This window comes from Artemia franciscana, chromosome 4, assembly GCF_032884065.1.
Source record: "Artemia franciscana chromosome 4, ASM3288406v1, whole genome shotgun sequence".
Taxonomy (NCBI): Eukaryota; Metazoa; Arthropoda; class Branchiopoda; order Anostraca; family Artemiidae; genus Artemia; species Artemia franciscana.
In genome coordinates this window covers 22,301,627-22,445,805 of record NC_088866.1, presented here as the reverse complement: position 1 = coordinate 22,445,805, position 144,179 = coordinate 22,301,627, and the positions used below count along the sequence as shown (strand labels likewise).

The 144,179-nt window shown below is 35.6% G+C and overlaps 4 protein-coding genes and 1 long non-coding RNA gene across 7 annotated transcripts in view; 2 read left to right on the top strand and 3 right to left on the bottom strand.

The window, feature by feature from the left end:
- Positions 1-860, bottom strand: part of LOC136026163 (prothoracicostatic peptides-like) — a 12,646-nt gene extending 11,786 nt beyond the window's left edge. Inside the window, exon 1 of the mRNA XM_065702474.1 lies at positions 788-860. The gene's annotated coding sequence lies outside the window, so the exon portion shown is untranslated. The remainder of the gene's footprint in view (positions 1-787) is intronic.
- The window catches only part of LOC136026161 (ATP-dependent DNA helicase Q1-like), a 103,896-nt gene extending 76,118 nt beyond the window's left edge, over positions 1-27,778 (top strand). For both annotated transcript variants that reach the window (XM_065702467.1, XM_065702466.1), the window contains exon 12: positions 26,391-27,778. In XM_065702467.1, coding sequence (XP_065558539.1) covers positions 26,391-26,467 — 77 coding nt within the window. In that variant the 3' untranslated portion in view covers positions 26,468-27,778. The remainder of the gene's footprint in view (positions 1-26,390) is intronic.
- Positions 27,779-39,600: 11,822 nt separating this feature from the next.
- LOC136025727 (serine/threonine-protein phosphatase 6 regulatory ankyrin repeat subunit A-like) lies at positions 39,601-42,831 on the bottom strand. Its single transcript, XM_065701712.1, has one exon. The coding sequence runs from the start codon at positions 42,829-42,831 to the stop codon at positions 39,601-39,603; it is 3,231 nt and encodes a 1,076-aa protein (XP_065557784.1).
- A 21,511-nt stretch (positions 42,832-64,342) lies between these two features.
- LOC136026157 (uncharacterized) lies at positions 64,343-88,925 on the bottom strand. The gene is made up of 3 exons (XR_010617220.1): positions 88,789-88,925; positions 85,049-85,235; positions 64,343-65,165 (listed from the first exon to the last, which is right to left on the bottom strand). It is a non-coding gene; the product is annotated as an uncharacterized LOC136026157 (long non-coding RNA).
- A 467-nt stretch (positions 88,926-89,392) lies between these two features.
- Positions 89,393-133,241, top strand: LOC136026155 (phospholipase DDHD2-like). 2 transcript variants are annotated; one of them, XM_065702459.1, is made up of 13 exons: positions 89,393-89,638; positions 93,524-93,714; positions 101,776-101,905; positions 104,383-104,579; positions 105,957-106,088; positions 109,113-109,254; positions 110,680-110,924; positions 113,964-114,141; positions 117,598-117,710; positions 120,550-120,685; positions 122,433-122,737; positions 124,223-124,401; positions 128,509-133,241. In XM_065702459.1, the coding sequence occupies exons 2-13, from the start codon at positions 93,526-93,528 to the stop codon at positions 128,702-128,704; spliced, it is 2,142 nt and encodes a 713-aa protein (XP_065558531.1). In that variant the 5' UTR covers positions 89,393-89,638; positions 93,524-93,525; the 3' UTR covers positions 128,705-133,241. The 2 variants fall into 2 exon arrangements, with proteins under 2 accessions (XP_065558531.1, XP_065558532.1); XM_065702460.1 differs by lacking the exon at positions 89,393-89,638 and adding an exon at positions 89,674-89,792.
- The last annotated feature ends 10,938 nt before the right edge of the window (positions 133,242-144,179 follow it).

Below are 144,179 nucleotides of genomic sequence, written 5' to 3'. Positions count from 1 at the left end.
GAACAAAATGGGTGTCTAAAAATTTTGATCAGATGCATTTGAGGAAATGAGGACGTAGTGGGGCTAGTTGCCGTCCCATCACTTGATTCTTAAAAAGGACATAAGAACGCCCCATTTCCAATTGAATGCGCCCTCTTCAAAGTTATACGACCACACCTTCCATAAAAACCTTATATATTAACAATATGCAACTAGCATAATTAAAAGCCCTTGCCCTGAAGGATTTAAGGGGGGCTGACTTTCCCAAAGACATAATTACTGGATCTTTCAACTACGCTGAGCATAATGGTTTATCTCAAAATTTTGATTGTATGTTTTGTGAAATGATGGGCGTGGGGGGGGGGTGCTTGTTGCCCACAAATTACTTTTGTCTCAGGGCATTAGAACTTTAAGTTTCTCATTCAAATGAGCTGCTTTCGAAGTTTCTACGACTACCCCTTCTATACGAAGTGCCTTGGTAAAAAAAAAACATAATACGCTCATCGCTCTTTACTAGGTAGCATTACTGCGATGTCTATTATTGTTCATTTCATTTGACTGTAAAGGTGCAGAGGTTCTGTCCAGTAGAAGCACGATGAAAAAACAAGTATTTATCTCTGTATATCCTAGTTCTATTGGTCTGCACCACAGCCCCTTTAGTCATTGTTCTCAACCAGAATCCCAGTATTAGTTTGAAATAAAGTTCAAATTAACACATTTGAATTTTAATTTCATTAGCCCTAGCTGCAAAAATGTGACTACACTTGTGTAATGAAAATATCTAGGTATCGCTGCATTCTCACATTACCTGACCACTTCAATTCTAAGACTTGTGACTTAATTCTTATCTTGGATGCAAATCAATCACGATCAATCTAGTTGTTTTTCGTCTAGTTCTTCATATGATGACATATGTCTAAAAATACACAAGGTGAAAAGGGCATTGCGTCGAGGTATAGACACTCGCTCTCGCGTAACTAACTGCATAAGAATTTCTACAAGGTTTATTGGCAAATATTTCAATCTTTCGAATGGAATCAGAGGCAACGCTATAGCGTTGTCTTCCGAATGGAATCTGAGGCAACGCTATAGCGTTACCTATAGTAAAGGTCATACGGCTCCAATATTTTTTGTTTGTTTTTTCCCAGAAGCACTTAATATGGAAGGGGTTGTCGTATAAACTTCGGAGGGGCTCATTCGATTGGAAATCGAAAATTCTAGTGCCCTTTTTAAGAGTTAAAAGTGATCGGAGGGCAACTAGGCCCCGCCCCACGCTCTTTTTTCCCAAATGCATCCGATAAAACTTTTGAGATAGCCATTTTGTTTAAAATAGTTCAGAGATAATATTAAAAAAACTCCCATATCGACACAACCCTCCAGGGTCTGGAAGTAGGCGTTGTAAATATGCCCTGGGGGCATAATAACGCAAATATTTTTCTTCCATAAAAACCTTATAGGCCTATGACCCCGCGGCATAAGTTACAACCCTTCCCTGGGCTCTGGGGGGTATGTTGACAACGGAGATTTTGTTGTCTGATCATTGGACTGTTTCAAACAAACTGGCTATCTCAAAACTTTCATTGGATACATTTGGAGAAAAGAGGGTGTGTGTTTAGGGGGGATAGGTACCTTCTGTTAACTTTTGACTCATAAAAAGGTAACTAGAACTTTGGATTTCCACTCAAATGACCCGCCTTGGAAATTAATACAACCACCCTTACATCAAAACCTTAAGCGTCTCCGGGGCATAATTTAAAAAACTTGCCCCGGGACTCGTGGGTGGGGTGTCGACCCCTGAATTTTTGTTATCTGAATGTTTCTTGGAGCAATTCAACGTTTTAAATAATTTTTACCTCCAAGAGTTTTATTGCTTTTATACCACGCTCTGATTCATCTATATATTTCGTATGGCTGCATTTTATGGGCAAGCAATTTTTTATGTGAATTTTAAACGTGTTCCGATTCTTCAAAATAAAACAATGCGTCAAATTGGTGGATATGTTGAAGGTGAACACAGCACCACAGCTTGCTTCATAATAGTCAGAGCGCCAGATTCTGTATCTCGCTTATTTCGATTAGTACCCATGCCGGAAGGTACAAAAATGTTAAGGGTGGATCCCATGGTAGTCGACCATGCTGAAAACGAATATCGTAGGGCGCATGTTCGCCGTTGGGGTGTTTCTGAGATATAGGCCAAAAACACCAAATTTGGCCTATAATGGAATTCGATGATTCTAATTTTTTTTACAGATAAGATTGGTCAAATCCAGCGTACTCTTACATCAATAGAAAGAAGAGACTTGGGGCTACACGAATATGATTTTTGTTTGTAAAAAAAAAAATTAAAAATAGTACACTTTTTACTGCAGTTTTAAAAAAGTCAGATTTTTGTCAACAAAGTTCTAACAGAAAAGCTAAAAACTCGAAATTTTTTCAAGATAAAGTATTTTTTTTATTAAAAAAGAAAGCCCTTTTAATTCCGAACACATTGAGCTAAGAAACAATGTTTAAGTTATTATATCGGGGGGGTCTGCAACTTTTTAGCAAGTGTACCCGATAATATGAATTTTGTTTAGTAGCCTGCTACCTAGTGGGAAGTTGACTGATAAGCTAAGCAGAAGAAATTGATCAGCAGAAGATGAAAAAGAAATGTGAGTCTGCTAGGCCAAGATAAAACAAAACAGTTACTTCAGGTTGATTCAACATGTGATTCTGACGCAAATACTGATTTGCTGATGGATGATAATGAAGAATATGACACAAATTTGGAAGATCAAAAAATAATTTTTAAAGAAATAGAAATTTTAAAAGCACTTTTGGTGTTGTAAAGTTGGCTGGGAAAATGAGTGTAAATTTTTTTTTTGCAGAAATAAGAGACTTAATGAAAGTAATTTACAAATTTAAATATCACAAGAAACTAGGTCATACTGACTAATATAGATTTATAAGGAATGATAAAAAGGCATGTTTCATTGATCAATCAGATTTATTATTAGAACTTCCAGTTCTAGTGAAAATGCTTGTCAAATGGAGCATCTGTGATTTGAAATTGATTTGTCAATATTTAATCTAATATCTTGCTTTTCCTTCATGAAGCACCAAACAACCATGCAACAGTCAAAAAATATCTGCGAACATTCACGGCGATAAGTAAAGCAGTCGGATGTGACGATACGGTGGTCACGCAAGGTCTCTAAAAGTAAATACCCAGATGACTTCAAAAACGTAATCCTACGGATGGGAGGCTTCCACCACCTGCTCAACTAACTCAAGGCAGTTGGTAAGATAATGGACAGCTCCGGACTCAAAGAGATTATAGTGCAGGCAAAGCTACTGCTACCTGGTACTTGCGAAAATGTATTTCAAGGGAAAGGCTGCTACCAAGATATCAATGCCTACTGCATACTGTACGAGGTTTTGCTAGCCCTCTACTGGGAGTCCTTGGAAGAGTATTACTCCGAAGCACAAGAAGACTTATCCCGTCTGGACCAGCTGAGTGGTGCCATTGAGTTATTCAGTACTTCATTGGCAAACAGTGCTAACACGCGAATTGCACTTCAGAAGGCAAGCAATACCTTAATCACTTTTCCTCCCATAATGAATGCCTTCTAAACCCTTCGAAATGCGTCACCCACGTTTGCTTTCTGGCGGTAGTTCTTGGAAATACTTGAAATAGCGATGCAATTCAATCATGTTGAACGAGACTGTGACTGGGAGTCTCATTTGACAGCAACTGCTCGGATATTGCCATACTTGGTGGTGGCTGACCATCCTCAGTATACAAGATGTCTCATACAGTACCTATATGACATGCGAAGCTTACCACAAACCTTTCCTGATGTACAGAGAAGGCTCATGAAAGAATACTTCGTAGTGAAGAGAACGCACACCAGGTTTACGGCCACCTGTTCCGATCAGATACTGGAATGTACAGTGAACAAGAATGCAAAGACGACGGCCGGAATAATAGGAGAACAAATGGATGAGATACAGACTGAAGCTTGGATTCTTACCTTACTGATTTCCGCTGTCATCAGCAATGGTTTCCTGCAAGTAGTCAACGTATCCACAGAGACATTGAAATATCACGAAGAAAATCAGTCGACGACGACGCGATCACAACTTTCACGAGATAGAGTTCGAGACATTTTCACTACATGTGGCTATCCGTTCAGCAGAGTGGACATCGACCTGGAGAATATTGTGACGTTGAAAGTTGCGGAGGATGAGAAGATTGTTTCTGATATTACTTGCGTAGCCACAAAAGGAAAAGAGGTGGTTGAGGACTTTCTGTGCAACAAGAAAGACGATGTGAAAAAGGTTGTACTCCGAACTTTCCCTTCAGAGAGAAAAACTCAGAAAGTGAAAGGTGTCCTTAAAACCGATCTCTGAGCTCTGAAGTAACAGCCTTAAAGAGAATCATTGCTGCTCAGTTGAGCTACGGCGAAGAAAAGGAGGAAGCCTTTGTAAAGATCCACACAAAAGAGATTGTTCCTTTCCCTCCATCCATTTTTGAACATCTTCCGCAACAATCAACCAAGACATCCTCTGGCTGAAAAATGAGGGCGGGGAACAAAGCTGTGCTGTTGAACTGGCTAAGAAAAAAAGAAGGACTTTCAGCTTGGCCGGCCGCTGTGAAATCCAAAGAAACAACATCAGCTACAGTACACATCATTGACCTAATGTCCAAGATAAGGTAATATCGGCCTGCTAGGTTTGAAACAGTTAAATCCTTCGCGGAAAAATTGTTTCTTTCATTGCTGAATTATCTTCCAGTGGGTATTCCTGAAGTCCACATTGTCGCACATCGGTACAACGGGCTGTTTAGGAAGCTCACGGACACTGGAGAGTTGCAAGCTCAAGCTCGTACTTGCAAGCTCAGCGTCTAAAAGCCGGCTCCTCGATATTTTGTATGAAACCTGGGAGCAGATGAGTGATCAGCTTCCGAACGCACTCAACCTTTTTCTCTCAGGTGGGTTCAAGGAGAGATTCAAAGTGTCTCTGGTCAAGCGTGGCTGCTGTCCAACTTTACCAGAACACTGTTACTACGAGGAATGATTGTCCTCCAGCCACGAAGAGGCTTACCAACGCCTTATGACACATGCCAAGTACGCTAGCTGTTACGCTTGTAGCATCGTAGCATCGTTGTGCATGCCAACGACACAGACGTGGCAGTAGCCTGTGTTCATTTTTTTGAAGAGCTTCAAGCTGAAGGACTGAGCGAACTTTTCTTGAAGTTCCCGACTTACATTATCCCAGTACACGAGCCGGCGGATGGAGTCCACTTGTCCAAAGAGGAGCAGATTATGTTACCGTTTGTACACTGTCTGCCAGGTTGTGACACACCGAACTTTTTCTTCGGCGTCAAGAAATCTTCTTTCTTAAACACCGCGGTGTCTCCAACTTTTGCCTCAAAAATGGTGTCCGTGACGGAGCAGATCAAGGATGCAGAAGGGAAGCTTTCAGTCGACGCGTTTAGAGAACTTTACGACCTATCGAAATTCCTGGTCATTGTAAACAATACGGTAAACAGGCCGGATTCAATTCACTGGCCAGTGTAAGGGGTTACATTCGGTGCTAGAAACAAGATGTGAAAAGACTTCCACCTTCTTACGACACCTTCGAGCCATGCATACGAAGACCCATATTCGCTACATGGATAATCTTGTCGTCAGTTCAGGCTCGGCTGAGCATTCCAGATCGACTTCTCCTTGGATGAAAGATGGCTGAAGGGGGAGTAGATGTGGTCGTCTCAAACTGTAAAGAAGCATCAAGCCTGGAATCTTACTGCAGATGTAAAAGTGGAAAATGCAGGAAAGACTGTAGCTGCTCAAAAATGAAAGGATGCTTATTCTTTCATGAGCCTTCTCTGTACATCAGGAAAGGTTTGTGGTAAGCTTCGCATGTCATATAGGTACTGTATGAGACATCTTGTATACTGAGGATGGTCAGCCACCACCAAGTATGGCAATATCCGAGCAGTTGCTGTCAAATGAGACTCCCAGTCACAGTCTCGTTCAACATGATTGAATTGCATCGCTATTTCAAGTATTTCCAAGAACTACCGCCAGAAAGCAAACGTGGGTGACGCATTTCGAAGGGTTTAGAAGGCATTCATTATGGGAGGAAAAGTGATTAAGGTATTGCTTGCCTTCTGAAGTGCAATTCGCGTGTTAGCACTGTTTGCCAATGAAGTACTGATTAACTCAATGGCACCACTCAGCTGGTCCAGACGGGATAAGTCTTCTTGTGCTTCGGAGTAATACTCTTCCAAGGACTCCCAGTAGAGGGCTAGCAAAACCTCGTACAGTATGCAGTAGGCATTGATATCTTGGTAGCAGCCTTTCCCTTGAAATACATTTTCGCAAGTACCAGGTAGCAGTAGCTTTGCCTGCACTATAATCTCTTTGAGTCCGGAGCTGTCCATTATCTTACCAACTGCCTTGAGTTAGTTGAGCAGGTGGTGGAAGCCTCCCATCCGTAGGATTACGTTTTTGAAGTCATCTGGGTATTTACTTTTAGAGACCTTGCGTGACCACCGTATCGTCACATCCGACTGCTTTACTTATCGCCGTGAATGTTCGCAGATATTTTTTGACTGTTGCATGGTTGTTTGGTGCTTCATGAAGGAAAAGCAAGATATTAGATTAAATATTGACAAATCAATTTCAAATCACAGATGCTCCATTTGACAAGCATTTTCACTAGAACTGGAAGTTCTAATAATAAATCTGATTGATCAATGAAACATGCCTTTTTATCATTCCTTATAAATCTATATTAGTCAGTATGACCTAGTTTCTTGTGATATTTAAATTTGTAAATTACTTTCATTAAGTCTCTTATTTCTGCAAAAAAAAAATTTACACTCATTTTCCCAGCCAACTTTACAACACCAAAAGTGCTTTTAAAATTTCTATTTCTTTAAAAATTATTTTTTGATCTTCCAAATTTGTGTCATATTCTTCATTATCATCCATCAGCAAATCAGTATTTGCGTCAGAATCACATGTTGAATCAACCTGAAGTAACTGTTTTGTTTTATCTTGGCCTAGCAGACTCACATTTCTTTTTCATCTTCTGCTGATCAATTTCTTCTGCTTAGCTTATCAGTCAACTTCCCACTAGGTAGCAGGCTACTAAACAAAATTCATATTATCGGGTACACTTGCTAAAAAGTTGCAGACCCCCCCGATATAATAACTTAAACATTGTTTCTTAGCTCAATGTGTTCGGAATTAAAAGGGCTTTCTTTTTTAATAAAAAGATACTTTATCTTGAAAAAATTTCGAGTTTTTAGCTTTTCTGTTAGAACTTTGTTGACAAAAATCTGACTTTTTTAAAACTGCAGTAAAAAGTGTACTATTTTTAATTTTTTTTTTTACAAACAAAAATCATATTCGTGTAGCCCCAAGTCTCTTCTTTCTATTGATGTAAGAGTACGCTGGATTTGACCAATCTTATCTGTAAAAAAAATTAGAATCATCGAATTCCATTATAGGCCAAATTTGGTGTTTTTGGCCTATATCTCAGAAACACCCCAACGGCGAACATGCGCCCTACGATATTCGTTTTCAGCATGGTCGACTACCATGGGATCCACCCTTAACATTTTTGTACCTTCCGGCATGGGTACTAATCGAAATAAGCGAGATACAGAATCTGGCGCTCTGACTATTATGAAGCAAGCTGTGGTGCTGTGTTCACCTTCAACATATCCACCAATTTGACGCATTGTTTTATTTTGAAGAATCGGAACACGTTTAAAATTCACATAAAAAATTGCTTGCCCATAAAATGCAGCCATACGAAATATATAGATGAATCAGAGCGTGGTATAAAAGCAATAAAACTCTTGGAGGTAAAAATTATTTAAAACGTTGAATTGCTCCAAGAAACATTCAGATAACAAAAATTCAGGGGTCGACACCCCACCCACGAGTCCCGGGGCAAGTTTTTTAAATTATGCCCCGGAGACGCTTAAGGTTTTGATGTAAGGGTGGTTGTATTAATTTCCAAGGCGGGTCATTTGAGTGGAAATCCAAAGTTCTAGTTACCTTTTTATTAGTCAAAAGTTAACAGAAGGTACCTATCCCCCCTAAACACACACCCTCTTTTCTCCAAATGTATCCAATGAAAGTTTTGAGATAGCCAGTTTGTTTGAAACAGTCCAATGATCAGACAACAAAATCTCCGTTGTCAACATACCCCCCAGAGCCCAGGGAAGGGTTGTAACTTATGCCGCGGGGTCATAGGCCTATAAGGTTTTTATGGAAGAAAAATATTTGCGTTATTATGCCCCCAGGGCATATTTACAACGCCTACTTCCAGACCCTGGAGGGTTGTGTCGATATGGGAGTTTTTTTAATATTATCTCTGAACTATTTTAAACAAAATGGCTATCTCAAAAGTTTTATCGGATGCATTTGGGAAAAAAGAGCGTGGGGCGGGGCCTAGTTGCCCTCCGATCACTTTTAACTCTTAAAAAGGGCACTAGAATTTTCGATTTCCAATCGAATGAGCCCCTCCGAAGTTTATACGACAACCCCTTCCATATTAAGTGCTTCTGGGAAAAAACAAACAAAAAATATTGGAGCCGTATGACCTTTACTATAGGTAACGCTATAGCGTTGCTTCAGATTCCATTCGGAAGACAACGCTATAGCGTTGCCCCTGATTCCATTCGAAAGATTGAAATATTTGCCAATAAACCTTGTAGAAATTCTTATGCAGTTAGTTACGCGAGAGCGAGTGTCTATACCTCGACGCAATGCCCTTTTCACCTTGTGTATTTTTAGACATATGTCATCATATGAAGAACTAGACGAAAAACAACTAGATTGATCGTGATTGATTTGCATCCAAGATAAGAATTAAGTCACAAGTCTTAGAATTGAAGTGGTCAGGTAATGTGAGAATGCAGCGATACCTAGATATTTTCATTACACAAGTGTAGTCACATTTTTGCAGCTAGGGCTAATGAAATTAAAATTCAAATGTGTTAATTTGAACTTTATTTCAAACTAATACTGGGATTCTGGTTGAGAACAATGACTAAAGGGGCTGTGGTGCAGACCAATAGAACTAGGATATACAGAGATAAATACTTGTTTTTTCATCGTGCTTCTACTGGACAGAACCTCTGCACCTTTACAGTCAAATGAAATGAACAATAATAGACATCGCAGTAATGCTACCTAGTAAAGAGCGATGAGCGTATTATGTTTTTTTTTTACCAAGGCACTTCGTATAGAAGGGGTAGTCGTAGAAACTTCGAAAGCAGCTCATTTGAATGAGAAACTTAAAGTTCTAATGCCCTGAGACAAAAGTAATTTGTGGGCAACAAGCACCCCCCCCCCCCCCACGCCCATCATTTCACAAAACATACAATCAAAATTTTGAGATAAACCATTATGCTCAGCGTAGTTGAAAGATCCAGTAATTATGTCTTTGGGAAAGTCAGCCCCCCTTAAATCCTTCAGGGCAAGGGCTTTTAATTTTTTTAATTAATGCATGTTTTGATATTGGCTCACCGCACATGAACAATACAAACAAATTTATATATATATATATTTTTTTTGGCTAAATGGCTTTCTCAGTTTTGATCGGACGATTTAGATAAAAAAAAAAGGGTGGGCAAGGAGACCTAGTTGCCCTCCAATTTTTGGTCTGTTAAAAATGCGACTAGATTTGTTGATTTTTTTACGAACGTTTTTGTTAGTAATAAACATACGCACCTTACGAATTAACTTACGTAACGAACTTCTATGACTGTATATTTTTATTACGAATATGAGGGGGTTTACCCCTCGTCAATACCTCGTTCTTTACACTAAAGCTTGAATTTTGTCCCAAATCTTTAAGAATGACCCCTGAAACACAAAGGCCTTAGAATAAATAGTTGAAATTATTAAAAATACTTTAGCGTAAAGAGCAAGGTATTGTGGAGGAGACGAACCCCCTTATATACGTAATATTTTATGTTCGTCTTAAGTTTTAATGCTGCTCCATACTTGCAGTTAAAAAAAAATTGACTTATTTTCTCATTAAAAAAAAAATAATTCTAGAAAATCCTGCGCCCCCTTCATGGAAATTCTCTTCCCTCATGAACATTCCTCCATGGAAAAATCCTCCTACGTAACCTTCTCCCCGCAACCCACCCCCACATCCCAACGCGAAAAAGTCCCCCTCAAAACGTCCGTACACTTCATAATTAACAATTACTATGTGTAAACAACGGTCAAAGTTTGTAACTTGCAGCCCCTCCCCCGGGGACTGGGGGGATTAAGTCATGCCCAAAGACATAGTTATTAGGTTTTCGACTAAGCTGAACAATATGGCTATCTAAAAATTTTGATCCGGTGACTTTGGGGGGAAATGTGCGTTGGAGGGGGCCTAGGTGCCTTCCAATATTTTCGATCACTTAAAAAGGACACTAGAAGTTTCAATTTCCGTCAGAATGAGCCCTCTCGCGACATTCTAGGATAACTGGGTCGATACGATCAACCCTGAAAAAAAAAAAATCTGTCTTCTGGCAAAAAATACAAAATTCCGCGTTTTTGTTGATAGAAGCTTGAAACTTCTGCAGTAGGGTTCTCTGATACGCTGAATCTGATGGTGTGATTTTCGTTAATATTCTATGACTTTTAGTGTGTGTTTCCCCCTATTTTTTAAAATAAAAAATTTCTCAGGCTCGTAACTTTTGATGAGTACTAAACTTCATGAAACTTATATATTGAAAATCAGCATTAAAATGCGATTCTTTCGATGTAACTATTGGTATCGAAACTCCGTTTTTAGAGTTTTGGTTACTATCGAGCCGGGTCGCTCCTTACTACAGTTCGCTACCACAAACTGTTTGATTCCCGACAGTTTTTTAGAGCACGGGGGGGGGGGTAAGTCATTTGATTGGAAACTAAAAGTTCTAGTTCCCTTTTTAAGAGTCAAAAGAGATTAGAGGGCAACTAGCTCCCCCCCCCTACACACACGTGTCTCTTTTTCCCCAAACCTATCCGATTAGCTTAGAGATAGCCTTGTTTTTAAAATAGTTCAAAGATCATATAACGAAAACTGATTGAAAATTAAAAGTTCTAGTTCACTTTTTAAGAGCAAAAAAAGATCAGAGGGCAAAAAGCCCCCCTCCCCCGCCCTTCCTCCTAAATACATCCCATTAAAACTTTGAGATAGCCATTTTGTTAAAAATAATTCAAAAATCAGACACGAAAATTCCGGTTTCAATACAACACCCAAAGCCCGGGGGCAGGCATTGTAAGTTATCCCCTACGGGCATATATGGTTCTTAAGGAACGGGTGCTGGTAAACCAAAGATGGTTCATTCGATTGGAAATTGAAAGTTGTAGCTAACATCTTAAAGTCCAAAGAGAACGGAGGGTAACTAGCCCCCCCCCCAATGCTCTTTTTCCCCTAACCCATCCGATACAAATTTTGAGATGGGAATTTTTTACAAATAATTCATAGGTCATAAAACAAAACTCTGGTGTCGACGCAACCCCCTAGGACCTGAGGGCATGCGTTGTAAGTCATGCCCTGGGGGCATATATGGTTCTTGTGGAAAGGATGCCCCGTATAAACTTCAAAGAGGGTTCATTTGATTGGAAACTGAAAGTTTTAGTTCAATCTTTAGGAGTCAAAAGAGACCAGAGGGTAACTAGTCCACCTACCACTCCCTTTTCCCCTAAACCCATCCGATGCAAATTTTGAGATAGCCATTTAAAAAAGAAAAAATACGTCAAACAGTTCTGTTCAGTTCACTTTATTTATAAATCCGATAAATTTAACTAATATGCAATTATCCACCCCAAGAAAGATAAAAAAAAACACTTGCGACTGGGTGGCTACATAAAACTAATTTTTTAAGCAACAATTCACTACAAAAAAAAGAAAAAAAAAGAAAAAAGAAGCAACCAATCTCTCATCAACTCATCAATAGTAATAACCAATCTCATAATAATAAACAGAAAAGAGAGAAAAAAGAAAAGAAAAGAAATAAATAATAAAAGAACTATGAACCTTTGCTTAGCAAATACTTTTTCAGTTTATTTTTAAATAGCCCCAGGTGCTCAGCCACCCAAATGCACTCTGGAACGGAGTTCCATTCATTAGGCCCTGAATATCTAGTAGGAAAGCTGGCCCTGGTTCCACTTCTGTGTGGGACGACGAAATTATTAGCGGGACACGTTTCATAATGATGCAAAGATCTATTTTCACTAAAGTAATCACGAAAAAACTCTGGACTTACATTTTTTCGACATTGATAAGTAAAGACTCCAACTTGGTACTCCCATAGCTGTCCTACATTCAGCACTTGCAACTTAATAGTCAGAGCGCCAGATTCTGTATCGTGCACCCACCCATGCTGGAAGGTACAAAAATGCTGAGGACGGATCTTAGGGTAGTCGACCATGCTGAAAACGAATATCGTAGGGCGCATGTTCGCCGTTGGGGCGTTTCTGAGATATAGGCCAAAAACGCCAAATTTAGCTTAGAACTAAGTGTGACGATTCAAGATTTTTTTGCGACTTATTGGGTTGAGGAATCTGGCGTAATGCTATATCAATCGAAAGAAGAGATCTAGATCTATAAGAATATGATTTTTAAATTGAAAAAAAAACACTATTTTTTTCTCTATTTACTGCAGTTTCAAAATAAGTGCTGTAAAATTCACCAAAGAAAGGCTAAAAACTCGAAATTTCTTCAAGATAACAAATTTTTTTTTCATATTCGAAAAGAAAGTGCATTCAATTCCGTACAATTTGAGTTAAAACATATAAACTATTTTTATTTTTAAAAGGTCATTGATTTTTTTGTAGTGTCACTGAAATGATCACTAGCGGTATCGTGAAAAGGGACATATTTTTTTTTCTTCAAAGGGGTAGGAGTACTTCAAACTTCATAACTGTTTACAATTTTTAACTTTTACTTAAAAATAAAAATAGGTTTAAAAAAATGTTGACTGAAAAAAGGTTTTTTTTTTGTTTTTTTTCGAATGGACGAATGTGTTTTCTGGTGTACTAAGGCGTCTGCAATTACCTTTTTGGGACGTGATTTGCCAGTAATGCGACTGCGCTATTTACTACATAAAAGAATTCTGCTCCACAGATGGATTCAGTTGGCGCATTGGAGGTGTCTTACTCGGCCTTCCCGTAAAATTGGGTAATAGTAACTGATTAGGGACCTGTTCTAATTAAAAGTAAAAGGTATCAAATAGAATTTTCACAAACATTCCTCATTTTCTTCTTCCGAGAATTCAGATGCGGCAGGAGCTTATGCTCCTGCCGCGGAACGAGGAGGGCATGCAGGGAGTCTAACCTTGCCGCATCTGAATTCTCGGAAGAAGAAAATGAGGAATGTTTGTGAAAATTCTATTTGATACCTTTTACTTTTAATTAGAACAGGTCCCTAATCAGTTACTATTACCCAATTTTACGGGAAGGCCGAGTAAGACACCTCCAATGCGCCAACTGAATCCATCTGTGGAGCAGAATTCTTTTATGTAGTAAATAGCGCAGTCGCATTACTGGCAAATCACGTCCCAAAAAGGTAATTGCAGACGCCTTAGTACACCAGAAAACACATTCGTCCATTCGAAAAAAAACAAAAAAAAAACCTTTTTTCAGTCAACATTTTTTTAAACCTATTTTTATTTTTAAGTAAAAGTTAAAAATTGTAAACAGTTATGAAGTTTGAAGTACTCCTACCCCTTTGAAGAAAAAAAAATATGTCCCTTTTCACGATACCGCTAGTGATCATTTCAGTGACACTACAAAAAAATCAATGACCTTTTAAAAATAAAAATAGTTTATATGTTTTAACTCAAATTGTACGGAATTGAATGCACTTTCTTTTCGAATATGAAAAAAAAATTTGTTATCTTGAAGAAATTTCGAGTTTTTAGCCTTTCTTTGGTGAATTTTACAGCACTTATTTTGAAACTGCAGTAAATAGAGAAAAAAATAGTGTTTTTTTTTCAATTTAAAAATCATATTCTTATAGATCTAGATCTCTTCTTTCGATTGATATAGCATTACGCCAGATTCCTCAACCCAATAAGTCGCAAAAAAATCTTGAATCGTCACACTTAGTTCTAAGCTAAATTTGGCGTTTTTGGCCTATATCTCAGAAACGCCCCAACGGCGAACATGCGCCCTACGATATTCGTTTTCAGCATGGTCGACTACCCTAAGATCCGTCCTCAGCATTTTTGTACCTTCCAGCATGGGTGGGTGCACGATACAGAATCTGGCGCTCTGACTATTAAGTTGCAAGTGCTGAATGTAGGACAGCTATGGGAGTACCAAGTTGGAGTCTTTACTTATCAATGTCGAAAAAATGTAAGTCCAGAGTTTTTTCGTGATTACTTTAGTGAAAATAGATCTTTGCATCATTACGAAACGTGTCCCGCTAATAATTTCGTCGTCCCACACAGAAGTGGAACCAGGGCCAGCTTTCCTACTAGATATTCAAAGCCTAATGAATGGAACTCCGTTCCAGAGTGCATTTGGGTGGCTGAGCACCTGGGGCTATTTAAAAATAAACTGAAAAATTATTTGCTAAGCAAAGGTTCATAGTTCTTTTATTATTTATTTCTTTTCTTTTCTTTTTTCTCTCTTTTCTGTTTATTATTATGAGATTGGTTATTACTATTGATGAGTTGATGAGAGATTGGTTGCTTCTTTTTTCTTTTTTTTTCTTTTTTTTGTAGTGAATTGTTGCTTAAAAAATTAGTTTTATGTAGCCACCCAGTCGCAAGTGTTTTTTTTTATCTTTCTTGGGGTGGATAATTGCATATTAGTTAAATTTATCGGATTTATAAATAAAGTGAACTGAACAGAACTGTTTGACGTATTTTTTCTTTTTTAAATGGCTATCTCAAAATTTGCATCGGATGGGTTTAGGGGAAAAGGGAGTGGTAGGTGGACTAGTTACCCTCTGGTCTCTTTTGACTCCTAAAGATTGAACTAAAACTTTCAGTTTCCAATCAAATGAACCCTCTTTGAAGTTTATACGGGGCATCCTTTCCACAAGAACCATATATGCCCCCAGGGCATGACTTACAACGCATGCCCTCAGGTCCTAGGGGGTTGCGTCGACACCAGAGTTTTGTTTTATGACCTATGAATTATTTGTAAAAAATTCCCATCTCAAAATTTGTATCGGATGGGTTAGGGGAAAAAGAGCATTGGGGGGGGGGGGGGGGCTAGTTACCCTCCGTTCTCTTTGGACTTTAAGATGTTAGCTACAACTTTCAATTTCCAATCGAATGAACCATCTTTGGTTTACCAGCACCCGTTCCTTAAGAACCATATATGCCCGTAGGGGATAACTTACAATGCCTGCCCCCGGGCTTTGGGTGTTGTATTGAAACCGGAATTTTCGTGTCTGATTTTTGAATTATTTTTAACAAAATGGCTATCTCAAAGTTTTAATGGGATGTATTTAGGAGGAAGGGCGGGGGAGGGGGGCTTTTTGCCCTCTGATCTTTTTTTGCTCTTAAAAAGTGAACTAGAACTTTTAATTTTCAATCAGTTTTCGTTATATGATCTTTGAACTATTTTAAAAACAAGGCTATCTCTAAGCTAATCGGATAGGTTTGGGGAAAAAGAGACACGTGTGTGTAGGGGGGGGGGGGAGCTAGTTGCCCTCTAATCTCTTTCGACTCTTAAAAAGGGAACTAGAACTTTCAGTTTCCAATCAAATGACTTACCCCCCCCCCCCCCCGTGCTCTAAAAAACTGTCGGGAATCAAACAGTTTGTGGTAGCGAACTGTAGTAAGGAGCGACCCGGCTCGATAGTAACCAAAACTCTAAAAACGGAGTTTCGATACCAATAGTTACATCGAAAGAATCGCATTTTAATGCTGATTTTCAATATATAAGTTTCATGAAGTTTAGTACTCATCAAAAGTTACGAGCCTGAGAAATTTTTTATTTTAAAAAATAGGGGGAAACACACACTAAAAGTCATAGAATATTAACGAAAATCACACCATCAGATTCAGCGTATCAGAGAACCCTACTGCAGAAGTTTCAAGCTTCTATCAACAAAAACGCGGAATTTTGTATTTTTTGCCAGAAGACAGATTTTTTTTTTTCAGGGTTGATCGTATCGACCCAGTTATCCTAGAATGTCGCGAGAGGGCTCATTCTGACGGAAATTGAAACTTCTAGTGTCCTTTTTAAGTGATCGAAAATATTGGAAGGCACCTAGGCCCCCTCCAACGCACATTTCCCCCCAAAGTCACCGGATCAAAATTTTTAGATAGCCATATTGTTCAGCTTAGTCGAAAACCTAATAACTATGTCTTTGGGCATGACTTAATCCCCCCAGTCCCCGGGGGAGGGGCTGCAAGTTACAAACTTTGACCGTTGTTTACACATAGTAATTGTTAATTATGAAGTGTACGGACGTTTTGAGGGGGACTTTTTCGCGTTGGGATGTGGGGGTGGGTTGCGGGGAGAAGGTTACGTAGGAGGATTTTTCCATGGAGGAATGTTCATGAGGGAAGAGAATTTCCATGAAGGGGGCGCAGGATTTTCTAGAATTATTTTTTTTTAAATGAGAAAATAAGTCAATTTTTTTTTAACTGCAAGTATGGAGCAGCATTAAAACTTAAGACGAACATAAAATATTACGTATATAAGGGGGTTCGTCTCCTCCACAATACCTTGCTCTTTACGCTAAAGTATTTTTAATAATTTCAACTATTTATTCTAAGGCCTTTGTGTTTCAGGGGTCATTCTTAAAGATTTGGGACAAAATTCAAGCTTTAGTGTAAAGAACGAGGTATTGACGAGGGGTAAACCCCCTCATATTCGTAATAAAAATATACAGTCATAGAAGTTCGTTACGTAAGTTAATTCGTAAGGTGCGTATGTTTATTACTAACAAAACGTTCGTAAAAAAATCAACAAATCTAGTCGCATTTTTAACAGACCAAAAATTGGAGGGCAACTAGGTCTCCTTGCCCACCCTTTTTTTTTATCTAAATCGTCCGATCAAAACTGAGAAAGCCATTTAGCCAAAAAAAATATATATATATAAATTTGTTTATATTATTCATGTGCGGTGAGCCAATATCAAAACATGCATTAATTAAAAAAAGTTCAGAAATTAAATAAAAAAAACAAGTTCTTTATAACTGCAAGTAAGGAGCGACATTAAAACTTAAAACGAACAGAAATTATTCCGTATATAAAAGGGGTTTTACTCCTCCTCAACGCCTTGCTCTTTGCGCTAAAGTTTTTAATTGTTTTAAAAAAGTAGAGTTGTGAGAAAGAGTCAAACTTCAGCGTAAAGAGCGAGCCGTTGAGGAGGGGCCAACCCCTTTTATATACGGAATAATTTCTGTTCGTTTTAAATTTTAATGTCGCTCCTTACTTGCAGTTAAAAAAACTTTTTTTTTATTTATTTATTTGAAAAAAAGACCATATAGATCTTAGATGGAACTTCAAAGCTTGTCAAGATGTTCTTTGAATCTTGCAAAATCATTCTTATTGCTGATGTCTGAAACTCATAGTTTTGAATTGACAAATAATACTTTTCCAGTAATAAGATTATTTTAAAAGTTTTTTTTTGGAAACATGCACGAGGTAGTTTGGTTTTTAGTTATACATTTAATTGATAGAGTTTGACAGAAGATTCTTAGCCAAGACACGCAAAAGACGTTTTTGCTAGTTTAAAAAAGCCCCTCTCGTGAACCAAGTGGTAAGTTCGTCTGAAAAGTTGAAAATATATCTAAAACCACATTTGAGAACCTCGTGGTCAGGATGTATGGTGTAGGCGTGGAGTTTGTCCCCTCCCCCTGATATGTAAATTATTGTTGGATTTATAAGTACTTCTTATCCAAATTATCCAATAAAAATAACCTTTTTCTATTATTGGACCCAATCGAAGTTTTGTTTGTTTTTTGTTCCCCAAAAAGTTCCTGTTTACTTCTCTGCTTGTCGTAACCTGTTCTAGGCGTTTACCCCCCCCCCCCAGAAATCATAAGGGACTAAATATCAATTTTACATTTTTGATGCGATTTTAAGTTCTCTTTTTCGACTTCATTTTTATTTTTTTGTGGGGGGCGGCTCCCCAAAATCTTAAAATTGTGTTGAATTAATGAGTATTTCTTATTCAAATTATCATGAAACTAATCTTTTTTATTATTTGGCTCCATTGAAGTTTTCTCTATTTTTGGCGCCCCGACAAAAATTCCTGGGTACTTGCCTGCTTGTAACCATGGTTGTCTCTCTTTGGTGCGGAAACATAACTGTGAGTAAAAGCGGGTCAACAAGTTATCCCTATGCGTCAAGAACTTTTTTGTGAATTGTAGAGGAAGTTTTGTAATAGCTGCGTTTTGGGACGTAGATAAGGCGATGGGTTCCATTTTGAAGGGGCAGCGGACAGGTGCCCTCCTGTATTTGCTTTCCCCTCGAAATTTTAAAATACCTTTTTTAGGGCGCTTTCATTGAAAAATACCTTTTCTGTCATTTGCATAGAGTAATTTTTTAAAATATTACAAATTTGCCCCCCTCCCTATATTTTCGCGAATTGACGCCACTGAGAAAGGTACTTATGTTTGCTAGATGCACTCTGAATATTGACAAGATTTTGAAGTCCTTCGCTCTTTTTACGCACTCCTCTATATTTCATATACCATAAAAATGTTTAGAGAAGCTTTTTTTGTTGATAAAACAACTTTTAAAAACTTCTAAAATTTCAAATTTTCTGGCTTGTCAAATGGATTTCTCGAAGGAGAAAATTGCTGGAAGACCTCATAGACACCAGTTGCATGTAAACTAAGCCCATTCTTGTTCATTTTATCTTGTTTGACTATCCATCATTGAATATTCATTCGCATTCCCCTGGTGATTCTCCAAACAGGCGGACGTAAAACCAAACTGCTGTTCGTAAATTTCTTCTAAGAAACAATATTTCTCCAGGGAATCTTTGAGTGCTTCAAAGTGTTTCTACGAATTGTCGTGAAAATGGACAAAAACTTAAAGGCCGATTCAGTTAGGCACAACTCTCCATAGGTATGTTTTCACAGCTGAAATTGGGGGGAATGGGGATTATTCTTCAAGTTATTTGTTTTTAGAGGTGAATATCTGTATGTTTTAAATTTTTTCAGAAAAATTTCTTGTGGCAAAGCTTATCTTCTATAATGAATATACAGCTTAATTATTCAGGTAGGATAAATGGGGTATCATTTGGCATGACTCCAAGTCACAGCTCTGCACAGCTGAAATATTGAAAATGAGAATATATATATATACATATATATATATATATATATATATATATATATATATATAATATTTTATATATATATATATATATATATAAATATATATATATATATATATATATATATATATATATATATATATATATATATATATATATATATATATATATATATATATATATATATATATATATATATATATATATATATATATATATATATATATATATATATATATATATATATATATATATGCATCTATATATATATATATATATATCTATATATATATATATGTATATTATATATATATATATATATATATATATATATATATATATATATATATATATATATATATATATATATATATATATATATATATATGCAGCTAATATTGTAATGGAGGCTTCAGTTTTGCTGATGCTGAACAATGTTCTGCTGATTTTTTCCACTATTAATTTCTTTATACAACTAGTTCTTTTTTTTAAATTGACTTTAAAAAACAGTTTTTTTTCCGGGGGGAAGTTAAGAGCGAATTTGAAGCTTAAAACCATAGATTAATAATTTTAAATAAATACCAGATCTCGTATGAAACCGTTCGCTAAATCTGAGCGCGTCGGAAACAATATTTAGTGGCAAAAACAACCGGTACGTAGACCTGGTAGAGCCTGTGGTGATTAAATAAAAAAAACTAGTTTTTATGGCACTTGGTATTAACCAAGTGACATATAGCAATCGCAAATTCTGTCGGTCTGTCTGTCGGTCCCGGTTTTGCTACTTTAGGCACTTCCAGGTAAGCTAGGACGATGAAATTTGGCAGACGTATCAGGGACCGGACCAGATTAAATTAGAAATAGTCGTTTTCCCGATTTGACCATCTGGGGGGGGGGGAGTGGGGGGCTGGTTAATTTGGAAAAAATAGAAAAAATGAAGTATTTTTAACTTATGAGTGGGTGATGGGACCTTAACGAAATTTGATGTTTGGAATGATGTTGTGTCTCAGAGCTCTTGTTTTAAATCCCGACCGGATTTGATGACATTGGGGGGAGTTTGAGGGGGGGGAATCTAAAATCTTGGAAAACACTTAGAGTGGAGGGATCGGGATTTAACTTGATGGGAAAAATAAGCACAAGTCCCAGATACACGATTGACATAATCAGAACGGATCTGCTCTCTTTGTGGTAGTTGGGGGGGGGGGATAATTCTGAAAAATTAGAAAAAATGAGGTATTTTTAACTTACGAACGGGTGATCGCATCTCAATGAAATTTGATGTTTAGAAGGATATCGTGTCTTAAAGCTTTTTTTAAATCTCGACCGGATCTGGTGACATTGGGGAGAGGGAGTTGGGAGGGGGAAACCTAAAACTTGGAAAACACTTAGAGTGGAGGGATCAGGATGAAACTTGGTGGGAAAAACAATCACGAGTCCTAGACACATGATTGACATAACCGGAACGGATCCGCTCTTTTTTGGGGTAGTTGGGGGAGGGGTTAATTCTGAAAAAGTAGAAAAAATGAGGCATTTTTAACTTACGAACGGGTTATCGGATCTCGATGAAATTTGATATTTAGATAGATATCGTGTCTCAAAGCTCTTATTTTAAATCCTGACTGGATCTGGTGACGTTGGGGGAAGTTTGGGGTGGGGGACCTAAATTCATGGAAAACGCTTAGATTGGAGGGATCGGGATGAAACTTGGTGGGAAAAATAAGCAGAAGTCTTACATACGTGATCTACATAATTGGAACGGATCCACTCTATTGGGGGGGGGGGGTTAATTCTGAAAAATAAGAAAAAATGACGTATTTTTAACTTACGAAGGAGTGATCGGATCTTCATGAAACTTCATATTTAGAAGGACCTCGTAACTCAGATCTCCTATTTTAAATCTCAACCGGATCGAGCTTAATTGGGGGGGGGGGGGCAGTAGGGGGGACCGGATATCTTTGAAAATACTTAAAGCGGTGAGATCAGGATGAAACTGGATGGGAAGAATAAAGACCTGTCTAAGATACGTAACTGACATAACCGGACCGGATCTACTTTCTTTGTTGGAATTGGGGGGGGGGTAATTTTGAAAATTGAGGTATTTGTAACTTACGAAGGGTGACCAGATCTTAATGAAATTTGATATTTAGAAGGATCTTGTGCTTTAAAGTTCTAATTTTAAATTCCGACCAGATCCTATGACATTGGGGGGAGTTGGAGGGGGAAACCGGAATTCTTGGAAAACGTGAAAATTTGGGGTATTTTTATCTTACGAATAGATGATCGGATCTTAATGAAATTTTATTTTTAGAAAGAATTCATGTCTCACAGCTCTTATATCAAATCCCGACCTGATCTTTTGACATTGGGGGGGAGTTAGAGGGGGAAATCTTGGAAAAATACTTGGAGTGTAGGAATCGGGATGAAGCTTGGTGGATAGAATAAACAAATGTCCTTGATACGTGATTGACAGAATTGTACTGGATTTGCTCTCTTTGGGGGAGTTGGGGGGAGGGGTTCAGTGATTTGGCGAGTTTGGTGCTTCTGGACGTGCTAGGACCATGAACATTGGTAGGCGTGTCAGGGAGCTGCACAATTTGACTTGATAAAGTCGTTTTCCTAGATTCAACCATCTGGGGGGCTAAAGGGAGAGGAAAAATTAGAAAAAATTAGGTATTTATAACTACGAGTGGGTGATCAGATCTTAATGAATTTTGATATTTAGAAGGACATCGTGACTCAGAGCTCTTATTTTAAATTCTGACCGGCATTAAGCCTCTTATTTTCCTTTTTAAATCAATCTATTGATTCATAGAATTTTGTTAGAGCTCATACCATATGATCTCTTGGCTCTTAGCTCTTATCATCTCGTCACAAGTGCCATATGAGCTCTTAGCTCTTGTTTTAACTGAAAGTAAAGAGCAACATTAAAACTTAAAACGAACAGAAATTACTCCGTATATGAAATGGGTTGTCCTCTCCACAATCCCTTGCTCTTTACGCTAAAGTTTTTCAATGTTTTAAAAAGTGGAATTGTGGCAAAGACCCAAACTTCACCGTAAAGAGTGAGGGATTGCGGAGGGGACATTCCATTTCATATGCGAGTAATTTCTATTCGTTTTAAGTTTTAATGTCGCTCCTTACTTTCAGTTAAAAAAACTATTTTTTTTTTAATTTCTTAACGTTTTTGAATTAATGTATGTTTGATCTTGGCTCTTCGCACATAAATTATTAAAATGAAATTTGCATATTAATTCTTTTTTTGCTAAATGGCTTTCTCTTAGTTTTGATCAGACGATTTTGAGAAATAAAGGGTGGGGAAGGAGGCGTAGTTACCCTCTAATTTTTTGGTTACTTAAAGAGGCAACTAGAACTTTTAATTTTTAATGAAAGATTTTATTAGTAAAAAATATACGTAACTTAAGATTAACTTATGTAGCAAACTTTTATATTCTTATATTTTTATTATGTATATGAGGGGGTATGTCCTCTCGTTAATACCTCGCTCTTTACGCTAAATCTTAAGTTGTGTCCCAATTCTTTTAAGAATGACCCCTGAATCAGAAAGGCCGTAGAATAAATAGTTGAAATTACTAAAAAATGCTTTAGCATAATGAGCGAGGTATTTATCTCTTCCTAAATACCTCGCTCTTTATGCTAAAGTATTTTTATAATCCCTCATATGCGTAATAATCTCTGTTCGTTTTAAGTTTTAATGGTACTCCTAACTTTCAATTGAAAAAAACTTTTTCTTGTTTATTTTTTCATTGTTTTTTTTATAGTAATCATAGAAAATCTTGTGCCCTTTTCATTGAATTTCTCTTCCCTCATGACATATTCCTCCAAGGAAAGATCCTCCCACATAGTTTCCTACCCTCAACCCCACACCCCAAACCAAAATGAAAACGTCTGTACACTTCCCAATAACCATTACTGTATGTAAACATTGGCCAAAGTTTGTAACTTGCAGCCCCTTCCCCGGGTACTTTGGGGGAGTAAGTGAGCCCCAAAGACATAGTTATTATGGTTTTCGACTATGCAGAACAAAAAGCTATCTCAGAATTTTTATCCGTTGACTTTGGGACAAAATAAGCGTGGGAAAGGGCCAAGGTGCCCTTTTTCTTTGTCACGTAAAAAGTGCAGTAGAACTTTTCATTTCAGTTAGAATGAGCCCTCTTGCGACATTCTAGGACCACTTGGTCGATACGATGACCCCTGGGGAAAAGAAGAAGAAGAAAAAAACATAAACACGCACTCGTGATCTGTCTTCTGGCAAAAAATACGAAATTCCACATTTTTGTAGATAAGAGCTTGCAATTTTTGCAACAGGGTCCTCTGATACGCTGAATGCGATGGTGTGATTATATGACTTCTAGGGGGTGTTTTCCCATATTTTCCAAAATAAGGTAAATTTTCTCAGGCTAGTAACTTTTGATGACAAAGACTAAATTTGTGGTAACAGTTTGTTACCACGAACTGTTTGATAATCTTTTTTGAAAAACGCTTTGGCGACAGCAGTAGTTTTTATAGACTACAGGAAATACACAAGCTTCAACAAAAATATTTTATCTTAATGGTAAACCTTCATTCACAGAAGGGAAAGGGGTAGTCTACATTTTTTTTTTTCTTCTGATGAGTCAATTTTATATTGCTAAACATTGGCCTTATTATTATGTATCTTTGGTATATAATTAAATAAAAACAAACAAGTTTTTTCAAGTGAAAGTAAAAAGCAACATCAAAACCTAAAACTTACAGAAATTATGACTTATATGAGGGGGGTTGCTCGTGCCTCAATAACTCGATCTTTACGTTAATTTTCACTTTTTTAGAATTTTTGAAAAGGTTTATTATTCTAATTCAATAGCCCCTGTGTTTTAGGAGTAGTTTTTAAAGAATTTGGACAAAAAGTCAAACCTTAGCGTAAATGGAGAGGTATTGAGGTGGGACCACCTCCCTCATATACGTAATAATTTCTGTTTGTTTTAAGTTTTGATGTTCATCCTTACTTTTAGTTGATAAAACTTGTTTTTTTTTTGCTTAATTTCTGATCGTTATGAAATAATGGCGGAAAGTTGGGCTCCCCCTTCATGGAAAGCTTTTCCCTTGTAAAATACGCCCCCCCTCCCCGCTTGGGAAATTTCTTGCGGACAATTCTGGGTGAAATTCTTTTTCGGTTGCCAAATTTCATTTGAAAGACTTTAGTTGCTGTTTGTTTTTAAAATCATGCCGGAAACCCCCTCCTCTGTGGAAAAGTTCTCCCACAATTACCCCAATCCCTAGTATAAATTTCAAAGTTTAGTATAAATTTCACTTGTTTAATACCAAGTGCCATAAAAATTGACACGTTTACGAATTTCAAAATTAACGTGTTTACTGGAGGCAAAGAAGAAAATGCGCAAGGAACTTGCAAAATTCCATGCAGTCTGGTGTCTATTTAGTGATACGTCTGTTTTTATGCTTAAAACAAGAGGTTGTTATTAGAGGTTCTCTAAGAGGTAAATTATTACTTCTCAGCCTATCTAACTTATATCAATAAAACTAATGCAAATAAATCAGCTGGTAATATTTTCCTATGTTTGTAGGAATACAGAAAACTAATGTTTTACTCAATACACAAAAGCCAAGTATAAAAAACAAGAATATTTTTTTATGAGTCAAAAGTAAATAGCCTATAACGCTTTTCATAGTCCTGCTGGAGCTGTGATGCCAGTAACTGTCAGCATACAATTAAAAAAATTTAAAACTTAGGCATAAAAATAATAATAAAAATAAAAATAATAAGGCAAAAAATAATAATATCTTACGAATAGATGATCGGATCGTAATGAAATTTGATTTTTAGAAGGAATTCATGTCTCACAGCTCTTATTTCAAATCCCGACCAGATCTTTTGACATTATGGGGATTTGGAGGGGGAAATCTTGGAAAAACACTTGGGGTGGAGGAATCGGGATGAAGCTTGGTGGATAGAATGAACAAATGTCCTTGATACGCGATTGACAGAATCGTACTAGATTTGATCTCTTTGGGGGAGTTGGGGGGAGGGGTTCAGTGATTTGGCGAGTTCGGTGCTTCTGGGCGTGCTAGGGCGATAAAAATTGGTAGGCGTGTCAGGTAGGTGCACAATTTGACTTGATAAAGTCGTTTTCCCAGATTCGACCATCTGGGGGGCAAAAGGGAGATGAAAAATTAGAAAAAATTAGGTATTTATAACTTACAAGTGGGTGATCGGATCTGAATGAATTTTGATATTTAGAAGGATTTTGTGACTCAGAGCTCTTATTTTAAATCTTGACCGGCATGAAGCCTCTTATTTTCCTTTTAAATAGATCTATTGATTCATAGAATTTTGTTAGAGCTCATACCATATGATCTCTTGGCTCTTAGCTCTTCTCGCCTCGTCACAATTGCCATATGAGCTCTTAGCTCTTGTTTATACATCAGTTCTCTTTCTAGAATCCATGCGGCAAATAGTGTCTGCGCGGCTTCAGTTTAGCTAGTCACATTCCACTTTTTGTGTCATCTATTGAATTGAATTTCACGTTTACATGAATTTTATGGTAGATTCTGTGAGAATAGTTTCAGTCAAAATCTCTCACAATTTTTGTACTTCTTTTCCATATTTTACGTCAAATTCGCACGTTTGTCATGCAAATGAATAGGGTGAGATTTCTCACTGCAGAGGTAAGTTTGCGACAGTAGGAACTTTTATAAAACCTAACCCTGTCAAAATATAAACCTCGCCACCTAATTGCATTTGACAGAAGGATACATCAAAATAAACCCACTTACCATAGATGAAGAGGTCTGAAGAGGACTCTCTTGAGATTGAAAAATCATAGACTGGGTTATATTTAGCTAAATTCACTAAAACTATTTAAGTACATGTCTTAGTATAAGCATAGAATGGGGCTGTTCAGAAGGAAACATGTTAAGAAAACAGTTCTTGCTTCTTAATATACAAAACAATTGTAACTAACGCATTTTGACTACAGTTCCAATAAAATTTATCTCCAACCTCACTGATGTGCTAATATATAGCCGAATTATATCTTTCCCATATGTTTAAACGTATATATCATGGGAGATCTAACAAATAAGATTTAAATAAATTTTCTTAAAATCACCAAGATCATGTATTAAATGTTAAATTTATAATCTAGGTCCTCAAATGAACAGTGTAATTTCTGGAAAAAGGACAGTTACAATGGAACTACCTGAAAGGTCCTTGGTGACATAACTGTGCACAGAAAGAAAAGTAAGAAGGTCCAGAAATGTTTTGTTGGTGACTCAAGTGACGATGAGTGCAGAGTTGTCAAGTGAAAAAAGTTTTTTTTTTTTTAGCTTCTTTATATTAAAACTATTGTTCAAGTAATTTAAACGGAATATCAACCAACCTTTGAAATAAGAATAAATTTAGTAGTCAGGAGCGCCGATTCTCGAAAATACAGTGGGACAAAAAATTGCCTTCATTTTCTTTTAAAATGGCAACACAAATAAAAAATTTCTCAAAGTCAGGGGGTCAATTTTTTCAACAAAAATATAAAAAGGGTCTTTTCAGTCACCTTCCTCCTCCCGCTGATTGGCGCCTCTGATAGCAATGTATATTACAAACATCCAGATTAGAAAGAAAGGGGTGTAAATGTTTCGTAAGAAATTATTGTAAATAAACCTTGAAGTTTGTATAACCAAATCATCACATTTTCGTAGAAAAAAATTGTCAGTTCCTACTTCCATTTTCTTGTTTTGTTCTCATTTATGTTATTTCATTTTATATTTATTTATGTTCGTATTTTCGTATCTTTTTTCTAGTGCTTTTTTTCATTCTTTTTGTTTTAGAAAAATTTTCTAAAAAATTATCAGGATTTTCAATAAAAGGGTACCTATTTTTCTGCCTTGTTTTGTTTCAAAAGTATTTTGATTCATTAAAAATATGTGACTAAAAAAAATCTATTCCACAAAAGGTAATTTAGAGTTAGACATGCCATATTTGGCCACTGCCCCTACTTTGTCGACTAGTGACGTCTGTGAAATCAAGGATTTGTCTTAATTTAGCACATATATTTGTATATATATAATAGTCTTAATTTAGTTTACATTTTTGTAAAAAACATGTTTTGTTGTTAGATACTCATAACTTGTTTTTGAAAGGAACGTATTTTAAATTCTTGATTTCTGCTGAATATAGAAGACTGCAGTCAGGTATATGTAGATGAAGGGGGGGGGGGCTTGGAACGGTTTTACATCCCGAGACTTCGAGGTTTTGCACGAATTCAGCAATAATCTCTTGTATTGTTCATATGTTTTGTCGCGTGTTTTTTGCTTATTTTTAAAGTTGATCAAATTTCAAAAAATCAGTTATTCAAACTCTTTTACTCTAAGGACTGTGTTTTGATCATTTTATTGAATACTTTTACCGTTCTTTTTTAGTGTAAGATGATTGGCACATATGAGGAGGCTGCACTAAGATACATGCGGGAGGGGGGGATTATAGTCATACTCATACCATGGGAAATCCACATCATTATAATTATTCTAATATTTCCGTGTGTTCTCCTCATGCTGTACTTAATTTTCAAAGTTGAGTAAATTACAATTGCTCAAAATCTGTTTTTGCGATGAATATATTACGACCTTTAGGTTTTGACAGATTGCACATCTATTAATCAGTTGCATTTCAGAAGAGGTGGTTTTAGGAGGTAGAGGCACTTGCCCTGAGTTCACAACTGTGCAGAACTTCTAGGGGCGCAAAATTTCAAATAAATAGTTAACGGTTCTAATCATTTTTTAATATTTTAAAGTTCATTTTTTATGGCAATTGGCATTAATCAAGTGACATAGCGATCACAAATTCTGTGGGTCTGTCTGTCAGTCTGTCCCGGTTTTGATACTTTAGACATTTCCAGGTAAGCTAGGACAATGAAATTTGGAGGCGTATCAGGGACCGCACCCGATTAAGTTAGAAACAGTCGTTTTCCCTATTTTACCATTTGGGGGAGGGAAGTGGGGGGTCGGTTAATTCAGAAAAAAATAGAAAAAATGAAGTATTTTTAACTTAGGAACGGATGATGGGATCTTAATGAAATTTGATGTTTGGAAACATATCGTATCTCAGAGCTTTTATTTTAAATCCTGACCAGATCCGGTGACACTGGGGGGAGTTGAGGGGTAGGGGGTAGAACCTGAAATTTTGGAAAACGCTTACAGTGGAGGGATCAGGATGAAACTTGGTGGGAAAAATAAGCAGAAGTCCTAGATACATGATTGACATAACTGGATAGATCCGCTCTCTTTGGGGGAGTTGGGTTGTGGGGTTCAGTGTTTTGGCGAGTTCGGTGCTTCTGGACGGGCTAGGACGATGAAAATTGGTAGGCGTGTCAGGGAGCTGCACAAATTGACTTGATAAAGTTGTTTTCCCCGATTTGACTATCTGGGGGGCTGAAGGGAGAGGAAAAATTAGAAAAATTGAGGTATTTTTAACTTAGACTGAGTGATCGGATCTCAATGAATTTGGATATTTAGAAGGACCTCGGTACTCAGAGCTCTTATTTTAAATCCCGACCGACATTAAGCCTCTGATTTCCCTTCTAAAGCAATCTATTGATTCTTAGAATTTAGCTAGAGCTCATACCATATGAGGTCTTGGCTCTTGGCTCTTCCGACCTCGTCACAAGTCCCATATGATCTATTAGCTTGTGTTATTAAAATAAAGTAGAGGGTGCAGTTGTCAGCAAGTAAAAGACATCTTCCATTTATGGAGGAGTTTATCTGGAATGCTCGGTCGAGCCTGTACTGACGACAAGATTATCCATGTAGCGAATATGGCTCGTCGTATGCATGGCTCGAAGGTGATAATCTCCTCACATCTTATTTCTGGCACCATATTTAAGCCCTTACACTTGCCAGTGAATTAAATCCAGCCTGTTTACTGTACATTTCAACGACCAGGGATTTTGATAGGTCGTAAACTTCTCCAAACGTGTCGACTGATAGCTTCCCTTCTGCATCCTTGATCCGCTCCGTCATAAACACAATTTTTGAGGCAAAAGTTGAAGACGCCAGACTTTCCCGACGCCGAAGAAAAAGTTTATTGTGTCACACCCTGACAGACAGTGCACGAACGGTTACTTAATCTGCTCCTCTTTTGACAAGTGGCCTCCATCCGCCAGTTCGTGCACTGGGATAATATAAATTGCGAACTTAAAGAAAAGTTTTTCAGTCCCTCAGCTTGAAGCTCTTCAAAAATTAACACAGAATACTGCCACGTCTGTGTCGTTGGCATGTACAACGATGCTACAAGCATAACGGCTAGCGTACTTGACATGTGTCATAAGGCGTTGGTCAGCCTTTTCTTGACTGGAGTTGCAGTGTTCTGGTAAAGTTGGACTGCAGCCATGCTTGACCAGAGACACTTTGAATCTCTCTTTGAATCCGCCTGAGCGAAAAATGTTGAGTGCGTTTGGAAGCTGAAGACCCATCTCCTCCCAGGTTTCATACACAATTTTGAGGAGCCAGCTTTTAGACACTGAGCTTTCAAGTACAGCATCCTATTCTTCATTTATACTAAGAGTGGAAATCTGGAGGTTTTTCCCTTTCCTTTGTCGGAGTCTGCATGCTGATTTCAAGGAGATTGACTCTCCGGTGTCCATGAGCTTCCCAAACAGCCCATTGTACCGATCTGCGACAATGTGAATTTCACTGGAAAATCATTCAGCAACGATATAAGCAATATTTCCGCGAAGGATTTGATTGTTTCAAACCTTGCAGGCCAATATGATCTCATTTTGGACATTAGTTCAATGATGTGTACTGTAGCTGATGTTTTTTCTTCGGATTTCAAAGTCGCCAGCCAAGTTGCAAATCCTCTTCTTCTTTTTTCTTTGCCAGTTCAACAGTACAGTTTTGTTCTCCGTCCTCATTTTCCAGCCAGAGGATGTCTTGGTTGATTGTGGCGGAACATGTTCAAAAATGGACAGAGGGAAAGGAAGAATCTCTTTTGTGAGGACTTTTTAAACTGCTTCCTCATTTTCTTCGCCGTAGCTCAATTGAGCAGTAATAATTCTCATCAAGGCTGTTACTTCAGAGCTCAGGAGATCGGTTCTAGGGACACCCTTCACTTTCTGAGTTTTTCTTTCTGAAGGAAGAGATCGGAGTGAAACCTTTTCACATCTTCTTTCCTGTTTCACAGAAAGTCCTCAACCACCTCTTTCCTTTTTGCGGCTACACAAGTAATATCAAAAACAATCGTCTCATTGTCCACAACTTCTGACGTCACAATATTCACTAGGTCGAAGTCCACTCTGCCTAACGGGTTACCACATGTAGTGAAAATGGCTCGAACTCTATCTGGCGAAAGTTGTAATTGTGCTGTCGTCGACTGATTGTCTTCGTGACGTTTCAATGTCTCTGTACGTTGTCTACTTGCATGAAACCGTTAGTGCTGGCAATGGAAATCGATATTGAAGCTTCAGTCTGTCTCTCATCCATTTGTTCTCCTATTATTCCGGCCGTCGTTTTTGCATCCATGTTCATCGTATATTCGAATATCTTGTCGGACCAGGTGGCCGTGAACCCGGTGTGCGTTCTCTTCACTAAGAAGTATCCTTGATATAAGAACTGCTCTGTGGAGCATGCAGTGCATCGCGAGAACATAGAGTGTTTCTTCATTTTAACAAGTGCTAGAAGTGCTTTCATTGTAACCAGTTTTGTGTCCTGACATTTATTTTGCACCATCTGTACAAAGTCAAACGCAGTTATTCTACAATATGTCTTTCTCATTAGAAAAAAGTGTCATTTACATAAAAGTTTCAAGGGATATGGCTTTTCCAGGAAAAGGTTTGTGAAACAAAAATCTTTGGTTATATTATTCTTTCAATATATCGAAGATATCCAATTAAATATGCGGTTGTTGCTACTCCAGTTGCTCTACTTGTAAAGTGAATTTCGAAGTAAGTACCTGAGAAACAAATTAATCGCAAAGATTGTATCGTCTATAGTCTAAATCGTCTGATCTTCAATGGTCTATCTATTCAACCCTAAATGGAGCATCTACCAGAATCTATAAAATGTTACTAATTCTGCCTTGAAATATGGGAACTACCTATTTTACTACCTATTAGACATTACTATTTTAACTAATAAACTATTATTTAGGCACAAAAATAACTAAACTACAGATGCTAAAAAGGAATCATGTAAAACGAGGGTGAACCGGCACCACTTTGTCCTAATCCCCCATATAATTACCGATTTGCGTGATGGGTACTTTCTCGACCTCGCTTGTTGGTATCTAGTCAACCCAGTCATAGTCCCTATCAAGGCTGACATACCAGACAAAGGCATCTAAATCAAATATTGGGGAGCTACATTAACAGGGTTCACCCACCGCACTATAATCTTCTTCACATTCACTGGATTCGTACATGGACTGTCACAAAATTGCATTGGTGGTGACAATACGTTGTCAATGTACGATCTTGATGTAGGTGGTAATTTTAGTATGTGAACATATGGAAAAAAAGAGCGTATTGGGTCATTAAAACACTGGATTTTTTCCTGTAAAAGAGTTTATATTAGACTGAAAAATAAATATCAGAGGGGGGACGTATGCTTATGCTTAACTGTGAGCGTTCAAAGCTAGAAGGACTTCGTTAACACCTAAAGGTGTAACGACCAGAAATTATATGATACATGGACACCCATGTATGGAGAAAACCCATAACCCAAACCCCATATGGAAAAAAGAGTGTATTAGGTCATTAAAACACTCTGGATTTCATCCTGTAAAAGAGTTTATATTAGACTGAAAAATAAATATCAGAGGGGGGACGTTTGCTTATGCTTAACTGTGAGCGTTCAAAGCTAGAAGGACTTCGCTAACATCTAAAGGTGTAACGACCAGAAATTATACCATGCACGGACACCAAAAGTTACCCCTCAGGTGCATTGAGACCACACTACCTTTAGGTGTAATGGCCATAAATGGACCCCCAAAGTGACCCTTCAGACCCGTAGGCCCTTACTACCAGTTCGGAATTTAATATCCGGAATTACGACATAAATGCGGGTAGAGCTACTCCCCTCTGACGTTTCAGCTTTTATAATGTTCTAAAGAGTCTTAGAAACTTTCTGAGGGAGAGTTTGTGTCCATCGGGGCTGGTAAATGAAATGTCAGCAAATCCTAGATCCATGTTAGGACATCATTTTGGGGACCTGAAAAAAGAATAAAAATTCTTACTCTCTTGAGGGACTTTAAGCTATGAAAAAAGATGTCATTATGCCGAAAAAGAATGTTAATCTAAGTCTCCTCAAATCCTCGAGAACTAACGGGCAAGGGGCCCATCATTAACTTGAAATTATGTGTTATTTTACTTATTTCTTTTAGGACCGCCAAGAGCCTAACTATTTCCCCTTTATTGACCCAAAAAGAATGGTGTATTATCATTGTTGTGAAAAATACCTATTGGTTTATGCCCTTAAATCCCTCTCCCAAATATTTTCATTAGTGAAACACAAAGTTTTCAACATTAGAATGCATTATCTCTAGAGGTTGGAAGATCCTAGTTATTCCCTCCTTTATTTACCGGAAAAGAATGTCTTATTTTTGGGGATGGGCAATGGCATCAAACCTCCCTGCCAGAGGCAGCAAAGAAGACCACCACCTCCTAGTTGTTTCCCCCTTTCTTAGTCTGAACAAGAATATACATTTGCTAGAAAACACAAGTTTTTTTTATCGCGTTAATAGATAAGCTTTATGAAAGCATATCAAGGAATCGAATCTGACATTTAGATTGACAACTCTATCTTCGCACTGTAGGGCGGAGGTCGTCGCATTCTCCCTGCTTTGCTTGGGGACATGGAAGGGCCAGCATTCTCACCCTTCATGATGGCCAAAGGTCTTGAGAGAGGACCGTATTCTCCCCACTTTGCACAATCCGCGCCTTCTTCTGGGGAAAAAGCTCAGAATCTTAGTTTTTCATGTACTGAAAAATATAGATCTTATGGAATTAGTTTCTACAAAAGTTACATTTATAGTTAAAAATCATCTTAGCCTTCTGAAATAACCCCATTGCTAAGGGGCTCAGTCTAAAATAGGGTATTTAACAGAAAAATTTGAATTAGCGAATATCACAGTCCTTAAATATTTTGTTTTCATATTAATTTTTGCTATAATATAGCAAAAAAGAAAATGTTATTCACAGTTGAACTACAAATGTTTTTAATAGTGCGGTTAAATTTAATAGAAGAACGTTCTGAGAAAAAGAAGAAATCCGAGTTTAATAAATCACGTCCCTTTTGCACTCAATATCCCTGACAGCTGCTTACTTCTCTTCCCCCTTCTTTATCATTGTCAGAAACCTATCGTCAAACAGCTCTCCAACTTAAATTGTCAACTGTATATGGAAGTATTTAAGCGCAGAAGTAGTTTTCACAGTCCGATGTGATAAAAGAAACTTTTTTGAAGAAAAGTAAAGAAAATTTTGCAAAAAAAAATTTGCATTATTCACCTGTCTGAGAATTTTAGCGAGGATAAAGCACTTCAATTCACACTTATTTCCTTAAAGATCAATAAATTAAGCATAGTAAATGTCTCAAAATACATCTCCAAGACAAGTCCCCCTTTTAAAGATAGAAAAAAGTAGCTAAATTAAAATTTTGGGATAGTTAGGGTACTCTGTTTATGAAAAACATGTATAATAGAATATGCTAGGGCAAAAAGCTATAGAATCAGTGAAATTTTGCTCTGTTGCCGAGGGTTACATCTGACCCAATCAGGGGTCAGGGCTCTTGGGTGTTTTTTGTCTGATATGTCTAATATAGGGAGTTACATCAGCTCAAATTTGGGTATCTACACTTGTTTTGCTTAGGAGACGGAGTATATAGATAGAGAAGCTTACCTGTTGGTATCTTTGAGACTTTTCCTTTTTGGAAAGTCTTGTTGCGTCACTTTCAAAATCTTTTGCAAGACTGATGTGAATTCCATTCTAGTACCCATTTTTATATCCCCAAGGACAAAACAAATTCCTCGGTTCCTGTTGGAAGAATAGCGGATCAAGTGACGCTTCTGTTTCGTGGGAAACAGCGGGATTGCGTATGTTTACCAGCAAGCCTTTATTCCTAGGAAAATCTATAGATATCTAAAACGATTCTGGTCATAGCAAATGGTGGCAAAAACCCCCTGTTTGCTGACACGAAATGGTTGTAAAGCAGGAGAATACTGGGTGATATAAGGACCATGCCCTTATTTGTGAGGGACCCTTGCAGGTTTTTAAACGTAACAAGCAAAAAAATCTTGATTTGACGGGCCCCTGATGGTTTTTCCCTCCACTCTTAGGTTTTTAATCATAACAAGACAAGAAATTCTGATTTGGCGGCCCCCTGAAGGTTTTTCTCGACACTCAAAGAAACGTAACAGACACTTGCATCTCGTGGAAAACATTCCCTGTGATGTAACATGCACCTGCTGGCTGTCGTTGGAATGAAGGGATAAGGATGTCTTTTAAATCAGGGATAGGGTTCTAATTAAAGCAGGGATAGGGCTCTCATTAAATAGAGTGAGGCATTACTACTTACCCCAGAAAAAAGCAAATTTTTTGGCAGTTTTGCTTCTATATTAAATTTAAATTAAAAACGGGTATAGATTTATTTTAGATTTATGATTTATTAGGGTATATATTTAGATTTATGAGGGTATAGATTTATGAGGGGTTCTAAAACAACTTTAGCATAAAGAGCGAGTATTTAGGAGGAGATAAATACCTTGCTCTTTATGCTAATGTATTTTTTAGTAATTTTAACTTTTATTCTACGGCCTTTTTGATTCAGGGGTCATTCTTAAAGAATTGGGACAAAACTAGCACCACATCACACCAGACAGTGGATGGGAACCCAGTTGATTCGAGAAAGGACCCAAACCCCCCATCTACTTCACTTGGTAGACCGATACCCAAACTCTCTGCTGAGTCCCAGGTGCTGTATGATTTGATTACAAGAATTGATATTTCAGTCCGACAGATTTCATCTGAAATAGCTCTGCTACGAACTGAGCTTGCCCAGAAGCGTAGCTATAAAGAAAAGCATAAATATATAGATGGTGCATTTCTGGACCTTAACTCTCGGTTGCAGAAAATTGAAGAAAAATACACCCAGACTTCCCAGCAGACTGATGAGATGCGAGAAATTGTAAGGGAAGAAACCTTCTGCCATCATGAAGCACAACGGAGAAAAATGAATATTATTGTAAAAAATTTACCGGAACAAGAAGGAGTTGATGATGTAACTCAAGTGAAGCAAATAATTCAAAAGCAGCTTCAACTTCCAGTGCCAACAATATTAAAGGCAACCAGGCTGGGGGAGAAATTACCAACCACTCAGAACTCTGTTTCAAGATACCAGCCCCTTCTAATTCAGCTGCTAGAATCAGAAATTGCTCTGAAAAGACAGATTGTGCAAATGTCTTATGTGATAAGAAAAAGCCTTCAAACATTCTTTCGCAATGATGTACCCAAACGGTTTAGAACAGCTGGTAGTATTAGTGAACCTCTCTCAAGAGGACCAAAAACCTAATTGAACATAAGACCATGAGCAGCAGCTCTATTGCTGAAAAAGGGAAAGTAAACCCGGCTAGGAAAGTGTTTGCCAAGAACCCTGATACGATACGTCACTCCTACTCATTTCCTAGAATCCTTCTTGCGAAAGTAAGGTCACTAGTAAATAAAATGGAGGAACTGCAAATTATTCTTGGCAAAAACCAGATTGATATTGCTTGCCTTACAGAAACATGGTCTGCTACAGAAGATTCTTGCTCGATTCCTAGTCATGACTCCCATTTTAAGCCCAGATTGGACAAAGATGGTATTCCTCTATCTTATGGTGGAGGAGTTGCTTTTTTTGTAAGTGTACCCTCCCAAATCGGATTCTATCATTTTCTGAAATAGAGAACAACTCCAAAACTGAAATTTTATGGCTCTGGACCAGACCCAAAAACCTCCCAAAAGACGTATCTTGCATGATTTTTTGTATTATTTATTACCCTCCCCGTAGTGGATTTAAGAAGGAGCTGACGGCATATCTGCAACATATATTCATATGTTATTCATATAGACCCATTACTGACGAGAAGATTGCCCATTTCAAAGTAAAACTTAGCTTCAAATCCTGGGCCAATATCCTATGTCTTACCAATGGTGATGAAATGGCTTCTAAGTTTTCAGCTGAACTTTTCCAGTTATACTGTGACACCTTTCCAGTGAAAAAAGTCAATTACAAATCCAATTGTAAACCATGGATAAATAAAAAAATTTTGTGCCTAATAAATGAACGTGATGGACTCTTTAAGGAAGGATTTTTCCAGAAATCTCGAAAACTTCGAAACATTGTTATTAGTGAAATTCGTAAAGCAAGAAAAGAGCATGGTGCTCACGTGCTCAATAAGTTACTCTATTCTAACCCTAAGAATTTCCACAAATGTATCCAAGATCTCATGGGAAAGGTCTCTTCTAAGATTCTCTTACTGGATAGTAATGGTAACCCAGTGAGTGCAGACATCATAAACGATTATTTTACTTCAACTTGTAAAACTCACCCGTCACTCCAAAATGTGCCGGCCAACAGTACAGTGAGTGACATTCCTGTGATTCGAATACATCAGACCCAGCTTAAACTCGAAAATCTTGATACAAATAAGTCAGTTTACCCAGGTGATATTCCTACCAAATTGATTGTGAAATGTGCCCATTATTTAAGTGTACCTCTAACTGCAATTTTTAACCAATGTTTTGTAGATGGTATTTTTCCAGTGTGTTTTAAACGAGCTATTATATCACCTATACCGAAAAACAAGACCCCAAAAGTCCCCTCTGACTTAAGACCAATATCAAAAACCTCTATTTTCTCAAAAATTTTTGAAAGTTTTATTTACAATTTCCTCTTTGATGATATTCAAGATAAAATTAACCCAAATCAGTGTGGCTTTAGGCCGAATCATAGCACCACCCATTGTTTATGTTATATACTTGACACTGTTTTCAAACATCTTGAGTTAAGTAGTTCCTACGTTGAGGCTGTTTTTGCTGATATTAGTGAAGGCTTTGACAACTTGGATCATCAGACAGTTATTGATAATGCAAGGGCTTTAGGTGTCAGAGATTTTGTTTTACGTATAGTAGCTAGTTTTTTATCTGGTCGTGAGCAATGTGTAGTCCTCCCTAACGGAGATTCATCAGGTTTGTGGAGCACCCCAAGGGACTAAATTGGGTCCTTTAGCATTCTTAATTGTTTTTAACAATGTTTTACCAAACTTTGACAACACTTTGAAATTTGCGGATGATTTGACATTGCTTAACCTTTGTCAAACCTCAAACACTTTGGGCGTTAAACTTGACTCACTCATTAACAACTTAAAGAATGATCTTGCCAATGTTAAACTCAATCTGAGCATACCGAAAAGCAGTTTAATGCTATTCTCCTTTTTAAAAAATATACCCCCAATCAATAATTACCTTTGCATCCCAAATTTAAACATGGTTAAGCTACTTGGTGTGCGCTTGGACAATGACCTTAAATGGAAATCTCACTCTTATCACTTATTTAAAACAGGTGGTTTTCTCCTTAGATCTTTCTCCCTTCTTAAACGGTTCTCCATATCAATCCAGAACCTTAAAATAATTTATTGTTCTTATATAAGACCTTGTCTTGAATATGCTTGCCCTGTCTAGCACCCTGGACTGACCAAATCCCAATGTTCTAAAATTGAAAGCATTCAAAAAAGAGCTATAAAAATTATACTGGGGACGTCCTATACTATTTATGATGAAAGTTTGGCTAGACTTGAACTCACTACATTGGAATCACAACGTCACTTCCTTACCATGCATGAACTTCGGGCACAAGTGCCTTAGTTCTGACTATCATCGACGTCTTCTTCCCCCCTTCAAAGAAAACCCCCCAATCCTTCCCAGTACAAGACTTATTGCTCGTAGAGCTCCAAATACTCAACTTGACTTGTGTCCCCAAATGTTGACAATGAGGTACAAAAACTCTTTCGTTCCCTATTTTGTTTCGCATTTTAATAATTGATTTAACTTTGTAACTATGTTTATCCCTTAACATTTATTTTATCATTGTAATTATAATTGTTCTGACGTGCTTATGCTAGCTTGTGTGCTATTTTAGCCAATAAATCATATTCTATTCTATTATTTAAGAATTAAAATATTTATTATTATTAAAGACTGTTGAAAAAGTCGTCACAATTAAACAGACGACAAAACAGAGAATAGGGAAAAAACACAAAGTATCGCTGCTTAAGGATGTGTGAGTCCAATTATTTAAATTCCCAATGTTTCGCTAACCGTCTGGTGAGACCCTGACCTCTGGGCCATCAACTTTGAATTTCACAATACCCATCGTACTTCTATAGCACAAAGGCAGATCAAACAGATACTTAAAAGACTTAAATAACCGTTACCTTATATATGCGGTATATATTTCTAGAGATGGGATCTCTAGGCCCCCAATATCTTTACTTTTCTTTGGAGTTATGTTTGGATCAATCTTCAAAGGGAATCAATTTTGTCAATCCCCCATCTTGTAGACTAATCAAGAAAGCAGGGATCTAGATTATAATTTCGCAAGATGCACGAAATTCACGACAATCGCTTGAATTCCATAACAAACAAATAATAATGATGAAAATCTTAATCTATGCTTGAAACATTATTTACTTATGGCCACATCATTCAAAATAAAAACTTCTGTTGTAGATGTTTTAACCATGAAATTTTTCACAAAATACCCTATTTGGCAGATGGTAAAAACCAGTGGCGTCAATTAACAAAAATGCGAAGGGGTTGGAGTATTAGTAACTTACAAAATCTAAGGGGGAGGGGCAAATTTGCCGTTAAAAATTAAATGAAACTATCAGAAAGAGCATTTTCCGCAAGAATACCTAAAAGATGATATTTTTTGAAACTTACAAGTTCAGACTCATAAGTTAGGTAATTTTTCAAAATTCCCGGAATTTCCAAAATATTATTGCACATTTGGAGTGCATTTTTATTTATTATATCCCGGCAAATTGATTTCAACGTGTACGGATGAAAAACTGCGTTATTTTCTAAAAGATATTCACTTACCCTTGAGTGGTTAGAAAAAAACGCTAGCATTAAAGGTGTCTCATTATTGGAGTTTAAATAATTCAGGCCTGCACCTTTTGACACTAGTAGCCTACACACATCCAAGTGACTTTTCTGTGCAGCAAGATGTAAAGGAGTTGAGTTACTAGAATCTGAAGCATTTATTGTAGCACCGTTTGAAATCAATAGCTGACAGGCTTTTAGTTTTCCATAAAAAGCAGCATAATGTAGAGGTTTTTCAGTTATGAAATATATGGCATCTATTTGTAGCACCCTTTGAAATCAATAACTGACAAATATCTAGATTTTCAGTCATAACAGCTTCAAGTAAAGGTGTAATTTCCATAGAATCTATGGTATCTATTGTCGCACCGTTTGAAATTAATAGCTGACAAATATCTAGATTTCCAGTCTCAACAGCTCTATGCAAAGGTGTTTGTTTTTCACAATCTATGGCATCTATTGCAGCACCCTTTGAAATCAATAACTGACAAATATCTAGATTTCCAGTCGCAACAGCTCTATGCAAAGGTGTTTCTTTCCCACAATCTATGGCATCTATTGCAGCACCCTTTGAAATCAATAAATGAAACATATCTAGATTTTCAGTCATAACAGCTTCAAGTAAAGGTGTAATTTCCCTAGAATCTATGGTATCTATTGTCGCACCGTTTGAAATTAATAGCTGACAAATATCTAGATTTCCAGTCTCAACAGCTCTATGCAAAGGTGTTTTTTTTTCACAATCTATGGCATCTATTGCAGCACCCTTTGAAATCAATAACTGACAAATATCTAGATTTCCAGTCGCAACAGCTCTATGCAAAGGTGTTTCTTTCCCACAATCTATGGCATCTATTGCAGCACCCTTTGAAATCAATAAATGACACATATCTAGATTTTCAGTCATAACAGCTTCAAGTAAAGGTGTAATTTCCCTAGAATCTATGGTATCTATTGTCGCACCGTTTGAAATTAATAGCTGACAAATATCTAGATTTCCAGTCTCAACAGCTCTATGCAAAGGTGTTTTTTTTTCACAATCTATGGAATCTATTGCAGCACCCTTTGAAATCAATAACTGACAAATATCTAGATTTCCAGTCGCAACAGCTCTATGCAAAGGTGTTTCTTTCCCACAATCTATGGCATCTATTGCAGCACCCTTTGAAATCAATAAATGACACATATCTAGATTTTCAGTCATAACAGCTTCAAGTAAAGGTGTAATTTCCCTAGAATCTATGGTATCTATTGTCGCACCGTTTGAAATTAATAGCTGACAAATATCTAGATTTCCAGTCTCAACAGCTCTATGCAAAGGTGTTTTTTTTTCACAATCTATGGCATCTATTGCAGCACCCTTTGAAATCAATAACTGACAAATATCTAGATTTCCATTCGCAACAGCTCTATGCAAGGGTGTTTCTTTCCCACAATCTATTGCATCTATTGCAGCACCCTTTGAAATCAATAAATGACACATATCTAGATTTTCAGTCATAACAGCTTCAAGTAAAGGTGTAATTTGCCTAGAATCTATGGTATCTATTGTCGCACCGTTTGAAATCAATAACTGACAAATATCTAGATTTCCAGTCGCAACAGCTCTATGCAAAGGTGTTTCTTTCCCACAATCTATGGCATCTATTGCAGCACCCTTTGAAATCAATAAATGACACATATCTAGATTTTCAGTCATAACAGCTTCAAGTAAAGGTGTAATTTCCCTAGAATCTATGGTATCTATTGTCGCACCGTTTGAAATTAATAGCTGACAAATATCTAGATTTCCAGTCTCAACAGCTCTATGCAAAGGTGTTTTTTTTTCACAATCTATGGCATCTATTGCAGCACCCTTTGAAATCAACAACTGACAAATATCTAGATTTCCAGTCGCAACAGCTCTATGCAAAGGTGTTTCTTTCCCACAATCTATGGCATCTATTGCAGCACCCTTTGAAATCAATAAATGACACATATCTAGATTTTCAGTCATAACAGCTTCAAGTAAAGGTGTAATTTCCCTAGAATCTATGGTATCTATTGTCGCACCGTTTGAAATCAATAACTGACAAATATCTAGATTTCCAGTCGCAACAGCTCTATGCAAAGGTGTTTCTTTCCCACAATCTATGGCATCTATTGCGGCACCCTTTGAAATCAATAACTGACAAATATCTAGATTTCTAGTCTCCACAGCTCTATGCAAAGGTGTTTTTTTCCAACAATCTATGGCATCTATTACAGCACCCTTTGAAATCAATAACTGACAAATATCTAGATTTCCAGTCTTAACAGCTTTATGTAGAGGCGTTTTTTTATAAGAATTTCTGGCATCTATTGTCGCACCGTTTGAAATTAATAGCTGACAAATATCTAGATTTCCAGTCTTAACAGCTCTATATAAAGGTGTTTTTTCCCCACAATCTATGGGATCTATTGCAGCACCCTTTGAAATCAATAAATGACACATATCTAGATTTTCAGTCATAACAGCTACATGTAAAGGCGTTTGTTTTTCAGAATTTCTGGCATCTATTGCAGCACCCTTTGTGATCAACAGCTGACAAATATCTTGATTTCTTCTGCGAACAGCTGCATGTAAAAGCGTTTCTCCATAACATTTTCTGGCATCTAATGCCGCACCCTTTGAAATCAATAACTGACAAATATCTAGATTTTCAGTCATAACAGCTACATGTAAAGGTGTTTCTTTATAAGAATTTCTGGCATCTAATTTAGCACCCTTTGAGATCAATAGCTGACAAATATCTAGATTTCCAGTCTTAACAGCTTTATGTAGAGGCGTTTTTTTATAAGGATTTCTGGCATTTATTTTCGCACCGCTTGAAATTAATAGCTGACAAATATCTAGATTTCCAGTCTTAACAGCTCTATGTAGAGGCGTTTTTTTATAAAAATTTCTGGCATCTATTGTTGCACCGTTTGCAATTAATAGCTGACAAATATCTAGATTTCCAGTAATAACAGCTATATCCAAAGGTGTTTTTCCTAATAAATTGAGGGTTTTTGTAAAGGTCCTGTCATCATTGGCATCTAATGCAGCACCTTTTTTTATCAATAGCTGACATATATCTAGATTTCCAGTCGCAACAGCTACATGTAAAGGCGTTTGTCCATAAAAATTTCTGGCATCTATTGTCGCGCCGTTTGAAATTAATAGCTGACACATATCTAGATTTCCAGTCACAACAGCTCTATGTAAAGCCGTTTGTTTATAAGAATTTTTGGTATCTAATACAGCACCCTTTGAAATCAACTGGTGACAAATATCTAAATTTCCGACCTCTGCAGCTATAAGTAAAGGCGTTCTACCTCCATTATCTTTGACATCCATTGTATCACCATTTGAAATGAAAACTTTTCTAAGCTTGGTAGGTACAACATTTTTACCTTGGTCCTCTTCGTTACGTGAACGTTTATTTTGCGTTGATGTCTTCAGCATGGTTCTCTGTAATAAATTGATGTGACCTTGCTTTAGCTTCTGCTTATGGTACCTTACGTCATAACGAATGACGTCGTTTTGGTAATCAAGAAGGAAATTCAACCTCATAATGTTTTAAGTTTTAGTGTAACGTTTTTACGTTTTTAACATGTATGAAGCCATTTTTAATTCATTTCATCGTGTAGATGAAGATGCATCTTCTGCCGAAAATATATCACAAACAGAAACAGTTTTTGGCCTTTTAGGTGGATATGGTAAAGGCCGAACCCCTGTTGAAACCGAAGCTATCACTTAGTTTCAATAGAACACATTTATAATTGTATCCAACAATTATGACGTCATTCATAATACTGTATATGACAAAATAATTATTCTTTATTTGGCTAACAATTATTTTTATTTCAAGCATTATGTTTGAGGACTTGCAAAAGATTTGGTAATACCTTTTAAAATGTACTCTAAAACAGCTCTCTATAATGTTCCAGTACCCTAACAATAGTGGAGAAGGATAACAAAAAGAAAAAAGAGGACACATCAGTGCTACCCATGCAATAAATGACTTATCCAGTCGTTCTAGTCAGAGTTTTGTAAGTTTCCCGCATAGAATTTTTTTCGCCATGGTGAATTCAATCGTATGCTTTTCATTTTGATTTGACATTTTTGGGGGGTAGTTTTAAAACTAAGTTTTGGAATTCTTTTAAATTTGTTTTCAAAATAACATTTACCATTCAGAATAATTTAAATAACAGTTACTCATAGGATTCGGCTTGAATTCAGATAGAATTAGCCATTTTTCTCACATAATTTTTTTTCTCTAAACTCGTCTTCTGATTTTTGGTTACTAAGGGCGTCGTTTCACTATTTACTGGGTTGCAGTAACTGCTGCAACTATGACCTTCCCTTAAAGTTTCGACTTATTGCCTCAAGATGTTCCTACAATGTTTTTTATATGTCATTCTGACAACCTTCATCAACAGAGTCTATTGTGATCTAATTTAACATCTCCCTCAAAAACCTTGAAAGTTTTTCCTTAATTACATTATCCTTTTTGAAGATGCAGGATCCTCACATCAAATCTTATTTGTAAAAAAGTGATAAAAAGTGCATGGCTTACTCTCTGATGGTACATTTGATTTAATATAAGGACATAGTTATAATACTGTTTAATTTTAATATTAAACCCTTTGATTACATCTAACCTCCCAAACTGTCTAATTCATTCGAGTTCCAAAACTTTAAAAGTTTTACAGTTTCCCATGGCTATTTATGATTTTCAGTGTCATTTTCTCTTGAGTCTTTTGTCAAATTGGCCACTCTTACCAATCTATTATGCACTGCTCAGTGTTGTCCTTCGTATTTGCCAATTTTCGAAAAATCTAGTCCTTGCCAGCAGGCTACTTTTCAGACAAAAAGAAACAAAACAAATGAAATGCTTCGATCAGGATAAAAATTAGCAAACCCTTAAAGAACATGAAAATCATTTAATTTATTTTACAATAATAGGAAGATTCCCATGAACTGAATCAAATTTATAAAAAAATTCTAAAAAAGATTAAAAAATGAAAATTCCGAAAAAATCGCAGTCTGAATATTTGGGGACGACTTTGTAAAGTTTCCAGTCCAGCAGCAAAGTTTTTTGTTGCTTTTTAAAAATTAAAGTGAACCATAAGCCATAAAATTTATACACTCCTTTTCTAAAACATTTGACGTTTTTTTAATATACTGGTTACTTTATGAATAGCGATTATGAAAGTATTTAATAGCAGCAAAATTTTGCGACTATCTTTTCTTAGAATGTTTTTAAAATAATGGTAGAGGTATTGAAACCAACATAAAAGCTGAAAAATAGACGAAGAACATGGATAATACGAAATTATAAGAATTTCCCATAATGTTAATATAAAACTTTTTGTAGGCAGGAGACAGGATAAGATAAAAAAGAACCTTTTTTAGAAGAAAGACTAGTTATAAATAGCAATGAAATACATTTATGCTAAACAAGGAAATCCATAAATAACAATGAAATATAAAAAGTAACTGAACAAGGTAATCCATTCATCTAGATAGTTCTAAATATTTCAGAGATCAAGCAGCATAGGATTTATTCTTAGCAGGCACTCGTAGGGACTTTGCATCATTATGAAAAGCGTCAATATTTTTGGGCCCTAATGTGTAGAACTCTGTTCCAGAGAGCATTCGGGTGGCTGAGTAACTGGGGCTATTTAAAGATAAGTTAAAAAAGTATTTACTAGGCCAAGGTTCTTAGTTCTTTCATTTATTTATATTTCGTTTTCTTTTTCTCTCTTTTCTGTTTATTATTATGAGATAGGTCAAGGGCGCCATTTGGACCAAATCTTGGGGTGGGCACAAACTCCATCTTGCCCCCGCCTCCGATTCACTTCGTGTCGCGTAATCATCTAGGAATTGGGCATTTGACAGAACTCGAAAATTTTATTATGTATCTTACCTACTTTCAAAGTTCATAATAATTAATAGCAAATAGCGTAATTACCCCAAGGGTCGTCAAGTAATTACGCTCTTTGGTTAATAGGCGTGCAGTAGTTTCAAATCAATTGGACAGAATGGATTATGATGGACATAATGGATTATTATGACTGGCAAAGGACCCTTTATGGTGGAAGCTTGGGCCCGAAAATCTGGGGTGGTCATTTGCCCACCCCAGACCCCCCCCCCAAATGGCGCCTCTGGATAGGTCATTATTATGGATGAGTTGATGAGAAATTGGTTGTTATTTTTTCGTTTGTAGTGAATTATCAGTTACAAAATGAGTTTTATGTGCCCGCCCAGTCGCAAAAACTTTTTACATCTTCCTTGGTGTGGGTACTTGCATATTAGTTAAATGTATTTGATTTATAAATAAAGTGAACTGAACTGAACTGAATTTTATAAAAATAGATGAGTAGCAACTAAATACATTGCTGCATTTTAAACTAAAGAATTGAAGGAAAAGCTTAAAAAATAAAAAATAAAGAAAAAATTAAATATCCATTTTGTTCAAATCGATGTGAATGCGTAGTTAAAAAGCGCAAACAGACACAAAAACATTGACAAACACAAGCTAATACTAAATCCAAGATATAATAGAGTTATATAGGGTGAACAAAGCGAAAAAAAAATCAAGGCGAAAGATTAAAATAAGGTGAAAATACTTTTTTTCTATATTAGATATGTTTTAACTAATACAATAGAACGATTAGACTTGAAGAAGTGAATTGACTGCAGAGAGTCAACTTTAATGAAAAAAATCCGATTGCTGACATTGGCTGCTGGAAATAAAATGAGTGCCCTATCCTTGCCCCCCCCCCAAAAAAAAAAACACACCAAAAGGATTATTATCTTCTATTAGTCGATCTTCTCTCCAAGTAATCCTTAAGACTCCACTTTTCCTCCCTATTTCTATGTGTGGTTAGATAAATTTAGTTGTTTTAATGAAAGTCAAAAGAATATGATTGGGAAAAACCCTCTTTGAGGGAGAGAGGGTTGCCGACCCTTCAATTCCCAATAATGAGTTGATAATGTAGCTGCTCCACTAATAAAAAAACAATTCACTCAAACCTGACACGTACTCAGGAATTCATTCGAAGTTCGATACATTTTCAAAAACATGCAAAAAATCATTTGATACAAAACACCCATACAAAAATTATGACCGAAAACTAATGACCCTTTAGTTTTTAGTGACATTTACAAGCCTAAAGTGTACCCCCCTCCCCTTCCTCATACATACACATTTAGCTCAGACATTTTGAATCTTAAGAGCAGCGTGTAGGCTACTGTGACTTTTACAGAGTGAGATGGAATTACAAAATAACATTATATAAAATTTTCTCTTACGAAAATGGAATGATTTTGTTTTAAATTCATTGATTTTCATTCGGTTTTTCTATATATATTGCATTTTGGATTGAAATACGAAATCATTTCAAAGGGTATAGGGTATACTTTAAACGAAAAGAAGCAAAGAATATAGGGACAACATATGCACAAATTACAAAGAAAACCCAACGACTTCTGTCCTGAGTAATTGGAAAAGAAATAAACAAAATATATGATTAAGTGTAAAACATGGACATGACAGAGGGGAATAAGAAAACAAACGATAAGCAAACTTACTTCTAATCACTTTTCAGAACCAAAACGATGAAACGAAGTCCGAGAGCAAAAAAGTGGACAGCAGTCTATGCTAATCTATGGCTACAATTTTGTAATATATATACATATATTTATATATATATATATATATATATATATATATATATATATATATATATATATATATATATATATATATATATATATATATATATATATATATACCGTTCATTCCTTTTTATGCATGTCATCTGACAGGTTCTTTAGTTAGTAAATTAATTAGGCATATTATTTAATTAGTAACTAATTAAAATTATGGTCATCATAGACATAAGGTATGTCTTCCTGATTTTCCCGTCAAAATAATCATCTTTTTTAAATATTTCTTTAGCAAACTAAAACTATCTGCACATTGAGATCAATTACCAAATCCCATGGGATAAACCCTCAGGGGGTAGATTTATCTCCGGCATCGCTGCAAGAAATTATAATTTTAAAGCTCAACCGCCAAGATGACTGTTGCCGATTCATATACTGATGACTTCATTTGTGCGAATGTTTTCGAAGAAATAACAAGAGCTAAGAGCTCATGGCATTTGTGACGAGGTTGGAAAAAACTTAAAAAATGCATAACAAATTTGTATATGCATTTTTGGTACTTTTTACGAGTTGTACAAAAATGTCGGGGGGAGGGGGTTCAAACCAGGCCCCCTGGATACAGTCAGTTAGGGATATGATTAAAACAATTTTTACTTGGCGAGCATGACGGTCAGTTAAGAAAAATGCGGTCAGTTAAGGATATGATTAAAACAATTTTTACTTGGCGAGTATGACCGGAGAATCATCCCTATTTTGATCTGTTTTGCAATACCATATGACTTCAGGCATTCTCCAGTACCTGAAATTTATTTGTGGGAGTTCCTGGGTTGGTTTTGCTCTTTGCTTGAGTTTCCTCGTTTTAGTGATTTTTGGCTAATTTGTTTGATTTGTTGATTTTTCCTATAGCCTGATTGCCTAGTTTTGTGGCTTTTTCTGGCCCACCAGATAATTTGACAAACCTCTGAAGCCGGTGCAGTGATTCCTGCTGTTTTTCAATATAGCTCACTTTTAATGGAATAGCTATAAACTTTTATTATAGACTTCCGCTTGTACAAAAAAACTTTCCATCCTATTAGTACTGGAACTTGTTTGAAAACCACAGAACTATTCATGAAAACCCGTATTCGAAGCCTTTTTCCATCAGAAGTTTAATAGAATTTACTTAACAGTTTTCTGAACAGCTAATGGATACGATTGTAAAGTTTATTCTGAAGATGGATCGTAAAGCCCACAGCTCATCTACAAATTTTTCCTGGTCAAACAAAATATTAAATTTACAAAACATTACTGGGACAAGTATAAAAATAGCAAGTAGCAAGGTGTCAGATGTGCCTCTTGAACTTTAAAAGTTCTCTCATTGCTAAGGAAATTAGAACAGCCTGAAAGATAATTCCCCATGTTCGAAAAAATGGCGGTAAACACCCCAAAAAGTCAAGTGATTTCAAAACAACATCGGGTTTAGCACATCAGAAAACTCTACCTTTGAGGTTTCAAGCTACTATCTACAAAGATGTGGAATTTTGTATTTTTCTGACAGAAGGAAGATCACGGATACATTTTCATTTACTTGTTTCCCAGGGGTGATCATATTGACCCAATGATCCTAGGAGATCAACAGAGAGCTCATTTAACGGAAAGCAAAAGCTCTGGTACTCTCTTTAAGTCACCAAAAAGATCGGAGGCCACTTAGCTCCCTTTACTCGGGCCCTTTTTTTTCACATCAATCCAATCAAAAATTAAGACATTTGTTTAATTCAGCATAGTTGAAAGATCTAATAACTATGCTTTTGGTGATGAAATAAGGCCCCATAGTCCTTCAAGGAAAGGGCTGTAAGCTATGTAATTTGTCCATGTCATTCAAATATAGCAATCAATTTATAATCGTCCTTGGAGCAGACTTTTTTGTTTTTTTTTTTTCTTGACGGCATAAAAATTATGAAGGTGGAGGCACCATCAAGAAACCTACTAGGAGAAGAGAGAGGTGATGCCAAGAACTTTGTTTTTATTCACGTTTAAATGATAACATTGTGTTTTATGTAGTCATTTTTTCTATATTAATTATGCAGTTGATTGGAACGAACTGCAAGTAAGGAAAGTCTCATGCTAATAGTGACAGAAAATCCAAAAAAGAGGTTTATATTACAATGAACATGATAAGGATTTGCATTTTCATGAGTATTCATTCATGGGTAGATTTTCCGTGGAAATGGGAGGTAGATTTACTGGTATTATTTGAAAAATGAAAATAAATTTAAAATAAACCATGTTTTTAGCTGTAAGTAAGGACCAGTGTTACAACCTAATGCACTTTAGAGCGAAATTTCACTTACTATCCCAATTCTTTCCTAAGGCTGCTGAAACACAAGGGCCGTTTAAATGGAATTAGATAAATAAAAAACAAGTTTTTGAGTGACATTAAAACTGGAAACGAACAGAAATTACTCCGTATATGAAAGGGGCTTTTCCTCCTCGACACCCCGCTCCTAGTCTAGCTTTGGTCCTTATTGGTCCTTAAATCAGTGCTCAGGTCTCTTAAGATTTTTTCCTGATCAACACTCCTCCATATTAGGTGAATATCTTATCTCTAACTATGGAAGGTATGGTATTTCGGTTTTGGTTTCATGTAAGTCATTTTCAACATCTGTTCTTGTAACCATAATCCTGTTTCACGGCTACAACATTACTGTCTGAATTAAAGATACTTTAAAGTAGCCAAAAGGATTAACATCCTTTGCCTCTGGGGTCATATTTGAATATATTTTTTATCCTAGCTTTCAGGAGATTTATTTATTTTCTCATTTTTATGCTAGATACGTGGGCCTAGCTAGCCTTGAATTCTAAAGGGCTGTGTTTTGCCAGATACATGTGCCACCAGCCTTGGAATTTAGGAAGTTGAGGGTTAATAGCCTCTTGGCATAACCGCTCCTAACTTCTCTTCTTTTTTCCGGCTTAACAGTAACTGCTTATAACTGAACTTAAATGGGAAAGCGCAAACTCGAGAATGTTTGGCTTGAGGAGAAAAACGAAACAGGGCACCAGATGAAAGAGGGGTGCAGAGGAGTCCATGGAAATGTACACTTGTTCTATTGTGTCATTTGTAATTCATCAATTCCTTGTCAGAAAGGTTGTTACTCTCTACTGCAGCACTCTCGGACTGGAGAAAATAAGAAAAATGTTCAGACCAAGCTGAAACCCATCAACTTCGCTTGACTTCAGCCTCCAGCTGCGCCCTGGAAGGTAATCAAACTAGGAATTACACTTACTCAGGAAATGAGTGAACAGTGATAGCTGAAATTAAATGGACTAAAGATGATTGGATCTGACTACTCCGATAATAGGGCAGACTGAATAGCAGAAGTCTTCAAGCAAATGTTCAAGAACCCAGTTCTTGATAATTTCTCCATCGGGCGAACCAAGCTTACATAAACGTTGAACGAAGTGCTTGGACCACATTTCAGAAGATTCCATTGGTGGAAATTGGTAATAGTTATTATGTGATTGAATTTGATGAAACTACCAACAGCGAAAGCAAAAAGGGGTTACATATTCGAATCTGTTTCTAGTCTGAAAAGATGAATCAGGTGGTAAAAAGGCATCTAAAGACTTGTTTCTTAGGTCATGCCACTGAAGAGGACCTAAAATCAGAAATTCTGAAGGAATGTTCCTCTTTCTTAGGTCATGCCACTGAAGAGGACCTAAAATCAGAAATTCTGAAGGAATGTCCCTCTCTAAGCTGCTTACTTTGAGTAGTGACGGCCCAAATGTGAATAAAAAATTGTTCAGACTAATGGACAGTGACAAAACGTAAGGTAACAAATGGGGATGGACTTTTAAACATAAGCACCTGCAGAATTGACATTGTACACAACGCCCTTTGCAAAAGCTTAGAAGATGTTAGGGAGACTTGTTCTGATCTCATTGTGAAGATGTATTACTTTTTTCACGATTGGCCTGCACAGCTGGAAGACTTCAAAAATTTTGCAGAAAACTGGTGTTTCCAGGTTGAACTTTTTCAAACATGTACCAACCCGATGGCTATCGATTCGTCCTGCTGCTGCTAGGCTGATTGAGCTGTGGCCAGCTATTGTCGAATATTTTACCGTCTTCATTCTGAAGATAATTCTAGTTTCATGAGGTCGAACGCATATAATGAGATTGCAAAACTCCTGAAGCGGTCCACTTTGAAAGCAGAGTTTTAGTTCATTGATGACAGTCTTAGTCTTTTTACTCGGTCTACTTTGAAGTTCCAGTGCGAAGAACTGTTGGTACATGAAATCTTTTTGGAACTGGAGCTTCTTGTTCGGACACTTGCTGGGCGTATCTTGAAAGCCGAAGCAGCTTAGATTTTTTTAGAAGACTTGAGTCCAAGACAGTTCGAATATGATAAAAATATACTTCCTCTTATGGAGGTTGCTGCCTTTCTAAATGACAAAGTTCAGACCTGTCAGAGCTACTGACGAGCTTGCAAAATATGTGTTTTTGCTGAGTTTACCAAAGCACTGCGCATCGGCTGCAAAGTACATTTTAAAGCAAGCTTTGACCGGAGGATCTTGGTTCCCGAAAAGCTTGTCTTTCTTGTACCCGAGCCAGTTTTCGAAGTCAAATTTGATTCAGTATGTCGCCCGAAAACTGATTTGCTGCTTGGCAAGTTTAAGCTAGTTCAGATGAATGAGTTCCCATCTTTGCCGGCAAGGACATATGAATGATGGAATAGACTAATTGAAGATGGGAAATATCTAAATTTTCCTGTTGTGGTGAAGAATACGTTAATTATTTCTCATGGTTCGGCCAATGTTGAGCGTGGTTTTTCACTGTCTGGGAGGATCCTCAGAGAGTGTCCATGAATGAGCGCATATTGAATTTCAAGCTTTTTGTTGCTGACGGGTTGTGTTGAGCTGGTGGTACTGCTCCAAAAGTTTGTATTACTAAAGATTTCATAAAGCTTGCCAGGTCAGTGCGGAAGAGCTATCAAATCTATCTGAAACGAGAGAAAAAGTTGAGAAAAATGGTACACAAGTTGGAAAAAGAAGAACAGCAAAAGCAGTAGCTAATCGCTGAAATGTCATAGAACAGAGAAATGATAAATACTCTTGAGAAAATTTTGAAAGAGAAAAAGAAAGCACTCAGGACTAAGGATAAAGCTACTGATCAGATGCTTCAAGAAGTAAGGAATCAACTGAAGAAAGGAATTCACAAGAACAATATGGTAGAAATCTAGCTTGCCCAGTCAATGCTAGATGGATTATTAGCACTCCGCCATGAACAAAAAAAAAATATCCAAAGATCTTGAAACCAAGCAGACGGCAATCCAGAAGAAGAAGCAACTGCTCATAACTAGTCTTTTGAAACAGTCAGAAAAGTGTGAAATATGTTTCATCCAGTTTCAGTTTTATTTTTACTTTTATATTTTTTACGTATATATCTAAAATAAAAATGCAGAATCGAAATTAAAAATGAAAAGAAAGATTGGAAGGTGTTGTGGAAGGACGAATCTGCTCTATAACCCTTCTGGGGTGTAATGAAATTCCAGGTGATATATTTTTTTTTAGCATCCCTGGCCTCTGATCCTGGCTATCAAAGGACATGCGGTACATCTACATTATAGGCTTGGTAGTAACGACCGTAGATCCCCAAAAGTCCCTTTTTCGGTTCCAAAAAGTCCCTATTTTTGTGCCGCCAAACCTGTGGCAGCCCTGTAGGGCACTGCCCAATTAAAGAGCGATGTTGACACAATGCATTATTTATTTTTGTTTTGATTAGACCAGGGCACTTCGTATCAAAGGGTAGAAACTTCGAAAAGGGCTCATTTGATTGGAAACTAAAAGGAGTAGTACCTATTTAATAGTCGAAAGTGATTGGAGGATAACCGACCCCCCTCCCATGATCACGATTTTCCCAGCCCATTTAATCAATATTTTAAGATAGCCATTTTGTTCAACGTAGCTGAAAGGTCCGGAAGGGCCTTTTTCGAGATTAAGAGTGATAGAAGGATGGATATGCCCCCTCCCACCACCTTGTATTTTTCCTGAATGTGTCTGATAGAAATTTTGAGATGGCCATTTGTTGTTATAGAAACTTCGAAAAGGGCTCATTCGATCGGAAATTAAAAGGGCTAATGCTCTTTTTTATAGTAGAAAGTGATTGGAGGGCAACTAACACCCCTCAAGTGCCGACCATTTACCCAAACACATTCAATCAAAAGTTTAGGCGTTTTCAGGAGGATTTTTAGGTTGGAGGCAGGGGTTGAGAAGAGGGGGATATGCTGGGGGAACTTTCTATCGAGGAATTTGTTATGGGGGAAGGAAATTTCCATGAAGGGAGCGCAGGATTTACTAGCATTACTTAAAAAAAAAACAATGAAAAAATAAGTATGAAAAAGTTTTTTTTCTGCTGGAAGTAAGCAGCAGCATTAAAATTTAAAACGAACAGAGATTATTACCCATATATGGAGTTTTCCTCCTCCTAATACCTCGCTCTTTACGCTAAAGTATTTTTTGTAATTTCAACTATTTATTCTGTGGCTTTTGTGATTCAGGGGTCATTCTTAATGAATTGGGACAAAATTTAAGCTTCAGTGTAAGGAGCGAGGTACTGACGAGGGGCGAACCCCCTTATATATGTAATAAAAACATGAGAATACAAAAGTTCTTTATGTAAGCTAATTTATAAGTTACGTATATCTTTTATTTATAAAAAGATTCGTAAAAAATTAAAAGTTCTAGTTGCCTTTTTAATTAACCGAAAATCGGAGGGCAACTAGGCTTTCTCCTCCGCTCTTTTTTCCTTAAAATCATTCGATCGAAATTATGAGATAGCCATTTAGCCAAAAAAAATAAATATACAAATTTCGTTTTAATTATTCCTCTGCGGAGAGCCAAAATCAAAACATGCATTGATTCAAAAATGTTCAGAAATTAAATAAAAAAAAATGTTTTTTTTAAATGAAAGTAAGGAGCGACATTAAAACTTAAAACGAGCAGAAATTACTCCGTATATGAAAGGGGCTTTTCCTTCTCAACGCCCCGGTCTTTACGCTAAAGTTTTTAATGTTTTAAAATGCAGAGTTAAGAGAAAGAGACAAACTTTAGCGTAAAGAGTGGGGCTAACAAAAACTGTTAGCCAACAGTTGGGAGGTGAAAAAAAGCCTTTGATAATATATTTAGTCAGAAAACAAACGCATTAGGCTTGTAGCCAGGCATTGCATCAAACAGCTCGTGGTAATGAACTATAAATAAGGAGCGATTCGGGCTAACAATAACAAAACCCTGAAAAGGGAGGTTTCATTATAAATGAATACACTAAAAATGACCTTTTATGCTGATTTCAAAATTAATAAAATTAGTTGAGTAAAAAGCAGAGCCTGAGAAAATTTGCCAGATTTTCAAAAAAGTACACTTTACTAAAGACAACAAATGAAACTTTCGTGCAATATGCAAGTGGAGCACTCATGCACCTACGGATATGAATCCCCCCTCCCCCTGCGACAGTCTTTAGCAAACAAGTGAAAAGAACTAAAGAAGAAGGTTTGTTGTGCATTCCTGAACCCTTTGTAGATTCTAGTAGTAGTAGCAGTCAAGAGCTTACTTCAGATATATACGACGCGTCACTACAAAGTGGTTCCAGTGGAAGCCGCTATCACTACTGCTAACAAGTCACTGCAACACTAAGCCACCTGAGACCACCGAAGCTGCGCATGCTCTTCCTCTTTCTTCCAATCTATTCAAAGCTTCCCTCTATACACCTTCCCAAGGAGTTCCAATTTCCTTTCTTACAAGCTTTTCCCACCCTTTTCGGGGATAAATTGCTTTTTGTTTGACGGTAGATGGATGGCAGAAAAAGATAATTTTGGCAATTTGTCATCCTTCGTCCATAAAACGTGTCCTAGCCATTTCAACTTTTATCTCCAAGCTTTCTCGACCCTATAGCTGTAGAAAGCGGTATTCAACTAGTGAACGCCACTGGCTCCAGCAAAAAAAAAGCCTTATCATTTTAATCCCAATTAAATACTCAACAATATCTTGTTTTCATAAAGTAAGACAGCAGCAACTGAGGCATGTTTTCGTGTTTCAATGACAATTGCTGAAAATGAAAAAAAAAACTTACGAAAATGATAAATTAGTTAAAGCTGCGGATTTATTGTAATGCGATTTTAAAAACAAAGATGAGATAATGTCATATATTCCATTTGCTCAAATGTCTGCAACTACACTTATAGGAGAGTTCAATCAATGAATTTTGGTGGGGTTGTACAACTTAAAACTAGTTAGATCGCTGCAGTTATTTTTACCTGCAACTTGAGCGAGCAATGACCCTCATAGCCTCCTTATAACAACATACAATATTTTACAAGTCTTTCACCCTTGAAAAACAAATTCCATCTCTGCTTTCAGCGCATTTCGACTGTTGCACCACTCGTCACATCACCTTTAGAAACTGATCCTGATGAATTTTCTTCTTGATTCTTGCAACGTTTTGAAGAAGACAACGCTGCAATGGACACGGAACTGGTTGATTTTCAAAGTCAATTTTTAAAGCAATTGCTTGATATGGTTTTATAAGCTGTAAGAAATGATTCAGTCGCTTAAAATTTGGTGACCACTGGTTTCTGTTTTACAAAAGGGTCTACACTTTTCAGCTCCTACGTTTTAAAAATGGGAAAACAGAAGTCCTATTAAGATATGGTTAGATTTCAGCTCAGATCTCTCGTTCTCTCTCCTCCCCTCCCCCAAAGCCTTTTCCCTCTCCTCTGCTTACTTACTGAAAGCTGATGACAGTGAGGAAATGGAGGTGGCTAGCTCTATTTCAAAGCTAGACTAGTCTTTTTTTTTGTGCTATATATGGCTCAGTTGTAGTTAAAAGAAAATATTGGTTGGTCAAACATCAGAATCTTTATAGATATTATTAGGGCTAATACCGAAAATGTCCACGATCACAATGCCCACGACTCAAATGCACACGAAATATGCAAACAACTCAAAATGCCCACGACACTAAATGCCCACGGTTCAAAATGCCCACAATTGGATAAATTTTAGGTTTCAGTCCTTAATTGGGGATGATACGAGGGGCTGCTCACTCCCCAAACCCGTGTACACCGGGTGCCGGTGCCAAGAGGGTCCAGGGAGGGTGCCATTTCATCCTAGACAGGGTAAAATCCCAAACACCAATCCTAAAACTGTTATTTTTAATCAAAGAATCATTCTTACCTTCATGGTGCAAGTTAACTGGATGATTTGTATCTCCTGGTTTTGCTTTCTGTGTCGGCACAGTTTTATACGACATTGCTTCTTTACTTAAACGCAAACAATTCTAAACTGATCAAGAAACACAGAAAACAATTATTTTTCACCCACCTGGCACCTTCCACTTTTGTCAGTTTTTAACCTGTCTAGGATGAAATGGCACACACCCCTGGCACCCGGTGTGCATTCATTCCCGGCACCCTCCCGGCACTTCGTGGCAACTTCCACTTTAGTCAGTTTTTACCCTGTCTAGGATGAAATGGCACCCTCCCGGAACCTTCCACTTTTGTCAGTTTTTACCATGTCTAGGATGAAATGGCACCCTCCCAGCGCTTCCCGGCACCGGCACCTGGCGTACACGGGTTTGGGGAGTGAGCAACCCCTCGTCAAATCCCCAATTAAGGACTGAAACCTAAAATTTATCTAATGGTGGGTATTTTGAGTCGCGGGCATTTTGAGCCGTGGGCATTTTGATCACGGGTATTTTGAATCGTGGGCATTCTGAGCATGGGTATTTTGAGCGTGGTCAAAAAGGTCGTGGTGATTTTGGGAACCACCCAGTCTTAGATATGGCGTTGAAATTCAAAGAATTAAATCGACTAATCAATAGAAACTCAGTGGGAAGTTGTAAGATGTAAATAGACTGTATTTTATGAAGAGTCAATAATTAGAGTAAATAGTAGTGTTTCCAAGGGCATGTCCAGGATAATTTTTTTTTTTTTGGGGGGGGGGTACAATAACCTTTACTAAACGCATATGAATTTTTGCTACTTTTTACGGGTCGGACAAAATTTCAGAGCTGGGGAGGCTCAACCTTGGTAACCTCCTGTATAAGGCTTTTGGAGTATCCTGGATGGGGGGGGGGCTCATTTGTACGCTTCTTTGTTTTCTGGTCAATTAGTTTAAATGTGTTTCTAAAATACTCCCGAGTCTATTCTCCATTGCCCTGTACCTGGGGTATTTAGACTTGGGTTATTATTCCCAAAATGCTCCCAAGTTGGGGATCTGCCAGAGGCGCCATTTGGGGGATCAAGGGTGGGCAAATGCCTACCCCAGATTTTCCAGGGGGCCCAAGCTTCCACCACAAAGGGCCCTTTGCTGGCCATAATAATCCATTATGTCCAACATAATCCATTCTGTCCAATTGATTTGAAATTACCGAACGCCTGACATCCAAGAGACGCTTGACATCCTCTACCAGTCGAACCCTAGATTGTAGGCCAACGCTACCATAAGACTTTAAAGACGAGATCACAGAGAGAAGTAGAAGACTTTACATCATTAAGCCTATTAACTTTTTAGTTAGGTAAATATAAAGGTATTAATAAACATTAGCATTAGAACTCAAAAGACCACCAAACATCTGAAACAATTTGTGACAACTTCGACGCTAGGAAAGAACTTCATCCAATCTGGATATCGGGCTACTACTTTGGCGGATGAAATGAAACGAGAGTACTCTGAGACTTTCGACCGTCTACAAGCCGAATTTGACAGAACGTTCACAGATAACTTGCCAGTGCTGAAAACACTCGAAGCCTTGGATCCAAGCTCGACCACGACCATCTTCAGGCATTACCAGTGGCTTACTCAGAAGTAATTAAAGTACTTCGTATTGCTGCCACACTTCCTGTGACAACAGCGAGCAACGAGCGTTTGTTTTCTAGCCTAGAAATAGTGAAAAACTACCTGCAGTCTACAAAAGGAGACGATTGTCTCAGTCACCTCCTTTTGATATTTGCAGAGAAGGATTTAGTAAAAAATTTGGACTACGACCAGCTTGTTGACGATTTTGCAAAGCTGAAACCTCGGCGGTTCCCCTTGTTACCTTGAGTGCTTTAATATTTTTTTTTTCTCTTGTTAGGTTTTTCCTTTTTGTAAATATATTTGATCTGAAAGATTTCTGCTGAAGGAAAACCAAGATTTCGGTTACAACCCTCAGCATGTTAATGAAGATTACTTTTACTGACGTATTGTTTACTTAAATAAGAAAGTTTCTTGCCGAGGAAGGCCAGCCTGTAGTCTGGTTGAATTTTCCATTTTCAGTTTAATCACTTAACCTCGTTGATTGTAATCTTCGTTGTTATAATTAATGTTAGGGGTCAGTGTCGCTGAGTTCCACATTCGGTTACAGTACATTTCCAAGCAACACACGGGTGCTGAAAATGCGTTTTTACTTAGAATATTCGAACGATGTTCTGCCAAAACCCACATTTTTTCTTATGCGACACGAAGTGAGTCGGGTGAGTGGGGGGGGCAAGATGAAGTTCATGCCCACCCCAAGAATTGGCCCAAATGGCGCCTCTGGAATCTGCTCACCATTGTCAGCCACTTGGGGTACTTAGACGTGGAGTTTTACTTGTAAAATAGACACAATTCGGGGATTTACTCACCAATTTCTGTTATTTGGGGTGTTTAGGATTCGGGTATTATTTGTAAATTACACCCAAGCTGGATATCTACTCACCATTGTCTGTCACTTGGGGAGTCCAGAAAATAGGGAAGAATTGACTTCATTTAATTTCTCTTGTTAAATCCCTTTTTTTAATATTATTTACTTTTACTAGCAAAGCCTGATATGACGATTAACAAGGATGATTCAGATTTACTTGAACTGATGTCAGGTCGACTTAACTCCCAAAAAGCCTCTTTCCAGGGAAAGCTGAAAATCCAGGGAAGCATGGGACTTGCTATGAAGCTCCAAGAATTTCAGAAGAAGGCCGAGGAAACTTTAAAGGCTAAATTGTAATTTCCTTTTCTTTTTCTTTTTTTTTCTTTTTCCAAAAAATTGGAGGGTACCTAGGCCCTCTCCCACGCTCATTTTTTCCAAAAGTCAACGGATTAAAATTTTGAGACAGCTATGAATGCTATGAAGCTCCAAGACTTTCAAAAGAAGGCCGAGGAAACTTTAAAGGCTAAATTGTGATTTTCTTTTCCTTTTTTCTTTTTTTTCTTTTTCCAAAAAATTGGAGGGCACCTAGGCCCCCTCCAACGCTCATTTTCTCCAAAATTCAACGGATTAAAATTTTGAGATAGCTATGAATGCTATGAAGCTCCAACACTTTCAGAAGAAGGCCGAGGAAACTTTAAAGACTAAATTGTGATTTTCTTTTCTTTTTTTTCTTTTTTCCTTTTTCCAAAAAATTGGAGGGAACTTAGGCCCCCTCCAACGCTCATTTCCTCCAAAATTCAATGGATTAAAATTTTGAGATAGCCATTTTGTTCAGCATAGTCGAAAACCGTAATAACTATGTCTTTGGGAATGACTTACTTCCCCACAATCCCTGGGGGAGGGGCTGCAAGTTACAAACTTTGACCAGTGTTTACATATAGTAATGGTTGTTGGGAAGTGTATAGACGTTTTCAGGGGGATTTTTTGGGTTTGGGGGGTGGGGTTGATGGGAGGGGGCTATGTGGGAGGATCTTTCCTTGGAGGAATATGTCATGGGGGAAGACAAATTCAATGAAAAGGGCGCAGGATTTTCTAGCATTACTATAAAAAAAAACAATGAAAAAATAAACATGAAAACGATTTTTCACTTGAAAGTAAGGAATAGCATTGAAATTTAAAATGAACAGAGATTATTACGCATATGAGGGTTCTAAAAATACTTTAGCATAAAGAGAGAGGTATTTAGGAGGAGATAAATACCTCGCTCTTTATGCTAAAGTATTTTTAGTAATTTCAACTATTTATTCTACGGCCTTTTTGATTCAGGGGTCATTCTTAAAGAATTGGGACAAAACTTATGATTTAGTGTAAAGAGTGAGGTATTAACGAGGGTACAAACCCCCTCGTACACATAATAAAATATAAGAATATAAAAGTTTGTTACGTAAGTTAACTCTTAAGTTACGTTTATTTTTTACTAATAAAAACGTTCCTTAAAAATTAAAAGTTCTAGTAGCCTTTTTAAGTAACCGAAAAATTGGAAGGCAGCTAGGCCTCCTTCCCCACCCCTTATTTCTCAAAATATTCTGATCAAAACTAAGAGAAAGCCATTTAGCCAAAAAAAAAAAATTAATATACAAATTTCATTTCAATAATTTATGTGCGGAGAGCCAAAATCAAACATGCTTGAATTCAAAAACGTTCAGAAATTAAATAAAAAAACTAATTTTTTTAACTATAAGTAAGGAGCGACATTAAAACTTAAAAGGAACAGAAATTACTCCGTATATGAAATGGGTTTTTCCCTCCAAAATCCCTCTCTCTTTACACTAAAGTTTGATTCTTTGCCACAATTCTACTTTTTAAAACAATTAAAAGCTTTAGCGTAAAGAGCGAGGCGTTGAGGAGGGGACAACCCATTTCATATACGGAGTAATTTCTGTTCATTTTAAGTTTTAATGTCGCTCCTTACTTTTCAAAAGGTTAAAAGAGGTGTGGTAATATCTCTGGTGGATAGAGTACTTAATATCTGTTCAGAACCGTATATTAAAAAAGAATTAAATTTTATTACAGACATACTTTTTGGTAACGGGTATCCAATTTCTCTCATAAATACTGTTATTGCTCAAAGATTAAAGATGTTATCTTATAAAGCCTTAAATCCTACACCAATAAACGATTCGAATAAACCCACAAACACGATTTACCTACCTTATATTCCGAAAAATACATCAAAACTGAAAAAAGTTTGTTTAAAAAACAATTTGTATTCAGAAGTAATTTAAGTATAATGAATTTCTCAATTCTGGGAAGGATAAAACCCCAGTTACTCGTCTAAGAGGGGTGTATCAAATACCATGTAGTTGTGGAAATTATTACATTTGTTGAACCCAACAAAGTTTAGGAATAAGATTACAGCAACACAAAGAAAGTATTGAAAAAGCGTTAAAATTTAAAAATGACTCCAATTCTTTCAATTCAGCTTTAAGCAATCATATTTTTGAAAATCCAACCCATTATGTTTTATTTCACGAAACAATTCTAATTAGCAATGACCTAGGAGTCAAGCAAACTGTCTGCGAGGCAATCGAAATCAAACGAAACTTAAATAATAATACATCCCTAAATAGAGACTTGGGTGAATACACACACAACCCTATGTACACAAAATTAATTATAGAAAATAAGCTAATTCAAAATAAAACAAAAATAGGAATGAATAAAAACAAGCCCAATCCCAAAAGAACTACAAGATTAGCTTCAGAGAAGGCAAATATCGCAATAAGAAATTATTACAACTTTTAATAAATTAAATAAAAAAAACAAGTTTTTTCAATTGTAAGTAAGGAGTGACATTAAAGCTTAAAACGAACAAAAATTACTTCGTATATGAAAGGGGCTGCTTCCTCATCAACGTCCCGCTCTTTACGCTAAAGTTTGACTCTTTCTCTAAACTCTTCTTTTTAAAACAGTAAAAAGGGGCTGCTTCCTCATCAACGCCCCGCTCCTTACGCTAAAGTTTGACTCTTTCTCTCAACTCCTCTTTTTAAAACAGTAAAAACTTTAGCGTAAGGAGCGGGGCGTTGATGAGGAAGCAGCCCCTTTCATATACGAAGTATTTTCTGTTCGTTTTAAGTTTTAATGTCGCTCCTTACTTACAGATGAAAAAACTTTTTTTTTTAATTTAATTTCTGAATGTTTCTGAATCAATGTATGTTTTGATTTTGGCTCTCCGCAGAGGAATAACTAAAACGAAATTTGCATATTTATTTTTTTGGCTAAATGGCTTTCTCATAATTTTGATCGAATGATTTTGAGAAAGAAAAAACGGGGGAGGAAGCCTAGTTGCCCTCCAATTTTTTGGTTAATTAAAAAGGCTACTAGAACTTTTAAATTTTTACGAATCTTTTTATTAGTAAAAGATATACGTAACTTATAAATTAGCTTACGTAAAGAACTTTTTATTCTCATGTTTTTATTACATATATGAGAGGGTTCGCCCCCTCGTCAGTACCTCTCTCTTTATAATAAATCTTAAATTCTGTCCCAATTCATTGAGAATGACCCCTGAATCACAAAAGCCGTAGAATAAATAGCTGGCATTACTAAAAATACTTTAGAGTAAAGAGCGGGGTATTAGGAGGAGGTGAGCCCCTCATATGGGTAATAATTTCTGTTCGTTTTAAGTTTTAATGCTGCTCCTTACTTCCAGCTGAAAAAAAACTTTTTCATATTTATTTTTTCATTTTTTTTTTTAAATAATGCTAGTAATTCCTGCGCTCCCTTCGTGGAAATTTTCTTCCCCCATGACAAATTCCTCGTTGGAAAGTTCCCCCAGCATATCCCCCTCTTCTCAACCCCTCCCCCAACCAAAAAAATCATCCTGAAAACTTCTGTACACTTCCCAATAACCATTACTATATGTAAGCACTGGTCAAAGTTTGTAACCTGTAGCCCCTCCCACGGGGACTGTGGGGGAGTAAGTCGTCCCAAAAGACAAAGTTATAAGGTTTTTCGACTATGCTGAATAAAATGGCTATCTCAGAATTTTGATCCGTTGACTTTGGGAAAATAATTAGCGTGGGAGGGGGCCTCGGTGCCCTCCAGTTTTTTGGTCATTTAAAAAGGGCACTAGAACTTTTTATTTTCGTTAGAATGAGCCCTCCCGCAACATTCTAGGACAACTGGATCGATACGATCACCCCTGGGAAAAAAACAACAAAAAAACAAACAAATAAAGACACATACGTGATCTGCCTTCTGGCAAAAAATACAAAATTCCACATTTTTGTAGATAGGAGCTTGAAACTTCTACAGTAGGGTACGCTAAATCTGATGGTGTAATTTTCGTTAAGATTCTATGACTTAGGGAGGGGTTTCCCGCTATTTTGTAAAATGAGGCAAATTTTCTCAGGCTCATAACTTTTGATGGGTAAGACTAAACTTGATGAAACTTATATATTTAAAATCAGCATTAAAATGTGACTCTTTTGATGTAGCTATTGGTATCAAAATTTTTTAGAGTTTTGGTTACTATTGAGCCGGGTCGCTCCTTACTACAGTTCGTTATCACGAACTGTTTGATGCAGTTAGTGAAATGAATGAACCTTTTTAACTTGTAAAATGTTAGCTTTTATCACACAGCCTTGGCTGAACCTCTCGTTAAGAAGTAATGATGCCAAAGCTATTCAAAAAAATGGATTTTTAACCGAGAACTTTTATTATAAGTGTTTTATTATTTATAATTTTCTTTGCTGAAGACAGCCCTTAGATACTGGGCCAAAATATTCAAATAAGTTTTGTTCGTTCACTGTCTTTGAAAAAAAGTCTTCATTATTCTCTCTTCTGTATTTGTCTTATAACTCTTGCCCTCGGGATCTGGTGGTTTTTAAGTAGCCTCAAAGGCTTTGCAACTTTTATGAATAAAAGGAATATCTCAATATTTATATTTGACTCGTATTGGGAAAACACGACGTATATACATATATGTGTGTGTGTGTGTGTGGGGTGGGGGCTGCTGCACTCTGATCACTTGGCTTCTAAAAGGGACACTAGAACTTCTGATTATTAATCCAATGAATCCCCTCCAAAGCATATACGACCACTCTTTCTATAAGAATCTTATCTGCCACCAGGGCATAATTTAAAGCCCTAGCCCAGAGAGCTTTAGGGGGGGGGGATATCTTCCTCACATACATATTCTCCGGACCCTTCAACTACGATGAACGAAATTGCTATCTCCAAATTTTGATTTGGAGGTGTTATGAGAAATGGTGAGCGTGTAGGGTGGGTTGCTGGTTGTTCTCAAATCAGTTCAACTGTTAAAAAGGCAGTATAACTTCCAATTTTAAATTAAATGAGCCCCCTATGAAATTTATACGACTACCTCGGGGGTTGTGTCAACCCTCTACGCATCATATATATATATATATTATATATATATATATATATATATATATATATATATATATATATATATATATATATATATATATATATGTATATTATATATATATATATATATATATATATATATATATTATATATATATATATATATATATATATACATATATATATATATATATATATATATATATATATATATATATATATATATATATATATATATATATATATATATATATATATATATTCCTAAACTTTGGTGGGTTCAATCAATGTAATAATTTCCACAACTACGTGGTATTTGATACACCCCTCTTAGACGAGTAACTGGGGTTTTATCCTTACCAGAATTGAGAAGATTCATTGTAATTAAATTACTTTTGAATACAACTCGTAAATTGTTTTTTTAAACATACTTTTTTCCGGTTTGAAGTAATTTTCGGAATATAAGGTAGGTAAATCGTGTTTGTGGGTTTATTCGAATGGTCTACTGGTGTGGGATTTAAGGCTTTATAAGATTGCATCTTTAATCTTTGAGCAATAACAGTATTTATGAGAGAAATTGGGTAGCCGTTGCCAAAAAGTATGTCTGTAATAAAATTTAATTCTTTTTTAATATAAAATAAAAAAAAGTTTTTTTTTAACTGAAAGTAAGGAGCTACATTAAAACTTAAGACGAACAGAAATTACCCGTACATGAAAGGGGCTGCTCCCTCTTCAACAAATGCTCTTTGCGCTAGAGTTTGACTCTTTCTCGCAACTCTACTTTTTAAAACAGTGAAAACTTTAGCGTAAAGAGCAGGGCGTTGAAGAGGGAGCAGCCATGTAACTTTTTTTATATACTAACTGAACTGGTAGATTAACAAAAAGACATAAACAGGTCCCAATTGAAATACAAAGCAAAAAAAGAAAAAGAAAATCACAATTTAGCCTTTAAAGTTTCCTCGGTCTTCTTCTGAAATTCTTGGAGCTTCATAACAAGTCCCATGTTTCCCTGGAAGGCTTTTTGGGAGTTAAGTCGTCCTGACATCAGTTCAGGTAAATCTGAATCGTCCATGGTAATCGTTACATCAGGCTTTGCTAGTAAAAGTAAATAAAATTTAAAAAAGGGATTTAACAAGGGCAATTAAATGAAGTCGATTCTTCCCCATTTTCTAGATACCCCAAGTGGCGGACAATGTTGAGCAGATTCCCAACTTGGGAGCATTTTGCAAATAATAACCCAAGTCTAAATACCCCAAGCACAGGACAATGATGAGTAGATTCCCGATATGGGAGCATTTCAAAGACACATAATGGGTCAACTTTTCAGGTCAACTAATTGACGTGAAAATAAAGAAACCTATAAGTGAGCCCCCCTCCAATCAAGGACACTCCAAAGGCCTTATACAGGAGGTTATCAAGGTTGAGCCCAACCCCCTCCCCTCTGAAATTTTGTCCGATCCGTAAAAAGTAGCAAAATGCATATGCGTCTAGTAAAGGTTTTTGTACCCCTACCCCCCCCCCCAAAAAAAAAAAATATCCTGAACTTACCCTTGGATACACTACTAGTTACTCTAATTATTGACTCTCCATAAAATACAGTATATTTACATCTTACAACTACATACTGAGTTTCTATTAATTAGTGCTCACGATTTAATTCTTTGAATTTAGCCGCCATATCTAATACCATCTATAAAGATTCTGATGTTTGACCAACCAATTTTCTTTAAACTACAACTGAGCTATATATAGCACAAACAAAGATTAGTCCAGCTTTGAAATTGAGCTAGCCAACTTCATTTCCTCACTGTCATCAGCTTTCAGTAAGTAGGCGGGGGAGAGGGCCAAAGCTTTGGGAGAGGGGAGGAGAAATCTGAGCTTAAATCTGACTATCTCTTAGATGGATTTTGTTTTTCAAGGGTGAAAGGCTTGCAAAATATTGTATGCTGTTATAAGGAGGCTATGAGGGTCATTGCTCGCTCAAGTTGCAGGTAAAAATAACTGCAGCGATCTAACTAGTTTTAAGTTGTACAACCACACCAAAATTCATTAATTGAACTCTCCTATAACTGTAGTTGTAGACATTCGAGCAGATGGATTATATGACATTATCTCATCTTTGTTTTTAAAATCGTATAATAATAAATCCGTAGCTTTAACTAATTTATTATTTTCGTAAGTTTTTTTTTTTTATTTTCAGCAATTGTCATTGAAACACAAAAACATGCCTCAGTTGCTAGTGTCTTATTTTATGAAAACAAGAGCATTTAATTGGGATTAAAATGATAAGGCTTTTTTGGAGCCAGTGGCGTTCACTAGTTCAATACCGATTTTTACAGCTATAAGGTCGAGAAAGCTTGGAGTTAAAGGTTGAGATGGCTAGGACAGGTTTTGTGGACGAATTATGACACATTGCCAAAATCATCCTTTTCTGCCATCCATCTACCGTCAAATAAAAAGAAATTTATCCCCGAATAGGGTGGGAAAAGGTTGTAAGAAAAGAAATTGGAACTCCTTGGGAGGGTGTATAGAGGGACACTTTGAATAGATTGGGAGAAAGAGGAAGAGCATGCGCAGCTTAGGTGGTCTCAGGCGTCTTAGTGCTGTAGTGACTTGTTAGCAGTAGTGATAGCGGCTTCCACTGGAACCAGTTTGTAGTGACGCGTCGTATATATCTAACGTAAGCTCTTGACTGCTACTACTACTAGAATCGGTTTCTTGACCTGTTTCTTGTGTCGAGATTTTATAGTGTTTATTATATAACCGATAAGTTTGAATTGACATTCCTTCTTATTATAGGAAACAGGTACCCGTTGTTTCGGTTTTTCGAAAGCGTAATGCATACGGTATCCATGATAACCAGAATTAAAGTCATTATGAAAACATAGGAAACCCTCCTGACGGGATTCGATTATGCTGTCAATTGTAATCCCACATTGCGAAAGGACAAATAAAGATACAGGACTATTTTGTGCAGTAAGCAGAAAAAGCAAGATATCAAAAGAACCAAGAGTCCATATGGTACTTGTGACGAGGCCAGAAAAGCTAAGAACCTTCAGCCCCCTAGATGGTCCAATCTGGGAATACGACTGTTATCACACCAATTAGTGCGGGTCCCTGATACACCTACCAATTTTCATCGTCCTAGCACTTCCAGAGGCACCAAACTCGCCAAAGCACTGGACCCCCCAACTCCCCTAAAGATAGCAGATCCGGTCCGGTTATGTCAATCACGCAACTAGAACTTGTGATTATCTTCGAACTCGCCAAAACACTAGAAATCCCCCCAACTCCCCCAAAGAGATCAAATCCGGTCCGACTGTGTCAATAACGTATCTAGAACTTGCATTTATTCTTCCCGCCAAGTTTAATCCTGTTCTGTCCACTCAAAGCGTTTTCTAAGATTCCCGGTTTCCCCCTCCAACTCCCCCCCCCCAATGTCACCGAATCTGGTCGGGATTTAAAATAAGAGCTTCGAGACACAATTTCCTTCTAAATATCAAATTTCATTAATACCCTATAACCCGTTCGTTACTATACTACTCTCCTTGAAATACAATTTATGTATGTAAAAAGAGTTTAAATTAATCACTCTATTTTTTTTGAATTAACTGTCCTTCCATTAACCCCCCCCCCAGATGGTGGATTTGGGGAAGCGATTATTTCTAATTTAATCTGGTCCGGTCCCTGATAAAATTGCCAACTTTAAGGGATCGCTATATTGATCGTGTATCTCGTTTCAGATCTTCAACATGTAAAAATTAGGGTGTTCCACGACTCGAGCCTGAGACCTCTCGCACCCTAAGCGAGAACAATACCCCTAGACCAGCAAGCCAAACTTAACAAGAACAATTTTTGTTTCATCAGCAAATAAAATTATTTTCAGCTATAGTTCGCTCCCCTCCCCCCTTAGATGATCGAATCGGGGAAGAGACTATTTCTAATTTAATCTGGTCTGGTCCCTGCTACGCCTGCCAAATTTCATCGTCCTAGCTTATCTGGAATCGCCCGAACTAGCAAAACAATGACGGAGAGACAGACACAAGGACAGAAATTACGATCGCTTTATGTCACTTGGTAAATACCAAGTGCCATAAAAAATAACCTAACTCTTGAGAAAATACACACTGACTGAGTGGCAGAAGTACAAGTCACTAGTTATGTTTTTTCTTTTTCTAGAATCATAGGTAAGAGATCACCTAAAGGCCTGTGTCCAAAAATTTCCATATATTTTTCCATATAATTTCCATATATTCCATATATATTTTTTCATATATATACATATATATATATATATATACGTATATATATATATATATATATATATATATATATATATATATATATACATATACATATATATATATATATATATATATATATATATATATATATATATATATATATATATATATATATATATATATTACAAAATTGTAGCCATAGATTAGCATAGATTGCTGCCCGCTTTTTTGCTCTCTGACTTTGTTTCACTGTTTTGGTTCTGAATAGTAATAAATAAATAAAAAACAAGTTTTTTTAACTGAAAGTAAGGAGCGACATAAAAACTTAAAACGAACAGAAATTACTCCGTGTATGAAAGGGGCTGTTCCTCCCTCAACATCCCGCTCTTTACGCTAAAGTTTTACTCTTTCTCTCAATTCTAATTTATTAAACGGTAAATAACTTTAGCGTAAAGAGCAGGACGTTGAGGGAGGAACAGCCCCTTTCATACACGGAGCAATTTCTGTTCGTTTTAAGTTTTAATGTCACTCCTTGCTTTCAGTTGAATACATTTGTTTTTTTATTTAGTTTCTTAACGTCTTTGAATTAATGCATGTTTTTATTTTGGCTCTCCGCAAATGAATAATTAAAACGAAATCTGTGTATTTATTTTTTTTTTGCTGACTCTTAGTTTTGATCAGACAATTTTTGAGAAAAAGGATGGGAGAAGAGGCCTAGTTGCCCTCCAATTTTTCGATTACTTTAAAAGGCAACTAGAATTTTAATTTTTAACGAACGTTTTATTAGTAAAAAATATAAATAACTGACAAATTAACTTACGTAACGAACTTCTATATTCACATATTTTATTATGTGTACGAGGGGGTTTGTCCCCTCATTAATACCTCACTCTTTACATTAAAGCTTTAATTTTGTCCCAATTCTTCAAGATTGACCCCTGAATCACAAAGGCTGTAGAATAAATAGTTGAAATTACTAAAAATACTTTAGCGTAAAGAGCGAGCTATTAAAAAGAGATGGGCCCTCATATGCGTAATAATCTCTGTTCGTCTTAAGTTTTAATGCTGGTCCTTACTTTCAGTTGAAAAAACTTTTTAATATTTATTTTTCATTGTCTTTTTTTTTTTGAAAAATAATGCTAGAGAATCCTGCGCCCCCTTCATGGAATTTCTCTTTTCCCATAAAAAATTCCTCCAAGGGAAGGTCATCCCACATAGCCCCTCCCCTCAACCCTCCCCAACCAAAAAATCATCCTGAGAAGGTCTGTACACTTCCAAATAATCATTACTGTATTTAAACTGGTCAAAGTTTGTAACTTGCAGCCCCCCTGGGGACTGTGGGAGAGTAAGTCAGCCCCAAAGACATAGTTAATATATTTTCGACTGTGCTAAACAAAATGGCTATTTCAAAATTTTGATCCGTTGACTCTGGGAAAATATGAACGCGGGAGGGGTTCTAGTTACCCTCCAATTTTTTTAGTCACTTAAAAATGGCACTAGAACTTTTAATTTCCGTTGGAATAAGCCCTCTCGTGACACTGTAGGACCACTTGGTCGATCCGATCACCCCTGTGAAGGTCTGTACTATTCCAAATAATCACGCACCCGTGATCGGTCTTCTTGCAAAAAAATACGAAGGTCCGCATTTTTGTAAATAAGAGCTTAAAACTTCTACAGTAGGGTTCTCTGATACGCTAAATGCGATGGTGTGATTTTTGTTAAGATCGTATGACTTTTAGGGGATGTTTCTCCCTATTTTCCAAAACAAGGCAAATTTTCTCTGGTTCATAACTTTTGACGAGCAAGACAAGTGAGCTAATAAAGCAACGTAAACCGCATTTAGTTGTTGTTACCGAAGTTTTACCAAAACATTTCAGTGACCCGTCTATTTTTTTTCAGCCGCTACCACAATACAATTTAGTATCTAATAATTCAGCTAAAAGAGGGATTTGTATTTATATTTATTGTTCTATCAAGTTTTCTGTGGTTGTTGATTCGTTAGTAGACTCAGTGTCGGAGTGTCTTTTGGTTGATGTTAAATTGCCTTATTATAGTACTTACATGTGCATTGCAGCTTTTTATCGTAGTCCTACTGTGGATTTTTCGAGTCCAGTTAATATGCCAATATTTTAGCGTGTATTTCTCGTCTTGTTGGTCGTAGTTCAAAGTTCCTTATTCTAGGTGATTTCAATTTACCTTTGATTGATTGGAGTGCGCATAGTACGAGTTTGTCCACTTCATCGTGTGAGCAGCAATTTTTAGATAAATTGGATGATCTGTACTTATACCAACATATTGTTAGGCCAACTCGAGCCAGGAATTATGCTATTCCATCGATTTTAGATCTGGTTATTACCAAGTCAATCGATGATATTTTGAGTGTAGATTTCCGTCCGCGTTTAGGTAAAGTGATTATGTAGTGTTAGATATTTACATGAATATTGATGCTCAACAGAGAGGTTTTGAGTTTTATCGGCATGATTATGCTAAAGCCAATTATGAATCAATGCGACAATTTATTTCGTCTATTAATATCATGTATGAACTAAAAAATAATCATGTTTCTCCGGACACCGCGTTTGATTTTGTAAAATAGGTGTTGAGGGAATGTAGGGATAAATTTGTTCCTTTGGTGAGGAATTTTTCCGGTCGCAGAAATAATCCTAAACTTCCAAGACACATACTCCAAGCAATACGTGAAAAAAATAGTCTTTGGCGGTCTTATATTGAGTCACGACATAGTAAAACAGTCAGACAAGGGCATTTGGATACTCAGTTGCAAGAGGATTCAGGTGAATGGCATGCGTATTCACTAGCGAGAAACAAGGTCACTCGGCTTCTTAGGGCTAATCATGAAGAGCTTGAGTCGCGTATTATTCACTCAAGCACCGCATCACCTAAAATATTTTGGAAATATGTAAACAGGAATAAGCCTAACCTTGCACCACCTTCATCCACGTTCACACATCAGGATACACACCAAAAGATTGATAGTGATTCTGAGAAGGCTCTTATTTTTAACCAAATTTTATCTTCAGTTTTTCTTAAAACACAGCCAATTCATTCAAATGAAGCTAATTTTGCATCTCAAGTAGAGTCGATTGCGTCGCCGGACATTCTTGTTCCATTTGATGATTCAAGTTTCTCATTGACTGAAGTTTATACTGTTCTTATAAAATTGGATACGTCTAAAGCGCCAGATATAGACGGTTTCCCGGACATAATGATAAGACAAATTGCTCATGAAATTGCAGAACCACTTACCTATATATTTAACTTATCTTTGGCGCATGGACTCTGTCCGTCAGGGTAGAAGAAGGCCTTGGTAAAGCCGCTTCACAAAAGTGGCTCCAGGTCAGATTTTAAAAACTATCGGCCAATTTCAATCACGTCTATTTTTTGCCGAGTGATGGAAAAGTTGATTGTTTCAAGCATTCAAAAGTATTTTGACGGAAATCATCTTTAGAATCCTGCTCAGCATGGTTTCCGAAAAAATAGGTCTTGTAATACTCAGCTTCTTGAGGTTACTTTGGATTTTCAACGTTTTACCGATTTAGCTATACCCTTTGACTGCATTTACATCGACTTCTCGAAGGCATTCAACAAAGTCTCAATACCCACCCTTCTTAAAAAATGTGCAGCTTATAAATTGGGTAAAAAAACAATTGCATTTATTCCTGATTATCTAAATGGACGAACTCAGCAGGTTGTTGTTGGTGAAGCTATGTCATCCTCAATTGATTTGTTAAGCGGAGTCCCCCAGGGTAGCTGCCTGGGTCCGATTTTATTTTGTTTATTTATTAATGATCTTCCTTCCTCTGTTCAGCATTCTACTGTCAAGATGTTCGCGGATGATGTAAAACTTTATCTACCAGTACGAGATTAAAACGATGTGCAACTTTTGCAGGAGGATTTTGACTCTCTAACTTATTGGTGCGAATCTAATTCCATGTTCATAAACCCTTCTAAGTGTGTTGTTCTACACTATGCTCGTAAACTCCCACCTGTGCATACTTACCAGCTGTCTGGCATACAAATCCCTTCTAACGAAATAGTGCGTGACCTTGGTGTTTACTTTGATACCCAATTGAAATTTGATAAGCATGTTTCGGAAATTGTAAAGAATGCGAATTATCGTTTATCGTCTATAAGGAGAAGCTTTAGTAGATTCAACCTTCGTAATTTCTTACTACGATACAAATCAATGGTCCGCCCTCTTCTTGAGTATAATACTTCTGTTTGGTTTCCATTAAGTCTAACGGATGAGCATAGGATTGAAAAGGTTCAGAGAAGGGCCACTAGATTGGTCCCATACCTTCAGGGCCTTTCTTATCCGCAGAGACTTTTTAGGCTTCAACTCCCGTCGTTGAAGTTTCGTAGACGTTGCAATGACCTTGTAAATGTGTTTGGTATAATTAAGCGAGTGGATGATGTTGATCCAAATTTATTTTTTAAATTTAGCCATTATCACTCTACTCGTCAGCATGATTATAAATTATATCCCCCAAAACCACTGAAAAAAATTGGTCCATTATCTTTTGTTAGTAGAGTTGCCGGACCATGGAATGGTTTGCCTTTGGAGGTTGTCGAGGCAGAGAGTGCTCGAAATTTTAAGAGTGCATTAGTAAATACGCCTTTTTATTTAGACGCTTTTGTTGTGTAGTGTCGTTTTATTTATAAGTTTTTGGTGTTTAATTTGTCGTTGCCAATTTACTTTAGATTAGTATTATCATTTTGTGTTTTTGTGTTTTTGCGACAAGCATTAATGCTTACCGCTATTGTAATAATAAATAAATAAATAAATATACATTTTTTCTGGACAATTAGGCCTATTACTCACTCCAGGCTACGCCATCTCTACAAAAAAATTACCACTGACTTTGGATAGACTAGCAACTGTGCAAGGATTACAGGAATTTAATTAAAAGCTTCCTAAAGCAAGACCTGAAGACTTCACTCCCAATACACTATTCAACCAAGCTTCTCTATATGCCCATCAGATCACATTAATGCTTGAACTTTACCAATGAATTTTTTATTAAAAATCATTTTAAGGTCAAAATAAGATTGTTTACCATCACTGGTTATTTGAAAAATTGCAGTTCCATTCTCTTCCCTGCATAAAGGCTCATAGTCTTCAAACTTTTGTGTCTTAGCCATCATAAAAGTTTTATATATTATTCTAGTGATGATAATGATGTCAAGTTACTTAACTAAAGATGCTCGTTAATTATCTTTAGTAAAAGTTACTAAAAAAGTTACTTTGAAGTAACTTTTCTGTCGTTCCAGCTGCTAAATAGCGTCAGCTGAAACGGAAAAAGTTACTTTTAGTAACACTTTTTGTCTCAGCTGGAACACACTCTTAGTCGCATGTTCGTATGTCGCATGATTTTTGTCATTATCATCAACATCGCACGATTTTGCGCGAAATCGCAGCAGTGTGAACTAACCCTTAGTTCACACTGCTGCGATATCGCGCAAAATCGTGCGATGTTGATGATAATGACAAAAATCATGCGACATACGAAGCAAAACCATGCGTTTTGCTGCAATGAAAAATGCGTTCATAATTTCAGCTCCTACGACAAATCGCATGCGTTCAATAATTTCAACTTTTTGCGACAAGTCGCATACCTTGTTCTGATTTAAAAAAAAAAAAAAAATAATGGAGGTGACTGAAAAACTAATTATGGCTGTTAGGTGCCAGCCCATATTATTTTCAAAGAATATGAGTGATCACTGCAAAAAACACCTTGCGTTAAAGGCCTGGGAAACGGTCTCAGGGGAAGTTGGTGTTAGTGGTAAGCATGTCTACTAACTTTTTGTCGGCTATATTTAGTTCAAATTTTTAAGGGTCACTAGCAATCTACAACAAAACCCTGATTTTGGATGGCCTAGGTCAGACACAGGGATTATATAGCATTTATTATACTCTTTGGTACCTATTTATATATTTGGTACTTTTGGGCCTATGCCTAACAATAAGTTGGGTCCATGACTTTCTTATGATGGCAATCAAGATCAAAGGTCTTCACTAGATTCAAGGATCGAATTTTCTTTGACCTTTGAAAATCTAGTGATCATGCAAATTGGGGGATCACTAGATTTGTAACATAATGCATATCCTCTGATACACTAAATCTAACTGTAGAGAAAATAAAATTTAAATGTCTCCAGACCTATCTAGACCATATCTAGTAGGCCAATAGAACTGAGATTTTCCATTGCCAAGCTGCTGCTAAGAATCAGAAACACAAAGAATTGAGATTAGAAAGCAGTTGTATTTATAGGTCTTGAATATTTAGACCAATAAGATCTGTCATATAGCCTATTTTACCACCTTTTAGTTAAATTCTTGTATAGTCATTATTTTTATTCATGTAAGTCAATAATCAACACTTTGTTATTGATACAATTATTTCCTTAACAAGTCTTGCTATTATAGGTAGCTCGAGATACTCGGTAGGCTATTATCATTGGGGAACCCTAAGTGAGTCATCTTTTACTTTTCTTGTACAAAACACTGGTAAGATTCTAGTTGAGTGACTTCTTGCTAGTTCAGAAAGGGGTTAGGTAAGGAAAATGAAACTTTCAGGGATGGGTCTACAGGCTAATGTATATCTGGGGAAGGTATTTTAAAGTACCCACCTCTGCTCCTTCTCCCTCTAGAGAGGGAGATTTGCTTACATGACAGTTCTAAGCCTATTGAAAATTTGACAAAACAAAATTTGGTAGAATTCTAGTTGATTCGACTTCTTACGATCACCCGTTCGTAAGTTAAAAATACCTCACTTTTTCTCATTTTTCAGAATACCCCTCCCCCCAACTACCCCAAAGAGAGCGAATCCCTTCCGGTTATGTCAATCATGTATCTTCGACTTGTGCTTATTTTTCCCACCAAGTTTCACCCCGATCCCTTCACTCTAAGTGTTTTCCTAGATTTTAGGTTTCCCCCTCCCAACCCCAACCCCAAATGTCACCGGATACGATCCGGTTTTAAAATAACAGCTCTGAGACACGATATCCTTCCAAACATCGAATTTCATTAAGATCTGATCAACCGTTCGTAAGTTAAAAATACTTCTTTTTTTCCAAATTAACAGGCCCCCCATTTCCCCTCCCCCAGACGGTCAAATCGGAAAAACGACCATTTCTAATTTAATCTGGTCCGGTCTCTGATACGCCTGCCAAATTTCATCGTCCTAGCTTATCTGGAAGTGCCTAAAGTAGCAAAAATGGGACCAACAGACCAACAGACAGACCGACAGAATTTGCAATTTCTATATGTCACTTGGTTAATACCAAGTGCCATAAAAATGAAATTGAAGAACTAAAAAATATACGGTTACAAGATTTGCGATAATGAGGATCAGAACGAGTCAAAAATGAAAATAAATAACTGAGAAATATATTGTTAGAAGATATATGATATTAAGAACAAAGAAATTTGCAGTTAGAAAATAAGCGGAAGCGAGAATAACAAGCAATAGCTGGAATCAGAACCTGTCAAAAATTAAATTGAAGAACAAAGAATTACAGAGTTAACAGTAATGTAAAAGCGAGTATCAGAAATTGTCAAGAATGACAATGAAGAACAAAGAATTGTGTTGTTGGAAGACAAGCGACTGTGAGACTTAGAACAAGTCAAAAATGAAGGTGAAGAAGAAAGAAATTTTACGTTAGAGGATTAACACCATAGCAATCTTCAATACCAACAAACTGTGGTGCAAAACCAGTAAGAAACTAAAAACCCGTTTTTGCCGTCAACTAAGCAAGTGTTAATTACAAGTCTTTGGACCCTTCAACGTTGTATGTATTTGGAGTCCTTCATTTTCTCCCTTGAAAAGTAGGCAACAAAAGTGATTTACTAGCAAAGGGTAACAAAATAGGCAACAAAAGTGATTATAGAAAAATTAATTTAGCGGTACATCCAACACAGACCCTTGAATGTGATTTTGAACACCATTTATATAACCACACGTACTTTTTAGACCCCGATGAAGCTGCTAAAGGATACTTTTTATACTGAATCTGAATTTTGTTTTAAAATTTAAAACGAAGGAAGGGCCCTACAAAAATTTCCAACTGTGATGGACACAGATTCATAGTTTCAATTGGAAATGTACATTTTAGCACCTGATGATGCTGCTAAAGGACACCTTTTATACTGAGTCTGAATTTTGCTTTATAATTTAAAACATAGAGGGCCCCACAAAAGAACTTCAATGAGGCGCCACGCCTAGCCGATTCCGTCCTAACTACAACCTGCATTAAATCCTCTTTGATTATTATTGGCTAAATCTGGGTAATGTATCTTATAGAGCTCGACTAAGTCCACTGGAGACACAACAGTAGTGCTACCTATGCTCATGTATGCATAGGTTATCTACAGTATGAAAAAGTTTTGACTTTCGTTTGCAAGTTTTTAAACACCTTCGGATTCCTGGCCCCAAAAGTGATATTGAATTTGTCAAAGCTTGGAAACTTGTCCCTCCTGTCTGTTAAAGAAAACAGATTCATAATTGAAGCTTTCTTCATTTCTTTCCTGCATTTAACGGGTGTACAAGTATATTTTACTTTATTCATTTGTCCTGTTTGTTTTCATCAAATAGGTGAGATTCTCAAAATTTTGAGTAGCCACAATATGTTTCAATCATTAATAAGTGCAATAAAAAGGACAACTCCATGATGAGAACCCAGCACAATTTCAGATGATGAAAAAAAGTTTATTGCCAAAAAAGTTGATAAACGGGGAAAATGGGCCTTCTTGAAAAGTAATGACTTTAAAAGCCATATGCTATCCACAATAACACACAAAAATACATATTTGTTTTGTATGGAAAGTCAGCATGGCCTGAAAAACTATTTAAATCTAATCCTGCTTGCAAGCTTTTAACTGATCGATAGGGACCTTGTCTCCCTCCTTGTGCAGGTATATTTTTGTCCTTTTTGTCTAGTATGATAAAGAATCAAAAGATGGAAAGTAGTTATTGCGGGAATAACAGAAACAAACCTTATCAGAAGTAGCAAAGAAGACATTAGAGAAGGATGGGCACTGCTCTGGTTTGGTGGAACCCAAAGTAGAGGGATAGTCAGTGTTGTTCTCTTTTCTTCACTCTACACTGGCGAACCAGCTGAGCAAGATCAGTAACTCATTTTTTTTGTCTAGTCTAAATACTTTTAAAATCAATGATGACAAAATACTGTATGGATACTAAAAAATAGATATTCCCAGAGAGAAATAACAATTAAAAAAAATGATGTATGTTTTATAAAAAAATAGTATATTTTAATTAGGCACACTCATTGCAAGTCAGACATAAGCAAAGCTCCAGCAGGGTTTGGTTTTCTTTAAGATAAACAAACAAGCATATTGAATACTTAGCTTTGTGACATTCTAATCTTACAATAATAAAAAAATAAAATTTTATTTGTTATTGGTTTGCACTTGTTAATTTGAGGAAAATCATTTGTGATAGCACTAGACCTATGGGTGGCTTCTAAAATAATTTAAAAACAGCAGGGATTTAAACAGAAAAATATTAATACAGTTTTCAGACCTTTGGTTTGGCATCTTTTTAAGAAAAATTTTCATAAAAGCAAATGCACATGTTTCATGTTGTTCAAGGCCCTCTCCAAAAATCACGTTAAATTTAATCAGAATTAATTTGAAATAAGCCACTTCAATGATTTTTTACCAAACCTGTGAAATAAGGGCTATATTTTTGATCAGAATTTATACCTGCAGTGAAACAACAGCAATCCATGTTTTTTTAGAAAATAAAAAAAATGATTTGAAAGGATATACTCAAGGGGAGGGGACAAAGATGGTTTTTGAACAATTTTTTAGGATGTATGGAACAAAATTTTTCGTGGGACACTTTAGTCTTACCTTAGTAGTGGCTAAGTTTATCAAAGGGTTAGTCACTGACCCAATAACATAATATATGACAAAGAATGGTCTCCTTTTTAGTGGTTAGCATGGCTTTATGAAAGATATGCCCACTAAAACACATCTAACATAATCCTCTGATCATAAAAAAAAATCCAAAGATAAACATAAAAAAAAACTTAAAAGAAACACAAAAATTAAAATATGAAGAATGGTGAAAAAAAATGAAAAATATGAATGGGGAAAGGGTAACTTTTAAATTATGTTTTGATTTTTGCAAGTATTTTTTCCTTTTTTTAATATTGTGCAATGAGGACAGTCAAGCAGAGGTCTTAACAAAATATTTGCATTGTAATCTACGTTTTTCACTGGCTTGTATTATCCTTGTTTCTCTCTTCTTTATGTTTTTTTTTTTCATTTTGTCCACTTTCAAGATAACTTTATATTTTCAAGATAATGGCTGGTACAGGACAGTCATGAATCTGGAGGTAGCCACTATCCAGTGGGTTGTAACTGTAGAGTTTACATTGCCTGAACCTTCTGTCAAACTTAATTTCCCAACTTCCTATGCAGATGAAGTATTTTTGATACTTGACTACCCTGTAGGCCTATATAGATATAAAGCAATGATTTACAAAGGAATTGTGAAGACACATTTGTCTGTCAATTGAGAAACACGCCCATCTACCCCATTTCTACCTCATCAGAACTTCACAATTTCAAACGATGCAAAAGGACCTGTAGTATTCATTTTCCGTCAGGCAATTTTAAGGATCTTTTTCCAGTTTTTGCTAACATCAGTTAGTTATATCATAGAGCCTTGATCATAGAACAAAGATGAACTAAAAACAGTAACCTTTGCACAAAGATGTAAAACCTTCGAAGTCCAATCTTACTACTAAAAAAGGGTTACTAAAGTGTATCAAGACCTTCTATTACTATATACATCATAAGATAAAGAGTCTATTTTAGGAAAAGATTGACTGACTAAAAATAGTTGTCAGAGGTTTGGAACTCTCTGAGTACTGGGTGTCTTACCCCATACTACTTGAATTATGGTAGAACTCTAGATGAGTCTTGAATTACAGTAGAAGGCCTTTGCTATTCTAGATGAGCAGATCTTTGCTATCTTAGAAAGTAGTTAGATTAGGTGAATGAAACTTTCAAGAATGTCTTTGAAATCTGAACTATACCCTGAAAGATCTATTAAAGTATCAGCCTCTATCCCTTTCAAATGGAAAATTTTGAATTCATAGCACATGCTTCTTGTGAAAAAGATTTTTTTTTAACTAAAAACTTGTTTGAGGTGCATGAAGTATGTTCAAGAAAATTCTGGAATAAATGATTTTGTGGACTGGAAACTAGTGGTATCATGAATAGTCAAATTGGCCCCCAGGTGGGAGTACAGTAGCTCCTACTAGTGTTGGACAGTATTCAGTAGTGCATAGTCCCATGCAGGCACCTGTAAATGGGGCCTCCGGACCACAGATGATGCAAATGGAGTGGAATGTGTAAAGTGGTATGCAAAAAGTCATCTTTCCAGCAGTTGTACCAAATTTTTATGGACAAGTATATACCCCAACATCCAACCCATCACAGCAGTATATGTACACAGTGAATAACACAAATGATGGACTTGGATCAGGCCAAATTATCCCACTATATGGACAACAAGTGTACAGTAATCGAGCACCGGTGCTGAACCAGGCACAGTGAGTAACATATATAATGGACTTGAAGTGGAAGAAGATGGTATTAACTATTCTCTACCTGATACAAACTTTGAATCTGATGATATGGCTATGGTAAGTCTAAGAGTGGTGGAAGGACTACTTACGTTTGTAATAGTGTTTTAGTATTAATAAAATGATTGATTGACTATGCTCAAGAGGAGAAGAGAATAACTTGAAAAGGAGAGTGAACTCGCCAATTAGTCATGAAAGTGTTCAGATTGAAAGGGGAGCACTAAAGAGACAATTTGTTTGCCAAAGACCAAACCAGAAGGCCAGAGACCTGTCACTTGCAAAAGATAGGAGAAATATTTCAAATATCCAGATCCTAGTATTGGAAATACCTAAAAAGGAAATGATACATGGAAGTGTCATAATCAAAGCAGTTGATATAAATGCCAAGTTCTGAAATGAATACAAGCTTTGCATGTGTTCAAAGGAAAAAATTAGTGGCAGGTTTGAGTTTGAAATAAATCATGAAGGGAACACTATTTACTTGCATTTAAAAGATGAGAGCGGGATGACATCAGCATTGGAAATCAAAATTGTGAATAACATAGAAGTAACAGTTTTAAGGAAAGAACATGAATCAATAGGTGTGACGAAAGGAATCCCTTTTTATTTATCAATTGTACAAATTGAGGAAAGAATCCAATCCTCTGTGGCTGTAAAAGAAGTGATTAGGATGCAGAGGTATAACCGGAATCTAAAAAAGCTTGAAGACAGCCTGTCATTATTGGTGGTTTTTGAATCAATTATTACCCCAGCAAGTGTGTGGTGCTGCAGTAGAAACAGAGATACTTTACCCTACCATAGCAAGATGATGCAGTGCTACAAATGCTAGAAATATGGACATTTTCAGAAAGACTGTAAATCAAAGGAGATCTGCCTCAGATGTGCCCAAAATCACCAAAGCTGTGATTGCCCTCTGAAACAGGAGAGTGTAGATGAGCATACAAGCAGGTACCAGTGCGCCAATTGTAAACAAAACTATTCATGCACTTCATCAGTATACCCAGTAAGAAGGGAAAATAAACAAGTGCTAGAAGTGGCAGAAAAGTATGGCTTGGGATTTAAGAGAGCAAGGACAACATTTAGAAGTTATGCTCATGCAGTCCAGAATAACCTGAATCCTGAGAAAAGAATAATCAGTAGCACTGCAGCAGAGTTGCAACAAATGACGGCAAAGAAGTTACTGATTGGAATACTTATAGCCCCAGGAATGCTGAGTACTGAAAACTTGCCATTGAATGAAAAAGTAGATAAACTGTGTGAATTGGTTGAGCAAATGAAGTTTTGAAAACTTGAGCGCAATGATGTAAAATTGGTTTGTGAAACAAGTAGCACCTTGGAAAACAGAACTTGTCCTTAATGCAGCTCACAATATTATCCTGGAATGCATGTTCAATCACAAGAGAGAAAAGGGAATTACTGCTTCAATATTGTGACAGAAAAGACATTGATATTTTTTGTATTCAAGAAACTTGGCTAAAACCAAATGTCATGATCCCCTGCAAAGGTTTCAACATCATGAAAAATGATAGAATAACAGGAAGAAAAAATCGAGTTATGATTGGAATACGAAGTCATATTCATTATAGGGAATTGGACTTAGCAAGCCAGCAATCAATTGATAATGAAGTGGAAGTAGTTGGAACTAAACTGTTTTTAAAAAATGAAAAGGAAATGGATGTTATATTTGTATATAACCCATCTGGAAATAATGGACTGTCAGGAGAAAGGATAGATGAAATTATTAAAATGATACCAGTTGCAGAGGACATGATAATATTGGGTGATATGAATGCACATAGTAAATCTTGGTGCAAGTGCAGAAATGTAAATAGTTCTGGAAAAAGTTTAGAAAACTGCTTAATAAATAGCCCAATATGCTTGGCAATACATGTTGAGATTCCAACCAGAGTTAATCCCCAGACTGGAGAGACAACAACAATTGATTTGCAAAAAATGCTTTAAATATTGACCAGCCAAGTGGGAGACCAATCCCCATTAGAGATATTTACCGCTGGAGACTACCAGAGGTATTGATAAATAATAAGAATCCAACCCTATCACCTTTCCCCAGTAAGCACCTTTCCAAGATTTATCATAGAATTTGGTCAGGTTCAAATAGGTTAAATTTTTTGGCATTTTCATATCAGCTCCCTAATTCAAGTGGCGAAGTTCCCTCTTCCCCCCTTTGCAGGTCATGTTATCTTAAAAATAAAACAATTGATCATCGCCTATTTGAATGTAATATACTGACGTCTGCACAGTATACCCTGCAATGTAAAATGTTCAAAAACCACAAAATTTCACTAACAGCCAAGAGTCTTGCTGACCATACCTGCACAGAGAGCACAGAACTCAATATATATTCTCTTATTATTCAACTCCTAGTATCAAAAGATTTACTGCAAGAAATCTGAGCAGATACAAGATAAATAAGACAAACCAACTCCAAAGCTCTGTCCATCTCACAGAGTGAGTCAAAAGGAAAAGGGCTGAATAGTCTCAACTAAAAAGCCCCGCCTGCTGAAAAAGAAGAAGATATTTTAAGAAAAATTGATAGAAATAGCCAAAACTGTTGTACCATATAGAGAAATCAGCCTTCGCCAAGGTTGTATCTGGTAGAACGAAGATTGTTCAAAAGCCAAAAGGGAATTCATTGGAAAAAGGAGAATATATAATCTGGTGAGAAATTTTCATAGCCTTATTGAAAAGAACAGAGCTTATGCTATATTTTGAAAAAAAAGTACTTGAAGCCAAGAAAAATCATGAAATAACTTTATAAGCAAACTTGACTTTTGAAAACCAACATCCAAAGTATATGAGTTTATGAAGAAGATGAATAACAGAGCAACTTCAGGCCAGAGCAACCCACCTATTGCATCTGATAATAAGCTTCTTGTGACTGATGATCAAAAAGGTGATGCAGCTGCCAAATTCATGAGCTCTATGATCGGTAGGGTGATCCAGATATACAGAAGAAGACCAATATGGACACAAAAGTAAGTGACCTTGGAACACAAGGACAAGGCAAACCATACAATATATAATTAATTGAACAGGAATTAATGAATATAATTAAAAGCTTCTGGAGGCCTAGTAACAGCAGACATAAAAGGCCAAATGTTAGTATTTTCAAATGGTTATTTAATAGGAAGAAACGTTAAAGTGCAAGTTGGAAGAACAATTTCAAATATAACAGTGTTTCTTGAAAAAGGAATCCCTCAAGGATCAGCATTGGGGCCTGACATATACAACATAGGATCATATGATATTCCTATCAGCATGGAGGATGATGGAGGAGCTATTTTTGCAGATGACAATACTGCATGGGTCATGGCAGATGATATCTACCATACAAAGACCCTAATAACCCAGGTCATTGCAAAATTAGAAAGATGGTCCAAAGAAGCTGACTCCAAATGTTTTCTGCAACAAAGATGAAGACAATTCTTAACACTAGGAAAAGAATTGGAACCCTTCCAAATCTGTACCTAAGTGCCTGCCCAGCTGAATATGTTAACAAAGCAAAAATACTAGGTGTAGTGGTTGACAATATACTTACCTGTAAACCCCATGTTTTAATCCAGAATTAAACCAAATATGTATTGCCTAAAATGGAGTATTGCTCAACAATTTATCGCACAGCTTTTCATTCTACCATTGCAAGATTAGATGTAATCCAAAACTCAGCCATAAGAATTGCGTTTGGAGCAGGAAAAACAACACCTGCTACTTTCCTTCTATCAGAAAGTTGTCTAGCAGACCTGGAAACACGAAGAAAGATCAGATTTTGTAGATATGTACAGAGGATTTGGTCTTTAAAAATAACCACCCAGTTAAGTCAAAAATCATCAAACCTGGTCACCAAGCAACTGCCAACATATGTAAAGACATATTAAACAAGAAGAAAGTAGTTATTCAGTGGATTCCCACCCGCATTGGGATCTCTGGAAATAGCAGATTTGAAGGCTAAATCCACAGTTGAGTCAGGAACACTTGTAAACAACATGGACACTCCTTGCAAAGTTATGATATTTGATAAAGTGATTAAAGAGACTGATCGTCAGGGTTTCAAAATGAATAGAGATTTGACTGAGAATCTTTTTGTTACAATGAAAAAACAGAGAAATATAGAAAAAAAGGTTTATAAAGAACTCACTAGATATGAAGCAAAGAAACTATTTCAACTCTGATCACACCATAATGGAGTTGGTTGTTACAAAGCAAAATTTATGGGACAGAGTGAGGAATGTCCTAAGTATGGTGCATCAGAAACTATAGAACACTTGATGATAATGTGCCATTTTTTTTCAGACACAAGAAAGCGTAGCCAAGCTTATATATGTTATTAGAAGGATTTAATAGTAAAGAATAAAACTGTATGACAGTTAGTCTTATCTTACAGTTTCTGACAAGAATTGCGAGATTAAAGGACATTTGAATAACAGTTTCAGGAAAGAAGATTTCCTCCTACTATTTATTAAGAAATGAGAATTGACTTGCAATGGAACATCTTCTAGGCTGAACAGCAAGAGGGGAGTTAACATCAACGTCAACAACTCTGTGCCTTTTCCCTCATAAAGGCATTGGCCTTTGATAAACCTGCACAAACTCTGTGTTATGGAAATCCGAATTTTTAAATAATTTACAGCTCCCCAAAGGCTCAAAGAAAACATTTGAGCCATATAATATTGCTAAATCCATATAGCCTACACTATAACCTACAAGGTTTTAAAAAAGTTGGAAAACCTTGCCTCAAATTCAAAAATAAATCTTATTTTGGAATCGTTTTTTCTAGGCCTAGGCTAGAATCAAAGAAAAGCTGACTCAAATGAAAATTCAAAAATCATGGCTTAGTTTGTCAGAATTCAAGAAAAGATAACCTAGACCTCCATGCAATTATTTATGCCTTAGAAATAGGGAATGAGAAGAGAGGGGAGGTTGAAATCACTTTCCCAAAGCATAGGCCTAATTCAGACTCTGAATACATTCCGGATAGTGTCACTCTCATAAATAATAGGCTATACTTTTACAAGCATTTAAGTATAGTATGTAATGGTGGAATTGAAATTTTTATAATCAGTCAAGAATATAGGCTACCTTACAACAGTTTGCACAAAATGATTCTTCAAATAAGCAGATCTGATCTGACAGATTTGAGTCTCCTCTTGACAGCAATGCCAGTTGAGACTTCTTTCAATATGACTAATTTTCTTTCTTCTTGGCACTTCACCATTAGCTGCAGTTACTTTCAATACAGCAATTATTATTTAATCTCAGCTTCAAACTAAAAAGAACAAACAATCTTCCTTTATAGCAAGGTTTTTTTGTTTTTTGTTTTTAACATTACTCATCAAGTACATAGATCATTAGTAAAACACTCAGTCAGATAGAGTCCACATACAAATCAATCCCTATTACATCACTGTTGATGCAGCATTTGCAATATTATCAACATCAGATAAAATCTTTTTCTCTACCACTTTCACATATAAACTTAATAAACAAGTCTATTATCCTATACTTCAGTCTACTTTTAATACAGCAATTATTACTTCATCTCAGCTTCAAACTAAAAAGAACAAACAATCTTCCATTACAGGTTTTTTTTTTTAATCACTCATCAAATACCTAGATCATTAGTAAAACACTCAGTCAGACAGAATCCACATACAAATCAATCCCTATTACATCACTGCCAATACAGCATTTACAATATTATCAACATCAGATAAAATCTTTTTCTCTACCACTTTCACATATAAACTTAATACACAAGTCAATCATCCTATACTTCAAAGATCCATCATCAATCAAAATTCCTAATGCAAGCCCCACTGAAAGCTCTCCTAAACTTTGCTCTTTACACAACATTCTCATTTCTTTTCTTAAATTTTCATATTCTTTACAATCAACAACATAATGGAAAATACTTTCTATCTCACTACAATTATTACACTGAGGAGTATCAGCTTTGCCTATGATAAACAACCTATGCTTAATGCCTACATGGGTCAACCAAAAATGGAACATTAAGCAACCACGTTTTTTTTTTAATTACCTTAATTCGCTCTTTGGAGCAAATCAGTTGCAAGAACTTTGATGCTCTGTAGTTGATCATGGTGATAGATCTGGTCGCTGTGCTAAGGTCAAGCGACAAACCATAGGGACTAGAGAGTGCTGGAGAGATGCAAAAAGGCAGTTAATCTACTGTTATTTTTCATATCAAAACCAGGTTTCTGTTTCCGGGTAAGAGCTATATTACAACTATCATCCCTCATTTCCTCAAAATGTTTTTGGTAAATACTTCTAACCATCTCTCTAATCTGTTTATATGGTTCTGTAGGAGGTGTATGGAATAACTTTTGTGCTGCCTTTTTGGCATATTTATCTGCTCTTTCATTACCCACCACCCCCACATGGGCTGGACACCACAAAAATTGTATTGTTACTCCTTTCTCAACAATCTTCAGAATAGAGCTAAAACACTTATGGACCTCATCCTTTGGTTTATTTGGAAAATTCATGAGGGATTGAAGGGCTGATTTTGAGTCACTGCTTATGAGGAACTTATTTTTGTTTTGATCACTTTCACTAATTTTTTCAAATACCCATTCTAGTGCACTTTCAATTGCTTTTATTTCTGCCTCAAAAACAGTTAATTCTAAGCTAAGTAGCTTTGTTATCTCTGTATTGAACTCTGGAACCACCACTGAGCAGCTGACTCCTAAACCATTTATTTTTGACCCATCTATATATATTTTCAGATATTCTTCATATTTGCTATTCAATACTGAGAGGAATTAATATTTCAATAAAAGGGGGTTGTTTCCTGTTTTTTCCATGTAATCAATCTCAACCCAAACCCAAGGGGGAATTTTTGATGGTTTTTCATAATGTAGCATTTGGGTAATAGGTACTTCTATACCTTCCTGAGTAAGCAGTTCTTCAAATTTTTCAAAAGGATTCAGACATTTCCTTTTCCTAAGGTGATTTCTAGTGTGGGTCAGTCCAGGTTTAATTATCAGTTTCTTAACTGGGTGATTGAGATCTGTTTTCCATAGATAGTTCATGTACATTATAAGCCATTTTTCCCTTCTTGTATTGAGTTTCTCCACACCAGACTCACTCAGGAGAATAGGAATTGGGGTACTCTGATGACCTCCAAATGCTAATCTTAGAGCTGTATTCTGCATTGAATCAGGTTTTCTGAGAGTGGATTCTGAGGCAATGTGGTAAATCAAACTCCCATAATCAATTTTAGGTCTAATGTATTTGGTATAAAATTGTCTTGTTGTAACTATGTTGACACCATGCTTCCCACACAAAAGCATCTTCATCAAGTTCAGTTGCTTTGCACAGGATTCTTTTAGATATTTGATATGTTGGCTAAATTGAAGTTTATCATCAATGTGTATTCCAAGGACTTTATGACAATTGGTTACTAGCAGTTCCTCTCCAAATAGAGTAAGTTGGGGAGGCCTAATATTCCTCCTGGATGTGAACAACATAACTTTAGCTTTGGATGGTTCAAAATCAGATAAAATTCTAGTTAATTGACTTCTTGCTATCTTGGAAAGGGTTTAGGTTAGGAAAGTTAAACTTTCAGGGGTTGGTCTATAGGCTAAAGTATGTCCCAGGAAGGTATTTTGAAGTACTTACCTCCACTCCTTCTCCCTCTAGAGGGCCCTGACCTTTGATGACCTTTAAAAATATGTGTGTTATAAAAGTGAGGCCTTGCAAAATAGATCTTCTGCTTAATTGAAGTACAACAAAATTGTTTTCAGCTTCATAACTTTGCTCAATCCCATTTTATAAGGTTTTAAAGATATGCAAATACATTTCCTAAATTTTATAAAAAAAATATTGATATAGCTCAAAATTCAACTCAAATAACAGGAATTACATTTTCAGAACTAAAAGCAGAGAAAAAGCAACTAGTAACTGTAAATTAAGGTAAAATGTTGTTTTGTCAAAATTTCAATAGGTATAGACCTGTCATGTAGGCAAATTTCAGGGCCTTCTAGAGGGAGAAGGAGTAGAGGTAGGTACTTCAAAATACCTTCACGGGACATACTTTAGCCTGTAGACCCATCCCTGAAAGTTTTATTTTCCTAATCTAAACCCTTTCTGAGATAACAAGAAGTCAATTAACTAGAATTTTACCCAAAATCAAGATCTATTGCTAGGGACCATAACTCTATTTGATCCAATGTTTCTTGGACTGCTTTTTCTACTGTGTTTTGGACTGTCCAAGTATTAGTATCATCTGCAAAGATTCCTCCTTTGCAGTTATTGTCTTCTAGAGGGATATCAAATTCTCTATCATAGCCTACACTATAACCTAAAAGGTTTTAAAGAAGTTGGAAAACCTTGCCTCGAATTCAAAAATAAATCTTATTTTGGCTTAAAATCCCATTTAAATCATTAGAATTGTTTTTTCTATGCCTAGGCTAGAATCAAAGAAAAGCTGACTCAATAAAAATTTAAAAATCATGGCTTAGTTTGTCAGAATTCAAGAAAATATAAGCTAGACCTCCATGCAATTATTTATGCCTTAGAAATAAGGAATGAGAAGAGAGGGGAGGTTGAAATCACTTTCCCAAAGCCTAGGCCTAATTTAGACTCTGAATACATTCCTGATAGGCTAGTGTCATTCTCATAACTAATAGGCTATACTTTCCAAGGCAGAAAAAGCACCTCATTCAGGATTATTCCTGTATAAAATAAAAAAGTGCAAACTTTAAATATGGTCCTAGTAAGCTAATTACAAGCATTTATGTCTATTGTATGTAATGGTGGAATTGAAATTTTTATAATAAGTCAAGAATATAGGCTACCTAACAATTATTTAAGAATTAACGACGCTTATTGACTACTAAGGTCCCTGCAGTGCATTCCTGCAGCGTGATTCGATCTCTGGGTCCCGTATTATCAAGCTAAGGTTAAATCCACTGCGCCACCGTTTTCCAACGCTTCCAATTTTCAAAATAATTGCCAAATACAGGATATTTCTTGCGCAGAACGTATTAATAAATTAATTATTAATCCGACCTTATCCACCCAAATAGGAAAATTGCAAACTCTATTTTCCGTCTGAGAACTGGTCATGCAATGACCAGATCTCGTCAAGCACTATATCATCTTACAGATAGCAAGTCTTGCCCTTTTTATAGGTGTGTAAATATTGATGAAACAATAGATCACATTCTCTCAGAATGCCCTCGCTTCACAACTGAGAGAAATATTCTGATCAGAAAAATTTAATCATTGGGCCTGAAGACGTCCACTCTTCTCGTTTTAGGTTTCACTCGTGTTAGTAAAGATAAGGAGTTAAAAATATTGGAGGCATTCGGAGTTTTTGTGTCTTCAACAAAGATTTTCAACTGGTTATAATTTCATTTCATTTTTTTTTTCAGTCACAAGAGTGTGGTGAGAAGAGAAGATGATTTGATTTATTTGATTTGTATGTTCTTTTCGTTTCTATGATTTTAAGTTTAATTATTGTTTGGTGACGCAGAGGGCGAAAGCCGAGCTTATTTTCTCTACAACAACACGTATTAATGACGATTAATCATAAGAAATGTCACCCACCCCTTATCATAATTTTTCGCGCTTTTTTCTACTCACACGATTTTGAACAAACCTATGTACCTGTTGTCTGAAAGAAAGTCTTGGTTTAGGATTCTGGTAGGCTAAATTTCCTTTTTTACCTAATCTAAAATTCGTAGCGTTTGTTGTATTTTTGATTTTGTAGTAGCTTAGCCTATTGTAGCAAAATTGATCCAGAAGGAAGCTAACTTTCTGTGGAATTAGGCTATCCGTTTAGCCTACTGGCACCAAAGTATTAAGCTTAGGGTTTTATTCATAAGTATTTTTTTTTAATTAAAGAATACATGGTAAAGGTGTAGAGTAGGTGGTATTAAGAAAGAAATAGGTTAAGAAAATGATCCTTACTTTCTAAAATGCACAACAGTTGTAGCTACCACCCTTTGACTAGGCCTACAGCTCAACTAATTTATCCCCAATCCCCTTAATATGCTGTTACAAAGCTTGTATTTCATATTTCTCATGCACTCTGACAATACATCTCTTGGCTTAACTTTTGTACCCATAAATTGAATCAATTAGGCTATGACAAAACAAGTGATGACTGGCAGGATACATGAGAAATCCATGGTTTGGACTGTATATGCTTATTAGGGAAGATGGGGAGAAACTAAGCTACAATGGAGCTGTATTCTAAATGTGTTAGTTATACAACTGTTCTGCATTTTAGGACGTCTAAATTGTTTTCTTAATGTTTCCTTCTCAGTAGCCTGTACTCTAAACCTTCACTGAATGCATTAAGTGACAGTTACAATAGTCTTGGTAAAATTCTAGATAATTGACTTCTTGCTATCTTGGAAAGGGTTTAGGTTAGGAAAATAAAACTTTCAGGGGTGGGTTTACAGGCTAAAGTATGTTACAGGAAAGTAGTTTAAAGTATCCACTCCTTCTCCCTCTAGAGGGCCCTGAAATTTGCCTACATGACATGTCTATACCTATTGAAATTTTGACAAAACAACATTTTACCTTAATTTTCAGTTATTAGTTGCTTTTTCTCTGCCTTTAGTTCTGAAAATACAATTCCTGTTATTTGAGCCATGTCAATGTTTTTTTTTTCAAAATTTAGGAAATGTATTTGCATATCTTTAAAACCTTAAAAATGGAATTGAGCAAAGTTATGAAGCTGAAAACAATTTTGTTGTACTTCAATTAAGCTGAAGATCTATTTTGCAAGGTTTCACTTTAATAATTCACATATTTTTAAAAGTCATCTAAGGTCAGGACCCTCTAGAGGGAGAAGGAGTAGAGGTAGTTACTTCAAAATACCTTTCCAGGATGTACTTTAGTCTGTAGATTCATCCCTGAAAATTTTATTTTCCTAACCTGAACCTTTTCTGAGATAGCAAGAAGTCATAGACATTCTTTGCTGAAATCTGTGATTCAGGCTCTTTGTTTTGTCATTAGACAGTTTTATATCTTGAAATTTGTTATTTTAAATTGGATTTTCTGAGAGAAAATTGTTGATCCAGCATTTTCTTTAGGGGGGGTGTGTGTGCACATAATGGGTTGCTTTGATAAACTTGCAAACAAAGAAATAAACTCACAATTCAAAGGGAACCTTGACAAGTATGCATCATAGGTAGGTAGTTGAAATAGTCTAAAGTGCTAACAAGTTTTGCCTTTATTTTAATGTTTCAGGATGAACATATGTCTTACAATTCAGAGCTTTAATTGGATGAAAATAGGCAGTAAAGTGGCCACTATTTCCTCACAAAAATCCAAAACTTAAATTAATAATTTTTGCACTTCACATACATTTACTTTCTATTATACAAATCCCTTAAAAACAACTAGGCTGTGTTGTAAAAGCCACCACTCTTTGCAAAAAAAAAGGCAATCCAAAAATTCAAAAAAGTAATGATATGCCTATCAATTTCTTTGCCTCAGCACCATAGCAAGACTTGAAAACAAATTTTTGACAGTAAAAAGAAGTAAATATTTTGCTTCTCAGTCCTGTTGTGACAACACAATCCTGAAATATCATTCTGACAGCCTAAAGAAGTTAGGATTTTAAATTTCTCCTCCTTGTTATTACTAAATGAAGATTTTTGAAAGTTATAATTGTTTGGTCTTTCAACTATTTTTAACAAAATAATACTTCTACTATTAACAAATTACTGCAGCACCAAGCTGCCTTAGACCAACATGGCTAAGCTCAGTCCTCTTCCATCCCAATCTATTCAAAGCTTCCCTCTGTACACTCTCCCAGAAAATTCCCATTTCGTTTAGCTTTCTTTATGAAATCCTCCCACTCCAACCATGGATGATCATGACCAGCTTATTGTTTAGCCCTAGACAGCTGGCCAAAAAGGACAATCATTGGTAATCTGTCATCCTTCTTCTGCAAAGCATGCCCCAGCCACCTTTCTCTCATTACAGCCATAGAAAGTAGATGATATCTCAAAATTTTAATTGGACCATTTAAATAAAAAAAAATCTAGTTGTGGATTCCTTCCAGAATCTTTTTTCATAGGCTAGGATTACACCTAAAAAATAGCCTTCTCCTTTAGCATACATATGCCAAAGACAAATCTGTCTTAAGGAAAAACAAATCTGTTTTTGCTTAAGTTGTGATCCTTTTTAAGATCACAAGGGATCCTAATGTGCAGCAAATATTTTCAGGAAATCATATATATATATATATATATATAGCATACTCTAAATCTGATGCACTCATTTTTTAAAGCATGTTCCAGGAAGATATTTGTCTAGCATTTTGATTCAAAAGGGAATTAAATTGAAAAAAAAATGATAAGAAGGTTCTTAAATGACTTGATTGGTATACCACCAACAACCAGACCAGTACCACCTTTTAAATTCTTTAATACTAACTTAGTAAGTCTCTTGGCCATTCACATCATCCACTTTGTTATGGAAACACACACTTCAAAATATGGAAATAGATTCTTATCTTTCTGTTCTCATCACTTTTAAAATGGTAACCTTTCAAACTCAATTTTCAGTCAAAATTTTGTTCATTGGGTTAATTATAAATTCATTTTGTTTAGCTTGCAAGCAACTGAAAACAATCTTTTTTAATGTTATTGTTGTCTGAGAAACTAATTTAATTTTAGTGTTGGTAATTTAAACTTAAAATTTGAAATAGGATGAACAAAAGTTTTTCAAGAGAATGTAAGGACCAACATAATAATTTAAAACAAACATAAATTAGCCTATTATGTGAGGGAGGTTGCTCCATAATGCTTTCTTATTATGAATAGGCTAATATGCATAAGTGTTTCTGAAAGTGTTTAAACAATGATTCCATTTTTTGTAAAGGGGGGGGGAGTATTTACCCCCAGAAAATACACCCTTGGCTGATTGATCTCCAATCACTTTTGACTTATAAAAAAAGGACTAGGCTTACTTCTTTCAGCAAAAAAGTTTTTCTGTTTTTCTTAAGTGGGAAAAAACAAAGTTTGGGCATTAGCTAAATATGATAAAAAGTTGTATGTGATAATTTCGAAAAGAACCAACCAAACATTCAAGTTCTTAATAAAATTCTCAATAGAGGAAATCTTTAATTTCTACTCACTAGCTAAGAAAATGATACATTAATAGCAAAATTATTCAGAACATTTTAAACTCACAATTTTTATAAAACTAATAACTTAGAAACATTTATAAATCTATTCCTTTTTTTTGAAGAATTAATGTCTTTGATACTAGCATTCAAAAGAAATCTAGTCTTGACAAAAAAAGGCTCCTACTTAAGTCTGACTCAAATTCTAATAAATATCTGTCCTGACTCCAACTCCAAAGCTCACATGAGTTACTCATTGTCTATAACCCTCTTTGAACTCTATAACTTCAGGAATCTAAGAATCTTAATATTGCTTGCATGATCATCATGACTAAATATAACCACTGAACTTGTAATTCTTGCAGGATATAAGTCTTGTAATTCTTTATATGCTTTATGCAAATAGAAAAATTGCTATTTGTGTTTTGTTTTTTTGATTTTAGATATGAGTGGTCAAAAAAGAGGTCGTGGTGGCAGAGCATCTGCCCAAGCACCAGAGGAAGTTGAGGGTGAACCAGAAATCAAGGTTGGAAAGCCTCAAAATTTCCTTATTCAAAGCCTCAATACCTTTACTACGGAAGAATTACCGTCAGTTCTTATTCTGCCACAATCACAGACTAGTCAGTCTCAACAGGTGAGCTTCATTTTTTATATAGATAGGTACATTTACAATAGTAAATAATAAAGGCACATGTAATATCATGTACCTTGCAAGGTTCCATGGCCAGGAATGCTTATTGAATGTCAGTATTTGTGGGGTTGCAGTATGACGGAGAAAAACAAAAGCTTAGGAAAGAAAGAGCATTTTTATAAAAATTAATTATTAAAAAAAATTTATTTAAAAATGAATTTTATTAAAAAATAAAATGTATTTTTTTTTCTTAGGTTTCATTCATATACATACATATGCAGAAATCAAACTTAGAAAAATTAACTATCATGTATCAGTACTTAATGGTATAATGAGATTACGTTATTTATTATGGGTATCTTGAGTTGTCTAGTTTTGTCATTTACCTATTTTGAGGATGACAACCCTAAAAGGTATAGACAGGACGGTCAAGCTACTAGAACATTGTTTTTGCAAAAAATTGCCTTATTTCAGCATAGTTTTAAAATTTGGAATCAGTGGAGTTTTCTGGAAGTGGGCTGAAAGTGAGCCTGTGGACTGCTTAAAAAAATTCTTATTAAATATTGCTAAAACAAAAGAAGAATGATATTCTGAGCTGAGGTATATATGTATGGCATGGGGTGGCGACTTTAATTGACGTCGGGGGGTTGATCAAAGTCGAAAATTTTTTATTATTCTTGTCTTGTGAACTCTCTTGAATTACCTTCCTAACTGTAACTTGTTTTCTTCGTTGTATATACAAAAAAAACAAAGGATTAGAATGCTGAATTTGTCGTGCTGAAACTTTGAATTGAGCTTATTGAATAAAAGTTAATAAAACACTAATCAATTCGAATTTATTTCATTTGTCCACTGTGACTGCTGCTGCTGCTGCCATAACCAATGCTACCAACTTATTGTTTCAGCTAACGTTGGTCAAACAATATGGTAGTTATTATGGCAGTTGGAAAGGAAACCATTTTAAAAATCCTTTTGAATTCCTTTGATGATCACCTTAAACCACCAAAGACTAGAGTATTATTTTTGTTTTACTGAAAACTATTTATGTGGTATTTATGACAATCAATTTAGTTTTAATAGTCTAGTTTTAATAGTTTTAACTACTTATAACCTTTCTTTTCTTCCTTTGAAGTCCATCCTTCCTTCAATCATGTATGGAAAATTAGCTAGGTAAATGAAATTTTCAGTCTAAGGTAGCTATTGGGTTTTCAGTAATATACAAATAAAACTCTAGCCTTACAGGCTTGAGGTGAAGGGGGGACATCACTTTTATTTAAGTTAATTTTATTTCAGTTTGCCTTTATTGTTGATTGCACTTAGGTTTTGTATCTTCGTTGATTTAGCTGTTTGCTTCAAGTTTGAAACCGCATATAATCCAATATCAGCTCTATTAAGTTTTGAGTCCATTGTTTACTTTCTAGAGTTTTTTTTATCAAATTTCTCAGCAAGTTTATATTGTTAGTTTCTTTTTAATTTCATTTAGTTAATAGGTTTAACAAAGTGTTATTATATAAGTACCACAAAAACACATTATGCAGTCTGTGTTTTTTTACGAATGTCATCCAAATACTCTTGCAGGCTTTTCCAAGGGTTGCTAAGCTTGTTGATCACACGGTATATATATATATATATATATATATATATATATATATATATATATATATATATATATATATATATATATATATATATATATATATATATATATATATATATATATATATATATATATATATATATATATATATATATATATATATATATATATATATATATATATATATATATATATATATATATATATATATTTAATTTGTACTGGAAAACTTGGGGGCCATAAACAAAAGTCGTGACTGCATACATCTAGCTACAAACAGAGTAAAATCGAAATCAAACACTATGTACTTCTAATTGCGCCGTTTGCGTCTCACTTCCATCATCTTAAGCACAAAATTCTTCACCATAACAGTCGTTTGTGGAGCCGTCTATGTAAGAATGCCAAGAAATAGCTCATCAAATTTTCCCTTTGGCCAATTAACACTAATGTGAGATAGCTCAATCCATTCTCCAAATCACAGAGTAGTGGCTATTTTCAAGCAAAGTTTATATTTTGTGGTTTTTATGGCGCTTGGCACTATTTTCATATTTGGCACTATATTTATGGCATTATTTTCAACCAAGTGACATTGCAATCGCAAAATCTGTCGGTCCTGGTTTTGCTACTTTAGGCACTTCCAGGTAAGTTAGGACAATGAAATTTGGCAGGCGTATCAGGGACCGGAACCGATTAAATTAGATCGTTTTCCCGATTTGACCATCTTGGGGGGGGGGAGTGGGGGGCCTGTTAATTCGGAAAAACTAGAAAAATTGATGTATTTTTAACTTATGAACCATTGATCAGATCTTAATGAAATTTGATGTTTGGAAGGATGTCGTGTCTCAGAACTATTATTTTAAATCCCGACCGGATCTGGTGACATTGTGGGGGAGTTGGGAGGGGGAAACGTAAAATCTTGGAAAACACTTAGAGTGGATGGATCGGGATGAAACTTTGTGGGAAAATAAGCACAAGTCCTAGATGCATGATTAACATGACCGGAACGGATCTGCTCTCTTTGGGGTAGTTGGGGGGGGGGTAATTCTGAAAAATTAAAAAAAAGAGGTATTTTTAACTTACGAACGGGTGATCGGATCTCAATGAAATTTGATATTTAGAAGGATATCGTGTCTCAATCAATCAATTTATTAATACTAAAAGAAAAGCTATTACAAAAGTAAATCAGTTAATAGGCCCAAGACGCTTTGCTTGTAATGGGCCACAGAGAACAAGAATAAAACACTTACAAAAACAAAAAAAAACAACATTGGAACAAGACAAGGACATTTAACAGATAGAAGATTTAGAAGGAGATTTAACATACAGTTGAAAATGATTTTAAAAGAAGAGAAGTGACATACAAATTGGGATAGAATTAAAAAGAGACAAAAATTATTGAACTGGAAAGACCCGACAAAATAATGCCTTTGCAGAAAGAAAAAGAGGGACATCCGAAGGGATGGACTTCCATAATAGAATTGACTAATATACAGGAGACCTCTGAGCTGCTGTAGTGGATCGTTTTGGTAAAATAAATCGTCGAGAAGAATTACGCAAAGAAGAAAAGTACCTACCTTAGCCTGTCCTGGAGAAAAACTGCTGCAGGGTCGGCGGAAGAGTACCTAGAAAAGCAGAATGCGCTAAATAAAGAGTACTTTTACCTATAATATGATCCAGCGGAGCTATTCCAGTATCATTATAAAGATCAGAGGAAGGGTAAAGCCGAGGGAGAAGAAAAGTAGCCTTCACTGGCCTATTTTGGGCTCTTTGAAGTGAGCAGAGAAGAGATTTATTAGTATTGCCCTAGACAGAGCAGCAATAAGAAAGGTAAGGATGAATAAAAGCATAATAAAGAGAAACCACAATATCAGGAGGAAGAAATGAATTAATCTGGTGCAACATTGAAGACTGGTGGAGGATTAAGGAACGGGTGTGAGTTATATGCGGTTTAAAAGAAAGAAAACAGTCAAGATACACACCAAGAAATTTCACCATAGTAGCTTGTGGTATAATATCATTCCCAAAAGTCAGGGTGATAGGCTCCTGTACGTCTCTCATACGGTAAGGGGTCCTAAAGTTGACAATGGCACTCTCTTGAGCTATAGAAGTGGCAGATGGCAGGTCCACCGCAGCAATGAAAAAGCTACTGTCATCAGCAAAAAGAACAGGGCGAACATGGGGATAAAGACCATCAACAAAATTATTAATGTAGATTAGAAACAAAAGTGGTCCAAGCACAGAGCCTTGTGGGACACCTTTCAATACAAGCAAAGTAGTGGAAGAAGTACGGTTAACCAAAACATACTGAGATCTATCTGAGAGGTAGGACCTAAACCATTCTAGTGGGGCTCCATGCACACCGAATAAGATAGTTTAGACAGAAGAACATTGTGGTCAACCATTTCAAAGGCCTTTGAAAAGTCAAGAAATAGACCCAAAACACACAAGCCCTTGTCCAGATTAACACGCACAAACTCTGTAGCATCAGTAAGTGCATGTAAGGTAGAGAATGAGGGACGAAAACCATACTGATGGTTAGTGATGAGAGAATTTCCATCAGTCAAATTAGTACTAAATACAAATGAAGAGAGTCGACGATACACTACTTTTTCAACAACCTTTGAGATGACGGGAAGAAGAGAAATAGGTCTGTAGTTTGAAATTAGAGACGAATCACCTTTTTTGTCCAAAGGTAGAACAGTAGCAACTTTAAATGAATGAGGGAAAATACCAGAAGAGAGAGAGAGAGAGAGGTTAGTTATGTGTGAAATCGGATGAGAAACAAACTGACTAATTTTTTTAAGGACATTATTACTCAAACCAAAACTATCTACTGAACGACTGCTAGGAAGTTGAGAAATAATACTAGAAATCTCATAAGTACTACATGGGGAAAGGAAAAAAGACTTCTCTGCCAAGGGAAAACAACTTACTCTACTCGGGGGTGGAATTAGAACTGAAGGAAGTGTGGTGAAATACGAATTGAAGGCACTCGCTGATGATTTTTTGTCCATAACAGATCCATCAGCATTTCTATAAAGACATAGGGAGGAATGTTTGAGTTTCTTGCGAGAGAGAGCTTCGTTAATTACAGTCCAAACCTTGCGCAAATTCCCCTTGCATTCATTAATTCGACGCGAAAAATACAGCTTTTTTGCTAAACGAACTGAAGAAGTGAGCACATTTTTGTAATGTTTATACTTCAAAAGATCATCATGTGTCTTACTTTTACATGCGGCCTTGAACAAAGACGCCTTCATATGGGTTGCATTGATCAGACCTCTAGACATCCATGGGCATTTGGGTCTAAAATTCCTTGGCTTATTTCTAAGAGGAAAATGCTTATCCAACAGAGTTCCCATACGACACAAAAATAATCTAGTTGCACAATCAGCATCATTAGCTTCGAGAACACTAGACCAATCATTACTCTGAAGACCATGTATTAAATTAGAAATTTCTTTATCTGTAAAAGTTCTAAAAGAAGACTTACCTTTCTCATCCACAGTAATCTCAGTTTTAGGCACAGATAGTGATAGATAAATAGGAAAGTGATCAGAAAGATCAGTGAAAACAAGACCAGAAGAGAACTTCAAATTAGAAGAATGAGAAGTGAAAATATTATCTATTAAAGTGGCAGAATTTCTTGAAAGGTCAACGCGAGAAGGAAAAAAAATTGAAGGAAGTAGCCCTGAAGAAGAAAATACATCAAAAAGATGGTCACATTCATCATTTGATCCAACCTTTAACATATTGCAATTAAAGTCTCCCAAAACACAAATTCATTTTTTAGAGAAAGTCCCCACACCAGAAAGCTGATCAAGCAAATCACAGAACAGATGTGTTGGAAAAGGAGGGGGCTTATAAAACAAACAAACAGTATCACATGCAAACTGGCTTTTCAGATCAATGACAAGAGAATAAACTGTCCTACTATTAGACACCACATATGTAAACAAGGATTCAAGGTCTCAGAGCTCTCATTTTAAATCCCGACGAGATCTGGTGACATTGGGGGGAGTTTGGGGTGGGGGAACCTAAAATGATGGAAAACGTTTGGATTGGAGGGATTGGGATGAAACTTGGTGGGAAAAATAAGTAGAAGTCTTAGATACGTGATCTACATAATTGGAACGGATCCGCTCTATTGGGGGGGGGGGGGGTTAGTTCTGAAAAATCAGAAAAAATGACGTATTTTTAACTTACGAAGGAGTGATTGGATCTTCACGAAACTTCATATTTAGAAGGGGGCAGGTGGGGGGAACCGGAAATCTTTGAAAATATTTAAAGCGGTGAGATCAGGATGAAACTGGATGGGAAGAATAAAACCTGTCTAAAATACGTGACTGACATAACCGGACCGGATCTGCTCTCTTTGGGGTAGTCAGAGGAGGGGGGGGAATTCTGAAAAACTAAAAAAATGAGGTATTTTTAACTTACGAACGGGTGATCGGATCTCAATGAAATTTGATATTTAGAAGGATATCGCATCTCAGGGCTCTTATTTTAAATCCCGACCAGATCTGGTGACATTGGGGGGAGTTGGAGGGGTAAATATTTGAAAACACTTGGAGTGGAGGAATCGGGATGAACCTTGGTGGATAGAATAAGGAAATGTCCTTGATACGTGATTGATGGAACCATAGTGGATTCGCTCTCTTTGGGGGAGTTGGGGGGAGGGTCTCAGTGATTTGGCGAGTTTGGTGCTTCTGGACTTGCTAGGACGATGAAAATTGGTCGGCGTGTCAGGGAGCTGCTCAAATTGACTTGATAAAGTCGTTTTCCCAGATTCGACCATCCGGGGATCTAAAGGGAGAAGAAAAATTAGAAAAAATAGGTATTTATAACATACGAGTGGGTGATCGGATCTTAATGAATTTTGATATTTAGAATGACATCGTGACTCAGAGCTCTTATTTTAAATCCTGACCGGCATTAAGCCTCTTATTTTCCTTTTAAAACAATCTATTGATTCATAGAATTTTGTTAGAGCTCATACCATATGATCTCTTGGCTCTTAGCTCTACTTGCCTCGTCACAAGTGCCATATGAGCTCTTAGCTCTTGTTCTCTCTATAAGAGGATACTTCATTTGCTTAATTTCACTGTTTTCTTTTTCATTTCTTTTTTCCCTCTATAAAAGGATACTTCATTTGATTAATTTCAATGTTTAATTTTTTTTAACCTGAATGAATATTTCTTTTTATTTATTTAATTTAAATTTTTATCTTAGTTTTCATATGATTTGTTTTTTGTCCTGGTTTTTGTTACCACTGTTTACCGTCTATTTTTACCACACTGTGATGACTACATGTCTGCCACCAACCTCAGTATCATCTACTGTTTCGAATACTTATCTGCCAGAAAAATTAATGCCATCTATCTTTTTCTCTTCATTTTTATTTTTGAGCGATATGAAAAGGGGTTTTCAATTAATAAAATTGTTCTACGTGTGAAATCTGCTTCATATGGTTGCTGTTGGTTCTAAAACGATGGGATTTATGTCTGCCACCCTGTGTTCAATATGTGTCTACCACCAATCTCAGTATAATCTACCGTGTGAAGTACTTATCTGCCACCAAAATGAATACCATATATCTCTACGTCTCTGTTTTTATTTTTCTGTGATATGAAAAGTTAGTCTCAGTGAATAAGATTGTTCGATGTGTGAAAGTTCCTTCTTGTGGCTGCTGTTATTTCTAAGACAATGGGATTCACACAATGTCTGTCACTTTATATGGAATGCCCTATTGTTTCTAAGACAATGGGATTCATACAATGTCTGTCACTTTATGTGGAATGCCCAATTGTTAATTTTGTTATTCTGTTTTTTTATTTGCTCAATTTTTATTTTTGAGTGATATAAAAAGTTAGTCTCAATGAACAAGATTGTTCTTCGTGGCTGCACAAAAAGCAATGAAAATTGCTTTTTGTGGCTGCTGTTGTTTCTAAGACAATGGGATTCATATATGTCACCCTCTGTGGAATACCTATCATCCACCAACGTCAGTGCCATCTATTTATACCTTTTTTTTGCCATTTTTGAGCAATATGAAAGTTTGGATGAAACAAATAAAATTATCTTACTTATGAAATATTCTTCACCCGGCTGCTGTTGTTTCTTAAACAATGTGATACATGTATGCAACACTATAGAACATCTGTCTGCCGCCTAAGCAAGTCCTATCTATCTATTGCTCTCTGTATTGCTACTTTCAGATAATGTGAAAGGATAATTTCAATAATTAAAAGCATCCCAGCCTGTGAAATATGATTCACATGCATATCACTCTTCCTAAAACTTCCTGACTCATGTCTGCTACACTATCACTTTGTCACTGAGTGGTTTACCGCCTAATGGCACTCGTCTATTTATTCTTCTCTCTGCATGGACATTTTTTTGACCGCCCTCTATTTAATCATAAATTTTTCAATTAATTTTTTTAATTGGCATTACTGATTTTGTAGCTAGAAGCGCCATATGTTCCTGTCGATCACCATTGGTTTTACCAGAAGAAACATCCCATTCTTGGGGAAGAAATTTGGCATCCTTTCTCAAAAAAAGATTCCATTCTTTTAGAAGAAGAATATAAAAAAGGTATTGTATAAATTAGAAATCTTAAAGTAGGGATATAGCACAGTGTAGTTATTAGGGGGTTTCAATGGGAAAATTAAAATCAAATGGCAAACTTGTCGGCAGAAGAAAAGGATTCTTCAACACAGATCAGAAACGAAAGCAACCCGAATGTTTGTCCTCAGATGAAGACATTTGGCTTTCCTCAGGTGATGTGAAATCTGACAGCCAATTTTAATTTATCAGTGGGTTTCAAAATTAAATCGAATTAAATTTATCTATCTAAGTAATCTTGTATCTTAAATGAGCAATAATTGTGTATATATTTTCGCACTATATTATCGAAACATCGAAAATCGTACTATATTTTTTCTGAAAACTGGGCGTACTAGAATTTTCCGATGTGAAAAAATAATCTAGATAGGTCACGTCTTTTGGAAAGTTTGTTTCCCCATCCCAGTCTCTTTGATATTTGTTTAATAAATCGTCTGTTGACTGAAATTACAGACCCAACAACCGGTCAAACTGTCAATCTGAAGATTGACAATTGAACAAGGGTGAGTGAATATCAATAATATATTTGTCCAAGCCTAGTTCAGTACGAATGATTAAAATACATTGTTAAATTTGTTTTCCCAGTTAACAGGCCTCTGGGCCCTTTGAATGTTTCTGAAATTTAGAATTTCGATATTTAAAGAATAATATAGCTTGAACTTGAAAGTATTTTTGTGGTCATTGGCATTCTGATTCAACTTCAAAACCCATGACCAGATTTTTGGCTAATAAGTGTAAAACTAGAACAGGTTCTTCGGATAACAATTTAAATGAATTATTATAGGCAGCACAATAGCGCTGCCTAAGTAAAGAGCGTTGTGGGCACAATATAGTATTTATATAATTTCATATATATCACCTTTCAACCTAATATATATATCAACATAACCTTTCAACCTAAACAGTTCTCATTTCATCATCAACATCAAGAACCAACGTCAACTTCATAATAATATTAAAATAATTCCACTCCATCAATTGTCCTCCCTAATACTACTTTATTCAATTATTTTAATTTCAAATTTTATCCTAAAAAAAAAATTTTGGCGTGTTTTTTAAAGGAACCGATGGCATGGGAGTCCCGAGGCCAAAAAGGAAACGATTTCTAGGCACACCCCAAAGCAACGGTCAGGCCAAAGTCTGAATGCACTAAAGGGTTAGAAGGAACCAGTATAGCCTCCTGATCTCGAGCTGTAAATGGTTTGACTTCACTGATACGTTGAAACATGCAAGTAACACATGATGAGAGATCTCCGTGGTGAGAGATATCCTTAATCTTTAACAGATGGACAAGAGCGTATGCGGTGAACGAAAGAACTTTTGCTGCTTTCAGGAGGAGGTTACTGATTGGGGAAAGTAAAGATGGAAAAGTAGACAATTATGAAGATGGACGCTAGTATAGACAAGGATATATGAGAGAGAAGTATAAAAGATGGAGAACAGAAAGAGAAAAACTTTGCTTAAGCTTCTGTATGATACCAGTCCTCTTGAAACCTTGACTCTTATCATCTGAATATGCTGCTGGAATATAAGATTTTCATCCAGATGAAGTCCAAGGAATTTTACGTATCGGTCAAGCGGCCACCATATAGGATCTTTTAAAGTTGGAAGCTCCCGTACTGTAGGACAACTCTCACCTACTGTGCTTACATATAGTAGGATATGTATGTCCTACTATAGAACAACTCTAACCTATACAAGAAAAAAAGGCAGGTTACGACTTTTTACATTCTGAACCAGTGATAAATTTATTACCAATGATAAATTTTCTCCGTCATCATTTGTAACTTTATTGTAAGGGATTGTATGGAGCATAGAGAAGAAATTTGGGAAGCGCCATTCAATTACACCAACAAAAAAGGGATTGTTAATCTGTAGCTGATGCCCCTAACGTAAGGTCATCAGTGAATGCGATAATTTCATCACTCTTTATTGGATGCAGCTATTTTTGCGATTTGAGAATTATATATTTTTTTTTATACATTTCTGACATCTTCAGCAGAGATTTGGCGTTATGTACTAAAAAGCCTAACGAGTTCATTGACATAAACAAGGAATAGTGAATGCCGAAGAATTGAACCTTGAGGCACTCCATAAGTAACTGGAACTTGGTCGTCCGAAGTTTCAGCACCGTTAAAACGACTAGTGAAGTATGAAGAAAACCATGACAGTTTTACCCCACCAACTCTGCGATGAGAGAGTCGGGGGGGGGGGGTTCAAAGGCTTTTTGTTCTCCAAACTGAGACTACCTTGGGTACTAAGCCTTTTTTTGAAATTTATAAAAACGATGTCATTTCACTTGTTGATAGATAGTCTATCATCCATCCATCCTAGGACTGAACTAAGGTAGATGGTCAGGGAATGAGGATAATTCAAATAGTCTATGAATTTTATGCCTTTATTTTACTTTTCTACCTTTTATTTTACTTTTCTTTTTTTTATTATAGTAATAAAACAAAAGAACACTAAGACCAAAGTAAATGTGATGGGTAACCGGTTTGTCGTTCAAATTGTTGATCGTAAGTGCTACCCTGTGTATTGGTCAGAAGAACCATACCCAGTTAGAAGAAGTGGGTGGCTCTGGAAGAAGCGTCTTGAAAGCAGATTTACTCCGTTTGATGAAGCAGTATCTGCTAAAATCGAGGTAACTTGAAACTTTTGGTCACGACTATCTATTCGATTGTCAACACTTTTTTTTAATGGTTTATGTTTTACTTATACATAAATTTCTTTTTATTTCGAAGAATTGATAACAGGGATATATTTCATTTTCATCCACCATTTAAATGCAAAGATTTATAAGCAGTGGCAATCGCTATCGGAATTCGCAATTTTTGATTTTGATATTTACTCTGACCAAAAGTATCTTATTTATGGACTCTTTTGGTTTTAAACCTGGATAGGCACGTACTTCGAAATGGAAGCAAAGGGGCTGGGTGTATCCCCCTCCCCCTACTCTAAATCTCAATTTCTTGCTCTTGTTTCAATAATTTCATATGTTCGTCACGTGATTAACCAGTTCTAGATTTTTCTCCCTGTCAAAATGTCATGACAAAAATAAGTCTGATACAAATTGCTGGAACTATTCCTGTGTTGTGAGTCGGTGCTCCGTTTGGTCCTGTCTTTATCCCTTTTCCTTGAAACTAAAACCCACTTCTCGGGTCTCAAAGAAACGTCGGGGTGGAAGTTAATCGTATTTTCTAATCAAACTCATGACTATGTAGTGTTATAGGCTGATTTTGTAGAGTGGCACACCTCGAGGAAATTTTAGCCAAGTAATGCACGCAGCATTGCAGTGCACTTTGAGCCTTAACTTAGACCTTAGTTCCTCCAGAGGCACTCTGAGCGTCAATGAATAGCCTCCAAACTTCCCTCATGTGGTCCGCTGCGTTGATGTCCTCCCACTCTTGGATGTGACTTCTCTAGACGGTTCTTCTGTCACGTTCTTATGTTCTAAGGAGCAGGTTCGTTGGTCTTCCTCGATGACGGATGCCTTCTGGTTGGCAATGGAGGAGCAATTTAGGAAGTCTTTGATTTGGCATACGAATGATACGTCCAAGTTCTTCCTCGTTAATTCTATTGTGGAAAGCACGACATTTGAGAATCATTTTATGTTCGTTCTTATTAATTCAGTGCATTATTGTGTTTTTTTTTGTTTTATATATATATATATATATATATATATATATATATATATATATATATATATATATATATATATATATATACCCGATTCCCTAATCAATGAGCATTGTCGTGGGAATTATCCACGGGGGGGGGGGAATTATCCGCAGGATGGGAGGGAAGCTTCCGGGAGAATGGTCCGCAAGGAGAATTTTTCGAATGCTTTTAAAATTAAAAATCTTTATTAATACATGGGGAAATTTTTCGCGGGGAAAGGGGAAATCTTCCGTAGGGGGATTGTCTATGAATTTCCTTTCTTTTAAGATGGCAGCAACGCGCGATATTTCCTAGGTATATATATTTCCTAGTACATATTATATATGTTTCTTTTTTCTAGGCGAGATATCGATTTTGCTGTTTGACTAATCAGTGGCCAGGTCACGAGAAAATTGGCAATGGGGAGGTCGTGAGTCTCAACGCGCGTGACTCTTTTTTTCTATCTTCATCTACACCGCAAATGGCTAAATGGGTAATTTATTTATATTGTTAGGCATGGACGTGGCCAATCTCTTGCTGCTTTTTATTTTCCGTGTTGTTTTCTGTCTTGTTTACATTCTACTTATCTGCAGGTTTTAGTTTTTTATATTTTCTATTTTGTATCATTTTCTTTATTGGATCCATCTCGAGCCCGTATCAAGGATTTTTTTTCTTTTGGGGGGGGGGGGGGGTTACAGAAACAACTTTAAAAAAAGAATTAAAATTTGTGTGTCCGCACTTATGTCACGTTTTTACGAGTTGGACAAACATTTCAGAGAGGGGGGAATAAACACCCCCCCCCACCCCACCCACCGTCAGGATATGGCCTTAATCTATCTATTTTTTATTCTTTTATACTATATTTCTATTTTGTGAGCTTTTTGCCTACCTCTTGGTTTTGTTATTTTGTGCCTCAAAAAGTCACTGTAGCCTCAACAAGAACATTTTCTACCCATATTTTCTAGTTTTAGTAAGCCTTCAGGCAACTACAGAAGGAGGAAGGGCGAAGAATAATTTCCCTCCTATCCTCCCTTCATTCTGTGAAATATTTTTAGACTGTGTCTGAATTTTGGGCGATGCGTGTGACAGATCCCCTTCTATTGCAGAAATAATTTAAGTGCAGCATAAAAGAGCGTATTCATATGCTTGTCCGCACAAAAGGGGAAGGACTGGTCATCTCCTTTAAGAAATATAGGACGTTGATGAGGATATTTGAAAAAGGAGGGCTTTCAAGAGGACGTTCTAAAATGTCCACTTAAAAACCATGGACGTATCAAATCTAAAATTTGGTTTTGTTTACCTCTCGTATCGGGTTAGTCTTTGACAAAGACAGCTGAAATTTTAGGAAAAACTTCAGATAATTTAGGGGAGCTGAGGTGTTCCCTATTAGTGGAAGAAGGTTCTTAAAAAAAATTAATTGGTCCTGATCACAGTTAGTTTCAACTACTAATCTCTAATTCATCCCATTGAAGCTTAAACTGTGTAGCCATCTAACGATCCTGTACATCCCACACATGGTCTTGCACATCCTATACATGGCTGTTGCTTTAGGACAACCTTGCGGGGAATGTATGCCTCGCTTTCCTGTGTAAAATATTTACAATTTATCTCCTAGAAACTGCCTACTTTTTATGACAAAACAATTACTTAGAGGTTCCTTTGGTGACCTTTTAGAAAATAGAGTGAAAAAAAGTGAAACCTGGTGCTTAAAGTAATATCATTTTTCCAAAAAAGCAGAGATTACCCGATACAGAAAGATTTTTCAGTATTTTTACCAACGGAAAAAAACATCCATTTTTGGGCTGGAATCCATGACTGTCATGAAGAGTTTTGCCGAAGAATTGAGAAAATTAAACAGAAAGAAATTTGATAATAAAAAAGAAGACGGTAAAAAGTACTTTTGTCAGGTAAATAAACTCCACATAAAAATACAAAAGCAAAATTAAGCACAATGATATAAGCAGAAATCCTGACGACAGGCTCTGACTGGCCGAATTCGCATTTTCAACGAAAAGTAAAACAAAGCTGAAAGAAAAAAAAAGACGACAAAGACATTAAACGAAAGCTCTTGTTGACGCTGAAAAAAATAAAAGAATAAAAAACAGGTCAGATAGCTGAATAAGAAAATAACGAAAAGTAGGAGCGTCAACTATATGAAACCGACTTAAAAAAGCAAAAAAAGATACAAAACAATGACAGCAAGAGAAAAGAAGATAAAAACTGTAACGATGTGCTTTTAATCTTTTCGGTCATGATAGGAAAAATATTGTCCGCATATTTTGAGGGGAAGCAAAGGATGAAGTGGGGTAAAAATGCTACTGAATAGATGCTAAGCAATTGTTTTGAGTACACTGGTATGCCAAATGAGCTGAGAGACGAGCCTAGAACTGAAACGATCGGATCTATGAATAGAGAAGGGTTGAAGCGCGAGCATTTGTATTGGCTCGTTGGTGCTGGAATGAGTTGTTAGTATTAGTAGTAAATGGAAATGAAATAGTAATGAAAGTGTTAAAGTAAAATGAAATTCATGATGTCAAGTTTACGGCAATTTTGAGGAATAAAAATATTCTTGTTCTCTGCTTCTCTTTGTTTCCTCATTCAGCACTTCGCTTTTGCTAAATGTGCAGTACCAGTCTCTTTTCTTCTTGTTAGACAATAATCATTAGATGATTTTAAGCGGAAGGGGGTCATGCAACATTATTGCCAAAGTAACGTTAAGCGTATTTTTTTAGCTGTGTAACTTTTTTTTTTCTTTTTTTTTAGAATTGTTTGGATTGTACGAAAAGTGGAACATAGAAAAAGGTTGAAATGTCCACCTGTGCTTTCCAAATTTTCGAACCATATACATTTTTTACCCTAGACAGATTCAGGGCCACTCGCGGATGACTTTAGATAGGTCCTTTTATTTTGTTATCATCTTCAGCAATCACAAAATATCTAGAATAAAATCACATGCACCTAGTAGATTTATGAACAGAAAATTAGCTTGTCTTTAAAGAATTTGGATCGTTCGTGTTTTAATGGAAAAAGTTTTTTTTTGTCACTTAGGTTAGTTACAGAAGTTGTGACAATGTGGTAAGCTGATAATGGCTAATGACGAATTGGCTAGGAAAGAGAATTTTTGCCTAATATAGGTGTTATTTATCAGACAAGAGGAAGGTAATTTATGAACACAAAATTAATCTGTCAGTAAAGAATTTTGGATTGTTTATTTTTTAAATTGCTAAAATCGTTTTGGGTCACATAGATCAATTACAGAACCTGTGTAAGACGTGATCAGTGGCTGATTGACTAATTTGCTAATGAAGGATCAGCTAGTGGCTAGGAAAGTGAACTTTTGCCTTAGTCTGAAAAGACGTCCGGGTACATACAGAAATTTGCATCCGATTCCGTATCAGCATTAGAACAAAGAATATTACGTAATGAGGTTAACACTTAATATTTGGTGTAAAGATAACTGGTACGACAGATTTTTTGCATGATTGAATCTTTTGATTTAATTTTTTGTCTTTTCAAGGTTCCATCACATGAGCGCACTTTTGTCCAAAGGTCAATAGCTAAGCTTCATTCATACCTGCCGGATGATGAAACAGAGAAGATAGATCATTTAGTATTCATTGTTCATGGAATAGGATCCACTTTAGATTTCGTCGAAACTGGTGAGTTGTTTTTGTACTAGAAATGTAGATTTTACATTTTCATACTTTTACAAAATCATAATTTTTGTTGTTGTATTGCAATAAAAGTGCAAAGTTCTTGTTGATATCTTCAATTTAAATGATGTTTTATCTAGTTATTTTGAAAAAAAGAGAAAAGGGCTTCTTGAACATGATTTTTCACGAGCAAGTTCTGAAGTTGAACGCCATCAGTAATATTCAGTCAAAATAATCCCGGTGCTCTAGAATTCCAGTCCAAAAATTCTTTCCATAAAATCCCTGTTCGTGGGATTCTAAATTAGCCGTAAAAAAAAATGATAATCATCTGTTGTTGACTACTTGATTCGGATAGACATGGAGCAACTGAATATGTGACTGCAAGTGTTAATTTTCGCAACTCTGAAGACTATCTTTTGGGATTCCAGGTTTTTGATGGCCGAGTTTAGGGTCTTGGAGTTTTGGAAGTTAGCCTCCTAGGCTTTGACTGTGTAAACCTGAATTTCTAAGGTCGATCGTCTTTAGTAATAACAGCTCAATAGAATCCTGGTGCTCAAGAGCAAGATTTACCAACTGTGTGACTCAAAGTGTAAACCCTTGCAACTTTTGAGTCTTTGCTCTGGGATTTTACATTTTGGAGGTCGATTTTTGAGTCTTGGAGTTTGGAAGACTAGTTTGGAAATATTAGATATATGTACTAGGGGCATCCTACTCCTACCGTTCGTTCCTTAGTATTTATTACAATAATGTCTACCCAAAAGCGTGTACGGAGGAGTAAATCCAAAAAATTATTGTGTTAGGGATTTTTCTGACCATGATGAGTACCACTCTATGTATTTATGCTGTGGAGGAGTGAATCCTACGCGATGAAGTGCTTGCGGAGGAGTATCACTCTATGTATTTATGCTGTGGAGGAATCTTAAATGAGCAAGCTAGATGCTACCACTGTATATATCTTGATCACTAACCGCCAGCCACATTTTGTACAAAAATAACATATTTGATATTTTGATCCTATCAATGAAAAAAGGACATTTTTTAATGAAGCAGTTCTGAATTTTCTATTTTTGAATATCATGAGGATGAAGAGATTTCTAGAATTACCTATAGCATAATTTCAAATTGAGTTGAAAAAAATAAATTTTTTAATAACACTATATATCTTTCAATACCATAACAAATGGATAAAAGTATTTATTAGTATTTTAGGAATTATATGCTACTTTAGAGAAGAACCTGTCGTGGCTGGCTGGCTAGACAGGTTTTTTTTCCTTCTTTTTTGTAAGCCGTTCTTGGTTTCTCTGTATCTATTTTTCTCCTGTTTTTCGCTCCGGTTTTGATAATCACATTCAGTATCACCGGTTTCCTGTACATTGGTACAAACCTGAAATCGGAATGGAATCATTATATATTTCTGTATTTACATTCTAGTTAACCATAGTCGTGAAATATCTCACGATGTTCTGTCTAAATACTTTGGCCATTCAAATACATCTGGTCATCGCAACAGAGTTGAATTTATTCCTGTAAAATGGCGTCCTGCAGTGCATGGAGACGAGACAGGAGTCGATCAGCTACTTAAGCGGATTACTCTTGATTCGTGTCGATTTGAACGAGATTTAGTCAACAATACAATACTAGATGTTCTGTTTTACATGTCACCAAAGTATTGTCAGGTAATTTTCAATATTATTTTGTAATTCTAGATTTATTTTTATTTATCAGTTTATTTTTTATAAAAAAAAATTATTTGAAAACAACAACAATACCACAATGAAAAGTGTAAAGTATTTATTCCGCAATCATAGGACAGCCAGGCACTCCCCTAATTAACTAACTTCAATTCCTACCTTAACTATATATATATATATATTTATATATATTGAGCTGAAAACATATGGCACAAGACATATTAAGGTCGTTCGACATTTTAAAATCCATTTTGCGAGTCTCAACTTCGGCTAGCCGTCTCAAAGATACAGGGCCCAGAAGCAAACTTGACCATAACCACAAGGAGCTCCCGAAGCCAATTTGGTAAAAATAAATAGGGGCTATTAAATATGTCAACAGTTCGGAAAGTTAACGAGAGGCTAGTTTAAAATAAAGAAAAATATAATATTCAACCAATTATTAAGTAAAGCGCTGTCTATTCAAGGTACTTATAGTGTAAATAATATGCCCCCTGTGTCGGCAAGGTTTTAAATCAAAGCGGGTAGCATAACAGGAAACTCAAAAGCTGTAAAATTAGTCAAATGATACTTCCTTGAGCTGATTTTTAACCTTTTTAAGAAGGTATGCTAGAATATTTTAGAGACTGCCCTTTCCTGAACCTTAAAAAGAAAATTCTGGTTCGTTTAATCGAAAAAAAAAATTGACTCTTTCTAATGATGTAGGTTTAATGAAATCTTAATTCCTGTATTTCCGGCGTAAAATACAAGATGTTAATTGGCATTTCTATGACTTCCATAAAGTTGATATCGGCTTTTAGTTTCTGTCGTTTACTCAGATCTCTGAAAGTTACGGCAAGCAATTCTAAACAGTTTGGCTACACAAACTAAAATAGTTTATACTGGGCAATTAGGGCGTTTCTTTAAGGTACCATATCGTCCGAAGAAGGCGATCTTTCCCTTGAACATGTATTTGTCTTTTAGAATCAAAAAATTGTTAATATTGAATTTTTACGCACGAAAAATATTAACAAATTTAACGAACTATTTTTGCTTATTTATTTTCACGGTTCAACGTGGCAACACTGACAAAAATAAAACTTCAGAGTGTTGAAATAGCTACAAGAAAAATCTTCGATTTTCGCGATGTAAAGATATGAATAGACCTAAAATGGGCTCAAAGTACAACAAGTGGTTTTATTTTTCATGTCCTGGGTATCTTAAGGGTATCAAACATCTATGAGGCAATTAGAAATCAAGAATTTAAACCATAATTTAACTAATATTTAAACTATATTAATTTGATTAAATTATTTTAAACTATATATTAATTAAACTGTAATTTAAACTATATTTAAGTTTTGCTGGCTAACTTACATTTTGAAGAATAATATATATATATATATATATATATATATATATATATATATATATATATATATATATATATATATATATATATATATATATATATATATATATATATATATATATATATATATATATATATATATATATATTCTTCAAAATGCAAGTTAACCAGAAAAACTTAAATATAGTTTAAATTAAACGACTGTGCAAAATGTTTACCTCAATTAAACCTTTCTCATCGACTAATATTGCTAATACGGAGCTTCTGGTATGACTTGTTTCATAAATGATCTCTTAAATAACTTCCAAAGAAATGCTATGAACAAAAATCGCAAATGCTAATAAGATTGGTCTACGTTAGAAAGTCACTGGTCGTCATAATGTCAAAGTAATGTCTTTGGTCGTCCCTTATCTTATGAAGCACTTTTAGGATTCTTGCCTGTACAACTGTTAGTGTGCTATCTTTTTGGTAAGACTAGAGACGCCTATGGAAACTACTGATCATTTCAGTTACTTGCAAGGAAATTTTGCTATAAGAAAGTCCGCCTAACCATATGCAGGGAAGAACTGGCATGTCCCTCCAAAATAAGTTACCTGCATCTCTCCTTCCCGCCCGAAGAATTTCTATGTAAACGACGTAAAGAAGAAAAATTACGAAAATTTTGGCTTTATTTTCAAGTAAAGTAAATAGTAATTTAGTTTATAGGCTTCACCTTATTTATGCACAGTTTGAAGTAAATGGTGTCAATGAAGGTAACCGAAATCTTTGGAAATGCATTTATTCTTGGCGCTTTAGTGAATGAAATCTTCTAGGCTACGCTTTATTAGCTGATGCGGCAACGCTCCGGCCTGTACTCAGAAACAAACGAATAGTCAGAAATATAATTAGAGACACTAATATTGGTCTTGAATCATGAAACAAAGTTGCAAACATAAAGCAAAACACTTTTTTAATTATTTACAGGAGACGTAATCCCTCGGTGTTCTTACCATCCAGGAACGAGTAGTTACCACGAGGGAAATGCTTTTCCAACTGGAATCAGTTACTTTACGCCTTCCGATCCCACTGAGCCAGAGTGCATGAAAAACTCTTTTGGGCCAATCGACTATTGGTCTCGAATCATGAAACATAATTGAAAACATAAAACAAAACTGTTCCTCAAGTATTTACAAGGGATGTAAACTTCCGGTGTTCTTATCAATTGAGAATGATCATTGGCCACGGGGTAAACGCCCTGCCAACGAGAATAATTTACTTCATGCCTTCCGACCACACTGAGCCAGACGATATGAAAAACTGTTTCTGGTTGGTTGACTATTAATCTCGAATCATAAGACAGAAGGTGTGCAATCTCCCGGTCTTCTGACCGATCAGGAATGAGCAGTGGTGACTAGTTAAACGCCTTGCCAACAGGAATGAGTTAATTTACTTCATCTGACCCCGCTGAGCCAATCGTTATGAGAAACCCATTATCGAAGACCACTGACTCGAGATGATTACCCTGGAGAAGAAACAGACTCGCATTTGATTTTTTCGTCTTCTTTAATATCTTCCTCTTCTTCAACAATTATTAATTTCCTTACTATTGCATAGAATAACACAGTAAATCAGAAACTTTTTCGACAGATGGGTTTAATGCTTTTGCGTTTCTCTTTATTATTTCTTATTTATTTCAGTCTATTGTATCTACAGTCGGGAGTGAAATGAATAGATTATACAAGCTCTTTATAGAAAGAAACCCAGGCTTTGTTGGAAAAGTAACGCTTGTTGGGCACAGCCTAGGCTCTCTGATCCTTTTTGATATACTTTCCCATCAACCCGGAGCCTCAACTAGGACAGAAGATGCTGTAAATGGTAAAGCTATTTTTTTTTGTATTAAGTTTTTTCAGTTATTATTTTTAGGTTTTATTGGATTCTATATTTAGTGTTTAGTTTATTTTAATACGCTATTTTTACATCTTACATCTATTATTTTCATTTTTATTCTTTTTTAAGTTTGTTCTGGGTATGAACTCAAGTATTAAACGTTCAATTATTCTCACTTAAAAAAGTTTTTGTTATGTTTTATTATTATTTATTATTTTATTGCATACTTTCTCATCAACCCAAAACGTCCAACTAAGATAGATGATGCAGTAAATGGTACTTTTATTTGAAAATTCTCGTTTTATATTTCTAGTTATTATATTCCATTTTTTTTAGTTTTTATTACATTCTGTACTTATTGTTTATTATGATTTTTAATTTTAAGCTGTGTCCTTTTTTTTCAAGTTTCCTGTAGGTTTAAAGCCTAGTGTTTAAAATTCAGTTGTCTTGTATTTAAAAGTTGTATTTAAAATATTTTCTTTCTTGTTTTATTCTGAACTTTCATCAACTCGAAATGTAAAATAAGACACATCATGTAGTAAATTGTGAATTTCTGTTTTTACGTTTTTTATTCTTGTTAAATTATTTTCAGTTCTAATATTTTATTATATTTTAGTTTTATTGTATTGCATATTTAATGTTTATTTTAGTTTCATATGTTATTTTTATACTTAATTTTTTCAAGTTCTTATTTTCTTTTCTTTTTTCAAGTTATTTTTTCTTTAGTTCAAGGTATAAACCTCATTCTTAAACATTCAGTTGCCTTTATTCTAAGAAATTGGTATGTTCTAAGGCTTAAACATTCAGTTCTTCTATATTGAAAATAAAAGAAACCAAAATTCGGGAAAGAAAAAAACATAAGAACAATGATATTTTTCTACATATTGATTGGAAAAATAGTTTAAACGTAAAAGATAATACAACCAAACGAACAGATTAATAAGGTGAGAAAACAGTGTCTGGAATCATTGGCTTTCATTCGTCTTTTCGAGATAACAAAAATGGGTTTTCAAACTACTCCTACTTTTAACATTCAACCACGCCTGCTTTAACATCTAACCACGCCTACTTTAAATATTTAAGTAGCATGACGAAATATAAAACTAGTAGTTGTATCCCGACCTTTTATGGAGAAACCTGACTCTTTGACAATTTCTCGTGACAGAATATTTGTCAAGAGAAATTTGTCAAGAAAAACAAGTGGCAATTAGACATACGAGACAGATTTGGTGAATGCTAGGACAAAATAAAGGCTCTCATTTTCAAGGTAGAAAAATTACATCCATTTTCGTCTTGGTTCATGAATTGGACAGCGTTTTCAAAGACGGACATCAAGATTAACAGGAGCACTAATTCACGAAAATGTAAGGGGCTAAAGATTGTTTTTTATTTTTTGAAGATACAAAAGGTGTTTTTCAAAATCCTGAGGGAGGGGATTTTGTTGTTTGTGACTTTTAATGGACATACCAAATAATGTCCTTCCCATCTCATTCACCCACCGCGTCTACCTCTATTTTCAAACAATAAACACCATAGCATCACATGTTAACCGATTTTTTTTATCTTCTTTGTTTGAAGATTTGATTTTGTTTGACTTTTGGCTCAAACAGGCAAAACTAAAGAAAAGAGTTTAAAAAGAGGCAACTCCTCATTGCACTTCCTGGCTGAAGGGCCATGGAACGAATGTCAGCACTGCCGATAGGAGCTGTAAAGTCCAAAACCATATTTTTTTTACCTTACTTTTATCTGAAAATGCTCAGATTTGAAGCCACTCATTTAAAGAAAACTAGAGCACTAGTAATTCATATTGCATTCCACTTCTATAAACTTCCATCTGAGGAATGGTTAGTATCCCATGGAAATCAATTTGTGTCGAAGGAGGGGTGTAATAGAGCATTCTTATTGACAACACTACCTGAACATTATTGTCGCATGAATTTGTCCCTTTCTAAATTTTTCTGAATTTTTTTCTCGTATTTACGTGCACTGATAATGTTTATGCTTGTAAACTGTTTAACCCAACACTTTGGGCAAACTGTATTTAATAGAGAGGCGTTTTAAGAAAATTGCTATAATAGAGCATTATTAGAAAGTCTTAAAAAAGCGAATTTAAGCCAAAAACATTCGAGATATAGATATTTGATTCACTATTAATTTGTTGCTATTATATCTGGGAATGACTTTATTCGTTTAATGGTTGAAACAGGTGCAGTATTGTTTTTTAGCTATTTTCAAAGAAATTTCAATTTTGAAGCTTGAATTTTTCCTCTCTTGGGATTGATTGTTGAAAAATCTTATTTTTATTTTGATGTGTGAAGGAAAACGACTCTATTGCTCATAGTAATATTAAGACACTAAGAGAATAAGTCAATCAAATTTTCTTTAGGGTAGATGTCCTATAATGTGGGAGACAATATATACATATAAATTTAAATATCATATGCTTAAATATCATAAAGACAAAGTATAGATAACATAAATCAGAACTTGAACTTGATATAATGCAGGAGACAATATAAACATAAATTTAAGTATCATATGCTTAAATATCATAAAGACGAAGTATAAATAACATTAATCAGAACGTGATAAAAGTGTACATTTAACCAGCAAATTTTACAAAATTAACATGCAATTTAAACTAACTTAATGAGCACACATACGTATACGTATAATAAACTTAAAAATGACTAAAACAGAAATAACAAAAAAAAAACAAGTTTTATAAAGCTTCTGAAACTAAATAATTGCATATAAATTTAACTTAGCCTACTGCTTCCTCTTCGTGTTTCTTATTATTGGATGTTGTATGATTATAAGAGACAACGCCTTCCTCTCCTTTTGAATCAATTTCCTCCCAACTTTTAACCAGATGCTGGTCCAATACTAAGATAAATAGCAAAACTAAAATGGTGTTTTGTTTAGTATTATTAGCCTTATTCACGCTATTGTACAAACTAGAAATCCATATTGAAGTTATATTTGTCGCATATTATATTGCAGTTGAAAAATGGCACTCTTGTGTTATTAGCAATTTTCCCATTATCCTTACTAGTACCTAAAGTGGAGGGTTAATAAGTATAGTTAAGTGTAATGAGTTTGACTTAATTAATAGTTAAACTAAGACTCTCCTCTAATCGCTTTTAAATTAACGTTAAAATGAAATGAACTAAGAAATAAGACTGTCTTAATCGTTTAAAATGAACAATAGCCGCAGTTTTTCAATCACACAAAAAAGTTTTTGTTAATGCCTTAGTCTATAAAATTGGTCTTTTTGAATAACCTTTTTTGTTTTTAATTTAAAAAAAATTATAATAATAATAAAGATTAATATTTATTTTACAATTATAATAAAGATAATAAAGGTTAATTTTATTACAATTAATTTTAATTAAATTAATAATTAATTTTTACTTTTGACTTATTATAATTATTAAATTTCAGCACCTGAAGACAATCAACTCGACGACTCAATAATTGACAAAATCTTTAAGAAGCTACAGCTGGGAGGCGGAGTTGCAGAAAAGGCCTATCTCAGTGGCTTTCTACGCCGAAAGGTTTATTGATTTTTTTTATTAATCTTAATAGTTTTTATTTATCTGTTATTAATATTAATAATAGTTATTAATATTTGAGAAATTTCTAAAAAAAGTTTTTTCAAGGAAAAGTATTAAGCAATATTAAAGATTAAGGCGAGTTGCAATAAAGTTCTATGATGATTTAAACTAAGAATGACTAGAAATTACTAATAAAGAATAAATGAAACCCGAAACAAACAAAAATTAAAACAAAAGTCATAAACGACATTAAGATAACGAATAATGATATAGGTGAACAAATAAATCCCCAAACGAGTAAATAATTCATAGTAATGCTTAAGTCAAACAAAAACGAACATAAAATTACAAACATGAGTTTGTCTAATGCAACCCCCCCCCCCTCAACCCCTAAACCCTTTAAGCTTATTGTGTCATTTGCCTTTTATTAGAAACCTGAACGTTTTTTGAACATTATTTTTCAAATCATCAAAGCTAAAAATAAATTAAATCACTACAATAATCAAGGTGGCTGGAAATAATTATTAAAAGCTTCTGTTTAGAAAGTTTTAAAAAATAGGATCTGTTTGTTTTTGATTGCCTATCTAAGTTATATTATTAGTTTATATTAAGAATATATTTTAAGGTTTTTCAGGTTTTCTGCTTAAGAATTAAAATATTGGATTATAAATAAATTATTAAAATGTGTAAGGTGATCTGAGCGTTGGTTTTGACTGTGTTCAGCATAATTATTGTATAAACTACATTCAGTTTGAAATCAAGTCTTAGGACGTTTGGCATTCCCATCAACATTCCCTGTATGTTCAAACTAGCTAAGGGTTAGGAATACCCTTAGATATTCCTAAGAAGTTTCATCTTCATACCCTTAGCCGTCCCTGAGATATTGAAGGTGCGTTGTTTTGACAACCTGGATGCTCATTAATCATTTTGATTTAGGTCGACATTCCCTGAAAGTTCAACTTTACCCTTAATTGTTCCTAAGAAGTTTCATCTTCATGCCCCTTAGTCGTGCCTGAGGTATTGAAGGCACGTCCATTTGACAACCTGGACGCACATGGCGTCTTTTGATTTAATTCGACATTCCCATCAACATTTCCTGTACGTTCAACTTAATACCCTTAGCTATTCCTAAGAAGTTTCATCTTCATACCCTTAGCCGTCCCTGAGATATTGAAGGGCGCGTCCTTTTGACAACCTGGGTGCGCATGAATTCTTTTGATTCAGGTTGACATTCCCTGAAAGTTCAACTTGATACCCTTAGCTGTTCCTAAGAAGTTTCATCTTCATACCCTTAGCCGTTCCTGAGGTATTGAAGGCACGTCATTGTGACAACATGGACGCACATGGCGTCTTTTGATTTAGTTCGACGTTCCCATCAACATTCCCTGTGAGTTCAACTTATTATCCTTAGCCATTACTAAAAAGTTTCATGTTCATACCCTTAGCTGTCCCTTGGATATTGAATTCACGTCATTTTGACAACCAGGATACGCATATTGTCTTTTGATTTAGTTCTGCATTCCCTGAAAGTTCAACTTTTAACCCTCAACTGTTGCGAAGAAGTTTCATCTTCATACCCAGAGCCGCCCATGATATATTGAAGGCACGTCATTTTGACAACCTGGATCCACGTAATATCTTTTGATTTAGTTCGACATTTTCCTGAACATTCCCTGAAAGTCATGACATACACATATGTTTATGTCATAGATATATAGGCTAGCTACTTTAGCCAATAGTCATAGTTAGGTAATAATAGTTTTGTATAAATTATTGGTGCTCTGGGAAAATATTGGCAAGACTGCTGATTCAGATCTACTTTATGGTATTTTCAATAATTAACCTAATTAGATACTTATTATCGCTTGTTTATTTACATTATACTTAGCTTAGCTCCAGTTAATTATTCAGGGTGGATTTTCATTGTGATTTTCCATTGAGTGACTATATATTGAAGAATAAAATGTCTGAAAAAAATTGGTTTCATCCCTTTTTCTAGGGCTCTAATAAAAGAAAGGTAAAAATAGCTGTCTTGTTCTACGATTGCCTAAAATAAAGCTTCTAGTTTTTGTTAAATAACTTTTTTTGGGATTTGTCATTGAAAATTCCTCTTTTAGTATCTTCATTGAAAAACAACAAAATTTTCACCACCCTCCTAACTTTGAAAAAACAGTTGTTGCCCCTGGCCCTCACTCTGCTTTTTTTTATTTGACTTTGAGCTGGTAAACGGGCCTCTGGGGGTCTGTCGTGGTAATTTGGCAAAAATGGCTACATCTCGTTTATCGGTTAAGATGAACGGCTGCCAAAAATCCGCTGTTGCGTCAATTGTGGGAAGGGCATTGGGACGTTTGTACGCCTCCCATTTCCCATGGACTGATCAATGCATTTTTGGGTGTTTTCATCGAAAAATTCCAGTTTTTGCATTTTATTGAAAATATTGAAAAATTGCGCCCCCTAGATTTTGAAAAGCACATTTACCCCCCCCCCCCCTACATTGTCGTTAATTGACTTCACTGTTTTTATTAGTCCATCTGAGTCTAAACAAAAAACAGGGCGTCCTTGAATGTGGTGGGAAGAGGTTGTAAGAAAGGAAGCGTGAACGTCATGGCAGGGAGTAAAGGATGAATCTCTGAGCAGAATAGAGTGGTGGAAGAGGAGCGTTATTTTGTCCTAAGCTGGCCTCGTTCTGTGATGAGCTGTCGGTGACAGAAGTAGCGGTTAGCATTTTTCAATATGACTTAGTATTTTAAAAGTTCAGAATATTCTAGCAATATATGATTCTTCAGTTGATTTTCCCTTCAAGTAAAGCTTGGAAATTTTAATCACAAAATTTTAACAGAATGAAGCCGGACATGAAGTTCAAGCATCATCTGTCGGCTATAACTTGACATCAGAAGGGACCGAACAGCCATCTATCAAATACCCGACAATTGAGTTTAAAGTTGCAAGTTTCTTCGCAATGGGATCACCGATTGGTTAGTATTGTTCCACCCTTTTTTCTTCGGTTTTTGCATACGTTTAAAACAATTTTTTCATTTGCATACATTTTTAAACATCATACTGTATACAATACTACGCACATGCTTTTCTTATATTTTGTATTCAACGTGTATATCCTGAATGCATGCTTGATACAGCATTTTTGCTGAATGCATTTTTGATGAAGAGTGCTCTGATGCAGATTCCTCTTGAACAAGTGTCGTTGTAAATCCCGAGTAAGTGACTTTTCTTGTCTATTTTAAGAGCATTTTATATTGCACACCTAATTGAATCAATAATTTGAATAAAAGTATTAAAATTAAAACTTTTTAGAAATGCTTTTGTCTTCATACGCTCTAAAAAGTAGTGAAAAATTGTGTTTTCTGTTCTCTGGAAATTCTGCTCACAAAGTGACTGGACGTTTAGATTAGTCTGTGAAAATGTTAGGGTCGCCGTATCGAAATGATTGAAGGGCCCTAAAGAACTTAAATCGCAGATCCTTCTTGCAGAACTTTTCACATTTTCGCTCTGTAGCTTTGGACTTATCAGTAGTTTTATTTTAAATCCTGATAAATTAAATATAGTTTCAGTTGCAAAGGATTTTTTAAATAAAATTTAAAACACGAAGAAAACTACCGAAAAATATACATTTACAGACGAAATGTAGGGAAAGTCAAACGTAAATATTCTGCATGAGAGAAATCATCTTTTTCTTTCCTATTCATTCTCGAATAGAACATATTATAACCAAGGTCATGTCTAGTGGGGGGGTTATGGATTCATATAATTAATAATATGTCTAATTTCATTAGCTGGGTTATGTTCAACTCCCTGTGTAACTTCTATGATTTGTCAATCGTAGGGAAGATTTATGGTAGAAGGTTTTGAAATTTGGAAAATATGAAAAATTTGAATAGCAATTTTCCTATCTTAATAGTTTATCTAACATAAGATACAGACATAATTACAGTGAATATGCTTGGAAATGAATGGATGCTAATGTTTGCTTTTCAAAGCAAGATCTCGCCATTTGAATTCGTCGATTCTACTGCAAAATTGTAATGTTAAAACCAACGAAGGAAAAGCGCGACACCTTGGCTTCCCTCTTAGGGATGACTGACGCTATAATCTTTGGATCAATTATTGGCTTTCGCTTCTTCTTATATTTGAACATACGCGGTTTGTGTTTCTAAATATTCAAACCGTTTTGACAATTTTGGCCGTTTGGCTGTGTATTTGGTGTTATACATTGCCTATTACATCTATTATATAACCTTCATGACGCTGAAGCGTGTGCTTTTGCTAATTGTCTTTTTTTTCTCTTTGTTAGTATTTGTGTTAGTGGCCTTGCTCCTTCTTTAAAAATAGATGAAAAAAGTGAATATGTCGGGTGATTTCTCTTCAGTTATTTCCAGTAATCGCTTGAATACTTTTTATATTGTCTAAAATTGGACTTTCAAATCTTGTTGGATCTTCAGGAATTAGTTTGTAATTTTTTTTTACATGCTCTTTAATAACTTTTAGTGAATTAAAGCTATTCAGTTAAAGTCAAGTTCAACAACTTTTTTTTGGAAATGGATAATTTGGGGCAAATCTTTCAATAAAGGATGGAAGCAGTTGTTTCCCTTTCAGATTCTCCTTCTTCTGTTTTAATCGTTATACACTTTTTGCAGATTTTTTTTTTCATTGTTGTATCACTCCAAATACCATTTAATGAAGAACATGTCTTCTTTGTACTTTTAGGTGTGTTTGTTGCTGTTCGGGGGAAAGAAACTTTGGGGGCCGACTTTAAGTTTCCATCATGCCCAAAGATGTTTAACATTTTTCATCCGCACGACCTCATAGCATTCAGGGTAGAACCCCTTATTGACCCTCTAATGGAATTCATTCCCCCCGTCTTGATGCATCGACTTAATCAAGAAACTCAAACGGTTTCCCAATCTATGGCTGGATTGAGACAGGTGGTTATGAATGCCTGGGAAATTGTTATGTCAGCTCTTAGCAATCGTGTTGGAGGCACGGAGCAAGGCACAGAAAACCCGATTCAGGTATGCTATTAGATGGTTGTGTTCCCATTTTAACTCTCGAACTCTTACCTCTGCTTTCCCATTGAATATGTCAGGAATCCAATAGATGTTCCAATCTCTCTTTGTTTTGTTAGTTTCACCCGCCAAGATTAAAGATAGGATAAAACTTTATTCCCTAATAGTTATTGCTAGCTGTATATAAGCTGAATGATCCATTTGATTCATTTCAAGAAATGCGGTTTTGAAGATTTTCGGCCGTTAATGATAGCGAAAAAAAGTTTATCTTCGAAGCTTGGACTTTCTATTGACACAGAGCGTGGGGAATCTTTTTCAAAAAAAAAAAACTCAAAAGTCACAGATTTTTTTTTTTTTTTAAACAAATATAAGATCCATTTTTTTAAGAAAAAGATCTGTTTATCCACTTTGAAAAAGAAACTTTCAACTTGTCTAGAAAAAAAGCTATGTTAAAAAAAAAAAATGATTCGTTATGACAACTTTAGAAACTGTTTATAAGTGAACAAGCCAGTTTTTCATATAAGAAGGTTCTTCTCATTTTGTGTACTTTTATATTATTTCTCGATTGAAGTACAGAAGTTTATTAAAACAAAAATTTCAGGAAGTCATCCTAAAATCAGTATTTGGTATTCGAGATCGACTCTTCCAGTAATATTTCCAAGAAATCCAAAAGAGATGCAGAATCCTCTGGCTCTCAGAGCGATAATGGCTCTCAGACTACAGCGTAGGCAGTAGTGTTTCTCCGATGAAGTTTTATTATTTTAATTGGTTGAGTGTAAACTTATACAGCCATTCAGCCATTTAGCCATTTATATCTTAAAAAGATAAGAAAAATCGGGAAAATGTATCCATTTGCAGTCATATAAGTAATGTTATAGTTTTGGCTTGATGAGTGAATGGATCAGAAGCTATTGAATTCATTAACATAAGCATCTTGTCATTAAGGTGGAAGTTACAACTGTAGCTTTGTCCTGAAATCACAATTTTCTCAAGGAATATAACAAAACTTAGGAGCTTAAAATTTATAGATTTAAAATATTCACAGTGGAACTATAAAAAAATATACCCAAAAATTTTATAGGGACCATAAATCTGGGCCATTAATTAATTATTTTTTAGAATAATATCAATTGATGTAGACGGACCATAGTTAATACAAAAAATATAACATTATTCAAATTATAAACAAATTCACACCCCTAAATCCAGATTAAATCACAAATAAACTAAAGGAAATGATTCCTATGAATCATACCTGTACCCATAAACTTGCCCAACTTCTTAATCTCCATAAAGCTTCACTTAATATATGTCCACACATTCCTCCCTTGTATTCCACCCTGGAAAATTTCTTCTGCCAGATCATTTAATCCTTGACAATACCCAAAAACTAAATTAGAGTCTTAAATGTTTTCAAGCATTATCCAGGATTCTATAGTGTTTCTTTATGGAGAGTGGAACCGCTAAATATTTGCCTTTGTTCGTTTCTAGCTTAAGCCAAGTCCAAGTTCAGGTTTTGCTGAACTCGGAGGATCTAACGACCCAGTCTATGTTGATATTCCAGTTTGGGCTCTAAACGAAGGCAGGAGGATAGATTATGTTCTTCCAAAGGGTCTACTAGCAAGTTGTAGTGAAACAGTATCTGCATGTTATGCTCATTCCGAATATTGGTAAGTTGGCTCTCTCACCGTTGTTCTTCCTCTCTATTCTTTCCCTTTGTTTTCCTTGCAATTTTTTTACTTGCTTAATCCAGTTTTGCAAAGACATCTTATGTTGGGCGTTTTCAGCTTCATCTTTGTTCCATTTCAATCTAGGTAGCTACTGATAACAAAATAATGCGAAAAAAAAGTGTAACATTCTATCAACAACCCTGAAGCTTTATATCGGTCTGTCTTGAGTTATTTCAGGCCTTTAAAAACAGTATGTCTTCTGTATTATTGAAAATTGATATTCATTCCACACAATTTTCGTTTAAATTTCATAGGTTGAATGCTTCTCTTATATCTAGGCCAAATTACACGCTCTAGTAACAGGCGAATTTTGTAATTTTCAGGTGTTTTCTGTGGGATTTAAAACTATTAGTATTTATATTAGTTGTTTTTTTTTCACAACGCTTGAAATAAGATATTTATAAATAAAAGACGAATTGCCTCCCAACTCAGGTCACCGTTACTCCCAGGGCCATAGTCAGGAGGGTGGGGTGTTACTTGGTCTGAAAACCCCCACGTCACACCACCAAATTTTCTGTCCAACCCTTATAAAGTAATAAAAATACATGTACACATATTTTTGTTGCGTTCTGCAAAGTTATTTTTCGATCATCTTTGTTCTTTCAATTCTTCTTATTTTTTCAGCAAATTCTATTTGTTTAATCCATGATTCTGTTGGTTCACCTTTTGCTCTTTTTCTCAATTTTTCTTCTTTTTTTTAATCACCACTTTTATTTGTTTATGACCAATTTCTTTTCAGTGAGTTTCTCCTATTTAACTTCTTCTGTTTCTCTCAATTTGTTTATCTTCTTTTTTCCTTTGTCTTCTATTTACTTTACTTTTTTATTTCCATTTTTTTTAGTATCCTCTTTCTTTTCTTTCTATTCACGTAAAACAAAAGTATCTTCGCGTAAAGTACATGGTCAGAGACACTGGGAAAACGATCTCAAGAAAAAGGAGATCAATAGAACTCAGGGAGGTGGAAATAGGTGTAAAGAAAGTGGGAAACATCAATTGTAAAGGAACATTTCGGTTCTATACCAAATATCTCGAATACTTCATCTTTATATCCTATTGTGACGAATTTTGGGATAATTCTTCAGACAATTATTGTACAGACCCTTTCGCCTCTCCATTAAACATAAGGCTTTTTTACTAATATTCCTAGCTGCAGTCTTAACTTTCTTCCCTAAAACACCATCAGCAACTTTCTCTAAGACACAATCAGCAACTTCACAAATTGTTTTTCTGAAATTATCCCAAACATCTTCCACATTGTCAAATTTTGAACTTTCATGTTTAGTATTTAACTGTTCCTGGACAGTTTATCTCAAATTCTCTTCCTGGAGTCTACCAACATAATAATTTACTGGGAGGTAGTTACCCTTCCGAAATTTAAGCTTTAAATTAACCCTAGACACTACTAGTTGGTGATCTTTAATTTTAACATCAATAACAAAACTCCTATATACCCAAGTATCTTGTATTGATCCTGCCAGTCTTCGGTTTACTATAACATAATCAATAAGGTTTGTTGCCTTACCATCACGTGAATACCATGTCAACATATGGGCCATTTTATAACCAAGCACCGTATTGGTTACAACTAGATTATTATACCTATAAAATTGTAGAAGTCTGTAGCCATTACTGTTTTCTTTACCTACACTAAATTTACCTAGGCTAGGATACCATCTATCCCTATTTCTACCGACCTGGGCATTTAAATCCCCTTGTAATAACACCATATTTCTACCTGTCTATTTGCTCCTGTAACTGTAAGTAAAATTCGTCTTAAGTCACTAGTATCTCCGTCAGTCGGCTCAACAGGTTCATATGCTACTATAACTGATACCCTGAACTTTTTAGTCATAAAATGAGCAATTAGTATTCTATTATTAATACCTTCCCAGCCTAAACAAGACTTAAAAGCTTCCTTATTCATCATGAGCCCTACTCCTTGTCTATGTACCCCATCCTTCCTTCCTGAGTAAAACAAATTCTATATCACGTAATTTGTTGCTTCTTACTCCTGGGATATGAGTTTCCGAAACTCCTAATAGTTCGAATCGTCTGAATGCGTCAATCAAAATATCGATACAATGGTCATTTTTTAACGTTGTAACATTCCAAGTTCCAATTTTCATGTTCTTTAAGTCATTGAAATTATACGGACAAAATGGCTATCTCGAAATTTTGATTGGGTGTGTTTGGGGAAATTGGGGTTGTGGGAGGAGGGGTTAGCTGCCCTCCAATCAATTTCGACCATTAAAAAGGGTACTTGCTCTTTCAATTTCCAATCAAATTACCTCTTTTTGAAGTTTCCGCGACAACAAATGGTCATTTCAAAATTTATATCCGAGTCATTTCGGAAAATACGGGGTGTGTGTTTGTGGAGGGGGGGGGTATCCACCCTCCCATCACTCTGAATCTCAAAAAAGGCACCAAAACTTCTGATTATCAATCCAATCCGCCCCCACCCCTAAATTTACACGATTACCCTTTATATATACCTTATATGCCCCCAGGGTATAACTTACAACCCTTGCCCTGAGGGCTCTCGGAGGGTCGTCATCCTCAAAGACACAATTTCTGGACCTTTCATTTACGTAGAACAAAATGACTATCTCAAAATTTTAATTGGGTGTGTTTGGGAAAATGGTGGGCATGGAAGGGGGTTAGTTGCCCTCCAATCACTTTCTAGTATTAAAAAGGACAATAGTTCTTTCAATTTCCAATCGAATGAGGTTTTTTCCGAAGTTTCTAGTACAATAAATGATCATCTCAAAATTTGTATCAGATGCGATTCATTTCGGGAAAAGACGAGGAGGGGGGATATCCACTTTCCCATCACTGTGAATCTCAAAAAGGACACTATAACTTCTGATTAGTAATGCAATAAACCCCTCCAAAGTTTATACGCACCCTTTCATGCAAACCTTATATGACATAGGGCATGACTTACAACCCTTGCCCTGAAAGGTTGTAGGGAGGAGGGGGTGTCCTCCTCAAATAGATTATTTTTGGACCTTTCCACTACACTGACCAAAATGGCTATCTCAAAGTTTTGTTTGGGTGTGTTTGGGAAATGGCGGGCGTGGGAGAGGGTGTTATTTGCCGTCCAATCTCTTTCGACTGTTAAAAAGGGCACTAGCCCTTTGATTTTTTAATCGAATGAGGCATTTTCGAAGTTTCTACGACAGCTCCTTCAATAGGAGTTGCCTTGGTCTAAAACCAAATGAAAAAATAAAATATAAATAATTGATTGGGCCCTCGTCGCTCTTTACTTAGGCAGCGCTATTGCGCTGGCTGTTGAAAGGAAAGAATAAGACGCAGTGGCCACATTCAATCCAAAAATAGTGAGTAGCCCGAAATGAAACGAAAATCCATTGAAAAAAGCGGGGCCGTATTTCTGAAAATTTCACGGGTTGGGATTTTAAACCTCAGATCTAAACCTTCGAAATACGGCCTGAACTTATTTAACCCGACTTATTGATGGATCTAATGATACCCAAACCGATTTAAATTGATCGTATGATCCAACTCTGTCCATTTCGGAAATAATCAGTTCCTTCCACAGCAGTACTGCCTCTTGCAGCGCTCAGATATTTGTCAACTTTTAGGAGAGGCTAGGAGTCAAAGCTTGGAAGGGCCAAGTCCCTCCTTGGTTAAAAAGCTTAAGAGTCCTGTAGAATTGATGATTCTGCAAAAATTCCGCAATTTTACATATTAATATATATCCAAGTTTAAAATGTGATTTGTTGGACTACTTTTTTGCTCTTGGCGGATTTTAGTGAATGGTAAAACAGGAAATAATATACTGTACACTAATTTAAACATTATGCTTTGAAGTAAAAAAATTTGATCATTATTGACATTGTTTGGGATAAGCCGATCTGGTATTGTTTAATATTTACACTTTGGAGCTAGATATATCCTGACTTCTAAAATTCAAAACTGAGGACACGGAAACAATACAGCATATTGTTCCCTTGGCTCCCTCTCTCCGTGAAAATATTAAGCATATTTTTAGAAGATGAGCTTTATCGATAAATTTTGTTTTTTTAGGCAGTCAGAAGAAACTGTATTTCTAATCCTGAAGGAGATTTATTCAGATCTGGGTATAAGTCCTGACTTTAACCCTGGTGTCGAGCCACAAGCTCAGTTCCAACCGGATTCTGCAGTCAATATCAGCCAAAGCGGATCCAGTGCGGGAAGTGCTGGATTTCTAGCCTCCACCGACAAGGGTACCACAAAGTCCTAAAGCTAGTACTTCGAAAGTTAATAGACAGTGAAAATTAAACCGTATGTGCTTAAACCGTATGTACTATGTTTGTGCTTTAAACCGTAAGCCTCAGTCTGCACAAAAAGGAGAAAGGAGTCAACCCCTTCCTCCTCCTCCTATGAGTGGATTTACGCCGTTAAAGTAGGTTATTGGGATAAGGATTTGTTTAGTTTTGATTTTTATCATAATTTGTCTATCTATGTACAAGTTCGTAATTGTGAGTTGGCCCAATGCGAATGTCGAAGATCAAAAGACTTTTATCGCAATCCTTATGGTAAATCTATTAGTAGTCATTTAATTCTTTTTCTTTATTAAATTGAGGATTAAGAGACGTGTATGAACTGCTAATAAGAGAATTTGCCTGATGATAATTTTTTTCCCATTTTAGAAGGTGTGATTTAAGGTTAATTGCATTTCGTTAACTTCTACTTTAGGATCTAATTATTTTATCAGCACCATTGGTTAATTTCTTTTTCAAATTGCTGCTACTACTACTAACAGGGGCGGATACAGGGAGGGTCTTAGGGTAGCATACCTCCCTACCATAAGATTAAAAGTTGAATTAATTACAAATAGATCGCTGTAGAAAAAAGCCACCTAGTACTCATATAGCTGCACACGCTCCTTCACCGACGTAATCCTGTCAAATCTCTACTCTATACCCCGCACCCTCGAATAAAATTCCAATTTCCTTAAAAATATTTTTATAAGTTCATTCCCATTTAAAGACTAACCGCTTTTTCAAATTAGTTGCATGTATTTCAAATTAATTAGCTATAGCATGATGTTATCAATTTAGTGAGGTTACAGTTAAACATTGGTCACTGAACTTCTATTCAATAAACTTGTCTGTTAACATATTTTTTCCCCTTTTAGCTATAAGCCATTTTAAAGTTTTAAGCGCCATTTAAACGAAACAAAATTGCATATCCAATCTCTTTTGGTTTTGGGAAGGCCAGTTTTTTTTATTTCTTTTTCCTGTTTTAAATGTAATTTTTCCAACCTTAGTCCTTCAATTTTTGTCTTTTTTGCGATGAAGTGTGATCTAGATAAACCTACCTTATCAGTGAAAATTCGCCTAACTTTGTATTTACATGTGGGGCTAATTTGTTTAATGTATTGTTTATTTTTTTAAGTCAATCTGTTATGCTCTATATGTATTTTTCTGAAATTTACACATGCACGGGGGTTGGGGGACTTTGAACCTCTGCTTACTTCCCGAAGTTTTCACAATTATTCCTATTGTTTCTCTTTTTTCGTTTTTTTGTACGATTCTTAATATTTTTACCTTAAATGCTACGTTTTGTGGCTGAAAATTACAATAATAATTTGTATACCAGGGAAGTAAGCTTTGCTCGGTATTTATTTTTAGTTTGATATGATTGTCCGTAATAAGATAATTGTTCGTTTCCCAGTGTAAGAAAAAGTGATCTAGATAGGTCGTGACTTTGGGAAAATTCGTGTATCCCTCCTAGCCTCTAGGAATCGCAAACGCAATTTGACAAGTCAGTTAATTTTAATTTTTTAGAGAAAGACATTCCCGCTTGATAGCTGTGAAGCGAGGCTCGGATTCTTAATATTTTCGCGTTAATTGCTACGTTTTGTGGCAGAAAATTACAATATATAACAACACCAAACCATAAATCTCCTTGTTGATGAAAACATTTTTTTTTCAATTTCTTCAATTTACATCCTAGTAAATTTTGATTAATTTTTAGTAAAAATTTCTGAAATGCTTAGTATTTCTACTGACACTTTCCTTTGGTTTCTTTTTGTTGGCGATAGCTTTAAAGTTGGTCTGGCTTGTGTACGTGCTGTAGCAGACGCGTGCATTCACATACCACAAGCACTGACCTTGAATGTCAATTTTCTGTACCGAGATTGGGGCTTGTAGCTATCATACATCACATTGTCATTAACAAGAAGCTGAAACAGATTATACTTATATACACGTTTTATTTATTTACTTATTTTTTTGGGGTTCTAAAGCTAAAGAGCAGATACCGTGTGAGTTTTTTTTTAACTGTTGCTTATATCCAGGGTTTTCAGTGTAAATAGATTTATTTTCTTTATTTGAAGGAAATTTCATGCATTTAATTCATTGAACATACAGGAAAAGATGTACCTAATAGCACTAAAATATTTGTTTATTTCAAATTCGAAACTAGATTAAAATTCTTTGTGTAGTTTTTAAAATTGAAGAGAACATAAATAAAAACACTGACAACCTTGGATTTTGAGCTACAATCTGCAATTTTTTTCCCTTTGTTTTTAAAATTGATTCATGTCACTTTTTTGCTGTTAATGATCTGTGATGTCACTAATCTGTCGTCCTAGAATTAGTCACTGAAATAGACTCCTGGTTTGTGATCAACCGTGATAATTGTAGTAGGTATTAATTATTGGTTTGCCAACTGTAGCAATAATTGGAAGTTCTCTTCCAATTATTGTCCTTTTCTTAATTTTTGACTTACTTTATTTCAGTTAACATACAGATAAACGAAACACTTAAATGGAGCTCTATGTTTAGTTTTTGATCTGCCGGTGCATATTAACTAGTTTCTCAGTATTTTTTTCTTTTTTTTATTTATTGTTACTGTAACTTTTTTTCCTTTTAGTAAATAATAAATATAAAAGCCTATATTGGCACTTATATAACAACTATTTTTTGAAGATACATTTCTTACATTTTAATTTTTAACTTCTGCTGCAGATTTTGAATACTTAGACCGCTCAATTACTTCATTGTGGCTTGATACTTAAAGGTTCTCACCTGTCTTTTTTTTTCAATTAACTTCTAGAAATAAAACCCTAAAATGAAACTTTGAGTAATAAATTTGTCTCTTTGTTTAATAGAAACTACAGATTTTAGAATTTAATTTTCTCGTTCGATTCCAGATTAGCTAAGAGCAGAAATTCATCAAAATCTTTTCAAATTTTCTTTATGTTTATTATTCTTGTAAATTTATTTTTTTAAATTAAGTAACCCATGTAACTCCTTAAAATGACATTATATATCAGATATATAGTCTTTCTCTTACAGCAATTTTATCTACTGATAAAAAATTTTGGGCCTGATTTATGTGTATTTGAGAATCTCTGCTGTACAATCAATTCTTGTGAATTATTCTTGTCAATTTAAGAATCTGTGATTAAGTTTGGCTGCCAATCTGTACATATTTTCACAATGATTTGTGAAACTAGTCTTGATCTGTAAAAGGTCAGTACATCACCTCATTTAGATGTGTCATTCTATATCTTTTAATATTTTCAATGTGGATTTTTGGAATGGTAGCGCTTTTTTCCTAAGAAGTACGGGTTTTGTGTTGAAGATACCTGATTTATGTAAATGCAATATTCTCACTAAAAGTTTGGCTGCCAATCTGTACATATTTTCACAATGATTTGTGAAACTAGTCTTGATCTGTAAAAGGTCAGTACATCACCTCATTTAGATGTGTCATTCTATATCTTTTAATATTTTCAATGTGGATTTTTGGAATGGTAGCGCTTTTTTCCTAAGAAGTACGGGTTTTGTGTTGAAGATACCTGATTTATGTAAATGCAATATTCTCACTAAAAGTAGAATCTCAGTTTAGACAAGTTACTCTTTTTAATCTTAATAATCAGCTTTAATATTACCATCATGTCAACTGTGCTGCACATGAAGGTCATAAAAATTTACTACTTGCCAAAAAATTCGTCCTTTTTTACTTTTAAATCGAAAAATTAGTTTTAATATTAAGTATCATGGCAACAGTGCAGCACATGTTTTTTCTATAGATTCATCTCATTTATCGCTCTTTAATATCCTAATGACTGTCCTTGTATGTGATATTGTTTCTTCTTTTTTACCAGTTTTTTCACAGTTGCATAGCAATGGTCTCTTTTAAATCGGTTATTTATCTCAAAAATCCAAATTTCTAGGCTTTTATAAAAAGCTGTATTTAATCTTATCCTCAAAAATGACCCAACACAATGTGAAACTTGGTTTTGCTCTGTAATTGTATAATCAGTCTTTTTAATCTGTTGGGATTTTTGTACCAAACGGCAGGATAGTAAATATTCTATCCCAATTTCCTAGTTATAAATGCAGCCTTTTCTCCTATAATAAATACCAAATATGGAAAAATATCTTGACTATATACCATTCAAAGATAAAAAAAAGGGATAAAAATAAATGATCGATCAATCTCTTAAACACACTTTACGTACTCGGATTTGAGGTTTAAATTTTCTTAGTTTTTCTTGCCTGTGTTATTATACTTCACCATTTGCGAAGTTTTTTTTGTAAGGATGCTGCTTTTCCTTTCTTGTATTTTATTGTTGCTTTTTTCGTTTAATATTGATTTTATTTTTGTTTAATATTAAACAATCGTTTAATATCGGTTTGATTTTACTAATGTGCCTTGTGGTATAAACAACTGTGATTGATTAATATTCATTCAAGCCTGCAAAAGTTCAATTTAGAATTTATAAGCTGACTTCTTTGTTTTAAATACAGCTTTTCTGAACAGTTTTGTCTAATCTCTTCTATGATTGATGAGGTAATCGCATTCTACGATTGTCGTGTTTTGGCCTTGTTTGCTTCAAACATAAAGCCTCCCTAACGGATTCTCGGGCACTCGAGTGGATGACGCGTATCTATTTTGGTACGCTTGCGTTACCACATTGACCTTCAAACAGAAATAACACTATCATTTGTTTTGCTGTACTGTTGTATATTTAATGAAATTAATTCAGCATGTACGTAATGCCCTCGTCCAATTTAGTGCTTTGAGAAAGAAATGAACATGGCAGGACATAGGCTGGTTTCTCACCAATTCTTATATTAAGGTTCAGTTGTTAAATTATAACTTTATTCATTTATTTTTTGAGGGGGGGGAATGAGAGGGTCCGGAAGAGGTACAAAACAATTAAGGGACTAACCGCTTAGATGCAGTAACAACCAAACATGAATTCAGTTGTGCTGTTTTGGGCGAAAACAAAATAAAAACATGACTGCAGACAGGACGTTGACGGAACTGGTCTATTTACATATATACAATTAATTCTGTTTTATTTATTTATTTTTTTGTTCTTGATGAAAACCCATGAATGTACAATCAATTTTTATGCAAGCATCATTATAAATATGTTCCTTAGCTAATTTATTTTAAACTAACCCATCTTATTAAATTGGCAAATTAAAATAATTACTAAATTAGCACAATGCTATTTGTTTTTTGCAGAAGGGAATCCCTCATGAAGACTAAGGGTAGTTTTAAATTTGATAATTTCTAGTTTTATTGCTTGAAATAATGAGTAAGCGCGTGAAGTAATGAATGACTATTTTTGGCAAACATGAATGGTGTGCTTTGGTGCAATATTGTCTCATTTTAGTTACTTTACTGCTCATTTTAACTGCAAAAAAAAAAAAAACATATAAAAAGAGCCTAGCCTACAGTATTTGTCACTTCATTGGACTGTTGCTTCAATGGGCGTATACCAGGGAAGCAAGCTTTGCTCGGTATTTATTTTTCGTTTGATATGATTGTTCGTAATAAGATAATTATTCGTTTTCTGGTGTAAAAAAGTGACCTAGATAGGTCGTGACTTTGAGAATTTTTTTTAGGGCCCTCATTGATTTTGAAAACAAAATTCATTGGAATGACGTTACAAATAACCGGACGTCCTACACCCAAGTGGGATTACTGTTTACACTGAATGAAATTTAGGCTGTATTGCGAAAGAGATTAAAAAAAACTGTCTTTTCACTGAGCAAAACTCGGCTCCCTAGTACTGGGTTTTGATTAAAATAATATTTAGTATGATAAGAGGAAGCGAGAAGGCCTTGCAACCGTATTCTATTCACTTATCTTGTATATATGACAGCCTACGTCAGTAGTACTTTTCAGTAGTACCGATCAGCCAATAGCTGATCGGGAAACTGTGTCATGGTGTCATTGATACTATATAACAGATAAAAGTTTCATCATAGAGTGCAGACTTTTATAATCAGATAAATGAATTGATTTTTGAAAAGGGCTTACTTTTTTTTGCCTAAAAACAAGCGATTATTCCTTATTGTAACGGATTTTCTTTTCTCTTTTATGCTAGCTTCCGAGACTCGCTTTTTTGGCCTTTTTTTATGAACTTCAAAACTTCAGATACGACATTTAGACGTATTGAAAACAAAGCCAAATCCTGAAAACTGAAATAGTTTAATTTTCTGAAAAGTATATTCTGTTTTAACATTGCTAACGCTAACTTTTAATGCAATAAAGGAATCGACAGAATTTTATCAGGTTTTGTCAATTTTATTTCAATGTTTAGCTTTGGTATTTAGGTTCAATATACAGCCAAATGAAATGTTTACATCAAGTTGTATCACTATCTTATGTAGAAATAACTCAACAAAACGATTTAAAGTCAACAGACGAGCTAAATGGTCATCAGGATAATATAAAGCAAGAAAATCGAAGGATCCTCGAAAGACCTTGTACTTCTAAAATGTCAAATCTAATATTTTCACACACCTGAAGTAGTTGCTAAAAATATTTTGCTAAGTTGTTCTCAAAGGATAGGCCAGGAGGATACTGTAGAGCAGGAAAACCAAAGAATAATTGAACATAGATTGTTTTGATAATGCTCCCTTTTAATGCAACTCGGCAAATGATTTTTGGTTATTTTTTCAGAATTTTGTAAAATGTCAGATTCGACATTTGGGCTTAACAGCGACGCTATGTCATATTATTGTCGTAAGCTAGTGTATTTTAAATCTTGGTGTTGTTGCTTTGGACTGAAACTAATAAAATTGCCAATTTAAAGAATAATATAAGTAGCATAATTTATCTATATCCCCGCTCTCTAGAAAGAATTAGAAAATGGAGGTCTAATCTCCACTGTACATTCTGTTTAGAAAAAAATGGTTTAATCCCCTCACCACCCTAAGGATTGATGTGTGTGTACCTATGTGCTTCAACCATTCTAGAAGATTAACATTTCAGCGATGTAACCTGTTTTTCAGAAAAGAAAGGGCAAAAAATATTGATGCGGTTTTTTGGTTAAGAATCGAAAAAATACCATTATTAGCAACAACAACTCACTGCACCACCTAACCACTTTATGCCAATACAGATGCGAAATCTCCTCCCTCCTATCTATTTAAAGCTTTTATTCTTCATTCCCTCCCACGAAGTTCCAATTTCCTTTAAATTCTTTCTTGTAAACCCTTATTCAGGGGTTATTCAGTGTTTTTACTCTTCGTCTCAAACTTTTATGTATTTGGAAAGGGTGTTTATGTTGTGCTTTTTAAGTTGTGCTATTTCGATTTGTTTTCTTACTAGGAGTAAAGTGCTGCTTAATTCAAGTCTTGTGTAGACAAAGACAACCGATTTTGGAGTCTACACGTTGCGAGTATAATGGGCTATTTCAAAGTCAGTATTTTATGTGAAATAACTTTTCGCCGAACTGATAGTTTAGTTTTGACCAGAACCCATGGCCATAAAGTATGTTTATATGTAAAAGAGGGTAAACGATAGCGCTTTTCACCATTTAACCTCAAAGAGGGTGAACTTCCCCCCCCCCCGGGCTATGGGTACAGATTTACTTACATTTATATGAATCTGTCAAGGAAAAATTAATTTAATCTTCTACTCATTATAATATAAGTAATTGAAATAAATTCTTTAGCTATACTATAAGGTGTGTCAGCGGAGCTTCTCCCAGATCGAATGGACGGATAATAGGGAAGCATGGCCTTAAACACTTTTTTGTAAGATTTCAATCGTAGTCTTATTAAAAACTCTTGAAAACCTTTTTTTTACCTTTGCTTTGTGTTGGAATTAGAGTGTGAAATAAGAAATAAGACCTTTAAATAGAATAAGACTGTTTTGTTGTGAAAAGGTAATCAACTGCATCCGAAGGCGTAGTGGCTCACTCCAGGCCTATCCTCACTGAACCGAAACCACCTCCATGCGCAAGTATGTAGTAGGACATTTTTTGGGTGTGTGTAGGGGGGGGGGGTTCGGAAACAACCCTAGAAGTGATGAATTTTACCCAGTCCGATTTCCGTTCTCATCTTTCTAACCACAATTCACTTTTGTGTCATAGCTTGTGTTTGACTTTTCTTTGAAATTATTCATTTCCAAAAGTTTGCATGAATCCTAAAAATATTCTTGACCATAATGAATAAGTAACTGAAAATTTTGAATGCCCATAAGAACAACACGAGACTTAAAATGGAGAGAAAAGGAAAAATACAACATACATACAAGAACACAAATATAAGATAAACTAGCTCTCAGTCATTGCCGGGGAAAACATACGAGACTGATCTAGCCTTTCGAAGAATCTTTTACGGTGACTCAGCTGCAACCAGAGGTTAAACCAAATTATGAATGTCGATTAGCTGCCTATTTCTAGACCGCAGGGGAATTTCGAAGAGAAATTTCGTATATCTTGAATATATAGACCTTATAATTTTTGTCGGTACAAGTAAAGATGTTCTAGCTAGGGAAAAGAGCAATGACATGCGAAAAGCGAATGAGTTGTAACAGCATAGCCATACACAATCAACCACAAAGAATAATGCATGGACAGGCAGTCATGTCGTCAATAAGTATAAGTCGTCATTTACCAAACAATAAAGACAAATAATTCAGAGGCAACAACCCAACACAAGGGCTCATCAGGAGAATACACTTGCCTATAGGGTTTCAGCATCAGCATAAGTGACGAGAGATTGGTCTATAGCTCTAAACATGTAACTCATCGTAACTTTCCTCATAGCTTTTATAACGCTATTTTTATGAAGAGATTGTTATGTTATATTTTCTTGGCGGATACCTTTCCACACTCTAAGCGAAGTTTTTTGATTGAAACGAAACCATTTCGAATAGGTACTTTTATAGATACCGTGAGCCGTGCATACATATTTTTGAATACCCTCACAATAGAACTATCAAGACCGTGTGTTTTTGCAGAATGTAGCATTTGAATGTGGATGTCACAGTCGAAGATACGTGAAATATCACGTGCTGCCAGAATCAGGATATCACCATTTCTCTCCGTTTCAATGGTAATATTCGAAATTATAGAGTGGATTTCTTCGTGACTGACCAGCCTTAAAATCTAACTGATTATCTGGGGTAAAGCATGCAGAGCATAGGTCATAAACTACCAGCAGGTCTAGTAGCTTACATAGCACTGAGGATATGGTCACGGGCCTAAATGAACTGTACTGTTTGCTTTTTCCTTTTTTTGGCAACTGGAGTAAGCAAACCAATACAAAATGTTTCTGGTGCAGCATCGATATTGGAAATAATCTGGTAAAGCTGTTTGCTTGCATGCTTTAGGTGTAACCTGGATGACTGATAAAGACCTCTTGAAAGTTCGTTTTTGATACGAACAATGGCTTGCTTAATTTGTTATACACTGATACAGGCACGTACGCAGGATTTTTTTTCCGGGGGGGGGGGGCAAAACCTTCGAAACAGCAGATATAAAGTATCCTTTTTTCATTTAGTAATGCAAAAAGCAGGTTTATCGGAAAATACAGATTAACTTTAATCTGTAGTATTGTAGCGGATGAGGGGAAGAAGACTGAAGCCTTAAAAGTACGTTTTAGGCTCAGGTTATGTTCGTAGCGATTTAGAACCAGTGATTAATCTATTATATCCCACTGAAAGGGAAATTTTAGGGTTAACAGTCCAATATGGGTACTGTGAGGGGTAGTCTTCCATTGCAAAAACGTAGATTTTAACGAAGTATGATAGTTTCCAAAATTGATCCATTAAAAGCTGTACTTTATCCTGAAAAGGGGGGATAAACGCCCTAATACCAAGGATAGTCCTATTTTGCTGCGGAAAGCAAACTCTCTTTACAGAAAAAAAATAACAGTATAATTGCTAATTGCTTCAAAGAGGGTAAAAAGTTAGACAGAAAATGGGTTAATAATTGGACAGTGACTTGACCGGATAATTGCATGCTGTAAAATCCCCCAAAAATGCTTCGCACATGTATCTAGATTCTTAATAAATATCCTACTTTTGCCAGAAATCCCAAGAAACCATGGGGAAATTAAACATTTCCCAAAATTTGGGGGGGGGCTGGGCCCGAAGGCCCCCCCCTACGTACGTGCCAGCACCGATAACTGCCCCATTCTTTCATTCAGTACCACATGAAGAACCATAAAGCAAAAGCTTGGAATTGTTCTTCCTTTACTGTGTTTAGAGGAGAAAACTCACTAGTGCATTGATCTACTCTTTTTCACTTGGAAGGACACAGCTATGAGTTTTTGCTTTTTAAAAGCGGCATTTGGTAGACAACATAATGACGTTGACATTGTCAAATCTTGATTTACTGCAATCATTCCAGAATTTGTTGCCAGATCTCTTAAAGTTGACAAGTGGCTTGCAAGTTGAGATTTTAGTGACCATTTTGGAACTTCAGAGCCAACTCGAGCTTTTTGAGTTGGTGCTGCTATAAGCTCGGTTCAACTCAAGGCTTGTCCAGGAGCTGTTTCTTGCTGTCGGATAGCACATAGACTATTGCGATAGGTAGATAGATTTCCTCATTTTATCTAGAACTAAGTGAAGTATTGATTGAGAGAGGTACACGTTAATTTTTTCTGTCGTACTTCCTTTGCCGCTTTTTCACTGGCTTAATATGTGGGAATTGAGTCGTAAATAGCCAAATAGTTCGCTACGGGAAATGGATCTGAGGCCATAACGTTGAAATTGACATGGCTCAGATTGACAGCCTTAACGCCGCTCAATTATAGCAGAATGTCAAGCGAACTAGTAGCTCCTGAATTGTAAATTTGTATGTAAATGCAGTTATTGTGAATAATCCTTGGATTGGGTAGAGCAGATATAAATATTTGGGATTGTGGATTATCTTGGTGTGTAAGGTCGAAGTTAACGCCTCCACTCACTATCACGGGAATTGACTGGAGCGAACATTGCTTCAAGGAGCTGCTTAAATCTGCTATAGCTCGAATGAAATTTTCTTCAGACTTAAGGTCCTGGTATTTAGTTGGTAAGTAGTATGAGTAAATAATCAAATCTACGAGTTTAACTGCTACCAAAAAATGATTCTCAACGTTTAAAGATGCTGAGAGCTGATGACCAAGAAGAATTTCAACTCTCTTCAAAGGCCTTCCTCTACTCGAACACCTCGTAGGAACAACAAACAAACGGATACCCTCACTAACTTTCAGTAGAGACAGGGAATCGGTTGACAAAATTGTTCATGAACACACAAAACGTCATTACAGCAAACTTGAATTTCAGTGAGCGGGAGCTTGTTTTACTCAATTCATCATCAGATTTAACAATGACAGGAGAATCTGATTGGCAAGGAAAGTGACTGTCCCCGTTCATCTGATCCCCGGAGTTTAAGGGAGACTCTCCGGGCAGGTGCAAGGGTGCTCCCAATGGGTAATTGCGTCTCTTCTGTTTGCCTAATTAGAATTTTGAGTCACATCAGAAAAAAAGAACAAAAATGGGTAACTAACTTGACAACACCAAGCATCTTGCTACATCCGATTATAGTTTAGCAGCACTGGACCGTAAAAATACAGCATGCTACATGTTCTATATTGACAAACCTTGCAAATAACAAAACAAAGGATCAAGATGTTTACTTCCTGGGTGCATTGGCAAATTTTAAGCTAGGCCTTTCACCTTAAGTATAAATTACTTTCAATAATGGGCTTTATCGCTGCGACATTTAAAAACAAACGTAATGAATGCAAAATGAGCGTGATACTTTCAAAGTATTTTTTTCTTTTATAAAAAAAAACTTTGAAAGTATCACGCTCATTTTTTTCATTGGCCTTGCTATGCTGCCTTTTGACTTTTTTTTAAATTTAGACACTTCTGATTAAAATGGTTAGCTTAAAATTGTTTGGAATGGCCAAGATTAGTGCCAAGGTAGAAATGTCGCTTCATGTGGTCTAGTTAACCTCCAACTGTTGTGATTTTTTCCAAATGAGATCCCTCCCGATTCTCGGCAGTTGCTAGGTTGATACCATCACTATTAAAAATCAACCATCTATCGTTAACTGTCTTGGAAAACTCACAAAGAGTATTGTGTTTTCTCATATAGGTTAAGAACTTGAATCCTGAGTTGTAGGGTTCTTGAATATGCTGAATTTGTTGGTGTAATTTTCACTAAGATTGATCAAAATTTTGGGGTCTATTCTCCGATCTTCTTGAATGGTGCAACTGTGCTTTTGTAAGTACCTCTTGGTAAGTAAATTTGAGCGGATTAAGATTTACATATTTGAATTCACTGTGGAGGCAATGGGTCTTTGAGGCCTGGACCCCAAATAAATATAAACATTGGCATTACCATGAAAAGTTAATAGTTTTAGTAGCTAGCCTATTTGCACGTACCACTCTTTACTTACGATTTGTTTCCAAAAAAACTGTTAGACACTTGAATCAGAGCAAAGGAGGTATCAAGCATTTTTATTCGGAGGTTTGGGGAGGGGTAAAAAAAACTGTTTGAAACGCATCAAAAATTTGTCTGTATGCATTTTTGTTACATTTTTACGAAACAGAAAGATAAATCAGGCAGGGTAAGGATCAAATGCCGTAGCCCCTCCCTCTGGATGCAGCCTTGAACAGAGCTGATACATTTTCGTCTTATCTGCACATTTGTTCTACTGACACAATATGAGATGACGCAATCTGGAAGATTTTATTAAACATCTGTTCAATTTAAATATTGTGTTGTGTCAAATGAATCGTTTTCATCTAAGGATATATTTAATAAGATCGATTCAGGCACGTGTGGGAAAATAGATGGGGTTTCGGTCTTCTGTCTTCGAAACTTCCAAGACTATTTACGAGATTATATGTCGTTATCTTTCTTACCTCGTTTTTCTTTGGTACTTTGGATGACTTGCATGGTTTTTAACGCTGTACTGCACCTATCTCTGCTGGAAGTTGGTTAATGCAGGTAAGATACCAAATTTGGACCCGAATCACTCTTTAACGATTTAGACATAGTAATTTGTCGATTGTCCCCTAAAAACTTCGCGGTTGACCTACAGTTTGTCCTTGCTTCAACTACTATCCCCTTCTCCCAAAATTTTGAAATGAAAATATGTACCAATCATCACATTCTTTTAAAATGGATCTCGAAGTTTGTCAAAAAAAGAGGACAAAAATAAGTTAAAGAAGTTTACAAAGAAATAAATAGAATTTCGAAAGGATGGACGTTTGCAAAAGGATAAATCTGAATGAAGTTTTTGTCATCAGGAAAAAAATTGTACTCCTATAAAAAAAAAAGTTGTTTTCAAACATTAGACCCACCTAAAAACAATGTATGTAAACTTAACCTACCTTCGCCCTTTCAAAAACCTTTGGATGACCAGGGGCGTCTTTTGGGGAGTGGGCAAGAGGAGTGATTTGACCCCTCCCAATAGTCTGGAAATAATAAAAGTACCAATAGACTGGGTCAACAGAGTCCTCTGTTTGTCAAAGGCAGTTGCACAAAGCTCAATTGCTGTCAGACAAAACCCTAAAATTTATAAAAGAATCAATAACATTTGGTGCAACCATCTTGTTGCACCAAAGACCTGAAGACGAACCCACGGCGGTTTACTGGTGAAGGATGGTGTCTTATTCTCGTGCTAAGTCAACAGGAGAGTTAGGTCAAAGTAAGTCAAGCCTGTTTTGGGATGCTGAATCTAACTATGAATTCATTTTTTTTTGTATCAGCTATACTTCTTGAGATGTAACACCATCTTATGCTCGTGCTAAGTCAACAGGAGAGTTAGGTAATATCTATTTATAAATATGTTTTTCTAATAAATTTTTTCGAGACTGAATCCAAATGGGAAACCAGTTTATTCTGTATCAGTTTTACTTTCTCAAATATAGCATTAAATCCAGAATTATAGTTTAATATTGTTTAAAAACTAATAATATCATTATTTTTACATAATTCAAAAATCAAGCTCCTACCCAAAAACTAATGCCAGATCTGAATTCAGCTCCTTAAATATACAGAAATTAGCAATAAAAACTGCAATACCAAACCACTGTTGCCCAGTACCATTGGTAAATAGAGCCGTGATGGATTATTACAACAGTATAAATATGAGTTGTAGGTGCCGAATTAAAATTTGATCTACAAATCTTTGTCAAGATTTTTTACTCTCCAGTTTGTATATTTAATCCACAAATGAACGTTCAGATACTGTCATTTATAAAAAGTTGATCGAACCTTGAATCTAATTGGTATCTTTCAGACTGGATCCAAGACCAATCTAGTGTCTGAAAGTTACTTTATATACCTTCCTAATCTGAGTGAAAGTCAAACACATGACTAATTCAAACTCGCGCAGTTATAAATTTGCAAGAAAGAAGAGAAGCTCAGGTGAAAATGTTTACCTGGTATTCCTGTGAATGAACTGTGTATAGTTTCAATCCTGAATATGATTAAAGTATGCGATAAACAAATACATGCACGGAGAATTCCCTGCATCTACGCTAGGAAAGATTTCGGCAGCCTTATGGACAATTTAATCTGAGGTGGTGCACGGAATATATTTCGGTGTCCGTCTTTTTCTCTCACTTTTTCAGTTTACTTTTTTGTATTGGTTGTTAACTGCAGTCAAAAGGGCAGAACGGTCGTACTGATGAATATCTGGACATGCTTTAGTTTTGCTCACAATGTTTTTTCGTTCATCTAGTAATTCTTTCTTCGGATTTTAGTGATTTCGTTTTAATATGGAAGCAACATTGCACTTAGTTTAATGTGATATATTCGGTATCGGCAACGCAGCAGCATAAAATATTCTATTTGGATTAGATTTTATGTAAGTTGAACTAATCATACTTAGAGCGTGTTCCAGGTGAAAATCAAGTAACTTTAAAGTAACTAGAGAAGTTACTTAAATTTTACATTCACCAGGAGGGTGTTCCAGGTGAAAAATCCAGTAACTTTAAAGTAACTAGAGAAGTTACTTGAATTTTACATTCACCAGGAACGGCCTTTGAAGTAACTAAGGTCTTATTCAGATAGAAAAAATATTACGACCAAGATTTTGATAAAACATTTGTTTTAGACTCATTTAGTCTGAATTTAGAATAACTTCCTGTGCATAAGTCCTTGTAAATATTATATCTAAGGCCACCGACCAGTAGAGGAAACTCTTAGAATATTTTGGAACTGATCTTGAAATCAAAAAAATTAGATACACTCTAGGGGTGTATGAATAGGATATTCTAGGCTCGTTGCATGTTTAAACTTGTTTGTCTTGGGTATAGTTTGAATAACGTAACCTCTTGCCAAGATAGCAAACAGTAGCTAAACTAGAATTTTACCACAATTATTTTTTCTGCATTGTTTCCTGATTGATTAAGCTAGCCTAACCTATATCTTAAATTTAACCCACTGTATAAAATTGACCTACATTGTTCACAAAAAGAAAAGCAGAATGCTGCATAAATAA

Excerpts from the sequence above, each read along its gene's own strand:
- LOC136025727 (XM_065701712.1), bottom strand. The coding sequence starts at position 42,831 with ATGCTGAAGACATCAACGCAAAATAAACGTTCACGTAACGAAGAGGAC.
- LOC136026155 (XM_065702459.1), top strand. The coding sequence starts at position 93,526 with ATGAGTGGTCAAAAAAGAGGTCGTGGTGGCAGAGCATCTGCCCAAGCA. Across the intron at positions 114,142-117,597 it reads GACAGAAGATGCTGTAAATG|CACCTGAAGACAATCAACTC; the intron begins GTAAAGCTATTT and ends ATTAAATTTCAG. Across the intron at positions 122,738-124,222 it reads GCACAGAAAACCCGATTCAG|CTTAAGCCAAGTCCAAGTTC; the intron begins GTATGCTATTAG and ends GTTCGTTTCTAG.